The sequence below is a fragment of the Cetorhinus maximus genome, chromosome 3, assembly GCF_964194155.1.
Source record: "Cetorhinus maximus chromosome 3, sCetMax3.hap1.1, whole genome shotgun sequence".
Lineage (NCBI taxonomy): Eukaryota > Metazoa > Chordata > Chondrichthyes > Lamniformes > Cetorhinidae > Cetorhinus > Cetorhinus maximus.
Genome location: NC_135881.1, coordinates 180354646 through 180498824, shown reverse-complemented (window position 1 = coordinate 180498824; position 144179 = coordinate 180354646).

The following is a 144179-nucleotide window of genomic DNA, read 5'->3' as shown; positions in this document are numbered from 1 at the left end:
CTAGCTGCCCTTGAAAAGGTGATAGTGAGTCGCCTTCTTGAATTGCCACAGTCCATGGGATGAAGGTACTCATACATCGCTGGTGGGCAGGGTGCTCCAGCATTGTTGAAAGAATGATGATACGTTTCCAAATCACAATGGTGTGTGACTTGGAGGGGAATTTAGAGCTGCTGGTGTCCCCCTGCACCTACTAACCTTTTCCTTCAAGGTGGTAGGAGTCATAAGTTTGGGAGGTGCTGTCAAATAAACATTAGTGATTGCTGAAATGCAGCTTGAAGATGGTACACATTGCAACCACTTAGTACTAGTGGTGAAAAGAATAAATGTTGATGGACGGGGTGCTGATTAAGCACCCTGTTTTCCTGGAGGGTATCAAGCTGTTTGAGTGTTGTTGGAGTTGCATTAGTTTAGGCAGAAGGAGAGTCTCCCATCACACATGTATGTCTGGTGCTGTTCCTGGGTTGCTCTTTGACACATCTCATTAAACTCCTACACTTCTTACCACTCTTGGTGATGAACATTTAAGTTTTACCCACACACAGTTCCCTTGCTATCCTAGTACTTTCTCCAAGTGGTGTTCAACAGGAAGAAGCACTGATTCATCAGCTGAGGGAGGGCAGTATAGCAACTGCACCTGGATTGTAATGCTACCTCTGGTGGGTCTGCCCTGCCGGGGCTGCAGGACATACCCAGAGATGAAGATGGAAGAGTCTGGGACATTGGATAATAGGCCTGAACTTGTGAGCATGACTAGGTCAGGCTATTCTTCTCCCAATTTTGGCAGAAACACCCAAATCTGGTAACATCGACTGGACTTTGATGCCTTTTCCCAACAGGTCCATACTGTTCATGTTCCACATGATCTGCTCCTAGCCCTTCTCATCTAACTCTATCAGCATACCCTTCTATTCCTTTCTCCCTCATGTACTTATCCAGAATTGTTGTCGAAGAGATTGAAAGAATTTCTATCCAAGAACTTTTGGACTGGCCTTTAAATAATTCAGGGAATTTTAAAACAACTACAACTGCTCGCATTTATGAAGCACCTTTAACATAGCACAATTATATCAAGGCACTTCACAGAAGTGTTTTCAGGCAAAAATTTGAAACAGAGCCACATGAGGAAATATTAGGACAGGTGACCAAAAGCTTGGTCAAAGAGGTAGGCTTTATGCAATGGAGCAGCGAGTTGGACGGAGATGTTTAATAGGGAAATTAACAGTCGATAAGCAACACGACAAATCAGAGGCAGTGGAGGGGTTGAAAGAGGTGAAGTTGACGTAGAGCTCAGTGTCATCAGCATAGCTGCAGAAGCTGATACTATATTTTTGACTGATATCACCGAGGGCCAGCATGTAAATGAGAAATAGGAAGGGGGCCCTCCTATTATTATAGCAGATGAGATAAAGAGTGACACAGTACATTTGTACTTCTCAAGCATAAAATAATGGCTGCTTCAATCTTCGGACTACCAACTGCATCTGTGGCTTTTCGATTACCCACCTGCCAGTCACCCATTAGCATTAGAACTCCTGAGCTATAAGCCCTGCCGAGATGCATGAGATGTTCATCTGTTCTGTCCGCCTGTTCACATTAATATGATGTTAAAGATTGAAGCTATTGTTGACCCTTGTGCTCACAGTTTTATTACGGCACTTAGAACCAAAGGTTCCAAATCTTACAGCAGCTTCTGCTGCCTTGAATAAGATAACTGATAGTAACGCTAGAAAATAACGAAGCTTTTACAAGCAAAAGTAGCTCAAATAGGTTTTGCTTTTAAGTAAACAGGTCACAAAACAGTAACTCACATAAAAAATGTATGGCCTATGCTCAGTATTGCAACCAACCAGCTCTCTCTAGCTCTTTCCTTTCTACCTTGTCCTAAGTGGCTGTTTAAAGCTAAACTACTTGACAGATCTGACAAAATAGGACTGTGGAAATTCTGAATAATAAAATGCTTTCCTGACAGACAATTCTAATGTAGCTTTATTTATATGCATTTTGCTGCTTTCCTTTGTCTTCTTTAAGCCTATTTTCCCCCTTTCCCATACTTACTCATCTCCTGGAGGCACCAGCCCCAGGCTGGGTCACAGTTCCTTTCATATCCCACCCCAGCAATAATCGTTCATTGTTACAGCTAGATTTTGAGTGCTGGAATGCTATTCGACCATGAAAACATCATAGCCTAGCACATTTCTGATGTCACCCAAACCCTACAAGTACACATTTCCAACTGGAGTCCTTGGGTAGATATCAGAAGTGAGCAGGCACTCTATTTTCCCCTCTCTTATCAAGGGATGCTGAGGTCAAAGGTTAATACCCTTTGCGCATCACAAATGAGACCAATAATCTCAGCATAGGGTAGGATCGAACCAGGGACTGGTCATTGAGTTCTGGACACCGCACCTAAGGAAGCTATGTTGACCTTGGAGAGAGTGCAGCACATATTCACCAGAATGCTAAAAGGGAAACTTTCAAAACAGAGGTTGAGAGTCTTTTTTTTAGGCAAATGCCTCAGGGAAATGGAAACAAGGTAGGTGGATGGAGTTAAGATGCAGATCAGCCATGACCTAAGTGAATGGTGGAACAGGCTTAAGGGCTTAATGGCCTACTCCTGTTCCCATGACCCTAGACCCTGAGCTTGGACTGGGCTCAACGTCCTGGTGACTGTAGAAGGGCCAGTAGGAGGGCCATCAGGCCCAGAATGGTCTGGCTGCTGTTTTATTAGCAGAAGGCCCTGAAACCAATGGGCATTCCCAATACTGTGGACCAACAGCCCTGCACCACTGACTAACATCCACTTCTGCTTCAGTTTCTTACCAAGTGGCAGGCCAGCATCAGGGGGACACCAGGCCTATGCAGATGATCCAAAACCATAAAAAGAGCTCCCTTTAGCTCAGGCCAAGTAACATTTCAGGTGCACACCATTTGACTCAAAAGACTGGGTCCCACACCTCATTTATTTCAATGGAAAAGATCATGCTTCACGAATAATGTTACTTAGGTTTATTTTGTCAATTTGTTTCCAATGAGAGGCCGGATTCTCTTCAATGAGGCTGTGTAAGTGTGGTATAGCACAATTTCTATCCATTAGCTACCCTAGGGGAAATTCTGATGAAAGATCACAGCCTGAAATGTTAACTCTGTTTCTCTCTCCACAAGTGCTGCCTGACCTGCTGAGTATTTGCAGCATTTCCTGTTTTTATTTCAGATTTCCAACATCCGCAGTATTTTGCCTTTGAGTTATCCTACTGAGTTTTTCAGGGTCATCCTGATTAATTTAAATATGGCTCCCAGCACTACTACCACCTGCGAATGATGGTGGAATTTCCCGTGCCCACTGGCATCGGGCATGCATGGCCGCATGAATAGACAATATGGTGAGAAGGCCAGAAGTTGTTTCCACTATGTCATGAAACCAGTTTGCAATCATCTGCTCCACTACACCCGCTGATGGCAGGGCACGTTTACCGCCATTGGACGTCGGGAACCTCATTGTAATACATCTGTACATCATTACAAGGCCAGACCCCTGGAATCATTCCCCCACTGCCCCCCCCCGCTGGATCATGTATCCACAATCATGCCGCTGTGTTTCACAACATTATATAAAAGGCGTGCACTTGGCGGGCTGCACTTTGAGGGGAACTCGGAGGTGTGTGCACAGTAATATTGCACAGCACTTGCGAGGGTCACCTGTTCGATTTCAAGGTTGACAGTGGGGGCCAAGGGTTGCCCTGTGGTTGAAGGTAATGCACAAGCACGTGTGGGGTTGGTAGGAGGGAAGAGGCCACGCAATAGGGAAACCTTGTATAAAGTGACCATTCCTCCACAGCTGAGACAGTTCAGACACAGCCATGTTGACATGTGTGGAGTCGGGTCTCCAGCTGATCTGCCAACTCAAGCAACGCAGAGGCATGAAAGTGCCACCAAGTGCTCCAGAGCCTTCACCCCTCGGGCACTGCAAACTAACGAGCGTTTTAGTGGACTGCAGAACAGCTGGACGACTGGGCACATTGTACGATCTCCTTGCTAAAACTGGCCATGGAGCAGTCAGTAGTGGAGGCGCTCACAGCCCCTTGCAATGTCATCATCCTGGCTTGGACCAGTCCCTCCCATGGTTCACGCTAACAATGCAGCCTTGCAGTGCGGGTTAGGAGAATGTCTGTGCTTGAGCTGGGAGCACAGCATGTAATCCAATGGGCAAAGCTGCCGCCAATCGGTCAGGCGGAGTGGGGTGGAGGTGGGTGGGGTTTCAGGCAGCCATGCAGTGCACTAAGCTCTGGCAATCCAAGTGGTGCCCAGCACTCTCCGGGAAGCGTTAAGGGGCCTTCACACTTAACCAGGACAGATTCCTAGTACATCGATGCTAACCACGTGTCTCTCTCTTTCATCCTGCAGGAGGAGTACATCAGCATCATGGAGCCTGGTGATCTAGCTGAATGCCTTGTAGTGTATAGAGAGCGAAGGTGACTGAGAAGAGAGAGACAGAGGCGCCTGGCTGCACAGAGGGAGGAGCAGCACCCTCTGGAAGAAGCTGCTGGAGCTCCCGCACACGCTGCTAAAGAACCACAGCGAGCCATCGCTGGCACCTAGCTAGACCCAGGGTCTATAGACGCCACCTTTCATTCCTGCAGATGACCGACAACACGTGTTGCTGAAGACTACGCATGTTGAGAGAACTGGCCAGTCACATCTGCCAGCTGCTGTAGGATTTGGAGGGGATGTGGAGGGCATCCACTGGTGGCCGTGAAAGTGACCACAGCACTCAATTTTTACGCCAGTGGCTCCTTTCAGGGCTCCACAGGTGACCTCTGTGGGATATCACAAGCCTCCGTCCACAGATGCATCCAGCAGGTCATGGAGCCATCTTCGCGAGGGCGCGCAACTTTGTGCATTTCACCCGGAACCAGGAGAGCCAGGATGCAAGAGCGATCTCGGGTTTCCCACAGGTGCAGGGTGCCATCAACTGCACTCACGTGGCACTGAGATCTCTATCACAACAAGCGGTCAACTATGTCAACTGCAAGGGCTTCCATTCACTGAATATACAGCTGGTGTGTGACCATCACAAACATCCTGCAGGTGTGCTCACGGTTTCCAGGGAGTATCCACAACTCCTATATTCTCAGTCGGTCACAGGTTCCTGACACCATAGATCCTCACATTGCATCTATGAACGTTCGACTCCTGTCTGGCTTAGGGCAGCACACACACCCTCTGTGAGAATGCTCCTGTCATGGAGATGCAGTGGAGGCCCTATAGTCGTTAGATCCCAGGGGAATGATGACGACATGCAGTGAGGACATTCCAAAGGCCTTCATGAATGTCTGACTCCTATCTGGCTGAGGGCAGGTTGCTTGCGCTCTGTGATCAGAGTCATATCATGGAGACACAGCCATGAACCTTTCTTCCAGGGTCCACAGAGACTGCAGAGATGGCTCCTCGGGGACAAGGGCTGCCCGCAGAGGATGTGGCTGATGACACCCGTGCGGTGGCCTCAGACTGCAGCAGAGTGAAGTAACAATGAGGCTCATGTTGCAACTCGCAGCTTGGTGGAGAAAACCATTGGGATGCTGAAAATGAGGTTCCGATGCCTGGGCTGGTCTGGTGGAGCCCTGCAATACAGTCCACAGAAGGTGTCACACATCATCATCGCTTTGTTGCGCCCTTTACAACCTGACGCTACATCGGGGAGAGGACCTGGCTAAGGAGGAGATGGAGGAGCTGGAGGCCTCCTCTGTTGAGGAGGATGTCGATGGTGATGAGGGTGAGGAGATCCTCGAAGGCAATGATGACGGGGATGAGGCCCTCGCACTGGCCAGGCAAGGCAGGTACACTCAGGAGGCCCTCATAGCTGCTAGATTTGTGGAGGATGATGACAACAATCAGTGAGGAGACACCATAGATCCTCACATTGCATCTGTGAACGTTTGACTCCAATCTGGCTTATGGCAACGCACATATCTTCTGTGAGAATTCTCCTGCCATGGAGATGCAGTGGAGGCCCTAATAGTCGCTCGATTGCAGGAGGATGATGACGACATGCAGTGAGGACACTCCATAAATCTTCACATAGCCTCTGAGAATGGCTGACTCCTGTCTGGCTGAGGGCAGCTCGCTTGTGCTCTGTGATCAGGGTCAGATCATAGAGATGCAGCCATGAAACTTTAAAAACATCTGATCCTTTGTCCAACTTCAGCACTTGACCCCTTCAGGAGCGCCACTGGTCACAGATGCTGAAGAGAAGTGGGGCAGCCCCACCTCAAAAGTGCTGAGAGCACACAGAGAGAATGATGGAACTCTGTGACGCCTGCCCACTAGATTCTGGCAGCAATGACAAGCACCGTTGAGGTGCAGGCATCAGTAATGTGTCCAGGGAGTGTGAGGCTGGACCATCACTTTGGTCTGAAGGCTGCACAAAGCACAGGGAAGAGGCCCTGGTCTGAGATAACTACCTTTATCTTGTGCAGAAAGGTTTCACATCTGAGTGACATGAATATTGCTCATCTGAACAAGGAGCCACAGGCAGGGAGACATTGCTGAGAGTTTATTTACAGTAGTGAGCATTATGTGCAAGTGATTAACACCCATGTCCAGGCTGTGCAACTACATCTTTTTAATCTTCCTAACCCTGCTGCTATGTCTTGGTTCTCCCCAGGCATCCACGACGGAGGTGGAGGCAGCCTGCTGACTGCTATGCCCTGTCTGTGATGACCTTGGTGGGCGTCCTCTGGAGGTCCGCGACTTGGAGGCCCCGGCCTGCTTTTGGGGTCCTGCTGTGTGGCAGTGGCACCCTCCTCGGCCTGTGAAGCTGGAACTGCTGGGGTCACAGGAAGAGGGGATCTGGATGGGCTGGATACTCCCGGAATCACCTGGGTGGATGGCCCCGGGGTGTGCACCTGCTGATCTTCCTCCCTATGGGTGACCAAGCCCCTGGCTGACTCCTGGAGAAGGGGTAGCTGGAGTGAGGTCACGCTGCCCCGCACCCCTCTCGTGTATACGCTGTTGGCATTAGCAAAGGAGTTCAGCCCTTGCAGTAGTGCAGGAGCGATGTCCTGGACCAAGGTCTCCATGCTGGCCGCCATCATGTGTTGACCTCAGTGCATTGGCATGCCAGTGCTATAACCTCTGCCTGAAGGTCGATAGACTCCTCCATTGTGCCTTGCAATCTGAGCAGTGCAGCGGACATCCCTTCCTGATGTTCCTAAGCTTGCTTTTGCCACTCCAGTAATTGTGACATGACTGAGTCCAGAGGCTCATCATCTGACTCGGACTCAGCAAATTTCTAGCCTCCAGCAGTCCTCCAAGTGCTGGGAACCTGGGAAGTCCCTGCCTCCACCTGCTGTGGATCAGCAAGTGCGATGTGCTCACTAGATTGTGATCCCGAGGCTACTCTGAAGCTATGTCCCACCGAGGTGTGTGTTTCTGTGCTGGTGGAGGATGTGGGTGAGCACTGTGATGGGACTTCAGGGATGGTGCCTCCAGATTCCTCTTCAGATGTTTCTTCGGGGCTTGATTGGAGGCCCTGGGTCATGGACTCCGTCGGCTGTTTCCCAGATGTGCCTGCGGAAGCAAGGAGAGATAATTAGTGCATGAAACAGGACACATCACTCACAACATGGTTATCTGATGGATGTTGCACTGACGGATCCTCACTTGGTAGAGAACCACCGACCTCACCGTCAGGACAGGGCCAGTCCAAATCGCAGCCAGCCAGCTGGATATCTCTGTTTTCAAAGTCCGTGAGGACCTTCATTTCAGGTATTTCTCCACCGGTCTGTGACCTCTCCCTCTCGTTGTGTGCCAGCTTGTCCTGCATGAATAGAGATGGAGAGAGTGTAAGCAGGATGCCTGCCAGACCAGATGATAAGTATGCCTGGCATGTGTGGATGCTGAGTGATCCCATGGACTGATGAGGGTAATGAAGGTGTGTGTGAGAGAGTGAATGGGGATGTCCCTTGAACTGGCAGCGAGTGAGGGCCCTGTGGATCTGTATGGGTTTGTGAGTGTATGAGTTGAGAGTAATGAGAAGAGTGACTTACCCTGGCGGAATGGAGGAGATCATTCATCCTCTTGCGGCACTGGGTTTTGCAGGGCATTGGCACTGACCACCGCTGCTACCACCTTGCAAGGCATATTGGTGATGTTGCTGCCCATCCTGCGCCGGATCGGGGGTAAAGGACATCACAGGGCAGGCCTCCAGGTCATCCAAAAGGCATTCAAGGGACGTGTCGTTAAACCTGGGGACTGCAGTCTTTTAGCCTTTCGGGGCCATGTCTTCTGTACAGTGCAAGCACTGAGATGTATGTGCGTGGCTGTACTTTAAATATGGTGATGAAGTGGCGAGGTGATGGCATGGTGGGTGAATGAGAGCACGCCCGCCATCGAAATGGCGTGTTTCCCGGGAATGCATCGTTAATGCGGCAGGTTTGGGACAAAATGGCGTGAGAAACTGCCATTGCAACCGGCAGATAAAACATCGGTTTCCCTGCCTGCTAACACACTTAGTGCAAATCTGGGACGATTCCGTCCTTAGGCTTTTCCCTTGTGGAAGTGGGGGTGTAGTGCAGTGATTTGGGCAGGGGTGTGGATGACAGTACAGTATTCCCTCAAAACTGCACTGGAGCAAAGCCTGGAGATGGAGTTGTACAAGGTGCAAAACACTGAGGTAGCTGCCCTAGGGGGACCCAGGCTTGAGCAAATATTTTTTATACATACGATACCGAAGATGGTAGAGGGTGACGTGTTGGGCAGCAGACGCGTGGTGATTTGTCGGTGAGTGGTTCACATGCTTGGCCGCTTGCGGTTGCTGGTTCACAATTGGTGGTGATGGAGTGATGGTGAGGTGTTGGGCAGTGGTGCATGGCAATGGGGGGAGGTCACATGTTGTGGGACTGTGGATGGTGATTGGTGATGATGGGGGTCATGTGTAGAGTGCCTCGCAGGTCCTTTGTGAGGTCACACATTGGATGGGATGAGGCTCCCGGAGCCACCAAGGTTTGAGGGGAGGAAAGGCAGCTGCAGGCCGGTGAAGAGCGATGGAGGGGGTGCCAGAAGAGCAGGTAGGAATCAGACTGGGTGACACCAAATATTGCCGAGCTGCGTGAATGTGTTCCTGGTTTAACCAGTCCCAGACTAGGGTGGGCTGGAGGGGGTTTCTCTCCTGTAATGGCTCCGACCGGTGTTAAAGGTGGGATAGAATTAGTGAGACTGCCAGTACTCAGCATGTGGCTTCATAGCCCCTTTCTTTCCAGGACTAGAACACCCCCAGGTTAAACCTTCAGCATTGCATGGGCTGAGGTGCTGGTGAACCAAGGAGCCATTTCCTCCTCTTGCTGCTTCAGCTGGAGATTAAAGATCTCATGGCCCCTGTTTGAAGAACATTTCACAAGTGTAATAACCAACATTACTCTCTCCAGACGCACATCATTCCTCCCTCACATACCCTCAATAATTAAAGCGGGGGGCTGAGGGAAACAGGAGAAGCACAAGGGCCCATGATTTCTCTCCTGGGCCCTGAGGTGGAGTGTTAGCATAAATTATGTTATCAAGTCTCTGAGAGCGGAACTTGAACCCACAGCCTCCTGACTCAGAAGCAAGACTGAAACAACTGAGGCAAAGCTGACCTCGGCTGGATTTTCAATTGACTGTGAGGGCGAGTACGGGTGTGGGCACACATTGAAAGGAGCATTCTCAGATGGCATCACTGGATCCCAATGCCTCCGGAATGTGATGCGATATTCAAAGGGAGAGTGGGAGAGGGGGAGCCAGCAAACCACATTGCCTCCAAGTACCTCCAGGTTATTGAGCTCGTTTTGGAGATCATTAACGGATCTCAGAGGAGCAGTCTGAGATTTTCAACTGGGAGGCATGGGGAAAGAACAGTGTCTGGGAGAACGTCAGGGTGTCACTGTCGTGGAGTGGAGGAACCATGAGGGCTAATGGATGCACTGGTCAAGATATTTAAGAAGCTGAGAACAATGCTCAGCTTGACCAGTGGCACAGAGTCCTATCACTGGTGCTGAGAAGCTTGTTTTTGTGAACAGTGAGGGTTGGACTCTTGAGAGGGATTTGAAGCTACTGGCATGAGCTGGACATCAGGGGTGGGTGGAGGAAGCCCTGGTAAACGAACGAGCGCCAGCTGAGGAAGTTGAAGTGGAAGCAGTCTACTCTGACATTGGGCAGAGTAGAGAGGAGGAGCTTCAGGATATGCATCCTCCTGGTCAGGGGAGATGGGAGGAACACATCGAGGGGCTGCAAGCGGAAGAAAGTGCTACCTAAGACTTTGGGTGTAATCCTCACATGTCAGCCATCTGCAAATGACAGCACCAGTGCTGTAGGAGACTGCGACTGTCCAAGCAGATGGTCTCGGACATTTGTGCTCTAGTCCGAAATGACCTCAGGCCTCGCAGCCCCCATGGCAGACCCCTACCTGAAGCCATCAAGATCACTGGACTTTAATGAAACCGAGTCATTCCAGGGATCAGCTATGGTCCTGGTTGACATCTCACAGTCGGCAGTTCATCATGCTGTCAGGCAGGTCACGGATGTCCAGTTATGGAGAGCGAGAAAACATATTAATTTTGAGACACAGGCTCAGACATCTTTGTACAGGCCTGTTATGCAGTCCGTAGCAAACAGCCACAATATGAGACACACTGGCTGGCTCATACTGGAGGGTACCACCTGACCAGTTAAGGAATAGGAAGCACACAAGGAGGCCTGTCTCTCGGGCCTTACTCCAGTGCAGTTTTGAGGGAGTGCTGCACTGTCAGAGATACTGCAGCAATCATCCAGCCCCTGCCCAAAATCACTGCACCTCACCCCCACTTCCACAGGGGCAAACATTAAGACACAGGTGGTAATAGTGCTGGGGGCCAAATTTAAATTAATCAGGCTGACCCTGAAGAACTCAGTAGGGTAACTCAAAAGCAAAATACTGTGGATGTTGGAAATCTGAAATAAAAACAAAACGCTGCAAACTCTCAACCGGTCAGGCAGCACTTGTGGAGAGAGAAACAGTGTTAATGTTTCAGGTTGTGACCTTTCATCAGAATTTTCCCGAGGGTAACTAATGGATAGTAATTGTGCTGTACCACATTTGCACAGTCTCAGTGAAGGGAATGCAGGCACAGAGGGCACCGGAATTTATGGCCAGTAATAGATTCCTTTCGGTCCAGGGGGCCATCGGTTGTACCCATGTAGCCATCAAGGCACTGACAGACCAGCCAGCCAGGTCCCTGAACAGACAATGTTTCCGCTCGAGTGGCCAGCTGCCCTCTGGCCAAAAGAAGCACATCTTGCTGGCCTGCACTTTGTTCCCAGGCAGCTATCATGAGCTTCATCCTTTGAGAGTTCCAGGTCTTGCACCTCTTCAGGCCAACATTCAGAATGCATGGGTGGCTGACATTGGACAGAGTAGAGAGGAGGAACCAAATGGCCTCCTTTTTTGCTGTAATTATTCTATGGTTCTAAGGGTTATCCTCTCAGGCTCCTGGTGCCCAGCCGGTACCAGCCCTGACACAGAGAGGAGCTACAACCAAAGGCATCTACTAACACGTACCTGCATGGAAAAGACCATCGGCATCTTGAAAATGTGCTTCCGTTTCCTTAATTGGTCGGGTGTTACCCTCCAGTACGAGCCAGCCAGGGTGTCGTGTATTGTGGTCATTTGCTGTGGACTGCATAACATGCCTATACAAAGGTGTCTGGAGCTGAATGAAGAGGAGGACCTGGGAATGCTACTCTTCCTCAGGGGAGGACAGGGAGGAAGAAGAGGAGGATAAAGATGGAGCTGCAGAGGATCCCGGTGCCTAGGCATTGGAAGAGGACCAAGGCCTCGCAGCAACCAGCAGTCTGGCTTGGCCACAAAGGCCAAACTAAGTCAGCTACATTTCACTTGAGTGGCTCTGAGCTCTATGACGGATAACGCTAACCCACCTCTGAACGGAGAGAGAAACTATGCAGAAAGCACACACACATCTGAATGATCCCATTGCCACCCAAATAGATTTAAAATAAGGTCTCCACCTCCAACACAGACGATGGCATTGTAGGAAACCGAGCCACCCCGACCACCTTAACTCCGTCACCCTTTGACATCAGCAAGTCTGATCACTGACATAAGCAATAATTATTAAAGGATGAGTTCATGAGAAAACATCACCCAAGAAAGCCATATAGTGCATCTAACAATGTTGTCTTCCTATCCAGTTCTACAGTGTTCTTCACCTGTAGTTGAGATTGAGGTGGGGGCTGACTGCTCCATTGGGTGGGATTTATTCAAGTCTGCTGAAGTGAGGGGCATGGTGGCCAGGCCTGATGAATCACAGGGAAGGCCGCACATCAGTCTGCCACCGGCAGGAAAACCATCCTGATTAAGTCAGAAGTAGGAAGGGGCTGATGTGCGCAATTCGCCAACTAGCCGCGGGAAGGTAATTAAGCTCATTAATGAGGCTTTTAAAGCTATTTATAGGTTTAATGGTGGCTGCGCAACTTAATGCAATTCTCACTAATCTCCCATGCATGCTGAAACCCATCCAGTGAAAGCTGGTGGTTTTTAAGAGGCTTGGCAGAGCTGCTGGGAGTGTGGAGCTGACGTTCATTAGAGTTGCCTCCATGGCAGAGCTTGTATCCAGGCAGAAAATTGTCAGGTTGTAAAGGTCTAACCTGAGGTGTTGAGGGGAAGAGCCTCTCACAGGAAGCGGTCCTTTGAGAAGCAGAGGGCCAGGCCCTTACAGTGGCTACACTAGAGGAACAGAGGCCCACTTCTTAAAGTGACAACGTATAACCAGGTAAGCATGTCGTCAATTTGGAGGCATGTACCAATGGAAATCATTCACCCACTCATGTTGAATCCACTGGCACTTGAAGGAGTGCGCGAATAGGCTGAAGACAATGCTGCAGAGGAACCACAACAGGGCCCTCAGTAGCAGCCACAGGACGTAGCACAAGGCCAGGCAGCCAGGCAGCAGGGGTGAGGCAGCCGAAGATGTTCACTGCCCCTAGAGTCTATTGTACTAGGATAACCTACCTACTAATATCTGAGAGGCAGTGCCAGAGGACACGCCACCTCTCTTGGGAGACAGTAACAGACCAACCAGTGGCATGCATCAACACAAAGGGGTTCTAGTCATTAAACCTTCAGATAGTATGCAACCATTGAAACCAGATTCTGCATGTCCAGCCAGCAGCCATGACACCTACATCCTACAAAACTCCCAAATGCCAAACCTATTCACTCCACGGCAATAAATGAATGGACGGATCCAAGGGGACAGGGGCTACCCCCACCAGACCTGGCTCATAACGTCTGTAAGGAACCTCCCACTAATGCTGAGGATAGATACAAGGCAAGTCACAACTCCACATGGGCCATCATCGAGCAGACTATGTAGGTCTACTCAAGATGCATTTCCATTTTCATGACCGGCCAGGGGAGCTCTTCAGTATGATCCAATGAGGATGGCATACATCGTCGTGGTATGGTGTGCCCTACACATCCTGGTGATGGTGCAAAGAGGAGGACTATCTAAACCCTGAGGAGGAAGAGGCAGCACAAGCCTCATTGGACAACGAAGGTGGGAAGGAGGATATAACTCAGGAAAAAGCCAGAGCATTTCCCAGCTGCAAATGCCAGAGTGGTGGAGGTGGATGCAAGGGAGGCAAGAAAAAACCTCTTCCTCATTCGATTCCAGCGCCAGGTATGCAATGCGGTCCAGCCAGTCACAGTTCATCCTCTCTGGCCAATTGAAGTCTAATGGCATTCAGTTCCAAACCTCACATCGGTCTTCCAGGTCTGGTGAGCTGATGTTCACACTCATTAAAACTGCAACACACCTGCTGATGAGCGTTCCCACTTTTTGCCTGCCCAACATCAGTAAGCCCTCAATGACTGCAGCAAACAACACTGAAAAACAAAAGTTCAATTCAATATAGACAACAACATCATTGCCAAAAATCACAGAAACCCCAGTGCCACAGTTATGTGTTTAAGTGCCTTTTATAAAATGTGTGTGGGTTTGCGGCAAGGTGTGTCTCCAACATCTGCAGACAATTTGGAGTCAGGCTGCTGATCTCCATACTCTGTGGCCTTTAATGACAGCGGCAGGCGTCAACTGGGTGCCACAGGCCTGGAGTGCCCAGGGAAGTAGGGGGGTCCAAATCAGCGCAGGAGCCTGTTCTGTGGCTGCTGCCATTGCCATTGCCTCTGCCGCTGGAGGAGGTTGAGTCATTGGCAAAGGGTTGGGGAACCCCTGACAACCCTCGGACTGCAATGTGAGGTACCCTCGAGTTTGTCATGTTGCAAAATTTTCAGTCTATGCAGTGTGGGGTGGAACCTGCCTGCTTTCCTCGAGTGGAGGTGCACCTGGAGGGATGTCCAGAGGCACCATCCACCTCTCGCTGGTCCACTGGTGCACTGAGCTCGTGCCCTCAGCGATGGTCTGCTGATTCACACTGAGACCAGGCATCCGCTGTTCAGTCCCCTGGATCTGCCTCTCCGTGACAGTCGTCAATCTCTCCCCGGGGGAAGCAACGTACTCACCCACCTGAGACATGGCAGAGGTCATGGTCTGAATGGGCTCTTTCAATCACCCGCGCATGTCTGCTCAAAGCTTCAGGCAGCTCTGCCAGGTTCTCCCCTATCTGTCTCTGCAACTGCAGTAGCCTGATTGTGGACCTCATCAGAGGCCCTTTATCAGCCTGCGGGGGCAGCATGGGCCTGGCCTCCAACAATCAGTGGCTTGGCCTGTGACAGCCTCCGTCATCTGCATTTGCTCAACAGTGTCGGTAGACCTGGGTAATAGCTTTTAGTGTAATTTGACCATTCATAGACTATTTTCATATTATATTCACTGTAGTAAACTAACAAGTTCAAGATGCCATTTTGTACAACACTCAGCCAGAGAAGCCATTTTACACTCTGCACCTTATAATCACTTATGTGCATTAATGAAGAATTATTGCATAATTAGCAACCAGCCAGAAACAGATGATTGACCAAGTAGTGTACCTCAATTAAGTTGTAATTGAATAATTATTAATTAATCAAGTAGTTATGTTATTAAGGCTGAGTTATATTCAAAAGTCTGTAATTTAAAAGTACTATAATTTGCTGCTGTAAGATTCTGCTTTTGGATGAGCATCAAATCAGATATTATGTGCTAAGCTCAGCTCGCTCTAGCCTTGACTATCTCCGAGCTGAGACCAGACAATAGGCAATTATGCAGCCAGATGAGAAAAAGTACAACAAAAGATACATTGTTCCTTTGGTTGGACAATGCACACAGGTAGTCAAACTCCAATTAAAACAATTCAATAATAAACTTAACGAATTATAGACTTACACAGGCATGGTCTGAGATAAGGTAATGATAACTTAGGGGTTAAAATTAAGGACTCCGAGCAACATTTTTGCTATCTAGTCACCTAAAGGATGCTCCTGAGACAGAATTTGAAGCAATTACTGTCAACAAAGGAGCTTGAGGGATGTTGCAACTTCGCATCGGCCTGATCATCCGATTGAAGCTGTAAAAGTCTGTTTAGTGTTAGGTATACTTTTCAATTTAAAAAAAAAATTATTTGCTATTCGAGAGTCTGCCTTCATTGCCTTATTGTTATGTCTTGTCTGAACTAAAATGTTTTATTGGGTTATTTTGGAATAGGGTAATTAGATAATTAAGCTTGAACAATCAAGAATTGAACAATTAAGAATTAAATTAAATTAAAATACTGTACTCAATAAAAACTGACAACAGTGAGGTGCTCGCCAGAGTGTGACCCTGCAGAGCCGAATCACGAGCTTCTGCCCACTGAGATGTGTGTATCTGCACTGGGGCTTGGGGCAGGGGCAGGATGTGATGCTGTGCCCCTCTGAGACTTGAACACTTTCGTCATCAGAGGAGATGGCAGGAGCCTCGCTGGTAGCTTCCTGCAGCACATCTTTGTGCAATGTTCCTGCAAAGGAAAGATGCACAATTACGTCCTGTGATAATAAACTCTCAGCTATGGACCAGGGGTGCAGTGCTTTCCCTTTACGGTGTGAGCTCACCACAAAACACTAATGGTCCTCAGTCTCCACGCCAGGCGCTCCAATCTCCACATCCGATAATGAGTGTCCATCCTGCTCTGCAGCCAGCTCCAGGGGCTCCATCTCTGCAGGATGAGAGCATGGATATTGGGCATCCCTCCACCAGTCTTTGCCAGTCTTTGCCTGCTCCATTTGGTTCTGTGTCATTTTGTCCTGCAAGCACAAATGGACAGCAAGTTAGGCTCCAGGTGAGGCTGAGGAAATGTCCTTAATGCAGGTCTGCCCCCTGGTCTCTCTTGATAGATTTATTCTTCCTGACGCTGGGAACAACTTCTCTCCTGTCGGGTTACTGTGTCCCATAAAGCCTCAAGGGAGGCATCCGAAAATCATGGGGCCATCCCAGGGCGCCTGCCCGTGTGAGTGCTGCCCCCCTGAGCTCCCAGCTGCTCCATAGCTCAGTGAATGGCAAGTCCAGTTATGGCTGCAGTTCACCTTTTCAAAGGACTCTCCATTACTAGGTCCTGCCCCCAGGCCAGTCCCATCACTGCTGATTGGGTCCCAAACTCGCCACTGGGCCCATTAGGCCCTTTTAAAATTATATCCGCATCAGTCAGGACTCAGATATGATCTGGGTATCGGGTTCCTGGTGGAGCCATAAGGCACTTGGTGAGATCATTTGAGAACATTTGTCTGCATTTCCCACAGCTGCGCAACATTGGACACCTATTGAACTAAAACTGCATTGCAGAATTGCAAATCAAGATCAATAGCTCAAAAGCCTCAGACACATGAAGGGCTAAATTGGACAGCACCCAAAAGCAGGCAAGGGAGTGCTGGGATGTGCAATGATCCTGCGGCCATTTTTTGGAATGCAGGCAGCAGGGCATCTTGGTGCAGCCTGCTCATTTGCATGATCTTTGCATCAGCCATTTTTGACCGCACCGTTGATTGGCTGCACCAATCAGGAGAGGACCCAACTGTTGCTTGTTAGCACTAAAATCTGACCTTCACTTCTTAAAGGAGAGGTACCCTGTGGCTGCAGTAGGTGCTGGGAGCCCTTTGTGAACTGGTTCTGATTAGGGAAATTGTATAAGATTAAACAGGATTCATTGGATAAATGGCACAGAAAAGGGCCATTTGGCCCAATTAGTCCATGCCAATGTTTATGATCAACTGAAGCCTCCTCCCAACTTTCCTTCTCTAAATCTATAATCATAACCACCTATTCTCTTCTCCCTCAAAATGCTTGTCTATCTTCTCCTTAAATACAATTGTACTACTTGCTTCAACCACTCCCTGTGATAGTGAGTTCCATATTCTTACCACTCTTTAGGTAAAGAAGTTTCTTTTGAATTCCCTATTGAATTTCTTAGTAACTACCTTGGCCAGAATTTTCCCGTTGGCGATTTGGGGGTGGGGCCCGCTCACCGACATGGAAATGACACGGGATGACATTGGGGGAAACCCCCGAGGTCATCCTGGTCCATTTAAATCTTTAGGAAGGCAGGCGGACAATGAAATCAGCTGTCTGCCCACCGACCTGTCAATGGCCAATTGAGGCCATTGACAGGATAATTAAGATAATTAAAGACCTGCCCATCCAACCTTAAGGCTGGCGGGCAGGCCAGGAGCCCCAGCGGACTTCTGATAATACATGAAACCTCATCCACTGGCGGGATGAAGTTTCATGTTCGTTTTTAAAAACTTTAATAAAGTTTCTGTGCTTCTTATTAACATGTCCCATCTCGTGTGACATTGTCACATGAGGGGGACATGTTAATAATTTTTTAATTTTTCTATTTTTAAAGTTTTTTAGACTGTCAGTGATCTCCCTGAGACAGCACTTAATCTAAGGGAGCAGTGCGCGCGAAAGAGTGCACTTTGACAGTGGGGGAATCCCCCCCTCCCCGCCCCCCACACAGGAAGCGCATAGTGCTTCCTGTTGGGCAGCCCGCTGGGCGGGCCTTAATTGGCCCGCCCACTCAAAATGGTGGCGGGCCCCATTTCGGCAGCGGGGATCAGTTGCCCGCTGCCGAGCCGGTGGGGCCCACCTGCCCACCAAGGGCAAAATTCTGCCCCTTATATCAATGACCTCAAGTTATGCTCTTCCCCACAAGAGGAAACACCCTCTCAGTATCCGTTGTATTAAAACCTTCCATAATTTTAATCACCTGTATTAGGTCACCTCTCAGTCTCCTTTTTCAAGAGAAAAGAGACCCAGCCTGTCAATCCTTTAAGAGAGAGGAATGGTTGAACATGGCACCCAGGTTTTTCAACACTGCACTGGAGATCTTGGTGGAGGTGAAGAGGAGAAGTAAAATCCTGTTCCCAGAAGCCCTCCAGACACATGGTGAAAAGGCAATGAGAGCAGATAGTTGTGGTGGCGGTCAATGCCAGGAGCAAAAATCTAGCTATTCCTGAATGCATTTCCCACTCTTGGAGTTCAGCCAAACATTCATAATGAGGCCATCTGGCAACTGTATCAACAGGAGCAGGCTAAACAAATGGCCAGACATCTGTTTTGTCAGATAGCCTCATCCAAGACTGACTAATGCATTCATCTCTGTGGGGAATGCTTACACAGTTGTGAAGGGAACTGCTAGCTTTGTCTGATTGACAATTTTATGAGCTTGTACTAAGTTTATTTTCTTTTAAGTGTTTTTTTCAATGCCTTTTTTGTTTACTTGGACAATATTAAGACGTGTTAAGAGGATTCAGGGTTTTCAAGGTTTCTTCAACAGGACTTTCACTGTCTGTGTTAAATTGATAGCTTTATGCCAACCTTGTCATCTGCTTGCCTCCTTTGCCACCAAGGGCCTGCTGCAGAAGGTGCTGGCCCCGATCCCAGCTCTCACCCAACTCCTGGAGACCAGAATACTGGGTGAATGGGTTGCCTTTTAGAAGTCAGGACTGCCACATTCCTCATCGTCTTGTCTAATATGTAGTGCCAAGGGCTATCCCCTCATGATGGCAAGGTTGTGCGGCATGCAGCAGACCACCATGAATCCTGAGGCTTGCTCATCCAAGTACTGCAGGATTCCCCCAGCATGTTGCAAGCAGTGAAGTCATTGTTTCAGCATGCCAACAGTTTCTTGTGCCAGCGTGGTTCCCATTGTATTCATGCTGCACGGGTATGGGAGGATTGCGAATTAAGGGCACATCGTCAGTGGAGAGCCCTTGCCATCTATGAGTCATGCTTGGGTTTGCAGTGATGGAGAAATACAGCTGGCACAGTGTACTACAGCAGATTGAAGGAATCATGACTGGTGCCAGGATGCTGAACACGACCTGCATGATGTGCTGTCTGAGCTCACACACCAGTTAAACATCGAAGGAGTGGAATCCCTTTGGTTCTGGTACATGGTAGAGTTAACGTGCATTCCCGTAAAGTAATGTGCATGCAGTCAATGGCACTCTGCTCCATGGGAGAGCCTGCAAACCATGAAAATCCTTGTGCTTGCTCTGTCTGCGTGACTCTAGCAAGGGTGAATGAATTTAAGCTATCTCTCTTTGAATAGGAAGCCCGAGTGACACCCATGCTCTGCTCTCCACTCACCCCCCACCCCCTACCCCCCATCACCTTATTCAATAATGAAAGGCAAAATTCAAGATATTGCCAATATCTCCAGCCCAGGCTGCAAGGCACCACACTCATAAAAGTTCATAATTACAGCTATCTTCACAGCCAATTACAATGCAGGTCTTGTGCTGCTCTAAGGTTGGAGTTGAGGTGGCAGCAGTTCACATATTACAATGACCCTTAGCGAAGCACAGGCTTCTCAATCATTGATCATCACTGAGGTTCAGGTAAGAGAACTGTTACCTGCACACACTGGACAAATATGTGTGGGCCCTTCTCCCCCTCTTCCTCCTCCCTTGTCTATCTCTGCATAGCCGCTGCTCATTCTCCCAGTCATACTCTATTCCAAGGGGAAGGCCTACTGATACGCATATGCCTGGGAGCAATTGGTGTGCGCAGAAGCCTTGAAGTCAGAGAAGAGTACTTCAACACCTGCTGCACAACTCTCTGGAGACTTTCAAAACTTAAAACTGCTAAGAAAAGCATCAAAATTGCGCAGAATTGTAGTAAGAGCCTGAAGAAATCAACCAGCAACTAACCTGTAAAATTGATGATTCTTTTAAATGGTACTGGTGAGGAGGTCCTTCGTACTGCTAACCCATGTTCAGCTGTGCGAGCTTAAGAGAGGGTGTTGGCTAGAGCATGAAGCTTCAAAACTGGCATCAAATCAGCATTGCACAATGACGTGATAATCTGCCTGCTCTGCATACTTCTAGCAGATGTTAAACATGTGCACTAGCACCTTTAACCAGGTGGCATCCACCACATTTCACGTTAAAAGTGTGCCAATGCACAGTGGGTGCCATTTTGGATTATTGTAGCGCCCAAAAACGGGCAGTACCAAGCCCATGGAGCTTCCTTTAGGCTCAAACTAAAATAAATTTTCATCATTCGCCCTCCCAACGTGCCTGAATTCCGTTATGCATTCCAGTGGCTCAGAATGATGAGGACGCCAAAGATATAGAAAAATAATGCTCAGATGTTATGAGCTGAGGCTCCCTGTTGGTGAAAATCCTTTGGCTGGTTTGAAGTATCTGTTGAAAAATCAGTGCAAACATGGACACAGTGATATGGATCTAGCCAGATCCTTTGGTTCTATTCTCCTCCTGAACCACTAGTCTTAAGAGACCAGAGAAATTATTTCATGCAATCTCATATTATGGTCCGTAGTTTAAAGTGATTAACAATTTTCTGAGTTGAAGTGTTTAGATACAGTGGCTAGTACCTGAATTCATATTCATGAGCTCATGTTTTAGACAGCGATGGTGTAGAGGTCTCTTTGGTGTTTGCTTTTTTGGCTTAGAGGTCAATGTGCTTGACTCGTTTTGAATTGACTTGAATCACATTAACATAGAGCACCATTTTCCCTCAACCCTTATATCTTTAGGCAATTGATTTGCTTTTTTCATTCAAGCTTTATTCCCAAAATAACTGAAGAAGGTAAGTCCCTAGATTGTTTTTCTTTTAATCATTGCAAATTGTTCTGCCCTTACTGTAAATCCATTATTTTTTGTGGGGATTTTAATTTTACTCATTTTCATGGAAATTAAGCTAATCCATAAAAAATGAAATCCCTGTGAAAGGAGTGTAATGCATTAAAATTTTAGCATTAAGAAATAAAGTAATGCCCTGTAAACATGACAATATTTTGATCCATCAAGTTATAGTATTTCAACTACAATGTGTAGGATATTTCTTCAAATGGCTCTTAGCCCTTCATAATCAGTTAAACATATTAGGCAATTAACATTCATTGGATAATGAAAGGTATATATAGAAAGGAAAGAAAGACTTACATTTATATAGCACCTTTGTGTGCCATAAGATTCTATGGTTCAAAAACACATTTGAAGGAGTAAGCTTTAATTTTAAACTGATTTGCTCAGTGCAATTGAGTCAGACGCCCGTTTAACACCCTGGTCCTTGGAGTCAATGGAGAATAAAATTGGATGGAGGATAAAACTGACCCTGATCTTAAACCATTCACGCTGGGCAGGACAGGTTAAAGTCAGGGTGATAGGTTTTGAAGGAGGATTTTGAAGGTGGTGGGGTGGTGGGTAGGAAGACAGAAGCATTTAGGAAGAGGAGGAAGGCCGTGAAGTTGAGATTGGGGGCCAATGTGGATTTGAAGATTAGCTCAAGGTCAAACAGGGCAACAGTTGCATACTATCAAATTTGAAATGAGCAAACGGACAGGAAATGCAAGATAATCAGTACCGGATGAACAGGATGGTTTAGGTGTTATCGTGCTGATCTACAGAAAGTTATGGCACCTATGCTAAATGAGGTGGGATAGTGAGCCATCAAGTCACATGTCAGTAGCAAAGTAAAGCTGGGTGCCTTCAGCATACATATGGAACTGATCCAATGCTTATGGCTAATGTCACTACCTGTTGAGATGGAACAAGAATGGAAGCTTGGGCAGTGCTGGAGGCAGTGAATAGCTGAGTCATGTCGACAACCAGACATAGAAACATGGGGAAGGAATTAGGCCCTTAACCCAGGCGACTAATCTGCATCCTAATTCCAGCTCGCATCCTCATCCCGTCCATGGCTCCACTCACCACACAAACATTCCAGGCAGTGCCATGTGTCCTGCTCACACTCTCTCCATCTGTTTTCATGCAGGAGAAGCCAGCTCACATCAGCAGGGAGAGGTCCCAGACTGGGGTGGAGTGGCCCACATTAGGCCCCTCATTCACTTTGAGGAGTGTGCCATCGTGCTGACTGGTGAGGACATGGACCATGCCTGCGGCAATGGTGAGGTCGGCGGCGAACACCCTCATGAGAATCCTGCCCCACATCATCCCTCTCTCTACGCAAATGTGAGTGCTCTCTCTCCTGCTTTTGACTCTGCTGCCATGTGCTAATTATCTCTACTTTGGTTCACAGGGAGCTCTGCCCAGTGACCGACACCCTCAGCCAGCCAGTCCCTCAGCTCCATCCAGATCCTCACCTCCAGCCAAGAGAACTCCTGCTCCATTGAAGAGTTGGAAATAAGCAACATGGAAAACCCATCACAGTGCTTACCCACACCCTCCACCAGCGTAGAGACACACACCTCAGTGGGACCTAGATCTAGAGCAGGCTTGGGTTCACAATCTGGTGGTCACTGCACGGACATTTGTCTGCAGCAGGAGGAGACAGGTTCAGCTGAGCTCCCCGGCAATCGGAGGCCTACTGGGGAAGAGGCATCTGTGAGGTCCGAGTCAGGTGATGAGCCTCTGGATCTGACCTTGCAACTCATCCTGGAGTGTCAGCAGAAGGTGGGGGAACATCATGCAGAACTGTTGGAAGCCCTCAACAGAGTGGCTCGCAAGTTGGAGGAGTGCATCCACCTGCTCTGTGATGAAGCGGTGCCCACATGTGTACATTTGGAGGTCTCCATGGGAAGGACAGCAGACACCATGTAGACCCTGGTCCAGCAGAATGCGGAGATGTGCGCTGGCCTGCACTCCATCACAATAGCCATGAGTGACTTCCTGCAGTGGAGACATGAGAGGGAAACAAGGCACCTCAATGTCCCCCAAGGTGTCTTCCTCAAGGAGTCAGGCCGGGGCCCTTGGGCACCCAAAGGGAAAAGGAGAGGCTGCTGGACACCCCTGGGTCAACCACTCAGAAATCAGCCAGAGGCTGTCCACTCCCTCCAAGCCCCCTTTGCTTGTGACCCCTTGACCTAGTCCTCTGTCACCATCAAGGAAGCAGCTGGCCCACAGGAGGAGAACCAAAGCAAGTTGGGGCCCTCGATGCTTCGGCCCTCCAGAGGACCCACGCTGAAGGCATCAGAGGCAACAGGGCCAACCATTGCACAGGCTGTCTCCACCCCTGCTGTGGATGTCAGTACAGCAACTAAAAGTCTAAGGCATTCGAAAGTTAAGAAATTCTGATCACTGTTGTTTGCACGGGTGAACACACTTTGTCACTTCACAATCTGGAAATATATTCACTTTCACAGAATAATGTGTAATGGTATCTTTCAGCTTCATTGACAGGCTTCGCGAGTCCACCAACTACACTCCCCACATCCCCTCCCCGACTACCAATTCAGCTGCACGCAGTTGGCCCACGAGTGATTCTGGAGGGAGAAGTGTGTGTGTGGCAGGGCCTTTCAGAGCCTCGTGCAAGCACTCTCCCACACATGTGAATCCTTCCCGTGTCACACTCACCTCACTGTCCTGAGCATTTTCAATGCTGCCTGCTGGGCTTCGCTTTCAGTTGACCATCTGAGCTGACCTGCTTCTCTGCCCACCCATTGATCACACTCCCATGCAGCACCTGATCTCACCCACCAAGACTCTCGTTTCACTTTCAATTTAGCCAGCATGGGAGCGCTACAGTTTTTATTGCGCTCCCCCATCCTTTCCCCTCCCCCAGTCACCCATTTCCTTTCCCCCATCACTGTCGACCCCCCCTGGCATCACCTTCCAGCTCCCCTCCGTGACCTCCCAGCCACAACCCTTTTCTTTTGGGGATGTCCAGGTGAACGTTCACGCTCTCTTCCTTCCTGAAAATCCCACTCCCATCCACATTAACCTCCCTGATCTCTTCCTTCCCACCCACAGGGTCCGTGTCTGCCTCCACAGGCCTCTCCCTTGCATGTTCACCTGGACATCCCCCCTCCCCTTACTCTCTCCTCCACCCTTGCCTCTTCCTTCACTTCACTCCTTCCCCTCCCCACACTCCTTTCTGCCCCCGGACTCCTTCCTCCCCCTGGACTCCTTCCCCTCTCTGCACTCTGGCGGGCTGGCCTTATAATGAGGTGCAGATGTAATACAATGAGGTTTCTAACATCCGATGGTGGAAACACGGCCTGCCGTTGACGGGCAGAGTGGACGATTGCAAACTGGTTTCACAATTGATTTTTGGCTTTCTTTCCATTTTGTCCAATCACGCCACCAAACACACCCGACGCCAATGGGCATGGAAATTCCTGCACAATGTTTGTGCCTAAACATAATATGGCTGCCAACTCTGGTTGGACATATTCCTGAAGGTTTCATCACATGACCCTCTGCCCTGTCCTTCAAATAGCATACCCTAAGAAGGCATTGGCAACCATGGACTTGCCCCATGATTACGCTTGGCAAAGTACTGCCGAGGTTTGTCCTTGCCTTCTGCACTATGGCCGACCAGGAGGCAGTGGCATAGTGGTATTGTCGCTGTACTGGTAATCCAGAGAGCCAGGGTAATGCTCTGGGGACCAGCGTTTGAATCCGACCATGGCAGATGGTGAAATTTGAATTCAATTAAAAAAAAGTCTGGAATTATTAATTTTTACAACTCATAAAGGATGATTTTCTAAAAATTCCCCTTAACAATTTCAGTTATATCCAGAGGATTAACCTTTAATTCCTGGAGACCTCAGGCCAACCTTGGAAGGTTGCAACCTAAATCCTAAGTGCCCCTTCTTTAAACCCCCAGCAATGCACGGGCAATGCAAAAAAAGTGAAACTCAGTGTCACGAGTCTCTGCCCCTCTTATCCCCTTTTTTTTGTGTCTGCATTTAGCATGCCCTCAGAAACAAAACAAAGGAAATTGGTCCTGATGTTACAAGCAGTAGTATTGTAATGTTACCAAGATTCAACCAATGGAAGGCTCACTCAGACTATCTTATTGCCACATTTAATTAAACAGATTGGGAGCTTATTATTAAACCTATCTCACTTAATACTGTGGGAACTGAACACCAAATTGAAAACATGCCTAAAACAAGTGGAAAGGGGTGTCAAAAACTAAATATTTGGAATATAACAGGGCAAGTGGACGGGTAGAAAACATAATTTAGTCCCTTGAGTACGACAAGAAAGCAATAATTATCTATTAATTGCAACTTAAATGGGCTGGGCACTGCTGGCATTTTGGAAATAGCAATCCACAAGCATGTTTGACCTTTCGTTCAACTCAATTTGTTAGCAAATATAAAATGGGTAAAAAGCACAGGCTTGCTGGCATGCATTGTACACTTTGGAGAATGATGGGCACAGAAAATCCTGTGTATTTACCTTAAAAAAATTGGAAGTCTGCAGTGTTGAGAAAAATTGAATGGATCCTACACCAGCAAGAGCTACATTATTTAAGACTTGCATTAAAGTCAACTTTGTTTCAATCAGAAAGGCTTTTAAGCTCTTGAATTCTGAGCACTGAACTACATTTGCACTTTGACCTTTCTTCTGCCTGGAAAAGAAGATGACACAATAGGCTTTGATTGAGCATGTAACGCTACATATTGTTATGACAGGTATGTTAAATACTCAAGCATAGGAAGTGAAATGTTTATCTGGAAATCACTCAATATTCTGCTCCAAAGCCTAGTTTTCGTCAGCTAGAAGTTACCTGTTATACTCCTTACAACTATGTGAAAATGACATTTGAAATTGATTTTAAATTACGGCTCAAATTATTTTAAATGAATGCGGTGGCCCGTCACTAAAATATTCGTGTTTTACCAACTAAACATCTGTTTTCACAATTTTAACAAGCCAAAGATTGTCAATCATTGCTTGTCGGGTGTTTGGTACTGTGTGTAGCTCTAAGCTCGTGTCTAGCTGTTTGAAGCTCTACAAGGCAGTTTACTGATTTCTCATTACAATAAATGCTTGGCACAGTATCACTCACCTAGGCCAGGAACAGACTGCGTGCCACATTCTGGCTGCACAGCTACTGCTTTTGCTGTGTAATTTTGACAGCAGCCCATATTTAGGCTCAATTATTATCAGTTTGCATTTTCTTCATATTAACGGATCCACTGATGGATTCTCATACCTTGTAAATTATCGATGGAAGCAATTGATGGGATATGGACTTCTCTAAACAAAGTGAGCGACCATTTTCTGTGCGTGCTCCATGTAAGCTGAAAGAAGTCACGGTTGAGGTAGGCTTATTTATTGAAGGCTGTGAAGAAGAGTCATACGCACTGGAAATATTAACTCTGTTTCCCTTCCACAGATGCTGCCAGACCTGCTGAGTTTTTCCAGCACTTTCTGTTTTTATTCGAGATTTCGAGCATCCGCATTATTTTGCTTTTACTTATTGCCCACTTCTTCATCTTGCATGGTGATGAGTCATAAATAGGGTTTACCTGTAAGAGCATCTAAGCCGAAGCAGAGACAGCAAAGTTTCGAGAAAATAAGTCAGCATATTGAGGAACTCAAGCAAAGAGAAAGGAAAGAGTTTGCATTTATATAGTACCTTTCATGATCTCAGGTTGCCCCAACGTGCTTTACAAACATTGAAGCACTTTTTTGAAGCATAATCATGTTGTCATGCAGGAAACACAGCAGCCAATTTTTACATAAGCAGCAATGAGATACATGACCAATCTAGTATCACTGTGGTGGGTGCTGGTATGTCTTGAAAAGGGAGTTGCGTTCTTTTCTGCGGTAGAGATTATACTGTATAGAAGTTAAATAGCTTTACAGATAAGATATGGCCCATGTCATAAGGGTAGCAGGTGCATCACAAACACCACCACCTGCAAGTCCCCCTCCAAGCCACACACCATCCTATCTTAGAAATGTATCAACCTTTCTTCACTGTTGATGGGTCAAAGTCCTGGAAATCCATTCCTAACAACACTGTGATGTACCTATACCACACGGACTACAACAGTTCAAGAACGTGGCTCACGCCCACTATCTCAAGGACAATTAAGGGTGCCAGTGATGCAAACATTCCATAAATGAATATAAAAAAGGTTATTTCCTTTACTGGTTTTGATCACCTGAGGGGCTTGGAGAAGAATTTTCCAGAGTTTTTTTCTCTTGTTGGTCTTCAATTTCTTCACAGTTTGTTTTCCTCTCCCAATAGATTGCATGGCCGGAGGGAGTAGGAAGTGTCTAGTCATAGCGCTCCAGCCATCATGAGAGTGAGACAGCCTTAGTGGAGCAGCTGATATTTTCCTGCCTGGCATTTTTGCATGTTCATATAATTTGTTTTAGCATTGTTGACAGATAAATACAACTAATCTTTAAAATCCACCCCAACATTCAATGCGCAAAACAAACAATATGAGTTTGGACGATCGCTTCTCATTTTAAAGATGAAATTGAGTAGTTGTTTTTATTAATAAAGTTTTGGCAAATTTTCTTACATGTATGCAATGTAATGAAACCAATATGAAACATTACTTAATGCAGTTTCCTATACTAACAAATATTATTGTATAACTACATCTTATTTTGTGTATTCAGTGCTAATCCAGTCTGTGTACTTTCACCCATGATGTCAGCTTTTGCTCAATTGGTAGCATTCGCATCTCTGAGTCAGTGTTCAAGTGGCACTCCAAACACCTGAGCACAAAAGCTAGGCTGATAATCCAGCACAGTGCTGAGAGAGTGCTGTACTGTCAGAGGAGCTGGCCTTCAAATAAATCTGTAAACAAAGGCCCTGTCTTCCTCTCAGGTGGATCTTGTGACACTTTTTGAGAAAGAACAGGATATGCCTGATGTCCTGGCCAAGGTTCCTCAAACAACACCACTAAAACAGATGAGTCTGCCATATGCAACTCCAGTCCAACACCAAATTGGTTGACCCTTCACTCCCCCAGAAGTGTCCTAGCCACCCATTCAGTTGTATCAAACTGTTACCCAAGAATTGTTGTAGGATGTTGGTTACAGCTTGGTAGGTCTGAAGAAGTCTTCATAGTCATACGTAGGTTAACTGTAATTTTATTGACTCTTAGAACTGTTTGCAAATATACAGTAAAGGATACAAGCTAGGAGTTGTCTCCATGTGTGATGGTACACATGGCTCTGTCCAACACTCAACTGGCCCTGGGTGCAGGTCATGTGTACTCTCTTACATCACCATGTGGACAATACTGTACTCAGTCCCACATTAACTCCATATATGCCAGACCCTTATACTATAGAATGAAGATGAAAGTACAGAAGTCATGCAAAGGAGCTTTAGACATATAAGGTGGGATTTTCCAGCCCCACCTGCTGCCGAGATCATCCAGTCCCCCCAAAAGTCAATGGGCCTTTGGCTGGGCTGCAGCTGTTCACATCATGACGGGGCCGGAAAATCCCGGCCATAGTGCTAATCATCTGTGGAATACTGTCATCTCATTGCACAGAATAAATTCAAGTTTCACATATTGCCGTTCATGAGCCTCTAACACCACCATTTATATATCTTGGATTCTACAGAATTGTTTTCCATAAAATCCCAGACAAAGCAGTAAAATGATAATATTTTTTGGTGGCGTTTGTTTTGTCTTGTGTTTGGGGTCTGGATGGGGTTCTTTAGGGTGTGATTGTTTCCCTAAGAAATGACTTAAGACTGTAGTTTGGAAAATCATTATTAATTATTTACAGCTCAGTGTACATCTCAGTAACTCTACACGAGGTTGGACTTCTCCTTCCTTCTAAATCACTGTTACTTGGTCAGGTGACCAGAAGTCCAGAAGGACTCAGCATTGAGTTCAACAACTTCAGACCATGAACTCTGTCCTCCATTTTGAATATTTTCCCCCAAGTGCCAGTCTGTATCTTGTTCTCATGTTACTGCTTTCAGACAGCATTGACCCTTTTTTCTGCTATTAACACATTCTGCTATTCTGTTGTTAGACAGTGCTGACTTTTATTCTCCAATTAACTCCTACTCTGGACCAAAACTTTAGCCTTTAACATGATCATTACCACTCCCCTTGCCTTGTGCTCCATGAAATCTTTGTCATTTAATCTCTCCTGCCCTCCAACCTATCCCTGACCTTCCATTTTGCTCCACCTGCCCCTCCCCCTTTCTTCACCACCATAAAACCCATCACATTTCTACCTCTCTTCAGTTCTGAAGAAGAGTCATATTGGACTCAAAATGTTAACTCTGTTTTTCTCTCTCCACAAATGCTGCCAGGTCTACTGGGATTTTCCAGCATTTTCTGTTTTTTCATATCAGTAAACGCAGTGTGCGTTCCCTGTTCGGTCACATATGGGTTTGAACATAGTCACAAAAGAGAGATAGGCAGTCAGACCAAACATCCCCCTCAATTCTGCGCAGCCTGGCCAGGTCCCTCTCTACAGAACGCAAAGCTCATGTTGTGAAGCCCTGGCTTCCAAGGGAGGTTTCTGCGGTTGGTGCCGTTGAAAAATTCTGTCCACTTGGGGGTCAGCTTGGACGGGATCACTCCTTGGGCTTGAGCCTGTGGAGGTATCTAATGGAGGCAGGGAAAGTGCCTCTTTTAGCAGGTGACTTTAACCACCAGCCAAGACATTGCACCAGGACAACGCTGTGCCAGCTCCTCTAGCATCCAGTAAGTCCTTGACTTTGGTCACCTTGCTTACCAGGGCCTCATCTTCTGACAGCCACCCACAGCAACCCTGATGGAGGAGTGGATTCCTGAGCAGCTGCTCCCAGAGGATAGCCAGAGGGGAAGAACTCCAGCTGGAAGTGACCATGTCCCAGATCTCCATCAGTTCCTGGTAAACGACAGGGGGTTTGTGTAATGAGCATGATGACCCCCCAGGTTTACAAACAGGAGCAGCATGTTGTAATTCAGACTACGCAACTGACTGATGAAATATGTCATTTCGAAGGATCCTCAAAGTACAGGCATCTCTGTGGGTCTAAAGCAACCTCTTTTATACCATTCTGCAGAGGTGCTGATCTTATGGATTCACCCCCTCCTTAACAAGGAATTTAACCTCCTGCTTTGTGAATATGCTGGCTTATGGAGTCTCTCGAGAAACCATCATGGCCAACAATATACCATAAGTGTTACCCTGGATCAAGTGCTCAATTCCAAGATTTGTCGGCTGAGTAAACCCATTATTGAAAATGTGTTATGACACTAGGTTGAATGTGCTCCCAGTGGTAAGTAACATGTGAAAAAGTTAATCTTAGGTTGTCTGCCTGTTCTGGCAGTGAAGGGTTGATAACAACACTGCCTATAAGGGGCCTGACAATATATGAGGCTATCCAAAATAACTCTAGTCTGGATATTGTTTGTGAGCCAAAGGTTTGGCAGATGTTGGAAATATGAAATACTGCTGTCCTTCCCAGTTTTTAGCAGCTCTGTATAAAATATTGATCAATAGAAATGAAAGCATTTCTTTGCATTTGATAGACTGGTTCTCTAACTCTCAGATTCCCTAATTCTCAACAAGGCTTGCCAAAAAGTCTGAGGCTTTTGTGCCTCGCCTTTACTTACTCATCTTGCTGCTCCCTCAGTCGAGCAAGATTGCTTGTGATTTTCTGTCACTTTTTTGTTTCCAGACCCATGTGATTTCTGACAGCAATTCAAGCGAAATTGCACACACAGCTAAAAATAGAACCATGTCAGGCCTGCACAGTGAGGGAAGCAAGAAAGCAGGGCCAAGCAGTCACATGACAAACAGGCAAGAGGCGCTGGACATTTTGTACATGGATGGCTAAGGCAAGAAGATGAAGATTGAGAGAAAGAAATAAATAAGACCAGAAGCAAGCAGGAGTTGAAAATAAATCAGCCCTCCGCAGCAATAAAATAGATGTGAATGAATTTATTTCAGTCGTAATAGGACCTAGCCGATTATTTGTAATGAATAATTTGCTTGCTTAAATTAATAGCATGTGCTTACTGAAACTAGAATGAAATGAAAGTCACAAAGCTATGACTCAGTGGGCAGCCCTCCCAGGTCTGAATCAGAAGATTGTAGGTTTAAACCCAACTCCAGGGAGTTGAGCATATAATCTAGGCTAACATACCCTGTCTTTTGGATGAGGCATTAAATCGAGATCCTGGCTACTCATAGAAGATCCCCTATGGCATTTTAGTTTAAAAAAGAGCAGGGGAGTTCCCCCAGGTGTCCTGTCCAACATTCCTCCCTCAATCAGCAGCGCTGTAAACTCGATGATGTGGTGATTTTCTCAATGCTGTTTGTTGAACTTTGCTGTGCACTAATTGATAGCTGCATTTTCTACATTGCAATAGTGACTACACTTCAAACAGTACTTCACTAGCTGCAAAGCATTTTGAGACATTATATCATTGTGAAAGGTGTTTCTACTATCGTGTAAATTTTATGGGCGTGGAATTCAGAACCACAGCACTGCTGGAGATGGTGCTCCAGAAGCTGCAGCCCTCCGAGTGGGGAGGGTGCAGTGTCTTCACTTCACTTCCATTGTAGCCCATGCAGTGCCCCATGCTGGGAAGGGTGCTCACACGGGCATCCCTGCGAATGTCAGAAGCCTCCAAACTGATGCTGCCATGACATCAAGCAGCCCTACTAGCTGTATTGGCACTCTACTTACAAACTTGGACCATGCAGATCGACTCAATACATTCGCTTGTCACTCATCAAAGAACATTCTTTCAGCTGTATGGGGAGCCCAGCAGTAAGGTGATTTAAAGGGCGAGGCACCCAATTTGCAGGTAAGGTAATTTGGAATGATTTCTGCTACTGCAAAATCTCTGGAAATACTGTGAAGGTGTGTTTGGAGGTGCTGTGGTGATTTCCTGGATTGACAAGGAGTGTTGCTGCGTCCTCACAGGGAGGGTTAGGTGACCTGTCCACACAGAGACTGCAACAGGTATGGAGGGTGCATTTGCCTTACTGCCTCTGAGTCTGCAAAACAACGAGGAGATGGAGCAGGGACTGAGGGAAGGACAAGCTCTACACTATACCTTTTGTCAAGTTAGAATAATCCTGCACATTTCTTGACCGTGACAAGAAGCTGTCTGGTAGGCCAGTCAATGCTGACAGCATTTGGTGTGCATCCTGATCAGCATTCTCCTGTATGCCACTCCATTGAGGTCCTCTTCTGAGTCTCCTGTAATAGAACTCATCTGCGACTTCGCCCTCCAGTGAACTGGCACAGACACCATCCTTTCCCCCGACTTGCTTGTAGCCCACTCATGTGCAGTCACTCACAGCATGCAGATCCCCGCTCTATACCAGCATTTAAGGTACGTGCAATGTCAGTATCTGATTGGTTGGTGCCAGTTGTGAGATCAAGTGATGGGGCCTCTTCATTGGTGCTGTACTGCTGCTCTCCCTCTCCTCCTTCTCCTGGGTATGCGGTCAGTGGGCAGGCAGCAGTTCCTGGGTGTATGAAAGAAATAAATAAGAAAAGGGAAGGTTAATGTGAAGGAAGGGGGGTGGGGTAGAGAGCAAGATCATCACACCATCAGCAGCTTGTACATTATGTTGGGTAGTAGGTTGAGGTTGTGCTGGGAGTTGAGAAGGGGCATGAGGCAGTAACATACTGGTACCTCAATGTTCCCAGCAATGCCGGATTCCATGGGCCCTGTTGCAGCCAGCCCCAAGATGCTGAGAACCATCTCCTCTATAGGGCTCAGGAGATGATGGTGCCCTTGTCCTTAATCAGCTCTGCACTGCCTCCTTCCTTTGTGGACTACGTTATCCTGCAAGAGAGAGGGAAGATTGATTGCATTCCTTAGGCGATGTGTCTACCACAGCTGAATAGTTGGGAGTATGTGGAAGCAATGAAAGTTGGTTGTGAGGCTGGCATCATTCGAATATGTGTGCGAGTGAGGTGGAGTATCTGGATGTTAGGGTGTAAAGTTCTGAGTGCCAAGGACAGCTGATGGGTGTGTGATGGGAGTGTGTTACATTGGGCAACATGAGAGGTTGGTGGAGCAATGGTGGGTAGGAGATGTCATGTGAAGATGCATTCATTGACCTTGTCCACTGTCCATTACTGTGGCATTGTTGCCAGACCCTTGGGATCAGACTCTGCAAATTGACCTCCCTGGCCACCTACTCCCAAACCCTTCTGAGGGTGGTCCCGAAGGGCCTCCTGGCCCCTCACAGAAACTTGGCCTCTCTCCTCCTGTCCACCTCCAGCACTAAAACTTCCAGCTCCACAACTATGACCTGGAGGCTTCCCTCTGTCCTGGTGTTCCATTTTCCTCGCTCAGAGTTGCAGTAATAGAATTCAGCAGCAATCTCTTTGGTTTCAGTGCAGCTTCCCCTTAAGAGGGAAAGACTGTCCTTAAGTGGAGAAGACAGCTTGCACCAAGTGCTCTCTGCAAAGGATGTTCACCCCTTGTTGAGCGATGAGGCATTCAAAAACTTGGGCCCTGCTTGGACCAACGCTACAATCAAGAAAATGAGGGGACAACACCACATTTGCATGTTAGCTGCCTCCACCCAAATGAGTGAGGATAGGTCAAGAATCAAGAGCCATGTGCCCAAAAATTTGGTGCAGACCAATATTTAATTTTTTGAATCAGTATTTTTTATAAAAAGGCACAGATTTAGCTAGTCTTTGTGCAGTTCTAATATTTTCAGGTAAAATTATACAACTGCACTGATGAGATTGAGACAATGATATCAGTGGGTCATGTCTATGATCCTATGTGTAGGTGAGCGTGTGGGTGGTCTATCGGTGTTAGATTACTCATCACATCTGTTATTGAAGCTTAGGATCATCCATTCTCAAACAAAGACTGAGTTATTTTTTCCTTTATGCGGCATACATTAGGTAAGCAGTAGATAGATTTGACAAAAATAAACCGTGGGTACGGCCTTAGAATGCCAATGAACCTACATTTCCAATTCATCTCACTTCCCCGTTTTGGATCTTGTGTGTATTTGAGGAAACACTAAAGTAGTTACAGATTTTTTTTTAAAGATCTTTAGGTTCTCACTTTTGCCCATCCCAAGAATAAGGATGCTATTGCAAAGTCCGGAGATTTGTTTACAGTAGGCAGGAATTATGAGATGCCAACTGCTTGATCCAGTGATACAGTAGAACGCCATCAGCTCCAAGTTCCCCTCCCAATTTCACACCATCCTGACTTGGACATATATTGTCGTTCCTTCAACGTCTCTCAGTCAAAATCCTGGAACTCCCTTCCTAACAGCATGGTGGAAATACCTTCACCAAAGGGAGTACAGCGGTTCGAGTAGAAACCTACCAGCTTCTCACAGACATCCAGGGATAGGCCACGAATGACAGTGATGCCCACGTCCCAGGAGTTAACTTTAAAGAACTGAAAGAGCCAGGAAGGAGGAATATAGGATTTCATGTTGTGGGTAATATAAACTTCTCAATAATTCCAGTTGGAAATGAAGGGAAGAGAATCTTCAACTCGTGCCCGAAACCCGTGCAACATTGATGGAGCAGCTCAAGCCTAAGTCAGGAGGCCCGACTCATTTTCAGTTAGGGCCTTGTTTAGATGTCGTATTGAGCCGCAGGTGGTAAGTGGGAACATGGCTGCAGTATGCCAGCTGTGGGAGGGTGGTGGGAAATTAGTTGGCAGCCACATTAATGCAGCTGGCAGGTCAGGCCTTGGGGATGTAGGGGGCCGTTGGAGATGGTCTCTGGGACTGAGGGAGGAAGAAGATGGACCTGACAGGGTTGAGGGGAAAGTAACAGGGATTATGGATACCTACATTGAAAGAGCAAATGACAGTTCACTGTGCAAATGGGGAGTTTTGGTTTTTCAAAAGAGAACTGACTGTGTTCTCCGTTACATTTCAAGTGTGCATGACCTGAGCTTTGTTACGGGCCTGAACACTGGTAAAAATGAATAATTTACATGTTATAAACACTAATGTTGTTTCTGCAATTAAATTCATTGTGAGCAGAATCGTCCGGTCCCTTTGGCGTCGGGCGTCATGGCGGACGGAGGGGACAATATAGCAAGGAGGACAAAAATCGGCAGATTTGCCACCCACATCAGCGTGACTTCAGAACGACATGCTTCAGGTCTGCCTTTAAAAGACATGCAAATGGCAACCTGAAATTTGAGGGGAACTCGGAGGTGAGTGCACACAACCTTGCGTAGCGCTCACGAGCATCTCCCTTAGGACATCAAGGAAGAGGCACCGCGCATTCCGCGGGGGGAACAGGCAAGTGGCTTTTACCTGGTTAGATTTCAGTGTGGTGCCGGGGCAAGGGCTCCAGTGCAGGTCAGGCCAAGTGCGGGTGAGGGGCAAGGCAGCACATACAGACTGAAACAAAGATTCAAGCGCTTGCCAGGGGGATGGGGGGAGGAGGGTGGCGAGGGATGCGGCCAAACACTTTGAAAAGCTTGTCAAAAGTGAACATTCTTCCACAGCTGAGACCGTTCAGCTGCAGCTCCATTGACATGCTTGGAGTCCGGCCTCTGAAGCTTTTCTGCCCACTCAGCAAGGCAAAAGCAAGAAAGTGCCACCAAATGCTCCAGAAATTTTCACCCCTCAAGCACAGACTGAAAATTAATGTGCACTTTAGGGGGCAGCAGAACAACGGGATGACTGAGCAAGTTATAGAACCCCCTTGTGAAAGGTGGCCATGGTGCAGTCATTGGTGGAGGCGCTCACAGCCCATTGCAAGGTTTGGACCAGTATCCATTATGGTTCAAGTTAACAGTGCAGCCTTGCAGTGCAGGTTAGGAGAATGCCTGTGCTTGAGCTGAGAGAACAGCATGCAGCCCAGTGGCTGATGCCGCTAGTCAGTCAAGTGGAGTGGGGCAGAGGTGGGTGGGGTTTTGGACAGCTAATGAGTGCACTGTACACTGGCAATCTAGGTGGTGGCCAGCACTCTCCTGCATGGTGAAGGGGCATTCAAGAGTTAATCAAGAGAGGTCTTTAGAGCACATATGCTAACCCACACATCCCTCTCTTTGATTGGGCCTGGACAAGTTGGCCATTAACAGGCCCAGGCAGCGGGCAATCGAGGTGGTTGCCTGGCCTGACTGACTGCCCCCTTCTGAGTCTACTTTCATGGCCGGGTGTCCCTGGAGAGGGAGCACGCAGTATCTGTCAGCACCGGCAAGGTATTTCATGCTCAGTGGGGACTGGGGTGTTTTATCGACCTCATTAATCACATTTTGGTTTAATGTTTGTAAGTTTCCTTTAAAGTCCGTCTTTTGTTTTTGCAATTTCCCTTTAAGGGGCTGCCTTTTACTTTGTCCCTGATTTTGTTAATTTAGTTTATTTGTGTTGTAACAAGAAGAGCTATATCTTCTTAACCTTCCTATCCCTGCCGTTATGTCTTGGTGCCCCCCTGACATCCACAGCAGACATGGAGGCAGCCTGCTGACTGCTACACCCTGTCTGTGATGGCCTTGGCAGGCGTCCCCTGGAAGGCCGAGATCAGGAGCGCCCAGCCTGCTTTCGGGGTCCTTCTGTGAGCCAGCTGCACTCCATGATGGATGCCATCCTACCAGTGTTGACCTCTGTGCATTGGCATGCCAATGTTATTGCCTCAGGATGAAGGCGGATAGACTCTTCCAGCACGCCTTGCAATCTGAGGAGTGCAGCAGATATCCCTTCCTGATATTCCCAAGCTTGCCTTTGCAGCTCCAGCAATTGAGGTATGACCGAGTCCACAGGCCCCTCATCTAACCTGGGCTCAACAGTCCTCCAGCAGTCCTCTAAGCGCTGGAAACCTGGGAAGTCCCTGCCGCTGCCTGCTGTGGATAAGATAGTGTGATGTGCTCACTAGATTGTGACCCTGAGGCTACTCTAGAACTAGGTCCCATCGAAGTGTGTGTCTCTGGGCTGGTGGAGGGTGTGGGTGAGCGCTGTGACGGGTCTTCAGTTAGGGTGTCATCAGATTCTTCTTCCGAGGTGTCTTCAGGGCTTCAGTTGAGGACCTAGATTGTGGGCACTCCTCCACCAGTCTGATACTTCTCCCTTTTGTTGTGCACCAGCTTGTCTTGCATAAATACAGATGGAGAGTGTGTAAGCAGGATGCCTTCCAGGCCAGATGAGAATGATGCCTGACATGTGTGGGTGGTGAGTGGCGCCATGGATGGGCTGAGGACACAATCCACAGGGCAGATGAAGGTGTGTGTAAGTGAGTGAATGATGATGTCCGTTGAACTGACAGTGAGTGAGATCTCTGTGGATGTGTGATGGGTTTGTGAGTGTGTGAGTTGAGGGTGATGAGAAGAGTGACTTACCCTGGCAGAACGGAGGAGATCATTCATCCTCTTTCGGCACAAGGTGGCTGTCCTCTTTTGCAGGGCGTTGGCACTGACCACCGCTGCCCCCGCCTCCCATGCTGGATTTGTCACCTTGCATGCTGGTCTTCGCCCAGAGCCAGGGTAGAGGTCTTCATGCCGGGCCTCCACGGCGTCTAGTAGGTGCCCGAGGGAGGCATCACGAAATTTGGGGGCAGCATGTTTCCTCCATTTGGCAGCTACGACTTTCCAGCAGCTTTCGATCACTTAGAGAGTGCTGGTTCTGTGCAGCGAACCCTTTAAATGTGGTGCCCAAATTATTGAAGGCCTGAGGGGATGGAGGGGCAAGCAATTCAGAGGCTGCCCCACCGGCAATCCGGCATGTTTCCCATGAATGCATTCTTAACGAGGCGGGACGCACTGGGAATACAACAATACAGCGTGAAAACCCATCATTGCAGCCGGTGAGTTAAATGGCTCTTTTCACGCCCACTACAGCACTTCCTGCAAACCTGGGATGATTCCACCCCTTAATTTGATAAATAAACATCTAAGGAATTCTTATTTTACTTCCTTTAAACAAAATGTTGCCCATTTTCTCAGGTGGCCATTCTATGTCTTGAAGGAATGTCCATGTAAACTAAATAAAGTGCATTCTCTTATTCCTCTAGCTAATATTTCATTGCATTGCCTTGGAGTTCGTTTCAGATGAATTGCTGAATTTAGCTGCTATTGACAAAACATCACTATCTATAAAATATGTTATTAGAATTTAATGCATGCGAGCCAGAGGTATTTCTGTAAGTTCAGAAACATGAGAAACAGAGGGACAGTCAGAAGCATGAGGTGCATTAGTATGCTCAGTGGGAAGACACGCAGGACCTGGTATACATTTGGTCAGGTCTTGCTCAAAATATAATGGTGTGTCACCGACGCACATGAATTTTATGGTGCTGGTACAGGCGCACGGCACTCCTGTTGCGCCGTGAAATAAAGCGTGACGATGGCAGGAGGGGTCCCCGACGTCATCAGTCCGCATCGGTGAGTGTTTCGGTGAGCGGACGTGCCCGAATGTCATCAACCTGCCTAACGTCAGTTACAGGGGCGATTCAGCCAATTAAAACCGCAATGCACCGCAACGTTAAGCAGCCTGTGCATTTTCTGGTTGCTGCACAAGCTGAACAGGTAGGCAGGGAACTCACAATTAGGACTTTCTAAATCCAGGGCAGGGTGTAAGTCTGAGGACGGAGTAATGAGTGTGGAGGTAGGAGTAGACAGTTCTTGTCTAAGTCTGAGCTGTCTTGATTGCTCTGTGAACCATATTGCTCATATTTTCTGGAGGTAAGGAGGCTTCTGTCCTTAAAGAGGCATTTACAGACTGGCCATAGCGACATTAAGTCAGCACCTCAGCAAGACAATAGCTTAAAGATGGGGATTGTCATGTCAAGTGGAGGCTCTGCCTCAGATGAGAAGGAGAGAAGGGAGAGGGGGGCCAGTCGTCCAGAGACATCATCAGCCTGTCTGCCCACAACAGTAAGCAGCACACTCTGAACCGGTTGAAGACAACAAGGCTTGCAAGAGAGAAGAGGCCAGTGGATGTGCCACTGCCCTGCTGGAAGAGTGTACAGAGTTAGACCCAGTTATCTAGACAGGACCGAGATGCATTGCAGAAAAAAGATCTGCCTCTCTCCTATGTTCTTATTATTGGTTCTCTTTGCTCAGTGAATGCGGTTGCTTGCCTATCTACTGAGGGATGAGTTGGTAAACTAAACAATGCAGACGAAGAGACCGTTGTGAATTGAAACACATGCTGTTTATTCACATAACCAACAGAGCACAAACACATGCGTACTTCTCAAACCAGAACCCATTCTAAACTATTGATTAACAATGTGGCCCACGCTACACAGCAATTGGGTAATACAATCACGTGGCCAATCTGTTCACATTCTCTTAAAGGTGTTTTGCACCTCAGATTACCACATCCCTCGAAGGTACAAATTACAATCTTTACAATATATTAGTTATTTACATAAATAAACTACTTACAAATTCAGTTTCGCTGGAGGCTTCTTCAAACATGTCGACCATCGTAGTTCTACGACTTCAGATGGTTTGTCCAAGGCCTCCCTCTCAGGAGTCATCTGTCCACTAGGCTGTCCAGTAGGAATGTGTAAGTTTGTTTCTTTGACTTTCTCAGGCTCAACAGATCCTACAGGCACTTCCAAACCAAAGGGAGTTCCTTCCGCATGTGGTGTAGACTCAGACGGGAATGTTTGACATATCCTCCGTTGTAGATCTGTTTCCCTTTTCCTGAGGTGATCCACATGTCTCCTAATTATCTGACCTTCGACCGATATGTGATAGCAAAGAGGTCCTGTCACTGTGCTAACTTCACCTAATAACCATTTGGGCCCATCTCCAAAGTTATTTGCAAAAACTGTGCCCCCAGTAGTGAAGTTTCTTTCACGACTGTGGTAATCGTGTCCATTTTTCTAGGCTTCCTGACTTCTCTCTACCCTTCTCTCTAAATTCGGCCTTATGAGACTCAAACATGTCCAGAGACGTCTCTTCATCATTAACTCTGTGGGGGCAATACCGATGGTCGTGTGTGGCGTGGTCCTACAGCCGAGTAGGAAACGTGATAATCTAGTTGTAATAGTGTCACCATCCAATTTTTTCATTCCAGAATTGAAAGTCTGGACCGCCCTGTCGGCCAGCCCATTGGATGCAGGGTGGTACCGCGCGGTCTTAAAATGTGTTATGCAAATCTTTGGAATTCCCCTCTGGTGAATGCCGTTCCATTATCAGGCACTACCATTAACGATAACCTGTGTATCACAAAAATCTGATGCAATCTGTCTATGGTGGTGGCAGATGTGGGTGATTTTACTTCGTGTACATCCATCCACTTTGAGTGGGTGTCTATGATCTAGAGGAACATTGTGTTCAAAAAAGGCCCCATGTAGTCAACGTGGAGGCGGACCCATGGCCTCCCGGGCCATTCCCAGGGATGTAATGGAGCCAGAGAGGATCATTTCTGTACCAGTTGGCACTGCATGCAGCTCTTGACTAAGTTTTCAATTTCTGTGTCCATCCCGGGCCAACATAAATAGCTGCGCGCCAACATTTTCATTCTAGAGATGCCGGGGTGAGCAATTCGGTCAATCATGGCTTTCTTCCTCTCGGAGGCACAATGATCCTCGATCCTTACAGCGAGATGCCATCCTGGCAGGTGAGTTTGTATCACCTATAAAAATAGGGCTTCACTTCGTCAGACTTTGGCTCGTTAGACCATCCCTGTAAGATTTGTTCCCTTATGTGAGACAAAACTAGATCTCAGTCTGTCCACTCTCTTATTTGTTTGGCATGTACTGGTGATGAATCCGGAAAGTTCAATAACAAGATAAGTTTGTGGGGAATTGGAATGCTCACGTTGCTGTCTTTTAGCAGTAATCGACTCAGTGCGTCGGCATTTGTAATCTAGCTACCTGGCCACTGGACAGAAGTATATTCGTAAGCAGCTAGAATCAGTACCCACCTTTGGATGTGTGCAGAGGCAATTGAGGGTATTACCTTGCCTGCACCAAATAAGCCTAGTAGGGGCTTGTGGTCAGATACAATGGTGAAGTGGTGACCATGGATGTATTGGTAGAACTTCTTAATGCCGAATACAATGAGTAAGCCTTCCCTCTCGATTTGAGAGTATCTTTGCTCTGCCACGGTGAGTGTTCTTGAGACGTAACCAATGGGCCATTCGGAGCCACCTGCCATCCGGTGGGAGAGTACTGCCCCTACTCCAAAAGGGGACGTATCACAGGTCAAAATTAATTCTTTCTTGAGGTCAAAATGTACCAACAGAGCCGATGAATGCAACAACCATTGTAAAAGCTCTTGTTGTGGACCTTGCCAAAACCACCTGTGGTTTTTCTTGAGCAACCTGTATAATGGAGCCAGTACTGTTGACAAATGTGGGAGAAAATGGCCATAATAGCTAACCATTCCCAAGAAGGACTTGAGTTCTATGGTGTTTTTCGGTGCTGGCGCCTCACGAATAGCTCTCACCTTGTCTTCTACTGGATGAAGGCCCTGCAAGCCAACCCTATGGCCTAGGTAAACCACTTCTTTTGCTTGGAAGATACATTTTTCTCATTTCAAATGTACTGCTGCTTGCGAGAGACACTTTAATACCTCTTCCGGGTTAGCCAGGTGTTCTTCATCAGTTAGTCCCGTTACTGGGACATCATCGAGATAAACCACAATATGGGGCAGCCCTTGGAGTAAATTTTCCATGATCCATTGGAAAATGACACAAGCCGATGAGACTCCGAAGAGTAACCGGGTATATTGGTATAAATCTCTATGTGTGTTGATGGTCACCAAGTCCCGAGAGGCCTTTTCTAGCTCGACTTGCTGGTAAGCATGGTTCATGTCGAGCTTTGTATATGCGGCTCCCCCTGCCCGCTTGGAGTATAATTCATCAATTTTCGGTATAGGATGCCTGTCAAGTCTGGCCACTTTGGTAATGGTCAACTTGTAGTCCCTGCATATTCTGGTCAGGCTTTAGTACTGGAACTATGATTGCTGCCCATTTGGAAAATTGTACATGCTGTAAGACTCCCAACCTTCCCAGCCTGTCTAATTCGACATCAACTTTTTCTTGCAATACAAAGGGCACTGGCCTCGCCTTCATGAACCTGGGGGTTGCCTCAGGATCCACGAGGACTTTAGCTTGCAGCCCCTGAATCTTTCCAAGCTCCCCCCTAAAAATGGAGGCATATTTCTGTAATAATTCTTGCAGATCTTTCATTACCAGCTGAAAAATTTCGCTCCACTCCAACTTTATTTCCTTAAGCCAGTTCCGACCAAGTAGACTTGGACCTTCCCCTGCTATGACTATTAGGGGTAGATTACTAGACTGATTTCCATACTGTACTGGAACCTTGCATATACCTCTTTCCCGTATGTCTTCCCCAGTATATGTCTTTAATTTAGCATCTGAATTTTCCAGGTTTATTGGATGGACTCCTCCATTCAGATATTTGTACATAAGTTCCCCTATAACTGTCGTGGATGTCCCTGTATCCACCTCCTTTTGGATGGGTTTCTCAATGACTTTCACTGTCATGTAGATTGGCTCTGTTTTACCCATTTTCAAATTGTATAGTGAGTAAATATCTGACTCTGTTTCTTCTGGTTCCTCAATTATGTGAATGTCACGATTTCTACCTTATTGCTTGAAGGTTTGTCTTAATCGGCCTTTACAATGTCATGTAAGGTGTCCATTACAATGGCAGGAGAAACATTAAATTCTTTTATATTGTTGTATGTTTGCAGGCTGTCTGGTCTGATTTCTGCCATCATTATTGTAGGTTTTTTCTGTTAAACCATTGCTTTTCACTGCTCTGTTAATGATGGCTGTTTCCTGCCTTTCCGTGGGGCTCTGTGCTTTTGCGCCATTTCTAAGCGGGGCTTCCCTCCCGACATGAAAGACAGTACCATTTTGTGCTCCCTTGATTGCTCCTGAATCCCTGATTGCACTCTCCATTGCAAGTGCCAACTCCAGAGCCTTGTCGAAGTCCGAATTCGTTTCTGACAACAACCTTTTTTGAATGGCGTCTTCATTAATCCCACATATTAATCGGTCTCTTAACATGTCATTAATCAACGTCCCGAATTCTGTGCTCTGTCAATTGTTTTAAGGCTGCTACATAGCAAGTGACTGTCTCTCCAGGAGCGCGACACCTCGAATTAAGTTTAAAACTCTTTTTTGTCACCGAGGATTTTGGCTGAAAGCGGCTTTTCACAAGATTTACCAACACATCAAAGTTCTTGGAATGTGGGGCGCTGGGTGCCGTTAGACCACGAATTAGGCAGTATGTTATACTGCCACATGTCGATAAGAAGATCGCCCACCTTTTCTCCTCCCCCAATATGTTGTTGGCCAAAAAGAAGAACGCAAGTGGTTCGATGTACTGTGACTAGTCATCAGTGGTCTGACCAAACAGTTCGACACAGCCAAACTGTGGCATACTTTTGTTTTATTATTCATTCATGGGATGTGGGTGTCGCTGGCTAGGCCAGTATTTATTAATTGCCCACCCCTAACTGCCCTTGTTCAGAGGGCACTTAAGAGTCAACCACATTGCTGTGGGATTGGAGTTACATGTAGGCCAGACCAGGTAAGGACAGCAGATTTCCTTCCCTAAAGGACATTAGTGAACCAGGTGGGTTTTTAACGACAATCAGCAATGGTTTCATGGTCATCATCAGACTTTTAATTACAGATTTTTTTATTGAATTCAAATTTCACCATCTGCAGTGGTTGGATTCGAGCCCGGGTCTGAAAACTGGAGGGAGATAACTCTGAAGACTACGATGAAGGCAGTACCTACAAGCACCTGCAAAGCACGGCTGATTTGCTTCAGTTTAATTTTGGTTGCTTGCCGTGGTGTTGTTGACTGGTTGCGTTTTGCCTCGTTGCCAGTTGTTACATTCTTACTATTGGTTCGCTTTCCTCAGCGAACGTGGTTGCATACCTATCTCCTGAGGGGTGAGTGGGTAAACTAAATGATGTGGATGAAGAGACCGTTGTGAAGTGAAGCACATGCTGTTTATTCACATAAGCAACAGAGCATAAATACATGTGTGCTTCTCAAAGCAGAACCCATTCTAAACTACTGATTAACAATGTAAACCGTGCTACACAGCAATTGGGTAATACAATCCCGTGGTCAATCTGCTCACATTCTCTTAAAGGTGTATTGCAGCTCAGATTACCACACTCTCATGGGAGATAGTGACTTCCACCCTTGAAATGATTGGGCCTGAGACTGCATTCAAATGTATTCGTGGGCATCCTATGACTGTGGCACTAAAAGTGACTGGCACCCTCAATTTGTATGCTTCAGGATCCTTCCAGGGTCCTGTAGGGGATTTCTGCAGTGTGTCAATCCGCAGTACTCTTCAGGAGGGTGAATACCTTCATATCTTTCAGAACAGATGAGGATAGCCCAGGTGACCGTGCAAGAGGATTTGCAGCTATTACAGGTTTCCTAAAGATTCAGGGTGCCATTGGTTGCACCCATGTGGAGATCAAGGCACCTGCTGAAGAGCTGGGGGCCTCTGTGAATTTTAAAGGCTTCTACTTGTTCAACATCCAACTAGTGTGCGGTCATCTGCAGCAGATCCTCCAGGTTTGTGCAAGGTATCCTGGCAGTTGCCATGATTCTCCAGCACTCCCAGGTTCCAAGGCTTTTCATTCCCCCTGCATTCTTGGATGATTGGCTTGGTGGGAGATAAAGGATACCCTCTGAAAAGATGACTGATGACATCAAGAAGACATCTACGAATGCCCGCTGAAGAGGGATACAACAGAAGCCATATCTCCAGGAGGGTCATAATAGAGAGGATGATCAGCTTGCTCAAAATGAGCAGTCTGGGGGATCTCTTCAATATGCACCAGATCGCGTGTCACTCATTGTTGTGTGCTGTGCCCTGCACAATCTGGCTCTCTCCTGGGGAGATCAGATGGAGGAGGAAGACTGGGATGTACAGCCACAAACTTTTGGGGATGAATCCAACACAGACCCCAAGGAAGAACCTGCACAGCTACGTGGCCATGTTGAGGTGCCAGCAGGGCAGCAGCCTTCGGGAGCCAGGGAAAGGAAGCTCTCATTTCAAGGAGCTTCCAGGAGGCTTCCAAAGTCTGCTTTCCATATCCTTGAAAAGCTGCAGTTACACATTCACTCAGAGCTCATGAACACCTCCTGACAACCTCTTTGTCCTGCGCCGCCACAGGAAAAGAGTAATCATGCGCAATTACTTTTTTGAATTGAGTTGCAGGCCTCCTATCTTAATGGCATGCATAGCACAAGAAGGGCATGTGATATGAAGTAAGAATTTAATAAATCAGTGTGGAATAACAGTACACAACAGTACGCAGGTCACACTGCTAAAGATTTCACCCATCATTGCCCTTCTGGGTTTACAATGATTTCTTAAACCCTTTAAGCCCTGGGGCTTCCCCTGTCCCTGGCAGTTGCACTGGAGGCAGGCTGCTGACTCAGATGCCACGTTGGTCTGGATGATCTTGGCAGTCATCCTTTGGTTGCCAGAAGCTGTGAGGGCCATGACTGGCGGGAGAGTCCTGCACAATGGCAGAACATTTCTCAGTCATCATGGTATCTTCAGATGATACAGTCATTGGCAGGGGGGAAGAGAAGCTACTGTTACCATCAGGAAAGCCCTGAGAGGTGCCCCCAGATGCAGAGAGCTGCAACTCATCCACCAACATGAGGTTTGCTTGTACCTCCCTGCTCACCATAAGTGGGTGAGAAGCTAGCAGAGACACCAGGTGCTTCAACCATCTCTCACAATGACAATTCCCTGCTGAGGTCACTGCCAGTGTGTGGGCTTGCAGGTCTGAATTCAACCCCAGAAACCCTTGATTCAGCTCCTGGAGCTGCCTCTCTATGTCAGTTGTCAAACTCTCGATGGAGGATGCCGTGCGTTTAGAGCTGGGGTTACCGCAGTGCTAATGCTTCATGTGGACTCCCTATTGCACAAACCAGGACATGCAAACCTTCTGGAAACTCCAGCTGATCTTCACGGACAAGCCATTGAACGTGCAGCATTTGTCACCTGATGGATGATACCAGAGGCTTGTCATCTGCCTGGGGCTTAGTGTCTTCCTGGTCTTCAACACTCCTCCAGCTGTCAGAGTCCTGAAAAACTCTTTGGGTGGAATTTTCCCTGAATTGCACTAAGTGCGGTGGTGGGCCCAGCCGCAGGGTATGTTTTTGCAATGTATCATCCGCTTCCCGCCTCATGAATTATGCAGCCACAGGGAAGCATGCCATGTCACTGGTGGATGGCCTCTAAATCACCGGTCATGCCATTGTGTCGCCGTTTCCTCACTCCGGGTGCCATATCTAAACTGCACAAAGTAAACATGTCCCCTACAAAAAAAAGAGTGGCACTGCCAAATCTAGACCCCCCTGGTTGTCTAGAGGAATACAGGGGAAGATCAAATAGAAAAAGAAAGCGTACGATAGGCACAAAGAACTAAGCACTGCAGATACCCTAGACGAATATAGAAAGAGCAGGGATGAAGTAAAAAAGGAAATCAAAGAGAGGGCATGAAAAAAGACTAGCAAGTAAAGTTAAAGATAACCCAAAGATGTTTTACCAATACATTAATGCTAAAAGGTTAGTTAAGGAAAAAGTGGGACCTATCAGAGATGAAGATGGAAACTTGTGTGTAGATGCAGAGGCTGTGGGAAGGGTTTTGAATGAATATTATGTCTCCCTGTTTACAAAGGAAAGGGAGGATGTAGATATAGTAGTCCAGGAGGAACACTGCGAGATATTGGACGGGATAGTCATAAAGAGAGAGGAAGTACTCGAACGATTGAAATCCTTGAAACACAGTTCTCAATGCTTGCAGCCCAGGACTGCTCCAGTGAAGACATGGCCCTGAAAGCCAAGAAAAGTTCAGCGACCCGTCATTGGAAGGCCTTTTGGAGGCTGCTGTGATGTCCTCCATCCCTGCTCTGGCTGCAGGAGGTCCAGCAATTTCACCACTCCAGCTTGGGAGGCGGTGGCAGTGGTGGTCAGTGCCAACACTGCACAGAAGAGGTTGGCCATCCAGTACAAAAAGAAGATGAATGATCTCATCCATGCCGCCAGGATAAGTCAACCATCTCATCACTCTAAACTCACACATTCACAAGCCCATCACACATTCACTGGCATCTCACTCACTGCCAGCTCAAAGGACATCACCATTCACTCTCTCACGCACACCCTCACATCTCCATCTGGCCTCATCTCTTCTGGAAACTGCCTCCTCAGCCCTCACCCTCTTGAGGCCACTTATACAGATCAACATGTGCCCCCCCACCCAACCTGGGATACCCCTCTTCCCCAAGCAAGCCCTAGCCCTTCAGCCATTGAAAAGCCACCCCTGACTTACAGTGGGTCTGATAGGTAGAGACTTGCCTGTGAGTCCCTCTAAAAGCGATTTGGTGCTGCCTGCAAAGCCTGGCACTGATGGCCGCACATGCTGCCTGAAGCAAGGTAGGCAAATGAACCTTGAAGTCCCAAAGTGCAGGTTTCCAGGTGCACGTCACTTGTGTACAGTTGTGGTACACATCGGTGCGCAATCACGCTGACTAGAACTCATGATCTAGCATGGGGGATGATTCCGGCAAGCAGGGCTTATAATGAGACTCTAATGTATTGAAATTAGCTTCCAGATGTGTGGGGGCAGGAAATGCAGCCCGCCATTGATGGGTGCAGTGGACGATCACAAACTGGCTTTACGGCGACATGAAACTGCCTTTTGCGATCTCCCGATATTTTCTGCTCCCACCTGCTATGACGTTGGCCGCAAACAGCAGCAGAAAATCCTAGCTCCTGTCTCCAACAGCTGCTCAAGCGAATGTGATGTGAATTCCCCAGTTTGCGCTACCATTTGGACCAACACGCTCAACCCCACCAAGGTGCCAGTATCTGAGGTGGTGCAAGGTTCGGAGCAAGGGTGTGACGCAGCAGCGTCTGAGGGTCCCTCCTTTTCTGAGATTAATGGTGAACCTTCGGATCCTCCGCATGCTCTAGACAATGATCCATCTGATGGATGAAAACAACAACTTTATTAAAGAAGCAGAGTAAGTTGCTGCTGCTGCATTCTGCAAATGGGTATTGCACTATTCAAATACTTACTGGTGCAAGTACATAGAGGAACAGTGGACATAACCTTGCACTCCTTGCCCTGGTGCCCTCCAATTCTGAGGGTCCCACCCCAAACCATTGAAAGTATGTTCCCTTCACTCTCACCCTCCTCAGAAACCCCCGCCCCTCCTTAACCAGTAGATCTCACCCCCTGCTCACAAGCCAACTCTAAAATGTCCTCCTCCATTGGCATCAGCACAGCCAGATTCAGTACACCACCACCAGTAGGGCTGCATTTCATCGCATTGTGCTTCCACTTCTCCTGTGAAGACAACAGAAGATTCATGAGTCCCTTTTTTATGTGGCTGAGGTTTATATGCTCCCCAGACCCATTGCTGGCCCATGTGCCCAACACATTACAGGACTTCTCCTTTCTAGGAATACCCTGCCACTCTGTCTAGTCCTATATAGTCTTGTTGGGCACAAGTCCCCTTTGCATCTGGAGCTGATTGCTTACCACCTTGCAGCCCCACCAAAAGCATGCCCACACATATACTTTCATTCAACATGCAAAGGGATTTCCTTACCCACCCTTCCAGTGCGGAGAAGGTCACTCACCCTCTTCCGACGCTGCACCCAGGTCCTACGAACAAGCTCACTATCATTACCACCTCTGTCCAGGCTTTCTTGCTGACATGTGGAGGCTTCCTCTTGCCATCGCGTGGTAGCAGTATCTCCTGCCACTCACAGATTGCCTGCAGGAGGGTCCACAAGCAGTCGTCAGAGAAACGAGGGCTGCTTGGTTGCAATCATTTCCATGGTCACTTGCTTGGCTTGGTCCTCTGGACGACATGGCACAAATCCTTTGACAAGTTGGTCTTCCCTTTGATTCTGGGTAGTGAAAATTGACTGTCTCCTGCCACTGCACAAACCCCCAAATTTATTTACCACCATCTTCACAGCGTCCTTCCTGGTGTCCTTTGAAATCCCCCACCCCCTCCCCACCCACAGGTGCCTTCATGGAGGAGCCTGCCCTGTTCTCACCCCCCCCCCCCCCCCCCACAATCCCCCCACAACAGCACTGCCATCTCATCGAGCAACTTTCACTCTGGGCGGCTGTTAATTGTCCAGCCTGCACATGATTGCTGTCGACTGCCGGTGTTAAGCAGGAGGGGAGTTTATATCCACTTCCGGGCCCGCCGATCTCACCCGCACGCCCAGTGAAAAATTCAGGCCACTGTTCTTAATATGCAAATTGATCAGCAAGCTCAGGGGATTAAGAGACACGGTATGAGTTGTGAATCTTACAGAACCCCACCGTTTGCATCGCAAAAATGGCATCTCACCTTTAGCCTACCATTATTTTTAAGAATTTCCTGGACTTGCACACTCATTGCCCATTAAACTTACCAGAGAATGGTAAGTCCAGTCATTAAGAGCCTACATACCTTTTTATGCACGTGATAATGATACCAAGCAACTGTTCTGGCCCAGAAACAGAACAATTTAAACTTCAGTTGGGGAGTATCATTCTTTCAAATGGTAAATTGTTTTTAGAGATTTTTTAAAATGCCAAATTTTGTATTTTTTCCTTACTTTACCTTCCGTCTCTTGTTCTCTCTCTCTCTTAATTCAATTTTTGCTCCTCTGTCTTTATTTCTCTTTCTGCAGCTGATTTGACACTAATTCGTCCTCCTTCTCAGTCCTTGCTCTGCTTTTTGCTCAATCCTTAAATCTCATTGATCCTGCTGCTGTGGTAACCCACCACTCACCAAGGTCCCAATGCCCAGTTGCCCTCGACACACCATTATCATGTTGCACTTGCGGCAATACAACGTAAAATGTTTCTGAACTGTGTGGTGTGGAATAAGTCAAACTAAGGGGTATTGCTGCCTGATGCTCCACTCCAACCAGATCTGGCCTATTAATTAGCTTTCAGTGTTGGGGTACAATGTCAAATTCTTTGCCACAACCTCAAAATAAAAAGTCATGCTTGTCCTCTGTCGTCAAATTCCCGTTGGATAGTTGCCACTAGAATTAATATTTCCATGATTTGTTTCTACCATGGAAACGCAATGCAACCAGCCACTGCAGCTGAAAGGGCTTGGGGCAGCCTTGTGTTGTGATTCTTTTCACAAAGCAAACCACCCCAAGAGACAGACTCGGTACAAAGACAAACTTCCACAAAACTCAATTCCTGTCCTTCATGATGCTTCAAAGCAACTTTGTTGTATCAGAACAAAAAGCATCATTTGGTTCCCAATCAGGAATAGCATTTTAGACATCTGCCTATAGAATGGAATGGATGAGAACGTAACATGGGGACATCCTAGGACAATGAGGGTCAAGCTGTTCAAAAAAAGGGGATAAATCTGAAGAAAATATATTTTACCAACCTCAGGACAGCAGGTTACCTGGTGAATTGAATGGCTATTCCTCATAATTTATATGTATAAAATAATAATGTAGGATTTTCAGTGACAACAGGGATTGGAATTATTTGTCCTTGCCAAACAATTTGTCATTTCTGTTTAACTCTGTATCATGCCGTTTACACAGAATTGTATTATTTTTATGATAAGACCTTAATACCAATGAAACACAGAGATTGCAAACAAAACAATCCCAAGTGTTTAATCTGAAACATTGCTAAAAGCAATTTTGGAATTCTTCTATTCTTTCTTGCAGGTTAAACACCATTAGCTCAGGAAGTATTCTGCAGTAAGCATATCGATGATCAGCTAACATTACCTCATGTGAATCAGAAAATGAGCATCCAAGCCAAGGGAAATTATGTAATTATCCACCATTTAAGAGTATTTTGATTGATTATAAACATAACTAATGGCTTATTGCTTATTTTAAATATAGATCATAGTACTTTAGAGGGCACTTTACTAACTGTTGCTTGGAATGTCAACTGAATGAAAACATTTCTTCAGGCTGACTGATTACTTATACAGGAAGCAAAGTTGATTGATTTTACTTACAATCCAAGTTAGAACATAAGCACACAAGAAATAGGAGTGAAAGTAGGCCATTTGGCCTTTTAAGATTGTTCTGCTATTCTGCATTATGGCTGATCATCAACTTCAATTCCACCTTCCCACACAATATCTTTATCCCTTAATTCCCTTAGTATCCATTAATCTATCAACTTCTGTCTTAAATTTACTCAATGAATGAGCAAGCACAGTTCTCTGACATAATGAATTCTAAAGATTGACAGCACTTTGAGTGAAGATAATTCTCCTAATTTCAGCCCTAAATGGCGAACCCTTATTCTGAGACCCTGGCAGTATTTTACCTCAGCCAGGGAAAACATTTTCTCAGTATCTACCCTTTCAAACCCCTTAGGAATTTTATATGTTTCAATGAGACCATCTTTCATTATGGTGAACTTCAGGCAATATAGGCCTAGACTACATAACGTCTCCTCACAAGACAGTCCCCTCGCCTCAAGGAACAGTCTGCAGAATTTTTGTTGCACTGCCTATAGGGCAAGTATGTCCTTCCTTAAGTAAGGGAACTAAAACAGTACACAGTACTCCAGTGTAGCCTCACCAATGCCCTGTATAATTGTAGTAAGATTTCCTTACTCTTATGCTCTAACCTCTGTAACAAAAGCTAACATACCATTTGTTTTCCTAATTGCTTGCTATATATGCATGTTAAGTTTCTGTGATTCATGTATAAGGATACCCAGATCTCTTTGAATGTAAACATTTCCTAGCCCCTCACCATTCAAAAAATATTCTGCTTTTTAAAAAATGTTCCTACCAAAGTGGTTAACTTCACACTTCTCCACATTGTATTCCATCTGCCATGCTTTTGCCTACTCACCTAATCTGTCTAGATCCCTTTGCAGCCTCACCACTTAATTTCCCATCTAACATCTGCAAACCTGGATATGTTATATTCAGTCCCCTCATCTTAGTCATTAATATAGACTGTAAACAGCTGAGGTCCTAAATGTTGGTGAGAGGGCACCTCTATGTTAAAGTACTCTCACAGTTCCTTACCCTTCATTGCAGCAAGCTGCTCCCCTCAAGCTGGAAGGCCTCTGATTGGCCCTTCAGCTTCAAGAGCCCACCTGACACCCTTAATTGGATGGGAAACCTGTCTCCATGCACCCCAGTCAAAATCCCAAAGAGCGACTATTTAGCCCCAGGGAATGGGCTTGGGACCTGGAAACAGATTTGATTCATGTTTCCTGCCCCAAAGCAAAACTTCAGCCCAAAGTGTTTATTTAAAGTCTCTGCCATTCCCTGTTCCCCATTATAATTTCATCATTCTCTGTCTGTAATGGACATACATTTACTTTTTACTATCCTCTTCCTATTTATGTACTTATAGAAACATTTACAATCTGTTTTCATGTTTCTTTTTAGTCTGCTCTCATATTCTCTTCTCTCTTATCAATTTTTTGGTTCTCTTTTGCTGAATTCTAATATCCTCCCAATGCCCAATGCTTTTAATGACAACATCATAAGCCTCTTTCTTTGATCTAATATTATCTTTAACTTCTTTTGTTAGCCACAATTGGACCACTTTTTCTGTGGGGTTTTTATGCCTTAAAATTATGTGTATTTGTTAAAAATTATTTAAATGACAGCCATTGCTTGTCTACCATCATACCATATGTCTTTGAATGTAGTTTCTGAACCTACCTTACCCAATTCAATTCTCATACCTATGTAGCTTGCTTTGTTTAGATTCAAGAGTTTAGTTTCAAATGTAACTAATCACTTTCAAACTCAATATAAAATTATATCATACTTTGGCCATTCTTCCCTAGGGATCTTTTTGCCACAAGGCTATTAATTGATGATTTCTCATTGCACAATATTGGATCTGAAATAATCTGTTTCCTAGTTGGTTCCTGGACATACTGATCTAGAAAACTACCTTGTATACTGTTATGGACTTGATTTTCCAGACGAGTATCTCATTAGAAACATCAAACTTTATTTACTTGCTACAGTCGCAGTTACATGCTTCCGTCAAGCTCCACAACTAGAGGAAGAACTCCCACTCTAAGGTTCCCTGTACTTAGTGTCACAAAAAGTATAATAATTCTCATGTTAATGTGATTTATTGTAAAAGCGGGTTAATAGTGGGGTTTGGATAGTTTCTTTGTGTGTGTGTGTGTGGGATTTAATTGAATTGGAGACAGCTGGTTTAGAGGCTGTGATTCATCAAAAGAAGCTAGGTTTGAAATGCTAAATATGTAAACGTGGCCGAAGTCTTAGAATATAAGGTGAGAAGAATTTGTATTTTTAGATAAATCAGGGAGGTTTGAATTTCAAAGGATGCTTACACCTAGCCAAAGAAGCCAGGCCAAGCAACGTGTTTTCCCAAAGATTACTGATAATATTGGCACCATGAAAATATTCATATTATGAGAAAGGTAAAGTTCCAAAGACATATGGGAACAATGGAATTAAAAGGGAGAAACATGTATAAAGGAGATTGAGGTTATGTGTCAGGGAAGGCATGTAAGATCTGCCAGAAGTGTGATAAGCTTCCAGTGTTTGTGCATTAAGCCTGTTATCTATAGAAACTGAAGTTGGGAAAAGCCACTTTGAATTCTACTGTCCAAAGTATTGTGTTGACTTGCCTGGATCTGTTTAAAATATTTTTTTTTTACTGTTGCCTTAACAGGGGTATAACTAGAAACTAGGTTAATTAGGGGTTTTAGGAGTTATTATAATAGTAATTTGTAGACCTATGTATGTGCTTGAAATCTTTTCTTTTGTTAATAAACGTTGATTTAGTTTTTTAAAAACTCTGAAGTCTTGGTGGACTTATTACTTCTGAATTCAGGACACACACCTCAAAATAAATACAAATTGCAAAAACATTGTGATAGCGTGATTAATTCACACTGTTATGTGATACTATACAACGCAATAAGTCTTAAAGCTACAGTCACTACATTCCTTAAAGCCACAATTACTACATTCCTCACCCTTTAAATTTTTTATACAGTTTGTATTTACAAGAACACCTACCTTCATGACATTACAAATATATACATGGGTCATGGAATTATAAGTTCAGTCTCTCAGGTGGTTTCCTGACCCAGGTGGAATCGACTTTCGAATCTCTTACAGGATCCATATTATCTGGAACTGCAGCAACATCAGGTATCTCTTTAGGCACAGGCAGTTCAGTGCTATCTACAGACATCTGGTATGTATACCCTTGGTTGAACAATTTCAACAGAGACCACAGGTTCTACAATGGTTACAGGTGGAACCTTCTTCTCAAATGATCCATGTGGTTGTGGGTGATTAGCCCTCCACTACCACGTGGTACATCAAGGATCCGGTCACAGAAACTATTACACCAGGTAACCACTCGCATCTTGGAAAGTTTTACAGCTTTTCCTTTCAATGCCTCATTAGCATCATTCAGCCGATTCTTCAGTTCTTTCCTAGACAGCTAGCTTCACTGAGCTGGCACCGCCTCGGAGTTTCTCCAAACTCCTGTCTCCTGGCTGTACCCAGCTAGACATTATTCCCAGGGCTTCTTGTGAGCCTTCTCCGATTACCAGGGCTTCTCCTGAGCCCTCTTTGAGTTTCTCCTGCTGTACTTCCATTCTACTGTTTAAGACAGTATTTATTTCTTCATGTTGCTGAATGATTACACATTCCTTTTGCATTCAATATCGAAGGACAATCAACAGTTCTTTCAAGTGTTTATTTTCTGGTTGCTCTCCATCTGGGGCCTCCTGTTGCCCTTGGTGGAGTTGCCCTCTCTCTAAGGTCTCTTGTTCCTTTTGACAGAGTTGCCTTCTCTCTGGGGTCTCTTGTTGCCAATGGACCTGTATTGAGAGTTGCCCTCTCTCTGGGGTCTCTTCTAATTTTCTGTCCAATATCGGTTTTCTTGAATTTACCACTTTAAATGTATTGCCGCTTTAAGAGCTGTCACCGTTTTTTTTTACTTGGGCTGTCTCTGCAGCTGTCAGCTTTTCTGTGCTGTTTTTGAGTTTCCCGCACTTTTGTGTTTTGGCAGGCTCACCAGAAAATGTGGCTGCTTTGTTTTTAATTTTGTAAAACTTTGTTCCTGTTTGAAAAAACACCGCAGTGATTTCTTCTCCCTCTTCTGGGTGATTCCACAGGGCTTTTTTCTTTTTTTTTGTTACTAACTCTGCAGGTTCTTTTGGTTTTGGGCGTCCTGCACTTTGGGAGACCCAGCGCCTCGTGATCCGATCGGGCCGTTTCTTTTTCTTTAACTTTAAAACTGCAGCACTGCTTTCTGTTCTGATTGCCCTTTGTTTTAATGTTGGATGTGCTCCAGGAGATTTCTCAGCCATTTGGATCGAGCCCCGTTTTTTAAAAAAGACTTAGAACGACAGCATTTCTGTTTCTTCTGTTTGAACTCTGCAGCATAGCTGTTGAGTATATTTTCCTTTTCTTCTGCTTAAATAAGATACTCACAGTGGTTGGGTGAGGGACAACGATGGACCCGATTTATCCCACGTCACCAGTTTGTTATGGACTTGATTAACCAGACAGGTTTCTCATTAGAAACATTGAACTTTATTTATAGGCTGCAGCCACAGTTACATGCTTCCATCACTAGAGTAACTCCCACTCTCATGTTCCCCGCACTTAGAGATGATTCGCTCACAATGTCATGTGATATTGTACACCACAATAAGTCTTAATGCTACAATTACTACATATACGTTCCATGAGCTTGTCCTCCACACTATTACTCCAAATTTGGTTTGTGCAGTCGAGTGAACTGAACCATTGGATTTTGTCTCAATTAGAAATCAGAGGAAGTTTCTCATTGAAAGGCATACACTAATTCTCAGAAATATGTTCATGACTATGAGTATCTTCTAATTAGGCACAGAGCAAATGATCCCCAGCAGAGATAAAACTGAGCCCTTAATTACCAAACACATCCTGTTTCTTCAATCACGTCACGTTTATCTGGCTAATGAGTTGATCATCATTAGAAGAACCAGAAGAAGATTAGGAGAATTTTTTTTTAGCGCAGAGGGTTTTTTAGGACATCAGGTGCCCTACAAAAAAATGGTAGCAAAAGCCTAATCTGTAATGGGTTTTAAATAGGAAATGGGTAAATATTTGAAAAATAAGTATTTAAACAGACGGTTATGTTAAATATTTATAAGTCACTGCTTCTAGACACTGCATAGGATTTAAGAAAGACATCAAGGCATTGATGAGGGTGCACAGGAGATTTACCAGAATATCAGGAATAAGGGGCTTTAGTGATATGGAGATACTAGAGAAACTGGGATCATTCGTAGAGAAAAAAGGTTAAGGGATGATTCAATAGAGATGCTTAAAGTTATGAAGGCTTTGATAGAGTAGATAGGGCAAAACTATTTCCACTGGCAAGATGTTGGTAACCAGAGGACAGAGATTTTATATAATTGTCAAAAAAAACAGAGGTAAGTTGAGGGGAATTTGGTGGAAAGGCCTTGGTGGTCATTCATCAAATGCTCTTACCATTTCATTGGCCCCCTCAGTACATTGATTCCTCATTGCCCTCATTCTGTGTACACGTTTTCATGCCTTCCATCAAAAGTCCTCACGATTTGGTGATCAATGACCCATTGGAGTAAAAATAAATAGATGAACAGTTTTATAAAACACTATAAGAATTTTAAAGAGGCACATACATCTAATGCTTTGGCATTCAGCATAAACCTACCACTCAGTGAGACCCCAAGTGCAACTAGGTGGATCTAAGTGAACACTTTGAGAGGCACCTATGTTGTGCTTTCCCGGCACCCGCGGTTGAAGTGGAGGCAGGGGGCTGTCTTTTCTGGCCTGGTGTTTGTGGTGGCTGTGGAGGATGGCCTCTGGATGCCGAGGTTCTATAGGGCATTGTCACACACGGGGTGGGGGCACTTGCATATGTGTCTGGCAGTGGAGCACCATAAAGCAGTTGTGTCAACACAAGGGGCATCTTGTCCCCATAACCTTCAGGTAGATGCTCCTCCACCCTTTCATGCCCCACCTGCCCTTCCTTGTTTGTCTGGAGTGATTGAACACCTGGCAGTGGGTCAAGGCATCTTGGTGCCACCTTACCAACCCATCGCTCCACAGAGCTCATGGATGAGGTGATAGTTTGCAGGTTGGTGCACATTTCCTGCATCAACTTGGTGGAATGCTGCATGTGCCTCGCTATGAAAGTCAATATTCCCTTAATGGAGGAGACCATGTCATGCCAGCATGAGATAAGACAGCACTCAAAGAATGGATGGTCTCCTCGATTGTATGCACTTGGGAGTGAGTAGCCTTGGGAACACTGACAGATGTCCACACATTTACTGCTGCTGCACCAGCATCTGCAGCTTTTGGCTAAAGACTCCCAATGTTCGCTATCTGCGTGAAACAGATCATCGTTGGGCTCTTCTTCAGTCCTTCAACAGAGAGTGGTTGGAGTTGCAACTCCCACTGTTCCCTGATCATGAGTGTCTGTGCCATGGTCACTAATTCATACACCCTTTTTAACTGCATGTTAATGCCCACCAAAGTGAGAGTATCTGCGGTGATGGAGGGTGCCTTAGAATGATGTGACACTGTCTCTTCAGATGGCAGATCTTTCTCTGAAGTCTCATGTGGTCCCAGAGCCATTATCAGTCCTTCACCCACTATTGGGCCTACAAGAGATATGGGAGTGATGCTAGGGTGTTGCGCTTCCCTCCAACTCCTGCTCCTTGTCCTTGATTTAGAGCTTCCTGTGTTCTTCAGGGCCCACAGGGATGCCATAGATGCTCACATTCATCTCCACTCTCCATGGGCTTTACACCTGCCTTGCCCCAGTGGCAGGCTGCCCTGCTGCAACCCAACATGTTTCCTTTACCTCTTCAGGGACACTTCAGCTAAGAACAACACACCACCTCTAGTTCTTGTCTGCTCCCTGGCATTGTGAGTGTGCTTTTCCTATAACCACATACGTATATAGTGTCACTCATCTCTCATATACTCTTAGTGCTTCTCAGCCAGTGCCAGCTTCCATGTTCAGCATCGCACCACTGGGTCTGCTGCAGGTGACCATTCCATCCTGGCAAAGCAATCATCTCTGACTGACCATGGGACTCCTATGAGGCTACTTTGTGTCTCACTGTGGATGCTGGTTCTTGGTCATGCACAGAGCAAGAGTTTGCCACATGGGCTCACATCTCAAGGGCACCATGTATAACCATTTTTGAGATCTTTTCTTAGGATGTGAACATCAATGACAAGGTTGCCATCTTCATGGCAATAAGCCAGTCCATGTGGTGTAGGTATGTCCATAGTGATTGCTGTAGTGTTTTGATACAACTCATAGGTTTGCTAGACCACTTTCAATGGCAGTTAAGTGTCAATCTACATGGATACATGCTTACTATTATAAAGGCCACTCACCTTGCCAGGCTGTACCCGGTCACTGTAACGTTTGTGGCACTGCACCCATGTGCACCAACTAACCTGTGGCTATTGACTTCCAGCTATGCCTTCTTGGTGGCTTCCTCCTCCCAAACAATGGAAAGAGCACCTAGTTCTCTACCCTCGCCGCCTGCAGCAGCACATTCATTAAGGCAGTAATAAATGTTGGTGCTACCATTTCTCTGACTCCAACCATTCCTGCACAGCTCCATTGTTCAGCACCCCTTCCATTGCCCTCGTGTGTGCAGCCAGTTGGAAGGCCACTGAGTTCCCTTTAAATAGAACACCTGCCTTTGACCTGCTAGAACTTTCTCCAGCCCACCACCTGTTATTGGCCAACTGCCTGCACCTGCTGGCTGTTAATTGGCTGCAGAGGACAAAATCCCCAAGGGTGTCCCGCTACCCACCCATCCGGCCATGTGACCGATTTGAGAAGGCTCTGTTAAATTACATGAAAACGCAAGATGAAGCAATTGAGCTTTGCAAAGAAAAGGTAAACCTGTTGAAGGACCTTCACATGGTACAAAGGTCCCTCAGGCCAAAGTTTGTTACTCTGGAAAATTACGAAGAGAAGCAAAATGAATTTAATGTCATTCTGAAAGAATTGAATAGCCAGATGGCAGGGAAGACTCACAATGTTCAATATTCCAGGAGGAAGTCAAGAGGTACAAGAAAGAGACTGCAGAGCTGAAGAAAACAATTAGATATTTGGAAGGAAACTTGGAAAAGCATTACATTTCCAAAGATGAAGAAATTAAGGTCAAGAACCTGGCAAGAGAAAGTAGAAGTTCTCACAAAGGAGCATGAGGGGTCTCAGGAACAATTAGCAGAAGTAAAATTACGGAAGGTGAGCTTGAAAGATAGCAAAGAGGAATTAGCAAAAGGAAAACTCAGAAATGATGACCTACAAGCTAACACAAACAGCATGAAGTTGATGCTGGAACAGGAAGAGGAATTACTAATGAGTCAGGACAGTTGGTTGAATGTAGAAGGAACAACCAAAACTGATTAAATTCTTGAAGTTCAATCCAACCTGAAGAATATGAAAGATGGGATGTGCAGTATGGAAGAGAAAATCCAGACTTTGAAAGCAGATAAGGAGAATTCTAAGGATCAGACTGATGATCTAACACGTGAATTGAAAGAGTCTAAGAAGCAGTCACTGACAACAGAAAAGAACTGAATGCCCAGGTGAAACTGTTAAACGTTGTAGTAATTATGGTTTTATTTATTGTGTAATGTACCTGTAAGAATAGTACTTGTTAGGCAAGATCACATGATCTGTAGTAACCAATAGGAGAGTAGCACAGGCTATCTCAATAGTCAGTGTAGAGATGGAGTTAGAGTTTGAAAGCCCATGGGTAGTTGCTGCTGAGTACATTGTAAATAAACTTAATGTTTCCATCCAAGAAGTGGCTGCAGGTCAACTCTATTATTAATAGTACAACTTGGCCACCCTACAACAAACTGGCAACAAGGATAAATCAGATCCGGTGCTGTCCCTCACTCAGCGATTGTGAGTATGTAAGATAATTAAAAAGAAAGGAAGACATACTCAGCAGGTATGCTTACACTTTAAGTTAAAGGAAAAACGGGCCCCGACCCAAATGGCTGAGAAATCTCCCGGAGCACCCTCGACATTTAAAAAAAAATACAAAAATTGCAAGACCCCTGAGTGAGAATCCACAAAAAGGGTGAGCAAAACATTAAAAAAGGGAGAACCTGAACTTAAATTGTAAAATAGGCAGCGGCCCTGAAGACTCAGTAGGTTAGAGAAGCTGGCACACAGCTTGCAAGTTAAAAAGAAAAGGGCAGTCAGAGCAGGGAGTAGTGCTGCAGTTTTAAATCTTAAGAAAGAAAAACTCTGCAGAATCTCCCAGAAAAGGGAAAAGAAATCACTGTTGCGTTTTTTTTCGACCAGGAACAAAGTTTTACAAAGTTAAAAGAGAAGACGACCCATGGTCGCAGGGATCCTGCCGAAACTCAAAAAGCACCGGGAACACAGCACAGGAAAGTCAACAGCTGCTGGGACAGCCCGAGGTAAAAAAGAAAAACGGTGACTGCTCTTAAAGCAGCTAAACATTTAATGTGGGAAATACTAGAAAAATGGCTATGGACAGAAAATTAAAAGAGACCCCAGAGAGAGGGCAACTCTGCAGAGGGCAACAAGAGACTCCAGAGAGAGGGCAACTCTGTGGAAGGCAATAACATACCCCAGAGAGTGGGTCACTTCGCTGAAGGGAACAAGAGACCCCAGTGAGAGAGCAACTCCGCCAAGGGCAGCAGGAGACCCCAGAGGGAGGGAAACAAGAAATTAAACAGTTGAAAACACAATTGATTGTCCTTCAAAATCAAATGCAAAAGGTATGTGTCACCAATCAGCAACATGAAGAAATGAAGACTGTCTCAAACAGTAGAATGGAATCACAGCAGAAGAAATACGAAGAAGGTTCAGGAGAAGCCCTGGTAATCGGAGAGGGCTCAGGGGAAGGCCTGGTAATCGGAGAGGGCTCAGGGGAAGCCCTGGTAATCGGAGAGGGCTCAGGGGAAAGCCTGGGAGTTGTGTATAGCTGGATATAGCCAGGAGACAGGAGTTTGGATAAAATCCAAGGCAGTGCCAGCTCAGTGAAGTTAGCTGTCTAGCAAAGAGCTGAATAATCAGCTAAATGAATCCAAAGAGGCTTTGGAAACAAAAGTCATAGAATTTCCCAAGAAGCAGACGGATAGTGAAATTTTGGGGCACTCAAGACAAGTTGAGCTTGCACCTGAGAGAATTCTGGCCAAGAGTGAAGTCAAAGAGAAGGCCAAGATTAAAATTTGTGTTAGAAAGAGAAAGGCACGTAGAGAGAAGATACAGAAATACTAATAGGGCCTCCACCCGATTGAGGAGAAAGTGAGGACCATAAGAGACGCACCTGCGCCAAAGAATGCCTCAGAGCTCAAATCATTCCTAGGAATGATCAACTATTATAGGCGGTTCTTATCCAATTTGTCTACAGCGCTGGCCCCCCTGCATTCTCTATTCAAAAAGAACCAACGTTGGTTTTGGGAGGCGCCCCAGAAAGAAGCTTTCATAAAGGTGAAACAATTGTTGCACTCATCCTATCTATAAGTGCATTATGACCAGAAAAAGGAATTAGTGCTGAAATGTGATGCATCTCCCTATGGAGTGGGAGCAGTGCTCTCTCATCGGATGGATGACGGCAAGGAACAGCCAATAGGTTACGTATCAAGAACGCTCACCACAGCGGAAAAGGGACACTCGCAGATAGAAAAAGACCTGTCCATCATCTTTGGTGAAAATGAATTTCACCAGTACATACACAGCCACCATTTTACAATCATTTCAGACCACAAGCCATTGTTCAGATTGTTTAGTGAGGACAAGGCTATACCACCCATAGCCTTGGCAAGAATACAACGATGTGCTTTAATTCTGGCAACATATGAATACTCTTTTGTACATAGGCTTTGTAATCAAATCTTAAATGCCGATGCCCTTAGTGGTTTGCCTTTACAAGAAAATGATGAGCACATCACAGTTCCAGAGGGACTTGTTTTACAGTTAAATTTCTTAAATTCCTCACCGGTATGTGCTCCACAGGTCAGAGACTGGACAAGTCAGGACCCAGTCCTATCTCAAGTATGAGAACAAGTGCTTCATGGTTGGTCACAGGCGCCCATATCTGACGAAATGAAACCGTACTTCAACATGAAATAACCAACCAGGATGGCATCTTATTGTGGGGAGCATGAGTGGTAGTTCCTCCAAAGGGAAGAAAGCCACTGTTAATTGAACTACGCAGTGCACATCCAGGGATTTCCTGAATGAAGACCAAAGCACGCAGCTATCTCTAGTGGCCTGGGATGGATGCTGAAATAGAGAGTTTAGTAAAGCACTGTGTGCAATGTCAGCAACTGCAAAAGTTGCCAGTGACAGCTCCATTACACCCATGGGAGTGGCCAGGTAAACCCAGGGTGCGGTTATACATTGACTACATTGGTCCTTTCCTGGAAACAATGTTTCTGCTCATTGTTGATGCCCATTCAAAATGGTTCGATGTATATGAGGTGAAGTCACCAATGTCGGCCACTACAATTGAGAAGCTACATCAGAGTTTTTCCATTCACGGACTTCCAGAATTAGTCGTTTCCAATAATGGCATGGCATTTACGAGTGTTGAGTTTCAACGATTTATCAGCCTGAATGGTATCACTCATGTGAAAACTGCACCGTACCACCCTTCCTCAAACGGACTGGCCGAAAGGGCGGTTCAAACATTCAAGGCAGCTATAAAAAAGCTAACTGGCGGTTCCTTGGCAACCAAGCTAGCACACTTTCTTTTTCATTACAGGACTACCCCTCACACAACAACAGGTGTCACACCTGCAGTTATTGTTGAAACGCTGTCTCAGGATGAGATTGAGCTTAATAATGCCGAATTTAGAGGGCAAGGTGGAAAGGGGCCAGGGAAACCAGAAAACCAGACACAACTGACATAGTCGTGAGAGGAAATTTACCGTGGGAGAGCTGGTATTTGGGAAGGACCAAAGTGGTTACCAGGTGAAATAAGTGCGGTGACTGAACCTCTGCCTTACCACATGGAGGTGGAAGACCAGATCATCCGTAAGCATGTGGACCATTTAAGGAAGAGAGGGACAAATCACCAAGATTGGTTCCACCAGTGGTCATGACCAGGTCTGTATTTCTGGTTGAAGATACTCAACCCAGGACTGACATATCTGATGTTCCTGTAAGAGTTGAGGATACAGAGCTGCAAGTGCCCACCAAAGAACCTACCCAAGCACCTGATGTTCAGGCAACTCTGGAAAAGGAGGTTCCTGACAAATAATCTGAAGTTGTGGAGCTGCGACTTTCCACACGTACCAGGAAACCACCTGACAGACTGAACTTGTAAATTCCTTACCAAGTGTAAATATTGTGTTGTCCTGAAAAATATGTACTTGTAAATAGATGTATAGCCGAGTTAAAGGGGGAGGAATGTAGTAATTATGGTTTTATTTAGGGTGTAATGTACCTTTAAGAATAATACTTGTTAGGCAAGATCATATGATCTGTAGTAACCAATAGGAGAGTAGCACGGCTCCCTCAGCAGTCAGTGTGGAGATGGAGCTAGAGTTGAAAGCACACGTGTAGTTGTTGCTGAGTACATTGTAAATGAACTTAATGTTTCCACCCAAGAAGTGTCTGCAGACCAACTCTATCACTAATGGTACAACTCGGCCACCCTACAACGAATGTTTATAAGAGTTAAACCTGTTAAACCTGAATCAAAGACAACTGAACTTACCAGAGTAGTTGCTGAGCTGAATGAAAAGGTTCACAAGCTTGAAAAAGAATCGGAAAATAAGAGAGTAAACAAATATTTTGGTGAAATTGTGAATCAAGTGTAAATGAAGATTTCATTTTTGAAATGTGAGCTTCCAAGAAGAACAATGCAGGCTCGATGGAAAAAGAAAACCCAAGTCCGCTCTGTGAATGAATGGGTCAAACATTCCCTTTGGAAGGAATGGGATAAAGCCCACGGTATTTGATCAAAGCAGACGGGTTGTCAATAAAGAGAAACACAACTCGAAGGAGCACAAAAAGCAAATCAGGTGGAGGCACCCAACTACCAGAAATGCTGAATACTACGATTTCAGCTATGAACCAATAAGGTTTGCCCAAAGCAACCGAGACTATCACTCCTCCGAACGTGACAAGAATAAGATCTGGAAGAATCGTAGAGTCTTCAGGCCATCTGAATTTGTAAAGTCAGAGACTTGAGGCAGGAGATGGGGTGGCATAGAAGTAAAGATAGAAGTAAAGACTGTACAGTAATTATGTTTGGGCAAAGACATGGGGGAGGTGTAGTATAAGGGTGTTTTGCAGAGCAAGGTTCAATGTGACACTGGTGAAAGAGTACTGCTCATAGTGCGATGTGAAGGAACATACACGATAGTGGTCTGAGTACAGTGGTAGTCTGGAAGAAGTCAGCATGGAGACAGCGCCCGTGCAGGGCTATACCTTGGAGATGTAGAGTTATGAGTTGTTAAGAAAATCTTAGGGCAGAATCGTCCCAGATCCGCACAAGGTGCGGTAGCAGGCGGGAACAGGATGTTATACCGGCTGGTCGCAATGTTGGGTTTTCACACCATATTGTCACATTCCCGGTGCGACCCATCTCATTAATAATGCACTTCCGGGAAACACGGTGGATCGCTGGCGGGGTGGCCTCCAATTCACCCACCCCGCGGTCACCTTGGGCCTTCAGTAATCCGGGCGCCATGTTTAAAGGGCGCCCCTGCACAGAACTAGCACTCTCTGAGGAATCGGAATCTGCTGCAAAGTCTTGGCTGCCAAAGGGAGAAAACATGCCGCTCCCAAATTTAACGACACCTCCGTTGGGTACCTACTAGCCACAGTGGAGGCCTGCCATTAATTCCTCTACCCCCCTCTTTAGGTGAAGACCAGCATGCAATGTGACAAATCCAGCCTGGGAGGTAGTGGTCAGAGGACAGCCACCCAGTGCCGAAAGAGGATGAATGATCTCTTCCATTCTGCCAGGATAAGCCACTCTTCTCATCACTCTCAACTCACACACTCACAAACCCATCACGCATCCACAGGGATCACACTCACTGCCAGTGCAAGGGACAGCACCATTCACTCTCTTACACACGCCATCATCTGCCCTGCAGATTGTGTCCTCATCACATCCATGGCACCAACACATGCCAAGCATCCTTCTCATCTGGCTTGTCAGGCATCCTGCTTACACTCTCTCCATCTGTATTCATGCAGGACAAGCTGGCACACAGCAAAAGGGAGAGGTTGTAGACCGGTGGAGGAATGCCTGACATCGAGGTCCTCACAGATTTTCAAAATAGAGTCATCCAGCCGGCCAGCGACAATCTGGACTATTGTTGTGCTGACGGTGAGGTCGACAGTGCTCAACCAAGTGAGGACCCATCAGTGCAACATCCATCAGGCAACTATGCTGTGACTCAATTCCCCTGTTCCACAGTCCCCTGCCATGCACTAATTATCTCTCCTTGTTTTTGCAGGTACATCTGGGAAGCAGCTTCCGTGTCCACGAGCCAGGTCCTCAACTCAAGCCCTGAAGATACCTTGGAAGAAGAGCCTGTTGATTCGCTAATTGAAGTCCCGTCACAGCGCTCACCCACACCCTCCACCAGCGCAGAGACACACACCTCAGTGGGACTTGGTTCTAAAGTAGCCTCGGAGTCACAATCTGGTGAGCATACCACACTGTCTGATCCACAGCAGGCGGTGGCAGAGACTTCCCAGGTTTCCAGCACTTGGAAGACAGCTGGAGACTAGAAATTCATTGAGTCCGAGTCAGATGAGGAGCCTCTGGACTCGGTCATACCTCAGTTGCTGGAGCTGCAAAGGCAAGCTTGGGAACATCAGGAAGGGATGTCGGCTGTACTCCTCATATTACAAAGCATGATGGAGAAGTCCGTCCACCTTCAGTCTGAGGTGATAGCGCTGACATGCCAACAGACTGAGGTCAACACTGGTAGGATGATGGCTGCCATGGAGACCTTGATCCAGGATATTGGTCCTGCACTGCTGCATGGGCTGAACTCCATTGCTGATGCCATAGTTGGCCTCCAACAGTGTCAATACGGGGGAGCTCGATGTCACTCCAGTTTACCTTTCTCCTCAAGGAGTCAGCCAGGGGCCATTGGGCACTCATAGGGAAGTGGATCAGCAGGTGTACCCCCCGGGGCCATCCACCCAGGTGACTCTGGGGGTGTCCAGCCCATCCGAATCCCCTCTTCCTGTGACCTCAGCAGCTCCAGCTCCACAGGCCGAAGAGGGTGCCACTGCCACACAGTAGGTCCTCGAAAGCAGGCCAGGGCGTCCAGGTCTCAGCCTTCCAAAGGATGCCCACCAAGGTCATCACAGGCAGTAGCAGTCAGCAGGCTGCCTCCTGTGGATGTTCGAGGAGCACAAAGACGTAACCATAGGGTTAGGAAGGTTAAGAAGATGTAACTCTTGTAGAGTTAAAACAATTAACTAAATTAACAATAACAAGGGAGAAATCAAGCACAGCCCCTAAGTCAGGTCAGCTGTAAAATCAAGGAAAAACTTTAAAGGAAACTTACAAACATCAAACCAAGATATGATTAAAGGGGTCAACAAAACACCCCAGTCCCCGCGGTGCCCACCGGGCACGGAAGGCCTCGATGGTGCCAGCAGACACCGCGTGCTCCCTTTCCAGGGACACCCGGACACGAACGTAGCCGCGGAAGAGGGACAAACAATCGGGCGGGACCCACCCCTCGATCGCCCACTGCCTGGACCTGTTGATGGCCAACTTGGCCAGGCCCAGGAGCAGGTTCACGAGGAGGTCCTCCTCCTTCCCGACCCCCTTCCGCAAGAAGATGTAACTCTTTCGAGTTATCAACAGTCACAGATTGTAACTCTTTTGAGTACATTCACAGTTCTTGGTTTCCGGGAGTGGGACATGAACCCACAACCTTCTGATTCAAAGGTGAGGGTGCTATGAACTGAGCCACAGCTGACACCTTGCACAGCCTGGGCACGGGTGTTAATCACTTGTACTTAATGTTCACTGCTGTAAATAAACTCACAAAAATATCTCCTTGCCTATGGCTCCTTGTTATGATGAACAGGGTTCATGTCACTCAGATGTGAAACCTTGATTTTTGCACAAGATAAAGGCAGGTGTCTCAGTCCAGGGCCTCTTCCCTGTGCAGTGTGTAACCTTCAGACCAAAGTGATGGTCCGGCTTCACACCCCCTGGATACATTAGTGATGTCTGCACCTCGATGGCGCTTGTTATTGCTGCCAGAATGTCGTTTGCTCCACTAAAGTCTGGGTCGTGGCATAAGCCTAATTATACCATCGCTCTGCTGCAGTCTGAGGCTGCTGCCTGGGTGTCATCAGCCATGTCCTCACTGTGGATCTTCAGCTGCGTGCGCAGCAGGCCCTGTCACCCCTTCATCTTGAGGAAGATGTTCCTTCCTTTGCCAAGCCAGGCATCTCCGCCGTTCTCTTTTTCTTCTCCGGTCTCTGTAAGCCATGAAGCATACCATTAAATCACCAGGCTTCATGATCCTGATGTTCTCCTCCTGCAGGATCAAAGTGGGGGACATGTGGGTTTGCGTATGTGTCCTAAGAACCTCTCTTGGTTAAGCCTGAAAGCCCCTTCACCATGCAGGAAAGTGTTGGGCACCACTTGGATGGCCAGTGTGTAGTGCACTGGCTGTATTGGCTGTCCAAAACCCCATCCACCTCCACCCCACTCCACTTGACTGATTGGCGGCAGCTTCGGCCATTGGACTGCATGCTGTGCTCTCAGCTCAGGCGCAGGCATTCTCCTAACTCACACTGCAAGGCTGCACTGTTAGCTTGAACCATGGGGGAGACTGGTCCAAACCTTAATAAAGACATTGCAGGGGGCTGAGCCTCTCCATCAGTGACTGCACTATGGCCACCTTTCACAAGGAGTTTGTACAGCCTGGTCAGTCAGCCGATTGCTCTCCTGCTCCCTAAAACACACATTAATTTACAGTCTGCGCCCAAGGGGTGAAACGTTCTGGAGCATTTGGTGGCACTTTCATGCTTTTGAGTTGCTTGAGTGGGCAGAAAAGCTTCAGAGGCCCAACTCCAAGCATGTCAATGGAGCTGCTGCTGAATGGTCTCAGCTGCAGAAGAATGCTCAGTTTAGACAAGCTTCTCCAACTGTGTGGCCACTTCCCTCATGCTCCCCTACTGCCCCCCAACCCCCCTACCCCTCCCTCACCCAACCACCCTCCCGGCAGGCGCTTGCAAATTTCCTGCAGTCTGTGCTGCCTTGTTCCCCTACCCCTGGTCTGACCCACACTGGAGCCCTTGCCTCAGCACTGTACTGAAAACCAGCCGGGAATAAGTGACTTTCCTGTACCCCCTGCGAATGTGCAGTGCCTCTTCCTTGGTGTCCTACGGGCAATGCTCGCGAGTGCTTCACAAGGTCGTGTGCACTCCGCAAGGTTGTGTGCACTCCCCTCCGCGTTCCCCTCGCAGTTCAGGCACCAGGTACATGCCTTTTAAAGGCAGTCGTGAAACACACCATTCTGAAGTCACGCCGACGTGTCTGCTAAATTTGATATAGGGGGATGATTCCGGCGAGCAGGGATTATAATTAGATGCAAATGTATTAAAACGATGTTCCTGATGTGGTGCGGCGGGAAACACGGTCTGCCATTGATGGGTGGAGCGGACGATCGCAAACTGGTTTCACGACGGCGTAAAACCGATTTTTGGCTTTCTTGCCACATTGTTCCGCGTACCCCCAACACCCCCCCGCCCACCCCACCCCCATCTCTTGCCACGTTGCCCTCTGCCAATGTGGCCAGAAAATTCTGCCCTTAATGTTCAACCATACAAGCCTCTAGACCTCTCTCTGAAATACTAACCAACCCTTTCAATACCTCCAGGTGCATTAAGTCCTGGACATTGTGTTTACTCTCTCAGATACCCCCTCCCACAATATCTGAATGGGTCACTTTAGGAGAAGGTGCCCTACTGTATCGTACAGGGCAGTTCCCTGTGCCCCGACTTTCTCAATAAGCATTTCCATTGCTCCCTCATTGAATCTGGTCTTTCTGCTGTCCGCATCCTACAGCAAAATGATTGAGGAATCCTAGCCTCCTCTTGCCTGTGCAATTGCCTCCTTCAGCTATGTAACAGCTGTTTCCATTACAACCAGTGCTGATACTCTGTTGGTTGGCCTGCTGTGCAAAACTTCCATGTGTTACATTTGCAGCCAGAGAAAACAATATCATGGGTTAAACTAACAGAAGAGAATGCCCACTGAACATTTCAATTAGACCTTACCTTTAATCCCAGCACTCCAGTCATTTTGGATGCCAATCTTATTTATATTATTTATATAAAGTAACTTATCTATGCAATGTTTATAATGTCCTTTGTGATAGAAGACTGCAAACCAATTTCAAAACTCTGGAGCTGCTGATAGCTGACATTTGAGGCAAACCTTGGCAATTCATCATCAATTACCCAGGAAGACAATGCCAGCAGTTTCAGTGCATGCCATCCAGCACAAATGTGTTAGTATGATATGTTTAATACCAGCGCCTAATGCGTAGTTGAATTTAACAGAGGTCCCATTTTTAAAACAAAGCAGGAACTTGCATGCACATCACTCCTCTTGTCCCCAAAGATGCTTTACAGCTACTGAAGTACTTTTGAAATGTTAGTCACTATTATAATGTAAGCAATGTGGCAGTCAATTTGTGCACAGCAAGCTCCCAAAAAGAGCAACGTGGTAATGACTAGACTATCCGTTTGAAGCATTAGTGGATGAATAAATATTTTCTCAGTGTTTCTGACTGTTTTTAAAGTATTTTTTTTTTGAAAACAGCATCAACATGTTGGTGAGCTCTTGTCTATTTGGTAATATAACTTCCCTGAAAATTGAACTTGGTTTCACTATAGCCAGTCTCTGTAATAGTCAAGGCCATTTTGTGTTGCTAACCAGATCGATAAAATAGTACAGTTCGCCTTCTCTATGAGGCCGATTCTAAAGCTATCTGCCCAGGCAGGTAGGTTATTAAAATGCCTTTAGTTAAATAAGAACATAATAAGAGGCAGAATATAGCGCTCGTCCCGAATGAGCGTAAAATGACGCGCCGTGACATCGGGCGAGTGTCCTGACTTCATCGCACACTCGTGCAATATTTCGGTCGGTGGGCACGTGCGGGAGTCAGCAGCGCGCCCGCCAACAATTAACAGGCCTATTAAGGCCATTAAAGATCTAACTGAATGAAATTTTTCACTTCCCATCCAGGCTTATGGTTGGTGGGCAGGCAAAAAGGCCAAGCGGCCTTTGGATTCTTTGCGAAACCTCATCCACGGGTGGGATGGGGTTTCCATCAATGCTTTAAAAAAAAAATTTTAATTTTCAAACTAATTTGTAACATGTCCCTGTTCATGTGACACGAGCAGGGAGATGTTACAAATTAATTTGATCTTTTTACAGTCACATGAGAGAGCATGTTATTAACGTTTTTAAACTCTTTATTTTTCATTTTCAAAAAGCTTCATCTCCCTGAGGCAGCTCTGTGCCTCAGGGAGCTTTTACTGTGTGAGCCCAGGCGCAGGCGTGAAGTTCTGTGCTCACCCTCCTCCGCACCCCCCCCCCAACACAGGCAGCGCTGAGTGCTGAAGCGCGCGATTCACACTGGCTAGCCGTTAATTGGCCATTCAGCGTGAAATGGCGGCTGTGGCCCGACCACGGAAGGCGGTCCGATTCGCGGCCGCTTCCGCTCGCCCCCGCCGATCCTGCCCAACGACCGAAAAATCTGTCCAAGAAACAGGTGCAGGTGTAGGTCATTCGGCCCTTCGAGCATACTCCGCTATTCAATAAGATCATGGCTGTTCTGATCATGGCATCAATTCCACCTTCTTGCCTGCTCCTCATAAACCTTGAATGCCTAAAAATCTAACTCAGCCTTGATTATGTTCAATGACCCAGCCCCCACTGCTCTCTGAGGGAGAGAATTCCAAATATTAACTAACTTCTGAGAGAAGAAATTCCTCCTCACCTCTGCTTTGAAATGAGAGGCCCCTTATTTCGAGCTCTGGATTTCCCACGAGAGGAAACATTCAGCATTTTTCGCTAACCCACCCAGATCGGATCCCCTCTGCAATTTTGACCCAGGCCGGAGCAGGGGGGGAAGAGAATCAGGTGTAAAAGCAGACAAAAAAAGGTGTGTGTTTTTCTTTCATTCCTAGGGCCAGGATGAGCAGATGTGCCCTCTCCAGGCACCACAAGAAAAGCAAATGCCTCCGATGCCTCAGATCCACCTACTGCACCAGCACAGCCTGACAACCCCACCAACTCCTCCCCCCCCCCCCCGCCCCCAACCACCACTTTCACCACTAATGCAAGCCCTCCTACAGGCCGTGTGATTGTCTGCCACTTCCTGCCAATTCTGAGTGCACCGGTGGCATGTAAATGAGGCCCATGAGTTCAAATCTTGGGAGCAGCAAGTGCAATTCTAATGTACTTCAGAACTCACCCTGCCAAAACCCACTGGGGTTAAAATCACAGCCCATACTTTGGCAGAACTTAACCTGTGATTCACTATGACACCAGTTCCTCACATCCTTATGATTGAAAACTCCTTTTCTGAATAATATCTGCATTAACATCTCACATCTATGGACTTATAAGGTGCAGATAGGCTGTTAATCATGTAGGTTTAAATGTAATGGCCACAGAGGTGGCCCCATTCACCAACTGGAAATCTAGTCACAATCCTACTGCAGCCATTTCCGGTTTCCCAACTGGATCAAATCCCAATCAGGCACTTGCCTGCCTGCTGTTGGGATACCTGGGCTTTAGGAGATGAAAATCCCGCATCCAAGGTCTGCTGGTCAATCAGAATGTTGGCAGCTCTTCAGTCCCAGCAGTGCCACTGGGAGTGCAGTATGCTCAAACCAGGAGCAGTGCTGGAGGGCTGGAGAAGAGTTAAGTGGGGTGGCCTTAGCAGGATCAGGCAGGCTCTGGCAAGTGGTAGTGGGGAGGTGATGTGAACAGCGGATGTCGTGGGGAGGTTGGGGGGCTTTTAGGAAAGAGCAGCCCTTGACACCAGCAGGGTCCTCAGTGGGACACAGGGTGCCCGATCAGGATGGGCCTCATTGAGCCTACAGGCAGGCTGCCACACTATACCTGGTGGCCTGCTCTTGTGGTGTTGGCCCTCCCGCTGCTGGTAGAATACCAACGGTGGCAGGTTGAGGCCCCTGTTGTGACATAGTATGCATGCCAATGCAGACAATGACATGTATCTTTAAGAAGCTGGATAGTGATATAACTATGACATCACCATGTGTAAGGCTGGAGGATAAAAGGTACAGGCTCCATGTTAGATGTTCACTATTGCCTGTGATCTCTACTGCAGATGTTCATTACTGCCTGTGACTCTGTAGCAGTAAAACTTCATGTATATCTTATGAATCAGGCATATAGTCAAGTAATTAGCCAATGTCACTGTTAGGATCCAGGCTAGATCAAGGCCAGTGGAAAGCTGTACATAGTTGTTGCTAGTAATAAACGTCATGTAATTATGTTCAATTAGAACCCTCGTCAGTCTCAATACCTTGTTTTGCCTGGATAGCATAGAGACAGATCCCTTGAGAACTACGCCGAGACCCTCAACATATATGATGGCAGCAGACCATAAGAGACCATGGCAGTTCTTAAATGGCACATAATTGGCCACTTAAGGGTCTCAATTGGATTCTGGGTGGGAAAGCCCACCTCAACCTTCCCCCCACCATGCGACTTAATTGGGAGAGTTGGGAGCACAACAGGCTCTTCACCCTGTGCCTTCCCGCCCAATACGTGCCCCCTCATGTCACAGCCCACTCCCAGGGGCAGGGTGGTGAGGAAGGAAGGTCTCTTTCTGTCCATAGTGTCACATAATGTTAGAAATGTCATCCACAGAAACGTAGGTTATTGACCAGGATGTCTCTTCACACAATGCTCTACCACTTGTTTGCAGACCTCTTGAAAGTTGTTGCACATATGTCCTGTAGAGAGTTCGTTGGACCATTGCAAGCTCCCATTCATTCGAGACACAGATTCCTATATTATCTGCAGCAGCGGAAATATTATTCACTTTATATCAAGCAACTAGCGAGGCTTATTATTTCTGAGCAAGTGGAGAGCAGTAATCAAAGTTTTAGGGAAAAAAAACAATTTCACCAAGAATGTTAATGTGTACTTTTTTAATAATCCGTCTTCATGTTGACTCATTTGGAAAGTATGCTCATGTTCATAAAAATGTAAATGAGTTTTCTGTCAGAGAGATAGGGAATTTACTTAAATTAATTCTTCTAGTTCAATTTTTTGCTGGAAAAGTGAGCATTTAATAATCTTCGCTAGTATATAACAGGGAAACTGTTTCCTTGTGTTTTATACCATCAACAGAATAACATTCCTCTGATTCAAAGGCTGTGTATTTTGTTTCAAACTCAAACATTTGCCTCACATCTCAATAATTGCAATTCAATGTAATTGGCAGTTGTCCTCAGGCGTTAAGTTCTAGGCTATATAAAGAGATTCAGTAATTCTGAAAGAAAAAAACTTGCATTTATATAGTGCCTTTCATGACCTAAGGACATCCCAAAGCTCGGTGCGGCCAATGATGTACTTCTGAAGTGTGGTCACTATTGTAATGTTGGAAACAGGTAGTCAATTTGCACACAACAACAACTTGTATTTATAGAATTCCTTTAATGTAATGAAACATTCCAAGGTGCTTCGCAGGGAAATTGAAAGTAAAATATGATACCAAGCCATATATTGGGTGAGATGACCAAAAGCACGGTCAGAGAGGTAGGTTCTAGAGCAAGGTTCCACTGTAAGCAATGAGGTGGTGACCAGTGTTGTACTTGGATGAGGGATAAATGTTCACCAGTGCACTGGGAAGAATTCCCATGCTCTTTTTTCAAAGAGTACCTTAGGATCTTTTACATCGACCAGAGAGGCCAAACATCTCACTGTCTCACCCAAACAGTGACACCTCTGACAGTGCACATTCCCACAGCACAGCTCTGGAACTGTCAGTCTCGATTATGCCACCAAATCCACAGAAGGGGCTTAAACTTTTGACTCGAAGTGAGAGTGCCAGAACTGAGCCAAAGTGACTAAATGACAAAAAGGGTTACGATGTCAGGTAAAAGGAGATGGTAGTGGGATAAATAAAGGAACAAAAGTGCGGTTGTAAGAGGTGACAGTAGAAACATTACCAGCACCTGCTGTCAGGTAAATTAAGAATGGTGATTACTATCTAAAGTGGTCGTAACTAATGTTGATGCCGTAAGGCTGTAAAGTGTCTAATCACAAGACGAGATGCTGTTCTTCGAGCTTGGCTTGAGTTTCAGTGGAACAAATTAAGATTTTTTTCTGCAATGGGATTGTCAAATTTGACAGCTGTCAACTTGATGTGTAAGCCTAGGTTGCATAGGATAGATCTCTGCAAAGAATTTATTTACTCATGCTTTTTAGCCATGTCTTCTGTTATTATGCCCTGAATAGCCATTTTCGTTGTATGTGGAGAAATACTTCATCATTGCTTTGTGGCTCCAACTAAAACATAACTAAATATGTGAGTAAAGCAATAACAACAACTTGTATATATACAGGGCAGGATTTTGACCTTGGTGTGCGGGTGCAGTTGGCAGGCCTGGGAGTGGCCGGGAAATAGGCCGCCACCCGCGATTTCACACTGGCTGGCCAATTAACGGCCGGCCAGCGTGAAAGGCGCGCTGAAACGCTCAGCGCTGCTGGGGTGGGGGCGGGAGGAGGGCGAGCGCTGAAGTCAGCACGGATGCGGTGGAATGCGCAATGAAAGCTCCCTGAAGGAGAGAGCTGCCTCACGGAGCTGAAGAATTTGAAACCATCATATAAGGGTGTAAAAATGCAGAACAAAATGTCCACACATCAGACTCACTCAGCTATGTGTGTAGGTATTAAAAATTCTGCCCAAACACTATTTTTAAAATTAATATCAGGAACCTCATCCTGTCCTTGGGCAGTGAAAAATCCACGCTAATTGAAACTTTAATGGCCTTAATAGGCCTCTAAATTGTCAGCGGGTGTGCTGCTGACTCTCATGCGCGCCTGCCAACTGAAATATCACGCGGTGTCGTCGGGACCCTCACCTGACATCATCGCGTGCTATTTTACACCTGATCAGCTCAGGCGCACGCCCACCCGCCTGCCCACCCACCCGCGGGACATAAAATTCTGCCCATAATGTCTCTAACAAAGTAAAATATCCTAAAGAGCTGCACAGGAGAGCTAACAATCAAAATCTGACACTGAAATACATAAGGCGAAATGAGCGCTGATGACCAAAAGCTTAGTCAAAGAGGTAGGTTTAAAGGAGAAAAGACAGGTAGAAAGGCAGCGTTGTTTCGAGATGGAGTTCCAAGGCTTAAGGCCTCAGCAACTGCAGGCATGACTTGCCTATAGCAGTGCGTTTAAAATCTGGGATGCTCAAGAGGCTGAAATTAAAGGAACAGAGGTGCCTTGGAGGGCTATAGGTTTGGAAGAAATTACAGGGAAAGGAAAGGGTGGAGGGATTTGAGGACAATTTGAGAATTTTAAAATCAAGCTGTTGCTTAACTAGGATCCAAAGTGGGTTAACACGCACTGGGGTGATTGGTTTGAATTACGACTCAGGCCACCCTCAGTGCTTCCTCCAAGTGATGTTCAACATGGAGGAGCACTGGTTCATTAGCTGAGGGAGGGCGATACGAGGTAATCAGCAGGAGGTTTGCTTGCCCATGTTTGACCTGATGCCATGAGACTTTTTGGGGATCCGGAGATGGTGTTGAGGACTCCAAGGGCAACTCCCTCCCTCCCGTATACCACTGTACCGCCATCTCTGCTGGGCCTGTCCTACCGGGTGGGACCTAAAGGAAAGGTATGAAAAGGGCATTAGAGAACTCAATGGATTTTTACAACAATTGACATTGGTTTCATGGTCATCACTCGACTTCTAATTCCAGATATTTTTTATTGAATTCAAATTCCACCATCTGCTGTGGTGGGATTCAAACCCAGGTCCCCAGAGCATTACCCTGGGTCTCTGGATTACTAGTCCAGCAACAATACCACTATGCCATCACCTCCCCTTGTTCTCAGTCATGTGATGAATAGGGTAGTTTTTCCATTCTAATTCCAGCAAGCACTTCAAAGTCAGCTCTACCCTGCCACCTCTACTATCCTAATAAGAATTCCAAGTTTAGCAAAGAGTTGCATATCTGTAGTTCCTTTAACACAGTAAAACATCCCAAGGTGCTTCACAGGAACATTACCAGGCAAAAATTCACACTGAGCCACATAAGGTGAAGTTAGGACAGGTCAGGTCAATGAGGTAGGTTTTAAGGAGCATCTTAAAGGAGAACATAGAGATATAGAGGAGAAGTGGTTTAGGCAGGGAGTTCCAAAGCTTAGGGCCTGGGCATGCATGGTAACCAATATAAGGAAATCAGGGATATACAAAAGAGCAAAATTGGAAGAGTATAGAACTCTTGGACGGTTGTAGGGCTGGGGGAGGTTACAGAAATAGGATGGAGTGCATGGAAGGATTTAAACACAAAGATGAAAAGTTTAAATTTGAGGCATTGCTAGACTGGGAAACTAATGTAGGTCAGTGAGAACAAGGGTGATGGGTGATGTCAGGAAAATATACCCTTAGACTGTTACTCTGTTTACAATTTGGCTGCTTTCTCTGGTAAGAGATTCACGAAGAAGCCACTATAGAACCTGATTACAGGGGAGCAGACAGCACCCAACAGTGTGGAATTACTGTACAGTTTTGTGAGGCCTCTGAATTGGTTTCAGTACCAAACCAAAAGCCTACAAATTCGATCATGCTTGTGACTATTTTACAGGCATAAAATAGATGCTTAAGTTGGGTAACATAGCATATTGGATCGAGCTACTCCCTTGTTGTCCAGGGAGCACACTGCAAATATTGAAAAACTTCAAGATAACATTAAAGTAATGGTCTAGCACTTGCTGTCGAACCCTTTGTGAGATCAGCTCCTGACTCGTCAGGTGATAAGCCAGCTCAACAAATCATGGCATCAACAGTCAGCAAAGATCCCGCAGGAACTCTATTTAAAGACTTCATCCACTCACAAAAGTTCTCTTTAGCAGCCTTCTATCTGGTGAGGTGACAGTTTGTGCCTAAGTGGTTTGTGTTAAACATTGCCTGGTGTGGCTCAGGAGCCTCACTCTGGAATGACAGCCTCTGCCACATTTGCAACAGATGAAAGCAGTGGAGTGAGAAAATGCATGGTTCACATGGGCCTCTGTTTTCTCTGAGCCCTTTTCTTGGCCAGCTGACTTTTCTGTTTCTCCTCGCCTCTTCCAATGCCTTGCCGCTCCAGCTAGGCAGCCTCCAGGAATCATGGCCATCGGCAACTGCCTCCCAGTTACAGGTTAGTGGCTGTTTTATTCTCTGAAGCAGAGGGGTCACTCCTGAACTTTCTCCTATTTTCTCCATTCCAAAAGGGAATTCTGACTTCTGGGAACAGCTTGGGGCCGCTTTTGTCTGCTTTGGAAAGAGTTTATTACAGTTTAGATGGTCTGATAGATCTGCCTATGGGTCTGGAGGAGATGGATCAGCAAAAAAAGAGAAGAAAGGCCAGGAGTAGCTAGAAGAAGGAGGAAGAGGAGTTCCCTGCCCTTCAAGCAAGCACTTCTCATACCTCAACTTCATTGAGGTGCCTGTACTTCACTAAGGAGGCTATGGCCAAGTTGTATCACCTGCTGCAGCAACGCTGGAGCCTCAAATCAGGATATCAGTGAAATCTCTCATTTTGCTGTATCAGGGAAGTGACCTGTCTACATGCTAGAAGGAACATATACATCATATTTCCCACGGACAGGGCAAAGCAGGATACATCAGACTTCATCCACAATATACAATCTTCTCTAGGGTCCAAGTTGCATAAGACTGTGTCCACATTGCCTTGCAAATTCCCCATCACTAGCCTGACATCTTTCCCAGAAAAAAAGGGATACTCCCAAAATATGTAACCTTTCTGCAACACTCACAGTGCATCACATTAGTTTTAGCCCAGTTCTCTGGCATCAGTTATAATTCATTCGTCCTAGGCAGGCCTGTCTCCACCAGGCTGTCAGCTCACAGGATGCATGCTGACGAGTCATGGCCCATGACTCCTATAGGGAACCTCGACACAGACACAAAACTGGCATACAACAAGAGCCATCCCACTACCAGATACATCACCGGACAGAATGTTGGCATGCTCTGCACTATAACTCTGGTCATGTTTTCAGTTCTGTGGTTGCATGCTGCAATGTTACATAACTGTGCCATCCTGAGACACCAGCCCCTTTTCACTATCGAGATGATGGGAAGTGGAGAAAGACGAGGAGGAAGAAATCAGGAGCAGCACCACCAGTTTCCTTAGTTGCAGAGGTCTTAGAGAACAACCGATTCAAGAATGCTTCACCTGAACCATCTCTCTCTCACCAATACACCAACAATCCCTCCATCTTCACAACCACCATCTCATCGACTTGGTTCCGTCTATGAATCTTGCTCTTTCTTTGCTGAAATTAGTAACACCAACACCAAATCCAGAAAATAGTTTACTCCAATAACTCAATTTACATTTGCATAACAATTGACTTGTTGAATTCAGATCACCATTGTGCAACCACTTAGCATCAGTTTTCTGTACTTGCTTTCCCAATCCTTAGTCTCTAAGGTGTATCCCATGTGCTTACAGTTTGAGAAATGGAATTTGCTGAGCTTCAGTGCAGTTGTTCTTGCAAGAAAGAAGGAAGAGTGTCAGTCTTGTGGGTCGTATCAAGAATGTGCCTATTATGGAAGAATAATTCAGATTTCCGGGAAATGAGGTGTGTAGAAATGAGGATTGCAATAGTACCCAGAGTTAAAGGTGCAGGGTGCTTGAGTGACATCGCTGCAGGAATACCTCACAGCAACGTCCTAGGACCAACCACCTTCAACTGGTTCATCAATGACACTCCCTCCATCATAATTAGTCAGAAGTGGGGATGTTCACTGATGATCAGGTCAATCAGAGGCCTGTAGCTCTATTGAATGCCAGCTCCACCGGGGAGGTGCCGGCTACTGCCGATATGACAACTACCTGAGCATCGTCACTGGATCCCAGGCCAAAGGTGATTGATGGCGGGAGAGGGGTAAGGGAGTGGGAGCCAAAGGGGAGGGGTAGGGAAGTGGCAGCAAGGGAAGGGGTGTGGCTCTCAGCTGCTCCCACCCCCCAACCCCCAGCCCCCACCCACCCCCCCATCACAGCAGCCCCCCCCCGCCCCACCTCCCTCCTGATGCTAGGTTTCTTGATCAGGCACTGTATACTTTTGAACGAGGGTTCCTCACACCCCTGCCAAGAGCCTGGAAGCAACCCCACATGGATTTGCTTGTTGTTCTCCCCACAGGGTGAGCTGCCTGCCCGCCCGCTGTTGGGCTGATACCAGTGGTGGTGGGATCAGGCCCTTAAGTGGGCATTAATTGGACACTTAATTGGCCTTAATTGGCCAGTGAGTCTAACATCAGTGATAGGGAAATTATCGGAAAATATTCTGAGGGACAGGATTAGTCTCCACCTGGAGAGGCAGGGATTAATCAGGGATAGTCAGCATGGCTTTGTCAGTATGTTGCCTGGGCTGGAGCGTTTCAGCAATGATGAGAGACTGGATAGGCTCGGGTTGTTTTCCTTAGAGCAGAGAAAGCTGAGGGGGGACCTGATAGAGGTATACAAAATTATGAGGGGCATAGATAGGGTAGATACGAAGAAACTTTTCCCCTTAGCGGAGGTGTCAATAACCAAGGGGAATAGATTTAAGGTAAGGGGCAGGAGGTTTAGAGGGTTTTGAAGAAAATTTTTTCACCCAGAGGGTGGTTGGAATCTGGAACACACTGCCTGAGGGATCGTAGAGGCAGGAACCCTCACAACATTTAAGAAATATTTAGATGAGCATTTGAAACGCCATAGCATTCAGGGCTATGGGCCAACTGTTGGAAATGGGATTAGAATAGATAGGTACCTGATAGCCAGCACGAACATGATGGGCCGAAGGGCCTGTTTCTGTGCTGTTTAACTCTATGACTCTAATTGGCGGCGGAGCAAGAAGGCTCTCCATGGGCCTTCTTGCCACGTACTTAATCAGGGTGGAGCTGGGAAAGTTGTGAGGTCCCCACTCCCCATCCTCCGCCTGATTAAATGTCCCCTCCCCGCCATCAAACTCCCCACAGGGGAGGGCAAAAGATTCCGACCAATGATTCCTGTATTTAGATAAATCCTGAAAGCCAATTTTAGGAGCTGACAACTTAGTTTAACAGAATATCCAAAATGGAGGCATTCCATGTTCAAAGTGGCACCAATGAGCTTCATAATTAAAAATGACATCAAAGATTTAAAAAAATTTTTGATCTCTTGGTGTGTTGTGCACAAGGCGGTAGGTTTTGATTTTGAGCTATGGTGTTAAATGGGTGATGTTAAATTGGCCATCTGTTTATATCTATTCCAAATGAAATCAATGGAAATAAAAACTGGGACGGATGTAAAATGGACTGCTGACTCACAATCGTCAATTTTACATTATTGCACAAAGTCAAGATCTACCCAAAGGAGTCAAGGCTAAAGAGTAAACCTCAGGTGAAGTATGGTTAGATTTTGGGGAATACCCCAAAAGAGGGAGCATAGTCATAATTCAATTACTGCCTCATAGTTCTTATTTTTATATCTATTTCCATTATAAATTCATATAGCCAAATTTATAATAGAATCTGCCTATGTAAACTTGTCCAGCTGTAATTACACCCACCTGCCAGTGGAGGCACTGCAGCAGCCCCCACTGGCAAGAGAGTTAAAATACAGTGTGATAAGTTTACAAAGGCAGTTACCGTTATATAGGTAGGAATTTATAATGCGTAAAGCTGGCAAAAATACATGCAAACTTTGGATTTTAAGTTATATATAGAAGTGTGCCCTGTGTAGTATGCCACAGAACACGAAGACAATGCAATTTATTGTTAAAACCTTTAACCAGATAGAATCCAATGTGTTAAGTAAGCAGTGCCGAAACTGTGTGCTGAGGAGGATAATGGAAAAGGGAGAGCGTGACTTTTTGAAATTAATGCAGGAAAATACTGCTGAGATGTGGGAGCTGATGCTTGAATGTAAGACTGCTGCCTTAGATTTAGCCAATCCTAGGAAATTTGATGAATGACATCAAATTTTAAACTCTAACAAATTCTACTTTTAAACTCTAATATTTCAGATGAAGAGAGAGTGTAGTTTATTTGTGCAACGTGAATCATCTCAAATCGATGCTAGTAAGCCTAGGAGTGTGATCTCATGGGCATAAACGATGAAACAGTTTTCAAACCCACTGGGATACACGGGGATTTCATTTATTTTTTAAAGAATGAGACACAGTTTCTGTAGGGGAGCGTGCTACATTGATTCCACACACTGTTTGTTGACAGACTCAACCAGGGCTGTCTGATGAAGAGCTGAGTAAAGGTGAAGCACACACTATGAGAAAATCTTAGAGAGTAAGGCATCACTAACCTTCCCATTTACTGACCAATCCTCAAGGGCAAGGAAAAGGAGAAAAATATTTGTTTGAAAAGAAAGTGAGGCATTGATTTAAAAAAAAAGAATCTAATCTCATTTGAAAACAAGGCAGATCTTTTAATCAAATTCTTAAAGAGCATTGCTGTGGAGGATAGCTGTTTCAGGGGAGCACGACGTGTTTTAGGATAATGCCAGAATTCTATCCCCTTATCTGTGCTTTTTTTTTTAAGAACAAATTCAGAGAGAATGTAGGCCTAGGAATACAATTGCACCTATAAGTGAGTATGCATGCTCTCATGGGCACATTCTGTACATGCCTATTTATTTACGTAGAAGGACCTCATTGCCATGTCCCAGGCATGCACGCAGTGATAGCTGTGTTGCATACTGGCTACATGCCCATTTGGGAGAGCAGGGTATTGGATGTCTCTGATGCCTCCTATGCCACTGTGGCTGGAGACAATGAGAAAGGTTCAGAAGTATACAAAATGGCTGCAAGAAGTCCAAACAGAAAGGAAAAGAAAGATAGATTTGCATTCTATAGTGCTGTTGGTGACCCCAGGACACACTAAAATACCTTACAATGAAATACATTTGAAGTGTAGCCACTGTTTGTTTGGGATTTTGAAAATGTAATTTTACTAAGCATACTCCCTAGCTTGCCATAGTCATGTGACTCAGCCATAAGGCAAGCTGACTGTCGGCTGCCATTTCTAACTAGTTCAAAAAAGCCTCTCACAGAGAGAGAGACTGATGGAGACTGCTGTCCTTATACATGAAACATGGTGTCAGGAAGTGAAGAAAAAAAGATTTTTGAACCCTGGAAATTTGCAGAGAAGACACTGAGAATCCAAAAACACAGAAAGGTTCAAATCTGCAAAAAAACTGCTGAAAAATGGGCAACAAGTAAAATATTGGCTATAGAGAAGACAGAGCAAAGAAGAGCACACAGGAAGGTTGAAATTTGCAGAGAGCTACTAAAAATAGGACAAAGGGAAAGCAGAACTGAAGGAAAAAGACAAAGGAAACACAGGCAAAGGTTGCAAGTAAGTTACTGAGTGAGTAAAATGGCTGTAGCAAATTTTCAAATCCCATCTCGTCAAATTGAAAAGTGATGCATGGCAAAAGTGGCAGTTTTTCCACTTACAATGGCAAAACTATGAGGTTACAGCAGACTTAATTAACACCCCTGAACTGATGAGTAGCTACACTTTTAACACCGCTGGAGAAGGACTCCTACAAAATGTATACCACTCTAAATCTAACAGATGAACAAAGAAAAAAGACAACAGAGATTTTGAATGCCTTGAATGCACATCTTGAACCCCGAATGAATGTTACACATGAACATTATGTATTCAACACTAGATTTCAGAGTGAAAACAAGAGCATTGGACTGTACATGATGGCAATAACGCAATTGGCAGAATCATGTGAATTTGGGCAGTTATAATATGATCTGATTAAAGATAGATTGGTCTTAGCTGTGAAAGACCCCTCAGTGAGAGAAAGTTTCCTGAAAGATGAGAAACTGACACTAAAGAAAGTGATAAACGTGTGGCAAAATGCAGAAGTTGTGAAACGTCAGCTAGCACATATACATGGCAGAGCAGACCAGCAGATACATTATGCTGAGAGACAGTCCAGAAGCACTTGTAAACAAAGAGCAGCATGCAAATATTGTGGAAGACAGCACGTACAGGAGAAGAAGGATTATCCAGAGAGGGGAAAGCAATGTTTTAACTGCAAGGAACAGAATCATTTCTCACAAGTGCTTGACCAGAAAAAAGCAAAACAAGCCAATACAGATGGCCACTGGAGAGGTGTCAGCAGACGAATCTGATGAAGATGTATACTTGATACAACAGGTTGGTTCCGTCAAGTCCATAGGCAACAAATGGTTTGTGACTGTTAGAATGATGACCACAGAGGGAAAGTATCGAGCGAACAAGAAGTGTCAGGCAATAGTGCATCATGCAAGATAATGACCTTCACTGAACTGTGTGAAGTGTCTCGACATGATGATCTGAAAAGGAAGCCCTCGAAAGTAAGGTTGAGGTTATATGATGGCACGATACTAATACCGAGAGGACAAATTAGTCTGATTGCATTGGGCTATGGCAAGAGGGAAGATCTGGAGTTCCAGATCATAGATGATATGCAACAGCCACTCATTTCAGCTGGAGCAAGTCTAAAGCTTGGACTGTAACCCTAAACGTGCCAACAGAGATTCACAACATGTCACAGCACACTAAACCATTGACTGCCGAACAGATCCTAGAGGAGTACAAAGATGTGTTTACAGAGTTGGAATGTCTATCAGGAGTATATTATCTTGAAGTAGATGAGAGTGTAAGACACAATTCAGCATCTGCTGAGAAGAGTTCTAGCTGCCCTCAAGTCAAGCCTAAAAGACAAGATTGAAGAGCTGGAAAAGAAGGGAGTAATCAAAAAAGGTGACAACTCTTACAGACTGGATTAGCAGCATGGTAGCAGTGAAACAACCTGGAAAGCTAAGAAGAGATCTCACTACCACATGCCAACCATTGATGGAATTTTGCTGCAACTTGCCAAGGCAAAGATCTTTACTATACTAGATGCGAAGGATGGTTACTGGCAAGTGAAGCTGGATGAAAGCAACAGTTTTCTAACAACATTCTGGACATTGCTTGGGCAATACAGGTGGTTACGCGTGCTGTTTGGCATTGGCTCCAGAAGATTATCAATGCAGACAGCATGAGGTAGTCAATGGTCTTCCCGGAGTGGATGCCATAGTGGATGCTCTACTAGTCTATGGATGTGAAGACCACACAATGGAAGGAGCCATTACTGACCATGATCAGAATTTAAAATGACTGCTAGAGCGAGCTCGCCAGATGAACCTGAAGCTAAAGAAAAACAAATTGCAACCGAAGATGCCTGAAATCAAGTACATAGGTCACTTACTGACAGTAAAAGGTCTTCGCCTGGATCCTGACAGGGTGAGAGCTGTAGCAACCAACATGTGAAAGCAGTGCAATGATTTGCTGGATTTGTGAACTATTTAGCTAAATTTTTGCCTAATTTGTCAGCTGAGTGTGAACCATTACGCAAGCTCACGGCCAAGGGTGTGCTGTGGTATTGGGGAACAGAACAAGAAGCAGCTTTCACTAAAATCAAGCAACTAGTGACGACCATGCCAGTGTTGAAGTACTATGATGTGATGTCATCTTTGACCGTGCAGTGTGACGCTAGTGAGACGGGTCTGGGAGCAACTCTGATGCAGCAAGGACAACCAGTCGCATTTGTATCCAGAGCACTAACGCAAACAGAGTGATGCCAACTCAGATTGAGAAAAAGTGCCTGGCTATTGTTGTTTCCTCAAGAGCATTTTCTCAAGTAGATGCGTCGGAGAGACCAAGTAACAATGGAATCCGACCACAAGCCCCTTCACAGCATTTTTTGCAAAACGCTACTATCTGCTCCAAAGCGGTTGCAAAGAATGTTACTTCCTTCACAAAGATACCACTGGGACATGGCATTCAAGCAAGGAAAACACATGTATATTGCAAATACACTGTCGAGAGTAGCGGTCCCCCATGAAGAAAGTTGAGGAGGCTACAGCGGAATGCGACATCTTCCAGATTCAATGTGAAACAGCAGCTAGACATGATGTGGAAGCCAACAACCCAGCAGAGACTGACAGGCAAGCACCTTGCTCAAATCAAGCGAACTACCCAACACCATGCAGCTCTACAAGCGCTACAACTGATGAAGGGATGGCCTGGGAGCATCAGAGACATATGTGTGGTCACAAGAACATATTGGGCACACCGAGATGAATTGACAGCCCAAGATGGCTTCTTGTACAAGGAGATGAGAGGAGAGATGCTGAAGTGCATCCATGCAAGCCATCAAGGAATTGAATTGACTCTGAGAAAGGCAAGAGATGTGCTTTGCTGGCCAAACATGAGCATTGAAATTAAAGACCACATTGGCCAGTGTGGTGCATGTAATGAGTATCAAGCTAAACAAGCTAGAGAGCCATTGACGCATGACATCCCAGACAGACCATGGATGAAAGCAAAAAACTGCAGATGCTGGAAATAAAAAATAAAAATACCTAGAAAAACTCAGCAGGTCTGGCAGCATCTGCGGAGAGGAACACAGTTAACGTTTCGAGTCTGTATGACTCTTCAACAGAACTAAGTAAAAATAGAAAAGAGGTGAAATGTAAGCTGGTTTAAGGGAGGGTGGGACAGGTAGAGCTGGAGAGAGCTCTATCTATTGTGGTGGCTGGGGTGCCAATCAAGCGGGCTGTTTTGACCTTGATGGTGTCAAGCTTCTGGAGTGTTGTTGGAGCTGCACTGATCCAAACAAGTGGGGAGTATTCTATCACACTCCTGACTTGTCCCTTACAGATGGTGGACAGGCCTTGGGGAATCAGGAGGTGAGCTACTTGCCACAGAGTTCCTAGCCTCTGACCCGGTCTCATAGCCACAGTATTTATTTGGCTGGTTCAATTCAGTTTCTGGTCAATGGTAACCCCCAGGATATTGATAGTGGTGGATTCAGTGATGGCAATGCCATTGAATGTCAAGGGGAGATGGTTAAATTGTCTCTTGTTGGAGTGGCACTTATCAACTTAGCCACTTATCAACCTGAGCCTGAATGTTGTTCAGGTATTGTTGTATATGGGCACTGCTTCAGTGTCTGAAGAGTCGCGAATGATGCTGAACATTGTGCAATCATCAGCGAACGTCCTCACATCTAACCTAATGATGGAGGGAAGGTCACTGATGAAGCAGCTGAAGATGGTTAGGCCTAGCACGCTACCCTGAGGAACTGCTGCAGCAATATAAGCGCTGCTTGATAGCACTGTCGATGACACATTCGATCATTTTGCTGATGAGAGTAGGCAGATGCGCTGTAATAGGCTGGGCTGCATTTGTCCTGCTTTTTGTGGACAGGACATACTTGGGCAATTTTCTACATTGTTGGGTAGATGCCAGTCTTGTAGCTGTACTGGAACAGCTCGGCCAGGAGTGCAAGTCTTCAGTACTATTGCCAGGATGTTGTCAGGGCCCATAGCCTTTGCAGTATCCAGTGCCTTCAGCCATTTTTTGACACCACGTGAAAGTGAATTGCATTGGTCAAAGACTGGCATCTGTGATGCTGGTGACCTCAGGAAGAGCTTGAGGTGGACCATCCACTTAGCACTTCTAGCTGAAGATGGTTGCAGATGCTTCAGCCTTGTCTTTTGCACTAACGTGTTACACTCCACCATCCTTGAGCATGGTGATATTTGTGGAGACTTCTCTGCCTGTTAGTTTTTTTTAATTGTCCACCACTATTCACGACTGGATGTGGCAGGAGTGCTGAGCTTTATTTTGATCCGTTGGCTGTGGGATCATTTAGCTTTGGATATCATGTTAGTGAGTCTCATTTGCATTCCCTCCATGGGCTTGACATCTCTCTGGAATAGGCAGCTAAAACTGGAAAGAATATTCTAATGGCAGCTTAACCAATGATTTGTGCAACTTTAATATCACTTGTTTGCTTTTGTGCTCTACAGCTCTATTTATAAAGCTTTGGGTCCCAAATGCTTTTTAATAATTTTGTCAATATTTTCACTTTTAAGGATTTCTTTATCTCAAACCCTTTTTAAAGTTTCAGCGTTTAGTATATATTTCCTTTGCTTATTCATCATCCCAAAATGTATCACATTTCACTGCTTCACAATAAATTTTAACTGACATCCACCTGCCCGATCTCATAACTTCTGACCTCTTCACAATAAACCAAGCCCTATCCCTTGTGTCGACTGTAAATTGTGAGATTGTACTACCATATCGAAATCCTGATTATTTATCTGTTTTAAGAGCAGCGGACCCACCCAATGTGTCCGATCGAACACCAGTGTTTACACCTTTCCAATCCAAGAAACAAATAACCAGTATTCCCTGTTTTCCCTGGGCCGTTTACCAACTCTCTGTCCATGCACGTTCCTTTCAATACTGTGTGCATCAATTTTATTAACAAGCCTCCAAAATGGCACCTTATCAAAAGGCTTTTGAAAATCTATATCCACAACATCCACTGCATTTTCCTTATCAGTACACCGTAACAGCACTATTAGAATTGTCAGTGATGAATGGCCTTTCATCAATCTGTGTTGGCTGCCCTTAATTTTCCAGTGTCCTTCTCGGTAAGTGTTCATTTTGTCCCATAGTAAGTTCTCAAATAGCCGGTGCTAAGTTAACTTTATCTATTATATCCTTCTGAAAGTTTGGTGTTACATTTTCAGCCTTCCAGCCCTCTGCTAAAACTATCATAATTCAAGGATGTTTGAAAGATTATGGTCAGAGCCTCTACAATATCCTCTTTAATCTCCTTACACATTCAAGTTTTCTATGCTTCAGAAGGCCGACTTTGCCAAAATCAAAGTCAGTGGGACACAAAATGAGATTAGCAGAACTATTACCATGTTAACCTGGTTGATTGCTCCACGTTGCTGAGTGTGTTTTGCCTGCATGTTTGAGGGGGGGTGTAATATGCAATTGTGAAGAGCATTGTGAAATGTAACTGTTCATACAAATCATACAAGAATTGATGTGTGGGCTTTGATCACTATTCTGGTGCCTTGCTTATTACCACAGCAAGCAACAGGCAGTGAGGCCTTGCATTTTGTTGTCAATGGATTTTAATTTCCTTGTTGGAATTTACCAAGAATTGACCAACAAAGTTGGGGGAAGGGGGTAAATAAAAATCCTTGACACCAACTATTCATGAATATATTACAGCAAATGCATGGGTCTGGAGATCAACTAACCAGTAATAGAAAATTGGAGCTGATCTGAATAAAGTTCTATTGGGACAAATGATAGAAGACACCTTTTTTGTGCGGTTGTTGATGCTGACTGTAGCTAGTGGAGCAGTTACATTATGTTAGGACCTGCAGTGTGGTCCACTTGCAAGGTCCAGGCTGCGGTGTCTCTAAAGGATGGCTGATAAAGTATTAACAAGTAAAAACCTTCTTCCATCAACCTGTGAAATTGTAATTGGTCTCAGAGGTAACTATCAAGAAAACCTTGTAGAGACAATTTGCCGTGCTCCCTCTATAACTTGCAAGAAGGATCGATGTGCAGAACTGAAGCTCATTTGTATAGAAGAGACACATCAATTAATCCTTTTAACTCACTGTTATCATTCAAATACAATTGAATGGAAGTCAGCCTCCATTTTCCACATGTACCTTTCAAAATACAGCTTATTCTAATGCAAGTCAGAAAGCAGATTACTGTATAGAAATAAATACATTGCACACAATTGATGAAATGAGGAAGCAATTTCAGACCTGTCATCTCATTTCGAGTGCAGATAACTTTTATCAGCCACTTTGAGATTGCAGTTTATGTCATCTGTATGGTATACTTTATATCTCATATCTATGCAGAGATGACATTAGTTTCTATGTCTAAAATGTCTACTCCACACTTCAGCTTTGGTTTCCAGTTCTTCCTGCAGCTTTGTTTACTTTCCTGAGCCCACACCAGGCTTAACCAATCAAGCACAGTGAGCATCTATAGTAAACAGACAAACAAAATCAAACACAGAACAATTGAATAATACAATCTGTACACCTGAATTTAAACAAGTTCTATAAACCATTTACAAGTGTCTCATACTTTATACTTATATATTTATCACTCTAGAAGAAAAGAAATATGTCAATAAGGGTCTATGTAGTGCATTTCTCAAGCCCAGGACATTCCAAAGCACTTTGAAGTGTAAGACGGAATCTTGTTGAGGTCTCACTGCCAGCTGGAGAGCCAATGAGAGATCTATACTGCCTCTTTTCAGGAAGACCCGTCACTCCACACACCATACAGCAGTGGCAGGGCCAGCAGCAGGCTTTTCCATGGAACAAGACTGTGGGGGCTGAAGTCATGGCTTAGTGAGAGCTGCCAGCCAATCAGAGACCCTGCATTACTTACCCAGTCTGTTCAATCTATCCTGATATGAATAACCTCTCGGTTCTGATATCATCCAAGTAAATATTTTCTACTTCCTCCAGTGTCTCTGTGGGCTAGGACTTTAGGCCCTGCTGGTGCTAGGGTTGGAGGTGGGCAGCAAGGGGGAGGGAATGGCAGGAAATAAAAATAGCCCCACCTTCTGACACAATGGTTTCCTGAATCCATCCAACCCTCGGGCTATATTTACAGGGTAGAGGTGAGGCAGGGCACCCGTCCATGCTCAGTAGGTAGCTGCTGCAGCTTATTGACAGCCATTTAAGTTGGTTCCAACAACCCCCCCCACACCCCTTTTGGTTGACAGGGCCCTCAAATGTGTCCAACCTATCTCGCGCACTCCTGCCTTCACCCCTTCCCCTCCCTCCCAGAACCATGATAGGGTCCCCCTCATCCTCACTTTTCACCCCACAAGCCTCCACATTCAAAGGATCATCCCCTGCCATTCCCGTCAACTCCAACATGATGCCACCATCCAGCACATCTCCCCCCCCCCCCCACCCCCTGTCAGCATGCCATAGGGACACCCCAGTCCATTGCTCCATCACCTCCAACACCTCATTCCCTTCTCATGGCACCTTCCCATGCAATCGCATAAGGTGTAACATCTACCCTTCTACCTCCTCCACCTCACCGTCCAAGGCCCCAAACACACCTGTCAGATGAAGCAGCGATTAACTTGCACCTCTTTCAATTTAGTCTAAGGTATTCGCTGCTCACAATGTCGTCAACTCTACATTAGGGAAACCAAATGGAGACTGGGTGACCGCTTTGCGGAACACCTTTGCTCAGTCCACAAGCGTGACCCCAATCTTCCGGTCGCTTGCCATTTCAATTCACCATCTTGCTCTCGTGCCCACAATTCCCTCCTTGGCCTGTTGCAATGGTCCAGTGAAGCCCAAGACAAACTGGAGGAACAGCACCTCATCTTCTGATTAGGCACTTTACAGCCTTCTGGACTTAACATTGAGTTCAACAACTTCAGACCATGAACTCCATCCTCCATTTTGATCATTCTTTAAAAAAAAAAATCCAACCCATTCCCCCCACAGGGCCCCTTGTAACTTGTTCCAATGTTTTGCTTTCAGAGAGTGCTGACCCTTGTTTTGCTATTAACACATTCTGCTATCGAACCTTGCGCCACTATTAGCACGTTCTTTTGTCTTTAACATTGCCATTAACATTCCCTTTGTCCTGTGTCCATGACATATTTGTCAAATCTCTCCTGAGCTCCCACCTCTCCCTGACCTTCTATTTGCTCCACTGGCTCCACCCCCTCCCTTCAACAGTATAAAAACCATCAAATCTCTGCCTCTTTTCAGCTCTGAAGAAGAATCATACAGGCTCAAATTGTTAACTCTGTTTCTTTCTCCACAGATGTTACTGGATCTGCTGAGTTTTCCCAGCATTTTTGTTTTTATTTCACCCAGTATCCACCATGGGCAGACCTCATGAGCCATGCTGAGATGAAATGAAATAAATTTCTAAGTGCCCTGTTGTAGATTTTATTTTTTAAAACAAACACATTCATAAAAAGTCCATTAACTACATTTAAATTCCTCCAACTACTTAATCCCATATGAAAGCAAACATTTAATTCAAGTGCTTAATCTCTTCTAAAAAACCATTTGCATTCATAGCCCCACATCAAAGACTCAATAGCCACTTGGAGCTGTCTATCAAATTGCGAACTGACAGGCCTCCCACTGAGAGAACGAAAGGTTGTGAAATCAGTCAAGCAGCAAAAATCCCATAATTATAACCCTTAGGCTTATGTCAACAGTCAGACTGAAATAGCAGGCACTACATTTTTTAAACGCAGGTTTTTTTTAAAGGGCAGGAGATTTGAATGCATTGACAGTTCCAAAGAGTTTACCCAATTTTTACACAGATTTATGTCTAATTCTAACAACCCCAAAGGGCACCTTATCTCTCTAAAAGAGTAACTTACCTCTCCCAAAGGGTTACCTGAGCCTATCCAAAAGGGTACCCTACCTCTTCAAATAACTCTGGCAGCTTTAGACCTTTTTTTCTCAAAGGTATAAAGCCCATGAGTCATGTTTTGGGCATTAAGTTTTGCTGAAAAAGAGGTATGCCATCAAAGCTTTTCATCTTGCACTCATAAGGACAGACACAAGAGTGCCAAATTTCAAAGGGAACAGCTATTTATAAAAATATGAACATAAGAAATAAGAGTAGAAGTAGGCCATTTGGCCCTTCGAGCCTACTCCGCCATTCATTAAGATGATGGTTGATCTGGTTATGTTTCAAGTTCCATATTCCCATCGACCCTTGATAACTTCTTATTCCCTTGCCTAACAAGAATCTATTTAAGATAAAAGCAAAATACTGCAGCTGCTGGAAATCTGAAAAAAACCCAGAAAATGCTGGAAAAACTCACCAGGTCCGATAGCATCTGTGGAGAGAGAAAGCGAATAGACGTTTCGAGTCTGTATGACTCTTCTTCAGAGCTACAGAGAAGTAAAAAATGTGATGAAATTTATACTGTTTAAGGGGGGCGGAGCAGGTGAAGCTGGATAGAAGGTCAGCGATAGGTGGGGGCAAAGGAGAGATTGACAAAGATGTCATGAACAAAAGGACGAAGGGACTGTTAATGGTAGTGGTAAGGGCTTAAAAAGGTGCCGACAATGGCATTAAGGTAAGAAAGCAAAATGTGATAAAAGCAGGACAAGGGTAAGCACTCTGAAAAGAACAACATGAACAAGTAGCAGATGGCCCTTGTGGGGGTGGGCTGGGGGAGGAGGCGGTGATGGGGAAAAATGGGATTGAAAACAGGATAAAAAGGGGAGGGGTAAAAAAGGGAATAAAACAGTGAATAAATGAATGAAACTAAAAATGATTAAAAATAAAAATAAGTGGATAAAAAAAATGAATGTTGAAAAAAGGGATTTAAAAAAGGGGGTGTAGATAGAGGAGAGAGTTCATGGTCTGAAGTTGTTGAACTCAATGTTAAGTCCGGAAGGCTGTAAAGTGCCTAGTTTGAAGATGAAGTGCTGTTCCTCCAGTCTGCATTGGGCTTCACTGGAACGTTGCAACAAGCCAAGGACAGACATGTGGGCATGAGAGCAGGGTGAGGTGTTGAAATGGCAAGTGACCGGAAGGTCTGGGTCATGCTTGCGGACAGACTGAAGGTGTTCCGCAAAGCGGTCACCCAGTCTGCATTTGGTCTCTCCAATGTAGAGGAGACTGCATTGGGAGCAGCGAATGCAGTAGACTAAATTGAGGGAAGTGCAAGTGAAGCGCTACTTTATCTGAAAGGAGTGTTTGGGCCCTTGGACGGTGAGGAGGGAGGAGGTAAAGGGGCAGATGTTGCACCTTCTGCGATTGCATGGGTAGGTGCCGTGGGAAGGGGATGAGGTGTTGGGGGTGATGGAGACATGGGCCAGGGTGTCCCGGAAGGAACGGTCCCTATGGAATGCTGCTGGGGCGGGGGGTAAATGGAAGATGTGTTTGGTGGTGGCATCATGCTGGAGTTGGCAGAAATGGTGGAGGATGACCCTTTAAATGCGGAGGCTGGTGGGGTGAAAAGCAAGGAAAAGGGGGATCCTATCATGGTTCCGGGAGGGAGAGGAAGGTGTGAGGGCAGAGGCGCAGGACATGGGTCGGACACGGTTGATGGCCCTGGGATTCCTCGGTTAAGGAAGATGGAAGACGTGTCAGAAGCACCATTTTGGAAAGTAACATCATTGGAACAGATGCGATGGAGTTGAAGGAACTGAGAGAATGGGATGGAGTCCTTCCAGGAAGCAGGGTGTGAGGAGTTGTAGTCAAGGTATCTGTGGGAGTCAGGCTTGTAATGAATATTGGTGGACAGTCTATCACCAGAAATGGAGACAGAGAGGTTAAGAAAGGGGAGGAAAGCATTGAAGATGGACCATGTGAAGGTGATAGTGGGGTGGAAATTGGAAGCAAAATTGATCCATTTTTCCAGGTCCAGACAAGAGTGTAAAGCAGCACCGAAACAGTCATCGATGTACCGAAAAAGAGTTGTGGGATGGAGCCTGAGTAGGACTGGAACAAGGAATGTTCCACTTACCCCATAAAGAGACAGGCATTGCTGGGGCCCATGCGGGAACCCATAGCCACACCTTTTATTTGGAGGAAGTGAGGCAAGTTAAAGGAGAAATTATTCAGTGAGAGAACTAGTTCAGCCAGATGAAGGAGATTGGTAGTGGATGGGGATTGTTCGGGCCTCTATTCAAGGAAGAAGCGGAGAGCCCTCAGATCATCCTGGTGGGGGGTGGAGGTGCAGAGGGATTGGACATCCATGGTGAAGAGGAGATGGTTAGGGCCAGGGAATTGGAAATTGTTGATATGACATAGGGCATCAGAGGAATTGCGGATGTAAGTGGGAAGACACTGGACAAGGGGAGAGAGAATGGAGTCAAGATAGGAAGAAATGAGTTCCGTGGAGTAAGAACAGGCTGACACGATCGGTCTACTGGGACAGTATTGTTTGGGGATTTTGGGAATGAGGTAGAAGCAGGCTGTCCGTGGTTGGCAGTCTATGAGGTTGGAAGCTGTGGAGGGAAGATCTCCAGAGGAGATGAGGTCAGTGACAGTCCTGGGAACAATGGCTTGATATTTGGTGGCAGGGTCATGGTCCAGGGGGAGGTAAGAAGAAGTGTCTGAGAGTTGGCACTCAGCCTCTGCAAGGCAGAGGTCAGTACCCAAGACAACCGCAGCACCACCCTTGTTGGCAGGTTTGATAACAGATTCAAGGTTGAACCTAAGAGAGCGAAGTGCAGCAAGTTCAGAAGGAGACAGGTTAAAGTGGGTGAGGGGAGCAGAGAAATTGAGATGGCTGATGTCACGCTGACAGTTTCCAATCTATCTACCTCTAGAGGTAGAATTTATCCACCTCTGTTTTAATATTCAGTGACCCCCCACCTCCACCACCTTCTGAGGCAGAGAGTTTCCAAGTCACACAAAGTCTGAGAGAAAAAACATTCTCCTCATCTCTGTCCTATAAGGGCAACCTCTAATTTCCCTCTCATAAAAACATGCTGACTCTTCCCAATTACCTTGAACTTCTCTATGTTCCCAGCTATAACCCCTTTAATGATCAACTTCAACACCTTCCCCATGGCAGACGTCAAGCTAATTAGCCTGTAAGTTTCCTGTTTTCTGCCTCCCCCCCCCTTGAATAAAGGGGTTATATTTGCTACTTTCTAGTCTGATAGAACCTTTCTAGAATCTAGGGAATATTGTAAAATTAACACGAATGCACCTACTACCCCATTAACCACCTTTTTTTAAACCCTAGGATGAAGTCCATCGGGACCCGGAGACTTGTCAGCCTGCAGCTTCATCAGTTTGTTCAGTGCTGCTTCCCTAGTGATTGTAATTTCACCAAGTTCCTCTCTCCCCTCCATCTCCTGATTTACAGCTATTACTGGAATGTGTTTTGTATCCTCTATAGTGAAGCAGAAGTAAAATATTTGATCATTTCAACCACCATTTCCATATCATCTACTATTAAATCCTCATTCTCACTTTCTAGAGGACCAACACTTGCTTTACCTACCTTTTTCCTGTTTAAATACCTGTCAAAACTCTTGCTATCTGTTTTTACATTTCTAGCTAGCTTCCTCTCATATTCTAATTTCTTTCTCCTGAATAACCTTTTCGTCATTCTATGCTGTTCATTATATTCTGACCAATCAGCTGGCCTACCACTCATCTTTGTGCAATTATATGCTTTTTCCTTAAGTTTGATGCTTTCCCTAACTTCTTTAGTTATTGATGGATGTTGGGTCCTCCCTTCAGAACTTTTCTTTATAGTAGGAATATACTTATTCTGACTATTCTGAAATATCCCCTTAAATGTCTGCCAGTGCTTCTCTATTGTTTTATCCCCTAGCCTAATACCCCACTTCACTTCAGTGAGCTCAACTTTCATGCCCACATAATTGCCCTAATTTAAGTTTAAAATACTAGTCTTAGACCTACTCTTCTCCCTTTCAAACTGGATGTAAAATTCAATCATATTGTGGTCACTGCTGCCTAGAGGTGCCTTTACCCTGAGATCATTAATCAATCCTGTCACATTACACAATATCAAGTCTAATATAACCTGCTCTCTGGTTGGTTCCAGAACGTGCTACTCTAAGAAACTATCTCGAAAGTGTCAAGAAGATATAATAATTTTTGTAATGGTATTGGAATTCATTGTAAAGCAGAATAACTGTGTGTGGGTGTATGTGTGTCTGTGTGTGTTTGTGTGTCTGTGTATGACTTAATTGAATTAAAGGCAAGCTGGTCTGAAGGCCTTGATGCATCAGAAGATAAGCTAGGTTTGAAATGTTAAGTAGGTAAACATGGGTGAAGTTTTAGAATGAGAGGTGTAAAGGGAACGTTTGCATTTTTAAATAAACCAGACTAGCTTGAATTCAAAAGGGGGGGCTGAAACTTTTCACCTAGCCAGAAGAAGTTAAAAAAGTGTGTTTATTTTTCCCAAAGATCATTGGTAAAATTAGTGCTATGATAGATTTTTATTGTTAGAGAGGTGAAGTCCAAAGACATAGTGAAACAATGGGAATTTGCATTCAAAGGGGGCAATCTGTATACAGGAGTGAAGGTTGTGTATAAGGGAAGGAATTCTAAGATCTAACAAGTGTGAAAAGCCTCCAACCTCTAAGCCTCAAACTGTTGTCTACAAGAACTGAAGTTAAGAAAACTCACTTTGAATTCAACTGTTCAGGTTATCGTGCCACTTTGTCAGGGTCTTTTAAGATCTATGGGGAGAATTTTCCCATATCGGGCCGGCTGAGCAGGAGTGGGCGAGGACCTGACCGCCGCCCGCAATTGTGTCAGTGCCGCCATTTTATGTGGGCGGGCCAATTAAGGCCTGCCCAGCGTAATGCGTGACTCCGAAGGATAGTGGGAGTGGGCGGGCGGTGGCAGGAGTACATTGTCCGCTGGGTCCAATGGCGACCTGGTGGCCTGTTTAAATGAAGCGTTGGCAGCCTTGGCAAAGCTGCTCATCATAGCAAGTAGAAGGGCTCACCAGAGGGCTTCTGGTGAGCAGGCAAGTCTGGAGAGTAGGCCAGTGGAGCAGACCAGGCTGGAGGGTAGGCCAGTGGAGCAGGCAAGTCCGGAGGGTAGGCCAGTGGAGCAGGCCAGGCTGGAGGGTCGGCCAGTGGGGCAGTGTGCCCCTCAGTTTTCGGATGAGTGCCTAGCTGCCCTCCTGGAGGAGGTGGCAGCACAGCAGGAGGTCCTGCTTCCAAGGGACAGGAGGCGGAGGCCTCCCCACCTGACCATACATGCCTGGGGGGAGGTGGCCAAGACAGTGAACTCCCAGGATGTGTTGCAACGCACGTGGGTCCAGTGCTGCAAGAGATTCAACAACCCTCTGCGCTCGGGAAGGGTGAGTACCATGTTTGCAGAGGTCACTTAATGCAGCCATCAGCCTTTCCTCCCAAGGCCCCCTCCCCCCACCAACGCCAACAACTCTGGGTGCAGTTACAGCATTGAATCCTTTACGGCATGTGTCCCTCGCTGGGTGGGCCTGCAGATATTGCCCATGCACATTGACATTGTCTCCACTTGAACTAATCAAATGTCCTTGTTCTTCCTTTCAACATCACTGGAGCAAGGACAGGAGGAGGAGGCAGAGGGGCTACCTCTCACACCTGAGGGCCCTGAACCTTTTGACTCACCAGCGTCACACCATCTCTGCCAGGCAGGCACTAGTGCAGATATTAGCACCTCTGTGGGAATTAGGTAATGGGCCGGTGTCCCGGGGCACAGCGGTGAGGGCGCCTCACACTCGCTTGTGGTGCGGGCTGAGACAGAGAGTGCCCATGGCGCTGGCATCGGAGGACTGCTGGGGACCAGGCACAAGCTCGGTCGGTGGCTGATGATGTGCCTCTGGAGTCGTCCATGATGCAGCAAACACTGGAAGTGCAGCAGGGTATGCGGGAGGATCTGGTGGAGATACATGAGGTTATGCATGGCGTGGTGCCCATGCTGGAGGAGTCCATGCGGAGCATCACCAATGCAATGAGCCTCATGGCCGAGTGCCATGCTTCCTCCATGGAGAGAGTGGTGACTCTCGTGCAAAGGCTCCTCCAGGAGACCAATCAGGGCCTCTTGGGGATGCGCTCAGACCGGCAAGCCCTCACAGCGGCATTGACCTCAGCTGGTCAGTGCCCGTCTGGGAGATGGCCTGGGTACCAAATACCTCAGCTCGGTGCCCATCCATCTACGGTAAGCAGGGAGGTCCAAAGCGACCTCATGTCGGTGCAGCAGCTGCCTGTCATGTCTGTAGGCTCTTCTCTCAGGGTGCTCTGGATGAGGGCAGCAGCTTCTCCGCCCCTTTGCCAGTGATTGGCATCCAATGACCCGGCGGTGGCTGGGGAGGTGCCAGCTGTGGAACTGGCCACTCCCTCCCAGGCGGGGCCATCAAAGGCTCCACGGGCCAGAGGTCATTGAGGCCAACAGGACAGCAGAGTGAGCAGGCTGTCTCAGATGCCAGTGCCAGCGAGGGGGGAGCACCTAGAGGTAGCACCCGGAAACATAAACTTAAGGCACCTTAGGCACACCACGGGTTTCTCATTGGTGCTTTTATGTTGCCCTGCCATTAGTTCATGACCACTTGGTGAGATGTGCAGCACCTTTGGAATTTTTTTTTTCTGAACTTCATTTTGTTAAATCATTAAATTTTGATATGTGAGCATGGCTCAGGGTGACTCCTTTCTTCTGCAGGTGGACGGTTACCCATGATGTTATGAGTGAGTTGTGTGACATTTAGCTTTATTGACAAGGCCCTTAGTTAATGTTCCTAACCAGGCAGATTTAGCACTCAGTTAGCGAGAATGGGGCCTGCAGCCCTGGCGTGTGTTGGAGGTCCATCTGTGGTGATCGAGCTGAATGTTCATTGGATTAAAGCCTCTCAGGTGTCCCTACCTCCCTGGAGTATGCCCGGGTCAGTGTCTACCCCCTCAGTATTTCCCTGTGCATGCTCATCCTCGGACTCACTGCTGGACTCATCGTGTGCAGCCGCAGCAACTGCGTCTACATCTTCTTCCTCCACAGCGTTGCCCCTTTCCAGCGCAAGATTGTGGAGAGTGCAGCACGCAACCACTATCAGCGACACATAATCTGGGGGGTACTGGAGTGCGCCCCCTGAGCGGTCCAGGCATGGGAAGTGCATCTTGAGAAGACCGATGGTTCTCTCCATCACAGCCCCTGTAGAGGCATGGCTCCTATTGTACCGCTGCTCAGCTTCTGTTCTTGGATGGCGGAGAGGCATCATGAGCCACCTTCTAGCCCTTGTCACCCAGCAGCCATCCATCAAGCCGGGCTGGAGCACTGAAGAGCCCCGGCACCTGGGAGTGTCTGAGGATGTAGGCGTCATGGGAGCTGCCTGGGTACCCGGCACAGACTTGTAAAATCTGCATCCTGTGATCTCACACTATCTGCACGTTCATGGAGTGGAAGCACTTCCTGTTGACGAAGGCACCGGGCTCACCTGCTGGCGCCTTGATGGCCACATGTGTACAGTCTATTGCACCCTGGACGTGGGGGAAGCCAGCAATGGCTGCAAAGCCTCTGGCTCGCTGTGTCTGGCTGGCCCCGTCCCAGTGGTAGTGAATGAAAGTCAATGCACACCTGAACAGAGTGTCTGTCACTTGCTTGACACAAGTGTGAACAGCTGACTGGGAGACTCCACAAAGATCACCCACTGACCCCGGGAAAGAGCCAGAGGCATAGAAGTTGAGGGCAACCATGAACTTCAGAGCCACTGACATGGGGTGCCCACCCACACAATTGGTGCAGATCTCAGGGCTTATCATCTGACAAATGGAAGTGACTGTCCCCCCTTGAGAGACGGAGCCTCCTTCGGCACTGCACCTCAGACATAGAGGTAGCTGCTTTGCCGCATGTAAACCCTGGCAGCAGGATAGTAGTGTCCTCTGCGGCCCCTTCCACCTTGGACTTCCTGTGGGCCCTGCGCCCCTTGTGCCTGCGCCTGTCCTTCCAAAGGTGGCTTCCCTGGAGGCTGAATGTGGACTCCTGGCCTCCTCTCCCTTCTGGCCCTTTCTTCCTCCTCAGAGGAGGTGCCTCCAGTGGAGAGCACAACCCCCATTCCCATGCTAAGGGATGGCTTCCTGAAACCTGCAGGCCCCAAAAGTGATCTTTACTGTGGAGTCCTGACCTGAAGGCTGTAACTCCTGCCCAAGCAGCTGTGAAGAGTTTTGAAGTATTCCTGCTCACACAGGCAAGTATCAGTAACTTTCACAATTAAATATCTAACAGATACCACTCATGACCCCACTCACCCCTCTTTACTCGCCCGTGGATGAGGTTTATACAAATGTAGCCTACTGCCTGCCCATTGTGCCCATGCAACCTCCTGAAAATTGCACAGGCCCTGAAATATAGCAGACAATTGCTGCTTCTAGGGCCTTAACTGGGTGATTAATTAATGGCGGACGCGCATCGGGGAACACCGTGCACCCACCCGCCTAAATATTGCGATGGCACGCGGTGACGCCGGGATGCTCGCCCGACATCACCACGTGTCATTTTATACAACGGCATGCGGGGCCTGCTCCCGCATGCCAACGAGAAAATTCTGGCCTATGTGTCTTACTGTTGCCTTAACAGCGGTGTAAGGAGGAGTTAGATTAACTAGGGGAACTAGGTGTTATCATAGTAATAATTTGTAAGCCCATGTATGTGCATAAAACCATTTTTTTTATTAATAAAGAATTAATTTAGTTTTCTAAGAAATCTATAAGATGTGGTGGTCTTTTTACTACTGAATTCAAAGCCCACATCTCGAAATACATACAAATTGCAAATAGTTGTGGCAGCTGCTTCAAGTTTCCCTCTGAGATTTGAGCAGCTCAGCATTTACCATCAGCTGTGCCATAACATCCAACTCCTCCTCCAGGCAATGGCTGCCAAGCTGATTTTTCCAGTTTATATGTAGATTAACATTTCAGGAGTTTTTTTAAATAATTGTTCATGGGGTGTGGGCATCACTGGCTAGGCCAGCATTTAATGCCCTTGTTCAGAGGGCATTTAAGAATCAACCACTTTGCTGTGGGTCTGGACTCATATATGGGACAGACCAGGTCAGGGTGGCAGATTTCCTTCTCTACAGGGCATTAGTGAACCAGATGGGTTTTTACAACAATCGGCAATGGTTTCATGGTTATCATCAGACTTTTAATTCTGGGTTTTTATTGAATTCAAATTTCACTATCTGCCATTGTAGGATTTGAACCCAGGTCTCCAAAGCATTACCCTGGGTCTCTGGATTGCTAGCCTACTGATAATACTGCTATGTCATCATCTCCCCATGAATATTTAGATAAGCACTTGAAACACCATAGCGTACAGGGCTACGGGCCAAGTGCTGGAAAATGGGATTAGAATAGATGGCTGCTTGATGGCCGGCATGGACATGTTGGATGGCGCATGAACCGCCATCATATCCAGGCGCCATATTTAAAGGACATCAGCTTAGCCACCATTGAAGGAGGAGATGGCCCACCAATCACAGAGTACTCCAGCCCCCAGATTCAGTGACACAGCCTTGGAAGTCCTTCTCAACACAGTGGAGGCCAGGAGGGGCGTCCTCTACCGCGAGGATGGAAGGAGGAGCCAGAGCCGTCAGACCAACCCCGCACGGGAGGACGTCTCCAGGGTGGTCAGTGCCCAGAGGACTGCCCTGCAGTGTAGGAAACAGATGAATGACCTCACCCGCTCCGCCAGAGTGCTGAAGCCTCAACTGCTCACACTCACCTCGCGGAATGGTACATGTGCCTCAGCGGCAAGGGCTCCATCCGTGCGACCCATACATAAAGGAGCTACTCAACATTATAAGGTGATGCCTCATAGCCCCACTGCAGTCAATCTAGTCTGCACGTGGGGAAGCCACTGTGCGTCCCTGACCCTTCCACACAAGGAGCTCAGATGCTGTCTGGGGTGGGGAGAAGGGGGTGAGACATTGAGGGCACCAGCAAGCATTGCTAATAACATGCCTCTGTGAGCCTTATCCTTCTATCTGCATGGGCTCACTGCTCTGGAAGCTGCTGCCCCAGAACCCTTGTGGCAACCTGCAGTGCATCGATCAAACCAGTGGGTTATTTGTAAGACTGGAAGCATGAGAAACATGTGTGGAACCAAATTGCTCTCAACTCCATCTCTCTTTGTGCAGGAAAAGTTAAGGCGCATCAGGGGAGAGAGAGAGAAGATGGGAGGGGGCCAGCCTGACCTCAGCAACCTCACTGAGTTCATCTGGCAGGGGAGGAGGGTGACCGAGCCTGTGGAGATGGAGAGGTCGGCGAGCGGTCTCCATCCAGTAAGGATTCATGCATGTCACAAAGAAACCTGAGGGTCATGCATTCCTCCATGCAGTCACTCGCCCTCTCCTCTCTCACTTACAGGGGCCAGCAGGAAGAGGGCAAGGGAAGAGGAGGAGATCCTGTCCAGCCATTCCTCCAGCTCACAGAGGACCAAGGACATTGGGGAGGAGGAAGAAAGTGCACCTGTAGAGGCGTCACAGTAGTCACGTGCATCCTCCGCCAGCGCAGAGATACACACCTCGGTGGGTACTGGATGTAGTTCAGACACATTCTGGTGGTTACTAAATGGACATGTGTCCTTAGCAGGAGGAGGCAGGGTCAGCCAAGATCACCGGCATTCGGAGGACTGCTAGGGAAGAGGCGTCTGCGACATCCAATTTGGATGGTGAGCCTCTGGGGTGGGCCCTGCATGAGATGCAGGGGAAGCTGCGAGAGGCAGGGGAACATCAGGCAGTGGTGTAGGAGGCCCTCAACAGAGAGGCACATGAGGCGGAGGAGTCCATCTGCCCGCTCTCTGTTGAAGTGGTGTCAACATGCGCACACACTAAGGCCTCCAAGGGAAGGGTGGCATAGAGAACCTGTTCCAGCAAAATGCCCAGTTTCTGCCAGAGATGTGCGCAGACCTGCACTCCATTGCTGTAGCCATGAGTGAACTTTTGCAGTGGCTACACAAGATGGGGACAGGGCACCTTGACCCCCCTCCAGGTGCCCCTTTCCCTCGATGAGTCAGGCAGGGATGCTCAAAGGGAGGAGCAGTAGCTGTTAGACACCCCTGGGACCTCCACAGGAATATCTAAGAGTATCCAGCCCTTCAGAATCCTTCTTGCCTGTGACCCCTTTAGCCTCGTCCTCTGTGGCCACAGAGGGAGCAGATGCCCCACAGCAGGACAGCCAAAGTAAGCTGGGGCCCTCCAGGACTCGGGTCTCCAGAGGACGGCCACCAAGGTCATCCAAGACAACAGGGCAAAGTGGTCAGCAGGCTGGCTCCACCCCTGCTGTGGATGTCAGGGGATCACTTAGATGAAGTGATGGGAATGTAAGATTAAGAAATTTTGATTCCACATGTGGTTTCATGGGTGCGCTATGATTGTTACTGTTACCACACTTTTGTAATTAGACTCCACTTGCACTTTAATGATGTCAATGTGGTTTATTTGTGATTTGTAGTCCTTAATCCTGTGCAGCACCACCTCCCTCCCCACCACCTTCAGAGGGACACCCCAGCCTGGCTCTTTGTCTCCCAGAATCATGTACGTGTAGGGAGGCAAAGGTATTTCCAGGGCTCTTGGAAGCCATGTTAAGAAGTCTCCCACACATGCTGAACCTTTGCCCTTCACATGCTCATCTGCTCCAACGCCCTAGCATTGTAAGTGCTACATGCTGGGGTTCCCTTTCAGTTGTCGAGTTAGCTGACCTGCCATACTACCCAGACCCGATGACCTAACTCCCATGCGGCATCTGGAGTTCTCCACCACGAGGCATTTCATTGCTGTGAGCAGCCATGTTTGTTTGTACCTTTGGCGTTTAGTCTAATACGTTTACCTCTCCCCCTGTGACCCACACCCTGTCCCCCCCATAACCATTCTCCCCCCCTCCACCCAGGTGTAACATTTAACATTCCCATAGTTACTCTTCAGCCAACCCCCACCACCCTCCAGGTGAATACCCAAGTCCCTTGCCCTCCCAAGGAGCCCACCCCCGTGAGAATAGATCTGCACCCCTCATTCTACTGCAGCCCCCAACCCAGATTCTGCTTCTTCTGTAACCCCTCCAACAACCTTCAGTTCCCTTTCACCTGTCATTGCTGAACCCTCACATTCCCAACCTACTGGCTCCCTCTAACCCTCATCACCACTTCCTATCACCAATTACCTCAGTATGCTCCCGCAGGACTCAGCAGTTGACACCACAGAGCCCTCCCTCTGAACCCCTTTCCGCTCTTCCCCACCATGCCCGTTCACACCTACACACACCCCCATGCCCATTCACACCTGCACACCCCCATGCCCATTCACACCTGCACACCCCCATGCCCATTCACACCTGCACACCCCCCATGCCCATTCACACCTGTACACACACCCATGCCCATTCACACCTGTACACACCCCCCATGCCCATTCACACCTGTACACACACCCATGCCCATTCACACCTGCACACCCCCCATGCCCATTCACACCTGTACACACACCCATGCCCATTCACACCTGCACACCCCCCATGCCCATTCACACCTGTACACACACCCATGCCCATTCACACCTGTACACACCCCCCATGCCCATTCACACCTGTACACACACCCATGCCCATTCACACCTGTACACACACCCATGCCCATTCACACCTGCACACCCCCCATGCCCATTCACACCTGTGCACACACCCATGCCCATTCACAGCTGTACACACACCCATGCCCGTTCACACCTGCACATCCCCCATGCCCATTCACACCTGCACACCCCCCATGCCCATTCACACCTGCACACCTCCCATGCCCATTCACACCCGCACACACACCTTGCCCGTTCACACCCGCACACACACCATGCCCGTTCACACCTGCACATCCCCCATGCCCATTCACACCTGCACACCCCCCATGCCCATTCACACCTGCACACCTCCCATGCCCATTCACACCCGCACACACACCTTGCCCGTTCACACCCGCACACACACCATGCCCGTTCACACCTGCACACCCCCCCATGCCCATTCACACCTGTGCACACCCCCATGCCCGTTCACACCTGCACACCCCCCATAACCGTTCACACCCGCACACACACCATGCCCTTTCACACCGGCACACACACCATGCCCGTTCACACCTGCACACCCACCATGCCTATTCACACCTGCACACATACCATGCCCGTTCACACCCGCACACACACCATGCCCATTCACACCTGCACACCCCCCATGCCTGTTCACACCTACAGACCCCCCATGCCCATTCACACCTGCACACACCCCATGCCTATTCACACCTGCACACACACCATGCCCGTTCACACCCGCACACCCCCCATGCCCGTTCACACCCGCACACACACCATGCCCGTTCACACCCGCACACACACCATGCCCGTTCACACCCGCACACACACCATGCCCATTCACACGTGCACACCCCCCATGCCCATTCACACCCGCACACACACCATGCCCATTCACACCCGCACACACACCATGCCCGTTCACACCCGCACACACCATGCCTGTTCACACCTGTATACACACCCCATGCCCATTCACACCTGTAAACACCCCCATGCCCATTCACACCTGCACACCCCCCATGCACGTTCACACCCGCACACACACCATGCCCATTCACACCTGCACACCCCCCATGCCTGTTCACACCTGCACACCCCCCATGCCTATTCACACCTGCACACTCTGCCCCCCCACCCACACTCCACCACAGCCCTTCCCAGCACCCCACTCCATATCAGCTCACCCACTCCACAACCCCCGCAGCATCTCTCTCTTTCCCTTAACAGCTCCACACCCACCCCACCTCTTCATTCCTCTCCTCCCCGTCTAATAGCCCTCCCCACACAAACCATCGTCACCCAACAGTACCTGCTGCAGCCGTCCGCCCGCAGCTTGAAGATCCACCTCCTGGAAGCTGTTGCAGCTACAGGATCCACGTGGCTGAAGCTCCGTCCACCCACTCCTGTTCATGGTGTTCCAGGATCCATGGTCACTGGAGGCCTCCATCCTGATCTCTGCAGGCTGCCCCAGGCCTTCTTCAGGTCAGTGCCGACATGTGTACACACCACATTGGTCCAGACATGTTCTAGTCCGGCATGATCTCCTACTGGTGGCGCGGACGATTGGGTCGGGGGTGAAGGGGGCAATGTTTCCAGTCGGGCCTTCATCTGCATCCCCTTAACATGTTGCAAAATGGTTTCACGCTGGTCTCTGGCGGGAATGGCAACCTGCCGTGACAGGGGAGAGCGCACGCTACCACCGTCATTTTACACCGGCGGGAAACACATTTTTCAGCTGCTGGCACATTGTCCCAGCCCCGACCCCCCCCGCCCGCCATTAAACCCGCTGCGGGGGGAGGGGGGGTGGGAAAAGTCTGCCCATATGCGACTTCCTTGGCTCACTGAGAGAATGAGGGCTTCCAGGAGACTGAGTCACAGGGCATTGGGTTGATCTTGGAGACATTTTCTGTTTTTCAGCTTGATGATCTGACAACTTGAGGGGCAGAGTCTGAGGTAGGAAATGCCTTAGCCAAAAGTATTGGGTTTAACAATTAAAGGGCTAGCGCAAAGCTGAGGGACAAGAGGGGCCATTCATTGAAGGGAGGTCACTCCGGAAAGAGACAGGTTAGGGTACAATAGGAATCATTCACCCTGTACTTTTTCATCCTCAAGCCCTGGAGGAGAACAACACTGGACAGGAATCAGGTAGGCCATCCAGCAGCAGCATGAGAAGGAAGCACAACAACAGGAGGCCAGGCAGCGAGCTCTCACTGAACCTTGGGCGATGCAGAGGCTGGATGGTGACATCTCTGAGCACAGTCATTGATCCCACCAATTGAACTTTTACAAGGCTGGAGATTTCTTCTTACCTGGACCTATAGAAGTTTTTTGTCAAGATGTGCACAGATTTCACAATCCTGGCAAATTCACTTGCAATCCTCCCTCAGAAAGACTGCATGCAACATTGCAGCTATTACACAGGGTTTTCTGCCCTTTATATATGGCACCTTCTCCTACTTGGGGATCAGGTAGTGCAGGATTCCCAACATCAGAGAACATCGCCTCCATATGATCCGGCAGAAGCCCGCATCACCCATATTTGTGAGCCTGCTGCCAAGTTAGTATTATGGCCATTTGATCAGAGCAGAAAAGCTAGAGGGGTCTCTTCTAGAGGGCAAAGTCTGTGTCCATCTACAGCAGATGTGCAGGGATGGCACAAGATAGATGAGCGTGACATACCGTGACAGCAGATTACCTGGTAGGCGTAGCTATAAGCAACAGCAGCCGCCATATAATCGGATTCAGGCAGCCGCATTCTTTCTGCATGAGGATCCTGACTTCTTCTGGGCCTACCAGCAGACTCAACAAGGTAGGACTAAATCCGCCCTGTCAATTCTGTTTCTCTCTCTGCAGGTGTAGCCTGACCTGCTGAGTATTTCCATAATTTTCTGTTTTTATTTCAGATTTCCAGCATCCAGAGCATTTTGCTTTCCTATTAAATTAGCCTTGCTCTATTTGGCCCAACTGGGAGTAAACACAATTCTGTCAAACTGTCCAAAGTCTGCATAGGATAGTGGGTCTAATGACAATTCAAAAAGTACTAATGATTATAAATGCTGTATTCACTGACTGTGTTAGGAAGACGTTGAGGTGATTAAACTGTGCATAACAATGAAGACAGCATTGACCTTGTGGGAAGTGTGAGCAGTGTTACTTGCAGTGGCTAATTCAGACTCTACCCTGGCACTATCTCAATGTTATGATATAAAAATAAAAAATGGCTAAAACATTCAGCAGGTCTAACAACATCTATGGAGAGAGAAACAGAGTTAACGAGCAGAATTTGGGGTTTTGAATCGGGCTCTTGGCGTTCGGGTCAAATGGGGTCACAACAATGAACTGTGTGGGAAACAGTCACTCAGCAATGATTTGCCCCTAAATTGGTCCATTAGTGACCATGGGCCGGCTCACCATCCAATTACAGACAGCAGGGGGAGCCCTCGAAGCTGGAAGGACAATTAGAGGCCCACCAGCTCAGGAGGAGCAGCTACCTGCACTTCAGGTATGAAAGAGAGAGGGCACCTCAAACTTTAGGTGTGCTCTCCCCAACTTTTGTAATCTTATAAATTTAAAAATGGCCTCAGCAATCAGGCCATCATTGTGGAGGGGGGACGCCTCCACAGGGTGACCTGTGGCTGCAGGTGTGGCCAGGCAGGCAGGCAGGGAGGGCCTTAAAGGCTGTCTGGAACATTGTCCTCTTGGTCTGCTGCTGGGAGAACACCTCCAGGTTGCTAGTCTGGTCTCCAACGCTTTGAGGAGCCTGCAGGCTGAGAGGAAAATTCCAGTCAGCCTCTGTTAATTAGCCTCAAGTGACCGTTTATCTTCCTCAATTGACTAACCGCTGCTTGCAGAGGAGAAAGTTCAGCCCCAGGGCAATAATCTACCATAAAAATGCTCTCCTATCAATTACATAAACTTGTAATGTAAGATTATTAGCTGTGGCTTAGCACCTATGCATCTGAATAAGAGGGTAATGTATTGAAGCCTCACTCCTGGGCCTTGAGCACAAAATCTAGGCGAGCACTCCAGTGCAGTGCAGAGGGAATGCTACACTGTTGGAGATATCGTCTTTCGGTTGAGACGTTAAACCTGTTTGCCCTCTCAGGTGGACTAAAAGATTCCACAGAGCCTGGGAAATCTTCCAATCTCCTGGCCAATGTTTTATCTCTCAACAAACTGCAATAAAACAGATGATCTGATCTTAATCACATTGCTTTATGTGGAACCTTTCTGTGTACAACTTGGTTACCGCATTTCCTGTCTTACAACAGTAACTCTTCAAAAGTTCTGCATTGGTTCCATTTTAAACACCCTGATCTTGTGAAAGTTGCCAAACTGATTTTTACCAATACTTTGTCTAGCTAACTGTGCAAATAAATATGTAATTGTGCCAGACTTGGGATGGTGAAAAGGGCCAAGCATATGAACATGCAAGCATACAAACATATGAATTAGGAGCAGGAGTAGGCCACTCAGCCCTTCGAACCTGCGCCGCTAATCACTGAGATCATAGCTGATCTGATTGTGATCTCAACTCCACATTCCCATCTACCCCCGATAACCTTTCACCCCCTTGCATATCAAGAATCTACCTGGGTCTTCCTTAAAAATATTCAAAGACTCTGTTTCCACTGCCTTTTGAGGAAGAGTTCCAAAGACTCACAATTCACTGAGAGAAAAAAATTCTCCTTATTTCTGTCCTAAAAGGATGACCTCTTATTTTTAAACAGTGGCCCCTGGTTAAATTCTCCCACAAGAGGAAACATCCGTTCCACAACGATCCCGTCAAGACCCCTCAGGATCTTAAATGTTTCAATCAAGTTGCCTCTTACTCTTCTCAACTCCAGCAGATACAAGCCGAGCCTGTCCAACCTTTCCTCATAAGACAACCAGCCCAGTACAGGTATTATTCAGTAAACCTTCTCTGAACTGTTTCCAATGCATTTACATCCTTTCTTAACTAAGAAGAATGACACTGCACACAGTACTCCAAATGTGGTCTCAATGCCCTATGTAACTGAAGCATAATCTCCCTACTTTTGTATTATTCCCCTCTCAATAAATGATAACATTCTATTAGCTTTCCTAATTACTTGCTGTACCTGCATACTAACCTTTTGCGATCCATGCACTAGGATCCCAGTTCCCTCTGCATCTCAGAGCTCTGCAATGTCTCACCATTTAGATAATATGCTTCTTTTTTATTTTCCCTGCCAAAATGGATGATTTCACATTTTCTCACGTTATAGTCCACACACTTAACCTATCTATAACCCCTTTGTAGCCTTCTTGTGTCCTCTTCATATTTTACTATCCTATCTATCTTTGTGTCATCAGCAAATTTAGCAACCATACTTTTAGTCCCTTCACCTAAGTCATTTATATAAATTGTAAAACGTTGAGGGCCCAGCATTGATCCCTGTGGCACATCACTTGTTACATCTTACAAACTTAAAATGACCCATTTATGCCTACCCTCTGTTTCCTGTTAGCTAGCCAAACTTCTATCCATGCCAATATCTATCCCTTTTATTTTTTGCAATCATTTTTGATGTTGCACCTTATCAAATGCCTTCTGGAAATCTAAATATAGTACATCCACCAGTTCCCCTTAATCCATAGCACGTGTTACTTCTTCAAAGAATTCCAATACATTGGTTAGCTAAAACATATTCACTTTATCTCAACAGCAGTCAAGTTACACAGATGCACCAGCAGAATGCAGTCCTGCTTGTCATGTCTCATGTCTACAGTTCAACCTTATTACTGAACTTTAAACAAGACTGGTCTGTTCTCTCATTTCACTGGAGTTCCTGAGAGCGATACAGCTCGCCTGCTTCCTGTTAAACAGAGAGCATTGTGTTCTTGGCAAGGTGAAGGTTTCCATCCAACATCGCATTTTTGTGGAGGTCAGGGAGTGCACATGGTTAGTGCATGTCTGCTATATCTCTTCTGGATTCAGGAGATCTGTAAAGGAAGGAAGACTTACAATTATATTCACCTTTCATGACCTCAGGAAATATTCTGAAACCAGCCAAGAAAAGGTCATAAAAATCAACCGAGACTGAAAGTAATAATCACAGTAAAAAGCAATTTATGAAAATTATTTGGGGTGAAGTGGGGTAATTATTTTAATAGGGGCTGCAAAATAGTTCATTACATATTCATATATACATTTTTAGGGTTTAATATGCAAAATTATGTTTTATTTTAAACGTTGTTTATATCAAAGTGGAATCTTGCTGTGGTGAGTCACATTATCAACAGTTAGTGTTTGAGAGGGTTTAAGATCTTGGTGCAGCTTTTATTGATTGCTGTAATGGTTAAATGTGGCAAATGTAAAAAGCATTTTAAATTTAAAGCCATGGAAACAATTACACAATTTAAAGTAAGATTAATTCTTTATGCCACGGAAGTTGTTACAAAAATCTGGTTCACAATTCATATTTTAGAATATAACTTTTAGTTTCAGGAATATAAATTTTAGGTTGAAGGCTAAAATGTTAAATGTAAGGTACGTGGATCTTTGATTGAGAAACTGGTAATAACTCTGATGTAAATGCAATTCAAACAGTCTTGGAGTCAATTACAGTTAAAAGCTAATCTTTGTTTATCTTACAAGATCAGAGGTAGAGTGTAAAACATAAAACATGAACACACATCTCTGGGCTTGTGATTTCCAGATAAAAGGCAGATGAAAGCAGCTTTGTAAGCACAGGGCCAGGGTTTTCCCTTTGTTGGGCGGGTGGGCCCGGGAGCGGCCATGAAACAGACTGTCGCCCACCATCGTCCCCCGACTGCAAATTCACGCTGGCTGGCCAATTAACAGCCAGCCAGCGTGAAAGGTGCGTTGAAAGGCTCAGCGCTACCGGGGTGGGGGTGGGAGGAGTTCGAGCGCGGAAGTCTGTGCATGCGCAGGGGAGTGTGCTCTGACAGCTTCCTGAGGGCACAGAGCTGCCTCAGGGAACTGAAGATTTGGACAAAGGAAAATAAAGATTTAATAAATGATGTAAACATGTCCGCACATGTGGCTCAGTCACATGAAAAGGGACATGTTTAAAATGGAGTGGAAATTTTTTGTTTGCATTATTTTACTTACCATAGGAAACCTCATCTCGCTCTTGATGAGGTTTCATATAAAATGCAAAGGCCACCTGGCCTGTTCGTCCACCCGCCAACCGAACAGTTGAGCAGACAGCGGAAAATTCAACTTAATAAATACTTTAAGGGCATTAACAGGCCTCTTAATTGTCGGTGGGTGCGCTGTGGACTCTCGTACGTGCCCACCGACTGAAAGATTGCAAGAGTGCGTGATGACGTCAGGACGCTCGCTTGACGTCATCGTGCGAGATTTTATGCCCGATTAGGTCAGGTGTGTGCTCGCCCAAAGATGTAAAATCCTGCCTGGGGTTTCTTCATGGACCCAGGGGGGCCTGGAAAAAAGGTTGTAAAGCTCTATTAGTGATATTAATCATTCATACGGGTTACAAAACCAAAGATTTGAGTTGAAGGTAAAAGAATTTGTTTACATTTCTGTTTGAACCATCCCAAAGTATGCCATATTTCCATAGAGATAGTGATTCATGTTGGAGCCTTCGTTAGAAGATTTGTTTATCTGTGCATGTTTGCTGACAGAAGCAAACAATTCAATTTGGGAACAGACAAAGGCAGTTGCAACTTTGCTTTGGTGTAGACTACATCTCACTGGATTGAAGGAGCCAACAGGAGATGATAGTTAGGCCTGCACTTCAAGTAGAGAAAATACTAACTTCATCCATTCATGACATGGAATGTGAGTGGCATTTTATCCCAGTTTGGATTTCGTGAGGGATAAGCATCTGGAAGATTTGCTTTAGCTTGCAGCTCGAAGAAATCTACAGTGGTCCTCTCCGAGCCTTGTGGCAGAAAGCAGTCAGCAGAGTCAACTGGGAAAGCTGTGGAAAGGCAGCTGGGTATTTTCCAGCAACTAGAGGGCTGTGGCACACCCTTGCTTGGTCGCCAGAGAAGTTAATGCGCCTTCAGGATTGTTACAATGTATAAGGGAATTCTTGGATAAAGTAAAAAGTAAAGCTGAGCCATAGCATATATAATTATACATTATAGTGTTAAGATAATAATGCTTGCTTTGTTTAAATTTTTTTGTGTACGATAAGTTTGTTTTTGTTTAAACAATGTGTACTCTTGTGGCATACTTCTGTCAGTTGATTGTTGGGTGTTTGGATTTCTCTTTAAATGTTAATGGTCCCTAACAGGATCATAACAGAGTCCTCATTGACAATACTTGTTGTTGCCACTTGGAGTAGTTGAGGCAAATAATGGAGATGGCTTTAAGGGAAGCTAGATAATTGCATGTGGGAGAAAGGAATAAAAGGATATGTATACAGGTTAGGCAAAACAGGGTGGGACAAACCATAGTTGGAGCATAAACACAGTTACTACCCTGCTGGGCTAAAGGGCCTGTTTCAACGCTTTGAATTCTTTGTCATTCTATATAGTATGTGTCCAATGTTAATTAATCCTAATTCTATGGGCAAACTGCATTGTTCCTGTAGACGTTTTGTGATATGTTTATTAAATCATAATTCACAATGAATATACATTCCCTTAAGGAATAGAAACCCTTTAGGAAAAGTGGTCTAACCATGACTAACAAAAGCATTTAAAGATCATAGTAGATTAAACGAGGAGGCTTATAAAATTGCCAAAAAGTGTAGTAAGCCTTAGCGTTAGGAGAATTTTAAAATTCAGTACAGGATGACCATGAAAATCATACCAAAATAGAAAATAAAATATGAGAGCAGAGTAGCTAGTGGTATAAAAACAGATTGGGATAGTTTCTACAGCCATAAAAAGGAAGAGATTAGCATAATTTAATGTGGATCCCTAGAGGCAGACACAGGAGAAATTATGGGGAATAAGGAGATAGCAGACAGTAGAAGACACAAAAAAATTCTGAAAGTAATGGAGAATAAAGAGTCTAGTGAAAATGAGGAACTTAAGGGTATTAGTAATAGTTTTTAGAAAGTATTGGCTTAACGGGACTAAAAGCTGAAATATTCCTTGGACCTAATGGTCTACACACTTGGATTTCACCAAATCATTCATGTTGAGGCTAACTGTCAACTGTATCAACATAAATGAATGGCCAAACAGCTGTTTCTCCAGATTGCCGTGTTATGAATGCTTGGCTGAGCTCCAAGATTCACTAATTCATCGGCCCAGCAGGGGTCTGTTCACACAGGCTGAATTGTAATGTAATGTTAGCTTTGATGGATTGCCATCTTTATAGGGTTACAATAAGTTATTCTTTCTTTGATTTTTTTTCTATGTCTGTATGTTTATTTGGTCAAGATTAAGATGTGTAAAGTGGGGTAAATCTTCTATTATTGAAACTATGAAAGGTGTTGTTTGATTGAAACTTTTATAAGATTATAAAAGCATTAGATTCTTTTCAAAGCAGATTTCTGAATGGGTGTTTTTTTATGAGCATTTCAAGACTTGCCCATTGTTATTAAATGGCTCATTGGTTCTGTACATTGTGCATATTGGGTGAATGGGAATTGAGGGGACATGGATGCAAGGCAGGAGCATGGGGGATAAGAGGGGGCGTGTGTAAGAGCTTTTAAACTTACCTTTCAAACGGTTTCCGAATCCAGATTATGGTTCATGACTCCATTGAGAGGCTGTGAACCACGAGTCCTCAAGAAGCTGGCCGGGCTCCACAAAAATTGTGGTGGCTATGAGTTGCCTATCCCTGCAATAAAACAGGCCAGGCCAAAAGAGCAGGGTGTGGGTTTGTTACCCGCACCCTTGTCCCATGCAGGTGAAAATTGCATTTGGCAGGAATGAGAGCTGGAATCCTGAAATTAGATTTCCCTCTCCATTTTTAAAGGCCTTCAGGGAGCACTCAACTCTGCAAAATTCTGGCTCTATTTGCCAGTTAGCCAGACATCAGTAGTAGGTTAAAATGCTAGAATCTATTGCTCGGGATGTAACAAACGGGTACTTAAAAGTCATAATATGATTGGACAGTCAATATTGATTAGAAAAGAGAAATCGAATTTGACAGATCTGTTAAGTTTTTTGATGTTGTAATTAGCATAAAGGGGAACCAGTTGATGTAGTGTATTTGAATTTTCAAGAAACATTCAATAAAATGCCACAAAGAGGTCAACACACAAAACTAGGGCTTGTGGGTTTAGTGGCAATATATTAACATAGATTGAGGGTTGGTTAATAACAGCAAACAGACAGTAGAAATAAATGGGACATTTTTAAAGTGGAAAGCTGTAACTAGTGGGGTAACATAGGCATCTGTACTTGGTCATAAGCTTTTTACAATCTATATCAATGGCTTAAGTGAGGTGACCCAAGAGTAATGTATTCAAGTATGATGACAATACAAAGTTAAGTTGAAAAGTAAATTGTGAGGAGGACCGAAAGTGGCTGCAAAAGGGTACAGGCAGATTAAGTGAGTGGGCAAGAACAGGGCAGATGGAATATAATGTTGAGAAATGTTATTACCCAGTTTAGTAGGCAAAGTATAAATGCAGAATATTTTTAAATGGTGGGAGACTGGGAAATGTCGGTATTCCAAGGGCTCTAGGTGTTCTTATGCATGAGTCAATGAAAGTTAATGTGCAAGTACAGCAAGAAATTACAAACAGAAATGATAAGTTAACCTTTATTACAATGGGATTGGAATATACGAGTAAAGAAGGCTTACAGATCCTTGATCACACCAAATGTCGAGTACTGAGCACAGTTTTGGTCTCATTCCCTAACAAGAATATACTTGCCCTAGAGCGAGTGCAACAAAGGTTCACAAGATTCCTGGGATGAGGGGACTGTTCTATGAGGAGAAATTGAGTAGACTAGGCCTTTATCCCCTAGAGTTTAGAGGAATAAGAGATAACTTCCTTGAAGCACATAAAATTCATAAGCAACTTGACAGGGTAGATGCTGGAAAGATATTTCCCCTGGTTGAAGAATCTAGAATTAGAGGGGGTGGGGGTCACAGTCTCAGAATAGGATGTCAGCCATTTAGTCTGAGATGAGGAGAAAACTCTTTGCACAATGGGTTGTGGATCTTTGGCATTCTCTACCCAGAGAGCAGTGGATGATCAGCCAATGATTATATTCTAATCAGAGATGGATAGATTTTTAGATACTCATCCAATCGGGGAGTTGAGGTTAATGCAGTAGGGTGTGGCTGAGCTAGAAGGTCAGCCATAATCTTATTGAATAGCAGAGCTAGCTCGAAGGGCCAAGTGGCCTACTCCTGCTTCTATTCCTTATGTTCTTATTACATTGGAAGAAGATTGGAACACTGCTGTAAATCCTCAGGCAAATCAATGCCTAGTATTTTCCCCCAAGGGAAGTACAACAATCCATTTCATGATTTGATAAAGGAACATGGCTTGGTTGTTGACTGGAAAATAGAAAAGTCCTCTGGGCATGGATATTCCTTTTACTCTATTGTCGACAATATCTGTTGAAGAATTGATTTGATTCTGTTGTCATAAGAATTAATAGTAAGAATGATGGTGATAAGTCATTGTTCTCTGTGATTATATCTTTATATTTGTGGATTTCATTTTAAATAACAAACTTTTTAAAAAGCATGACAGGCAAGTTGAATACATTGGAGGCATTATTATTGATTGACAAGGTTCAGTCTGTTTTAAGACATTTATGATCTTTAATCATCTTCCTGGTATCTCACCATCTTTTCTGTGGATTGGATTCCCTTACACCGTCACAGGGGGGAAAGAAAATTAAAGAGCAGTCTACTTATCAACAGCAGATTGTAAACAGAGATCAGGCATTCTGCTAAGGTCACCAGTATTTGGCTAATCCTACTAGACAATCAAAAATGCACATAGAAGCATAGAAAATTTACAGCACAGGAGGAGAACATTCAGCCCATTGTGTCTCTGCCAGCCAAAAAAAGAGCTATCTAGCCTAATCCCACTTTCCAGCTCTTGGTCTTTAGCCTTGTAGATTACAGCACTTCAAGTGCATTTCCCAAGTAGTTTTTTAAATGCAATGTGGATTTCTGCTTTTACTACCCTTTCAGGCAGTGAGTTCCAGACCCCCATCACCCTCTGAGTGAAAAAGTTTCTCCTCAGTTCCCCTCTAATCCTTCTACCACTTACTTTAAATCTATACTCCATGGGCCAAGTCGTTGCTGTGAGTTTCTATGACTCTAAGATTATTGATCCTTCTGCTAAGTGATAAGGTCCTTCCTTATCTACACTAGCCTGGACCCTCCTAATTTTATACATCTCACTTAAATTCCCCCTTAGCTTCCTCTGTTCCAAAGGAAACAACCCAAATCTATCCAATCTTTCCTCATAACTAAAGTTCTCCATTCCTGGCAGCATCATTATAAATCTCTTTTGTGTCTTCTCCAGTGTGATCACATCCTTCTTGTGATGCTGTGACCAGAACTGTATGTAGTATTCTGACTGTGGCCTAACTCGTGTTTTATACAGTTTTAACATAACCTCCTTGCTATTATATTCTATCCCTTGGCTAGTAAAAGAGAGGCCCAGGTTTTTGCTATGACAGAGTGACAAAAATCCTGGAAATGGATGGAAATTCTAAGTCCCACTCCGGAACACAGCACTTCCTATTTTTGCTGGGATGGGACTGGAGTCAAGCCAGCGTTTGCACATCCTCCTTTTACAGCAGGAGCTGGCCATTTAAATCAACAGCTGCCTCCACTGAAGTGGGATTTTGGTAGGCCAGGAGTGTGAAACCTGGAGTGTGCAGATAAGATCTGGTCTGAGCTTGATGGATTCATTTGGATAACCAGGATACCCCTTTGGAGAGGTGTGGAACTCCTTTGGATATGGTTTTGGGATACCTTTGGGAGAGGTAATGCACCCTTTGGGATTGTTAAACATGACTGTGTATAAAAAGTGCACTAACTCATTGGAGCTGTTACGAAAGCTGGCAAGGAAATATCAAGCTGTCAAAGAACTGTCAGAGGATACTAGTGAGTTTGGCATGAAGGGGGTAAGGACAAATGGTGGTGGGTGTGGGGCATGAGATGGCACTAAGTTGGCATAGGGGTTATAAAGTACGATGGGGATGTGGGGGGCATGGGGGTATAAGAGGTTATGACGTTGGTTAAAGGAGAATGGGTTGGATTAGAGGGTGTGAGGTGCCATGGGGGGTTGGGTAGAGGGACATGAGTTGGCACAGGAGGCATTGAGGGGTCATGGGGTTGGCTGGGGGTCATGAGATGGCATAGGTTGGCAAGGATGAAATATGAAGAGTTTGTGGGGTGGGGGGGGTTGGGGTGAGGGTTGGTGGGCTTTTTTTGCTTCAATCTTTTTTTAAATAACATAAACAAAGTCCTGGAGTACAGGGACAGGCCTTCTGCCCAGCTCATCTTCGCAGCCGGCAGCCTCTGCACTCATTCCAGGGGTAGCAGACCTGACTTCGAATCCAGCCCAATCCCCTGGAAGAAAAACCCCAACCGTGGGCCATTTTAAAAGGCCGAGTTTACAGAGACAGAAAATACCTTAGCTCTGCACACCCAATCCGGGAGCGAAAACCTGGGCCAAAATACCCAATATGCCTTCTAAACCACGTTATCTACCTGTTCTGCTACCTTCAGGGGTCTTTGGATCTGCACTCAAGATGCTTCTGTTCTTCTACACGTCTCAGTATCCTGCTATTTATCGTGCATTCTCTTGCCTTGTTTTCCCTCCTGAAGTGGGTTACCTCCCCCTTTTCTAGATTGAATTCCATTTGCCATTTTTCTGCCCATCTAACCAGCGCATTAATGTCTTCCTGCAGTCTATGGCTTTCTTCCTCTTTATCCACCACGTGCCCAATTTTTGTATCATCTGCAAACCTTTTAATTATAGCCCATACATTTAAGTCTAAATTGATCATATGGAAAGCAAGTGTGTAGTAGGCTCTTGTGGCTCAGTAAGGAGTGCCCTACCTCTGACTCAGTAGCTCCAGGTTCAAGTCCCACTCCAGGCATTGTTGGCCATGGAAAGAGCATTTGTGATGTGGTTCAAACAGGTTGATAATCAGCCTGCTAATTTTTCCAACACTTCCCTAATATTCCCCAAAGGGAAAAGAATGTGTCTGTGAAGATACCAAGCAAACAAAGCAAGAGACTGACACTGAACCCTGAGGAATCCCTCCAGACCTCCCAGTCATAAAAACACTGAGTAGCCACTGGTCCTCTGCTTTCTGCCACAGAGATAATTTTGGATCCAACTTGCCACTTTCCCTTTGATCCATGGGTTTTATATTTCTGACCATACTGCCATGTGGGACCTTGTCAAAAATTTTGCTAAAATCCATGTGGACTATATCAAATTCACAACCCTCATTGGCCCTTCTTGTTATCTTGTCAAAAAATTCAATTAAGATAGTGAGATACAACATGCCCTTAACAAATCCATTCTGACCATCCTTGTTAACCTGTGCCTTTCTGAATGATGACCATTACTGTCCCTCAGGATTTGCCCACCACCATTGTTAACTTGACTGGCCTGTATATTCACTCTATCCCTTCCTTGCTTTTTCATCAACACTACAATGTTAAAAGTCCCTCAGTCTTCTGGCACAACACCCGTAGCCAGAAAGGGTTTTAAAACGATGGTCAGACCCTCCTCGATTCCTTCCCTTGCTTCTCTCAGCAGCCTGGCATACATTTCACCCGGGCCTGGTGACTTATCCTGACCCAAAGCAGAAAATCCTGACACAGATGTTTCATAGGTTTGATCCCCTGTCTCTACTCAATGAGCTGACATCAGCAGGGCTGCAGTGGTCATGGGACAAGTGGCATGGGCTGGGGGCAGGAAAATTAATCAGAGGTCCTAGAGGTCCTTGCTGCAAGTGTAGGAGTGTGGATGTTGACAAAGGTGAAATTAGACTTGGTTATAGCCAAGTAGTCTGTTAACACTCGCTGTCAAGGTTCACAGGTGGAGAATGGCCAGTGGAGGGTGGCCAGCACCTGTGTAACAGTACCCCAGTGAAGAGCTAACTCCTTCAGGAGAGCTGGGTGTTTCATCTTGAGTTCCACATTTATATGGGGTTTCTTTAAGTTTTGCCTGTTTACCTAAGAATGCTGCCATAAACTATTATTCATAAAAACCATTCTTGTCTATTTACAGATCTATATCAGTAACTCTACACAAGCTTGTACTTCTGTTTCCCTCCAAATCTTGGTTATTTAGTTATGTGACATTGCGTCTGTTCCGGCCAGAAGAGAGGGAGGAAAATATTTATGTATATCTACATCAACCTGGCTACTTTGTAAAAAAATTATTATTTTTATTTTTAAAATGGACAAGGCTTTACCCTGACTAGCCATGACTCATACCAGAGGAATTTCTAACCTTCAGAGAAACAGCAGAGACTTGTTATTTCTAAAAGGGCACCATTGCACTCCACCCTCTCACCGCCCCCCCCCCCCCCCCCCAACCCAACCTCTACCCCTGGAACAAAGCCTCTTTACATTTCCAAAGAAGAATTCTAGCTACCAGAGATGGTATGTCTGCAAAGGACAAAAGGGACCTTGACTCCCCTGTTAAACATCTCAAGGTTCCAGACCTGCGAAAATACATCCTTTGACCAAGACCCAGGAGGAGAAGTGGGTGGTATGTCACATGACCTCCCCCAAGCTGCTAGAACCAGTAATATTGCCGCGCAGAACTGAACCCAGGTAGTCTACCATTTTACTATCTAACAGGTAGCAGCAGAAACAGCTCTGTCCAGGTTTAAAATTGCCTGGCCCTCATCTACACTATGAACTAATGGAACATTGGAACTTCTGTATCTGTGCCCATAAGACTCATTCATCACTATGCGCCTTAGCCCCATCGTGGCAGTCCTCGCTTCTGGAAAGACAGATCACCCTGCAACAATTTCAGCCTGCTAACCTGTGAAGGAATACACCACTGGACTTTTTGATTCTTGGCTTTGGACTTGCATGAAACCATAACTCTTATTTTTATTGTGGTCTTGCCCTGTTTCCCTTTCTTTCCTTTGTCCCTCTTTTGTTGTATTAATGCAAAAAGGGGCGGATGTTATGAAAACCCCTTTCCCAGGTTTTAATGTGTGTGTAAAATAAACCAACCCTCTTATTTTGAGTTTGCTATGGTGATATTAATAGAGGATTGGATCATTCCAAACTGAAGTGTTGAGGAAAACATGCCATCACCTATAAAGGGGAAAATCAGAAATCAAAAACAGCTTTCTGATACAGACAGGTATTGAGAGGAGAAATCAGGGCTGTTTAAATTAATCCCCCCTCCAGTCCGTAACACATCACAGTTACATCAATAGTTACATCAGCATCAGTGCTCCTAGTGTTAACCCTTTGCTCTACATCTGCCCCCAAAGTCTTTATCCCAAATATATACATCCTCCTGCCTCTCCGCCCAATGTCTCGGGCTTCACAGGGTTAGTCTTTGAGGTGCCTTGACCAATCACTTGATTTGGTCCTGACTTCATTTTGAGATTAAGGAAGAAATGCACTCACTTGTTGTTCAATTGGAGTGTCTTCCACCTGGGTGGTTGTAGAGGTTCTGTTTCTGGTTGTTTCTGGTTCCTTGTCTCCATCCAAATCTGGATAATAAGTCCAAGTTTCCATTGGTTTCCTTCCTAATGATATCAAGGCTTTTCAGTTCCTTCTTATATTTCATTGATCCATTTCGATTCTATAAGATCTTGGCTGAGGAGCTCTTTCTATTACAATGCCTTCTTTCTGTTGGGTCTCGTACCCACACTCTCTCCCTGGGCTGTAGTACTGGTAATTCTTGTGTTCAGTGCTTGAGGTTGAAATTGTGAGTTTGACTGTCTCTTTGTTGCTCCTTGCGCTTCTGAGCTCTCTCAGGATCATCTGAGGTAACGTTAGGTTGTAATGTTTGTTGTAGAGCTGGAAGTTGTGTTCACGGCTGTATTCCCATTAATCACTCTGATGGTGAGAACCTTCATTTTAGCAGTGAGGTTCTGTCGTTAAAAGGGCTAAGTTAGCATCTTTGTTCTTTTTCAGTTCAAACTCCCCTTTCTGCTTCTCCATTTGACTGAGGATATCTAAGCAAACCATATTCCTGCGCGATGTTATAGAACAGCTCGTTGGCAAACTGGAACCGTTGTCTGACAGCACAATGTCCGGGATGCCATGTGTTGTGAAGATTCTTTTTCAGTGACGTAATGACTGCCTCCGCCACGATGCAGTGCAGTCTTACCACTTCAAACCATCTGGAGTAGTAATCAGTGACAATGATGAAAACTTTGCCTTTATAATGAATCCATTCCCAGGTGCTCCCATGGCCTCGAAGGAAAAGTGGATGGTGCCAGTGCTTCCCTCTGCTGTTGGCTAATCACTGCAAACGTAAGGCAATTCGAGATTAACTCTTCAGAGGAATGATTAATGCTGGGCCACCAGACTGATTGCTGGGCTCTTGCTCAGCATTTCGCTATCCCCAAGTGACCTTGATTTTCTGGAGAGTTTCCAGTCAAAGTGTTTTAGGGATAACTAGTCTGTCCTTAAAAACTAAGAAATCATCAAAGATTGTGAGATGTTTTCTCTGTTTGATGTATGGGCGAAGTACAGAACTTGAGTATTGCTGAGAAAAGAGACATGCCTAAGCTTTTCGTCTTGCACTCATCAGGACACTCGCAAGAATACCAATATAAGGGGAAGACAACAATTTATACTTTATGTGAAGAGAGTGTTGATTAGTTGGCAAGTGACATTGCCATGGAGAATGCACCACTGATGGTGACTGACAGTTAACTGCCAAGCATTGTTTGAAATTTAAACCAGGCAGCTTGACCATGATTGGTCAAGGCATTGCCTTGAGGAATGAGTCAGCAAATGGCTGTCACTTATTTTGTTTAGCTGAAACAGTTGCAATGTGTGTACATGTTCTTTCTGTCTGCAAAGAACAGGGCCCTGTGTATTAATATATGTAGCTTACAGTACATACAAATGCACCACACTGCGAGCCCGACTGACAATCTTAAATTGGTTGTCAGTGTAATTTTTAGCACACTGAGGATTATTTAGCAAATGTTGTCCAATTGTGGAATCACATCTAATGTTGGACACTGTGTTTTGAGTTTTGCAAGCACGGACTGGTTGGGTATGGTCTGTACCCCACGCATTGTGAACAGCAGCTGGGGCATGTTGTTTGATATGTTCCACCAGTCTTTGGAACGTACGGCCTACATACCGAGCATCACACTGACAGGTCATACCCAACCAGAATTCCTGGTGAAATTAGGAGATATTTAATGTTGTCAAAAGCATTTTTCTGGTCCAAGTTCCAGCACCACTGTTGACCTTGTCTAAGTTTGGTAGAAGCTTGCCTACTTGATTGACAAGCTCAAGGAACCCTTGTCATTCTGCAATGTTTTTAGGCTGCAGTAACTCTCTAATCACCTTGGCTTTCTGCAAGTCATCATTCCTGAAGCATGTAAAATGTGGCCCAAGAATTTAATCATATACTTTTCAAATTCACATTTGTCGTTTAATGGGCAGAATTGTCCCAGATTTGCACTAAGTGCGGTTTTACCCACTGGCCGCAATGGAGGGTTTTCACGCCATATCGTCCCAAACCCGCCATATTATTTATGCATTCCCAGGAAACACGCTGTTTCCATGGCAGGCTGGGTCTCCTTCACCCACCTACCATCACCTCGCTGCTTCATCACGCCTAGTGCCAAATTTAAAGTCTAGCCACATGCACATATCTCAGTGCTTCCAGGCAATGACTGCTGCAGGGAAGACATGGCCCTGAAAGGCAAAAAGACTGTAGCCCTAAGGTTCAATGACATGTCATTGCAACGTATTTTGGATGCCATAAAGTCCCGCCGGGATGTCCTCTTACCCCGCTCTGGCCGCAGGATGGGCAGCAGTGTGACCAACCAAGCTTGGGAGGCACTGGCAGTGGTGGTCAGCACCAATGCCCTTCAAAAGCGGACAGCCACCCAGTGCCGCAAAAGGATGAATGATCTCCGTTCCACTAGGGTAAGTCATTCTTCTCATTACTCTCAACTCAGACACTCACAAACCCACCACACATCCAAAGGGCGCTCCCTCACTACCAGTTCAAGAGACATCACCATTCAATCTCTCACACTCACCTTCATTGTCCTCATCCCCAACCATGGGACCACTCACCATCCACACATGCCAGGCATACTTATCACCTGGCCTGGCAGGCACCCTGCTTACACTCTCTCCATCTCTATTCATGCAGACATGTTTCACAGGCCACTGCCATGCACTAATTATCTCCCCTTGCTTCCACAGGCACATCTGGGAAACAGGCGACGGAGTCCATGACCCAGGGCCTCCAATCAAGCCTCGAAGAAACCTCTGAAGAGGAATCTGGAGGCACCATCCCTGAAGTCCCGTCACAGCACTCACCCACATCCTCCACTAACACAGAGAAACACACACCTCAGAGGGGCCTAGCTTTAGAATAGTCTCGGGATCACAATCTGGTGAGCACATCGCACTGTCTGATCCTTAACAGGTGGCGGCAGGGACTTCCCAGGTCCCCGGCAATTGGATGGCTGCTGGAGGCCTTAAATTTGCTAAATCAGATGACGAGCCTCTGGACTCAGTCGTGTCACACTTGCCCGAGCTGCAAAGGCAAGCTCGGGAACATCAGGAAGGGCTGTCTGCTGCACTCCTCAGATTGTAAGGCATGTTGGAGGAGTCTGTCTGCCTTGACTCTGAGGTGATAGGGCCAGCATGCCAATGCACCAAGGTCAACACTGGTAGGATGGCAGACCTTGGTCCAATACATTGGCCCTGCACTGCTGCATGGGCTGAACTCCATCGCTGATGCCATAGTTGGCCTCCAACAATGTTGGGGTGCTGGGCAGCTCGATCTCACTCCAGCTTCTCCTTCTCCTCAATGAGTCAACCTGAGGCCCCCAGGCAGGCAGGAGGAGGACCAGCAGGTGCACACTCTAGGGCCATCAATTGAGGTGACTCTGGGGGTGTCTGGCCCATCTGAATCCCCTCTTCCTGTGACCTCTGCAGCTCCAGCCCCACAGGCCGAGGAGTGTGCCACTGCCACACAGCAGAACCCCAAAAGCAAGCTGGGGCCCTCCAAGTCTCAGCCCTCCAGAGGAAGCCCACCAAGGTCAGCAGGCTGCCTCCACCTCTGCTGTGGATGTCCAGGGAGCACCAAGACATAGCAGCAGGTTAGGAAAGTTAAGAAGAATTAGTTGCTCAGCCTGGGCACAGGTACTAATCACTTGTACATAATGTCAACTATTGTAAATAAACTCCCAAGAACGTCTCCCTGCCTATGGCTCCTTGTTCTGTTGAGCAGTGTTCATGACACTCAGATGTGAAACCTTTCGGCACAAAATAAAGGCAGGTGTCAAAGACCAGGGCCTCTTCCCTGTGCTCTGCCTTCAGACCACAGTGATGGTCCGGCCTCACACTCCCTCGAAATGTTACTGATGCCTGCACCTCGGCAGTGCTTGTCATTGTTGCCAGAATGTTGTGGGCAGTGCCACAGAGTTCTCTCAAACTCTCTGTGTGCTCTGAGCACCTTTAAGGTGGGGCTGGCATCCGTGACCAGTGACGCTGTGCTCCTGAAGGGCTCAGGTGCTGAAGGCTGACAAAGGATCAGATGCTTCTAAAGTTTCATGGCTGCGTCTCCATGATATGACCTTGATCACAGAGTACAAGACAGGAGTCAGATATCCTCAGAGGCTATGTGAAGATCTATGGAGTGTCCTCACTGCATGTCGTCATCATCCTCCTGCAATCGAGCGACTATTAGGGCCTCTACTGTGTCTCTATGACAGGAGCATTCTCACCGAGGGTATGTGTGCTGCCATAAGTAAGAGTGCAGTCAAACATTCACAGGCGCAATATAAGTATTTTAGGGTGTCTTTTCACTGCATGCCGTCATCATCCTCCACAAATCTAGCAACTATGTGGGCCTCCCGAGCCCGCCTGCCACATCTAGCCAGTGCAAGGGCCTCATCACTGTCATCTTCATCTTCGGGGGCCTCCTCACCTTCATCCCCGTTGGCATCCTCCTCATAGGAGGAGACCTCCAGCTCTTCCATCTCCTCCTCAACCAGCTCGTCTCCCCATTGCAGCGCCAGGTTGTAAAGGGCACAGCTAACGACGATGATGTGTGACACCTTCTGCGGACCGTATTACAGGGCTCCACCTGACTGGTCCAGAAACCGGAACCTCATTTTCAGCACCCCAATGGTCTGCTCCACCAAGTTGCGACCTGCAGCATGAGCCTCATTATACCATCGCTGTGCTGTAGTCTGAGGCTGCCACACGGGTGTCATCAGCCACGGCCTCTGTGGGTAGCTTTTGTCCCTGAGAAGCCATCCCTGCAGCTTCTGTGGACCCTGGAAGATTTCAGGAATCTGTGACTGACTGAGGATGCAGGAGTCGTGCACATTCCCTGGAAATCGTGCACAGACCTGCAGGATGCGTTTCTGGTGGTCGCACACCAGCTGCACATTCAGCGAGTGGATCCCCTTGTGGTTGATGTAGTTCACGGCTTGTTGCAATGGAGGTCTGAGCGCCACATGAATACAGTTAATCGCACCCTGCACTTGTAAGAAACCCGAGCCATGGGCAAATCCAATCACTCTTGCATCCTGGCTGTCCTGGTCCCGGGTGAAATGCAGAAAGTTGTGTGCCCTCGCAAAGATGGCATCCATGACCACATGGATGCATTTGTGTGTGGAGGCTTGTGAGATCCCACAGAGGTCACCTGTGGAGCCCTGAAAGGAGCCACTGATGTAGAAACTGAGCGTCGCAGTCACTTTCACAGCCACTGGCCATGTACACCCTCCATGTGCCTGTGGCGTCAAATTCTGCAGTAGCTGGCCGATGTGACCAATCAGTTCCCTAGATATGTGCAGTCTTTGGTGACACTGCTTCTCGGTCATATGCAGGAATGAAAGGCAGCATCTATAGACCCTGCGTGTCGCTAGGTGCCATCCAGCGATGGGTCACTGTGACTCATCAGCAACATGTGTGGGTGTCCCAGCCGCCCCTTCTTACTGTGGGTGCTGCTGCAGCCTCTGCACAGCCAGGAGCCTCAGTTGCTCTCTCCTCCATCGTCTTTGCTCTCTATACGCCACGAGACATCCAACTAGTTCACCAGGCTCCATGATGCTGATATACTCCTCCTGCAGGATGAAAGCGAGAGACACGTGGTTAGCATGAATGTACTAAGACCTGTCCTGGTTAAGTCTGAAGGCCCCTTAACGCTTCCCGGAGAGTGCTGGCCACCACTTGGATAGCCAGAGATTAGTGGGCTGCATAGCTGTCCGAAACCCCACCCACCTCTGCCCCACTCCACCTGCCCAATTGACGGCAGCTTTGCCCATTGGACTGCATGCTGTACTCTCAGCTCAGGCGCAGACATTCTCCGAACCCACACTGCAAGGCTGCACTGTTAGCTTGAACCATGGGGGAGACTGGTCCAAATCAGGATGCTGACATTGTAAGAGGCTGTGAGCACCTCCACCAGTGACTGCTCCAGGGCCAGCTTTAGCAACGACATTGTACAACTTGTGCAGGCATCCGACTGTTCTGCAATCCACTAAAATCCTCATAACTTTTCCGCCTGTGCTGGAGGAGGGGTGAAAATCTTTGGAGCATTTGGTGGCACTTTGATACCTCTGCATTGCTTGAATGGGCAGATGAGCTAGAAGACCGACTCCAATCATATCAATGTGGCTGCGCCTGAACTGTCTCAGTTGCAGAGGAATGGTCACTTTATACAGTTCTCCCGAATGCGTGGCCACTTCCCTCGCCCTGAATGCTTGTGCACTATACTCAATGGCAGGGCTTAAACTCCCACTCACAAGTCACCACAACTGCTGGGCTGCCCTTAATCCCACCCACCCCCCCACCCCACAACACCCCTCAAGCTTGAAGTCCAACAGGTGACCCTGGTGAGTCCTGCACAATGTTACTGTGCACTCACCTCCAAGTTCCCCTCAAAGTGAGCCCAAAAAATGCATGCCTTTTATAGGCTGTTGTGAAACACGTCGGCGTGCTTTCCCATCGATGTGGATGGACGATTCCAGTGGGCTAGCCTAATAATGATATGCAGATGTATTACAATGAGGTTCCCAACATCCGATGGCAGGAAACTCGGCCTGCCATCAGTGAGCTGAGCAAACTGGTTTCATGCCATCGTGAAACCAATCATGCCATATTGCCCGCTCACACCACCGAACACACCCAATGCCGGTGGGCACTGAAATTACCAGCCAATGTCAAGCCTGCTTCTTGTAGAACCTTGAGGGCTGCTCTCACTTGACAGTCATGTTCTTCCCTTGATAAACCGTGCATATGAATGTCATCCATATGGCATATTACATCTACCATGCCTTAAAGGGTCTGAGACATAATTCTTTGGAATATCTCAGGTGCAGAAGCAATTCTGAATGGTAACCTGTTAAAACAATAATGATCAAATGGGGAGATAAAAGTAGTTAACAACCTGATTCCTTGTCTAGAGGCAACTGCCAAAAGCCACTGTTAGCATCTAATTTTGTGAAGAGGGTGCATTTTGCTAATTTATCGAGACTGTCATCCACTGTTGCCATCGGGTGGATCTCGCGCTCTACTGACTTGTTTAATTGAGTCAAGTCCACACAGGTTCTAATCGAACCATTAGACTTTGGTACTGTAACCATTCTAGAATACCACTTTCTTGCTGTGGTTACTGGAGAGATGACCCTTGGTTGTAACATGTGTTCAATCTCACTGTTGACTTAGTCCAAGATTGGGTGAGGGACCTTCTTCGCTGTGAGCAGACATATAGGCTTAGCATCTGTCTTTAGGGTTACATGATATTCTGTCTTCAGCTTTCCTATGCCTGAAAATTGGGATGGAAATTTCTTTCTGAATACGTTGCTTGACTGCCCATCAGCAATTTCATCAACATTGTAAATCAGCCTCAACTGCAAGCATGCTTTTCTGCTCAATAATGATGACCCCTGGTTCTGCATAACATAGAGGGGTGCAATAATTTCTTTATCCTCGCATCTTAATCTTGCGCAGTGTTGGCCTATTACTTTCGGTGTAGTCCCTCGTGGGCCTTGCAATTGGATGAAGGATGGTGGTAACATGATATTTTTAAGCCACTTTGCTTCACCAGATAATACTGAAACACCTGCACCAGAGTCTAGCTTGAATTCTATGGGGTGACCGCCAACTTCTAATTTAACGCTCCAGTAATTATTTTCTCTTCCGTTAACTTCTCCTAACAAGGTTACTCGTTTCTTTCTGTGGCTCTTCCACTTCTTGAATTTGATTTGGCCTTGTTATTATCTTTTTCTTCCTGTGAGCTACTTGTATTTTAAATAGGCATTTTTAAAGTATCATAACTTTCCCATTGTGGCACTCTGTTCCCCCTGCTGGGCATTCTCCCCATTTATGCAGGGCTGCCCTGCCACACCAAGGGCATCTTAGGATGATGGTTGGTGCGCTTTTTCCTGACTTCATAGACTTTTGCTTCATTGCATTTTCTCTTTTTTGTTTGATAAATTGAATGGCATCACTCATTTTTTTCCAAAGGACATAACTTTCTCCATGAATAATAGCTCTGTTTAGCTTCCTAAGCTTGGTATGTTGCGCTATTTGTACTGCCTTTGTGAGAGTTAAATCTCTTGTTTGTAAGAGATCTGATAGGGTTTCATCTAAGACCCCAACTACTATACAATTGTATATGAATTCATCTCTGAGGATCCCATAGTCGCAATTGTCCATGAGCCAGTACAGGTTATTTAAGAATAAATCCATGCATTCACCCAGTTTTTGTTTCCTCTTAAATTTTGCTCACTCAATGACCAAGTTTTTTCAAACACTGAAGTGCATATCGAATTCCTAGGGGACTTCCTCATATGAGCTTGAAGCCCTATCAACTCTTTGTCTCACTATTACATTGTCTGCAATAAACCCTACTGCATAGAGTAAAGCACTGACCTGATCCTTTTGTTCTTTGTTATGCAAACCTGAAGCTGCTCTGTATCTGGAGATTCTCTTCCTTCAATTGTTGAGACTATTGTGAGCCTTCAGCACTTTGGAAAGGTTCTGGGTGTGGCAATGTCGACTCCATGCATGTCCTAAGCTCTGGGTCTCTTGCTGCATCAGTAGATTGCCTTGTAGATAGTGACCTGTACTCACTGCTATCTTGATTCCATGTCTGTGTGTCAGCTTGAATCTGCTACATGCGCAATGCTCCGTTCTCAGGTGAGTCTTTAATCTTTTCTCTTCTTGTCCCTTTTCCAAGGATTTGCAGGTCTTTCGGGCCTGCAGTCTTCACTTGGAGTTTTTCTGGGTTTTTTATGCTCTGTCCGCTGCCGCTGTGTTTCGTCTTGAGCTCGAGGTCTATATGGGGATTTTTTAGGGTTTGCCTGTTTCCCTCAGAATGCTACCATATTATTCGTAAGCAGAAAAGCTATTCTTGTTTATTTACAACTCTTTACACATCTCAGGACTCTACACAAGGTTGTACATCTGCTTCCCTCCAGATCTAAGTTACTTAAACATGTAACATTGCATCATAGTTACATCAGTGTCAGGTGCAAAACAAAAACAGAATTACCTGGAAAAACTCAGCAGGTCTGGCAGCATCGGCGGAGAAGAAAAGAGTTGACGTTTCGAGTCCTCAAGACCCTGTTGAGTTTTTCCAAGTAATTCTGTTTTTGTTTTGTTTTGGATTTCCAGCATCCGCAGTAGTTTTTTGTTTTTATATCGGTGTCAGGTGCTCCTGTTAACTCTTTATTCTACAATGGGGAGAAAATTGGCAAAGAAAACCAACCAGGGACAGTTTTATGTGAAAGTGGTTAAGTAAGTTAAAGTGTGTTGTAGTAATGGGATAATTGCCAGGGTGGAACACATAGAGGAAGCCAGATTGTGGGGGGGGGGAAGTGGGGGAGGACTGCATGAGTATAAAGGAGCCTGCTTAATTTTCAATTCATTGATTGAAATGACTGCGCTACTACCATTTGATTTTCATCTCTTGGTTTTCACCCACATTTTCCGCTCTGGGGACCATTGAAACACTAAGCACAAATGAGGAAACGTTCTGCTTCTGTGACCAAGCAGACTGAAATGTAATGGAATCAGGCTAGACAATAGTTTCTTTCCTAACCACTGTGTTTCAAAGTACTACTGCCATCGCATATTTGGAATAACATACCCCATTTCATTTTCTGGGGGCCATAACCAAATTAAAGCCAATAGACAAGCAGCGAGGAGCCAAAATTCTCCAAACCATGGGGATAGAAAATATAATATTATAAAATCTCACACAGTTCAGAACATTGGACGAAAGATTCTGTTCGCAAACGTGCTATTTGAAAATAATTTTTGCTTAGGATTAGGTTCAAGTACCAAGAATCACATGTTAAGTATTAGTAATTTAGGGAAATGAATAAGAAGGGAAATTAGGCAGAACTATTTTCCCCTGCAAAGGGCATTAGACTACTGAGGTAAATAGGATCAATAGGTTAAACAAGCAATTAGATAATGCCACGAAGATGTGCTATATGGAATCAATTTGATATCTCATCGGCTGGCTTCACATATTAAACTTTTTAAAAAGGGACATTTCACTTGAGCACAAAGACATTGACTTAAAATGGCTTCTAATTTGCATCTGTGCAGCCACATTCCATTTCATGGTGATGTAGGGTCTGTGGAGGTCCCAGCAGACAATGAGCTCCCTGGAGGTGTGAAAAACTTCCTTCCTCTCATCCAAATGGAAGAATGAGTCATTCAGGAACTAATTGCAGGAACATTAAAATTTGATCGCCTCAGCTATTACAGTGGCTAAGAGGAGCTGTGTGCCAGACATGAGCTGATCAACTTCCTTTTAGAATATACAAGCAACATGGTATAAAGTGACATGGGACAGGAAAGATAAAAGTGGCATGCAGACTTACGTGTGGATTTTTGAATGAGATTTTAGCAGAGATTTTCTGGCTGCTGGAGAGAGCGGCTGTCTCTTGCCCTTTCTGTCCCTCTACAACATTCCATCTCAGTTCTGAACCCTGTTTCGCTGCATTGTAAGTATGTCTCCATTCCTACAGCAGACAGAGACTCTACTGAAAGCCTTGGATTTCTACAACAGTGTTTCCAGGTGAAAAGGGATATGCCAGCCACAGCATCAGCTGAAGAACCAACGCCCCTGGATACAATCAGTGAATCTTTATTGACTTCCCTTTTTTTAAATAAAAACAGAAATGCTGGAAAAACTCAGCAGGTCTGGCAGCATCTACGGACAGAGAAGCTGAGTTCATTTTTCAAGTCCATATGATTTCTTCAGAGTCTCCTTTTTTTAAAGATCTGCACTTTAACTTGGCCAAGTTTAACATCTGATACTCTGTGAAATTGTATTTATTTTCTGTATGCGTGGGCTTTGAGTGTGCGTCTGCACATGTTAGTAAGACATGGGATGTACTTGTACATTTTTAACATTTTTAATCTTTTTACCTGGGCGTGTTTTAGCTCAATAAAACTAACACCTTGTGTGTTTAACTCAAGAACACCTGTCTGGCTTAATTCTTACAAACTGCAAACGGTCAAGTACATACTGAATTGGCAATACAGCATCCTTTAAAACATCAAAACCTCCGCGAAAACCAAATGGGCAGTGGTCAGGCCAATAAGCTTGTGGAAACAGAAGGCATGTGTTGAGAAGACTGGTAAGTGTGACTGACATTCGCCCAGAAAGAATGGGCTTATTTGGCCTAATTACCTGTTTCTGCTCCTCTTCGGCCATGTTCCAATTCACCTTTAAAAAGCCGAGTGCTGAATAACATTGTCGGCTTGCAAACTTGTCAAGGCAATCTATTAATGGTTATACCCTGAGTGAAATCATGGCCGAGAAACTCGGTTGTGTTGCGGCACTTTCAGGTGTAAGAAGGGCACCCAAGGATCCAACATCATGCTCAGGAACACTCATTTATTTGGTGCCAAAAGTGAGCTGCCGCCATATTGGTCAAAGCAGAAAAAGAGCATTGAGGCCCCATGCCTGACAGGAGCCAATTTCAAGGCCCAAATCCCTTAATTCATACCATTCCCTGAATAACATGAGGTGAGGGGGCGCAGGGAAAAGAAAAATAAGAATAAAGGCCTCTGATTAATGGTGATGCAAGAAATTCTGTTTTCAGGGAATTAACTCACTTGCTGCAAAAAGCTTCCTTTGTCATGTGCTTTCATTATTGGAAATATGTGAAATACTCAGCAGGTCACCTATGGAGAGAGGAGCTGGTGGAACTTAATGCTTGCTGCAGTGGGCCCATCCACTGGCCGGAGAGCCAATGCCAACATCAGCTGGTCGGAGTCAGAGTCCTCATCACCCTCAGGAGGAATTTCTTGCCTCTGAGAGCTGCCGGCCAATCAGAGGCCAGCAGCTGTCCAGCAGTAGCATCACCAGGAGCAATGGCCACTGCTCATTCTGCAGTAGGTACAGGATGAAGATTGTTGCTGGAGCCTGGAGTGAAAGTAAGCGAGGCGGGCTTTCTGGGGCCAGTTGGGGATGCCCTGGTGTGAGCGTGAGGGGAGTTAGTGGTTAGCAAGGCAGGGGCCTTCACCCGTGAGCAGCCCATGCCTCCTGCAGTTACCTTTGTTGGGAAAAACAAGTCAATGATAAGGGTGAGAGCATGAGTGATTAAATGACAAATAGGGGTGATAGTACAAGGCTAAAGCTCGGTGGTTGTAGGGTGAATACAGAATCAAAAGGCGGATCTAGAGGAGGTATAACTGGTTATAGCAGATCAACAATCATTATTGGGCTGCTGGTGTTGTTGGGAGTTGCAGCAAGCAGTTCCTCTACAAATAAATGAGTACTGATTGAGTTTATACACTTGCATGAAGAGGGCAGATTTAGATGAGTTCTGCAGTCAGATTACTATAAGCTCCTGTCCTCTACTTAACAATGGTATTGACCCGGGAGTAGACTAGAGAAGATTTATGAATATCACACACCTTCAATTAAAGACTGAAACAGAAACAGTGCCAAAGCTAAAAAAAAAATTGACATAGGAAATAGAGAACTACATTGAAAAGACAAGACACGCATTCATCATCTTGACATTTCTATTAACTGGGTGCCTGTGACCCTTCCACCAGGTGCCATTCACAGCTCTGCCAGTGACAACCTATCCTACAGCTCTTCAGTCACTCCAGCAGGATTCTCATTGACAATTGTGAAAGGTAGGGTCTCCGGAGAAGCATTATGTAATTAGAAATCGAAGAAGAGTCACCAAACTGAAAGACCTTATATATACTTCTTTAAAGTCAAGGTGTTTTGAAAAGAGATCTAAATGATCTTAATACAGTACGCAATTGCTGTACATTTTAATGCCTCATCTTATCATATTTTGTATCCCTCACAGAATCTGTAAGTTGCTCAGACTGTCCATGCCCCTTTGCCTTTTCAATCAATGCTGGCACCTGGTCAGAAGAGACTGGAAAGCACTTAGTGTGCTGTAAGTTACACTCATGCACTTAAAGATGTCACTGCGATTGACATCAAGTCTGTGTTTACAAACAGATTCTATCACAGTAATGCATCATACACAAATTCAGTCATGTGTAACATGCTTGCCAGGTTTAAGCTGCTTCAATTTGAGTGATGAATGATTTATTTTAGAATGAATATATTATCTAGCACTCTTGCCTCTGAGTCGGAAATGTGGGTTCAAGTCCCATTGCAGGTCCTTGAGCCCACAGTCAAGGCCGACAGTTATGTACTGAGGAAGTGCTGCATTGTCAGAGGTGTTGGGTGGGATTTACCCCCTCATTGCACTAAGCGCAGGAGCGGGCATGAAAAACGATGTTCTACCCACCAGCCACAATAGCAGGTTTTTGCGAAGTATCGTCCGCTGCCCACTGCACTATTTATTCATGCACAGGAAACACACCGGATTGCTGGCGGGTGGCCTTTGATTCACCCGCCCAGCCGTCAGCACACCGCTTCCTCACTCTGGGCACCATATTTAAAGTGCAGGTGCACACAGCCTTCTCAATGTCAGCAGCCCAGGGCTACACCACTGAAGACATAGCCCTGAAACCCAAGAAAACGGCAGCCCCCAATTCAGTGATGCCTCACTGGAGCACCTGCTGGACTGCAGTCGAGGTCCACCACCATGTCCTCTACCCCTGCAGGAGGTGCAGCAAGCTCACCAATCCAGCTTGGGAGGCAGCAGCAGTCATGGTCGGTGTCAATGATTTTCTGAAGAGGTCAGCCACCCAGTGCAGGAAAAGAACGAATGGTCTCATCTGTGCCGCCAGGGGAAGTCAACCATCTCATCGCTCTCAACTCTCACACTCCCGCCGTGCTTTTGGTGTGTGTCCATTTGTTAACTCCTGAACATTTTGTAGTGGATGTGTCTATGGCCTGTGTGCCTGTGTGAACCTCACCCATCCCCAGCTTGAGGCCAGTTACACTGTTCATCATATATCCGCACCCTCCCCCTCTTCACCCTCCCCGCCCCAGTCATGTGTGAATACAGCCTTCTCCATTTGTAACCCCCAGTGCAGGGCCTAGCCCTAGAGCCTCTTATGCTGCCTGAGGCCACTTTACCCCCTTCCCCAGTACAGCCCTAGTGCTGCAGCCCATGAAAAGCCACCCCTGCCTTCCCTTTGGTCTGGTAGGTAGAAAGTTGCCTGTGACAGCTCCCTGAAAGCGATGTGGCGCTGCCTGGGAAGCCTGGCGCTGATTCCTGCGAGTGCTGTGCAATGCAAGGTAGGTGAACTAATCTTGGAGGGACGAGCAAAGTGCAGGTCGCATACTGTTGGGAAACACGTTGTTTTAATTGCACATCGATGTGCCTGGATGATCCAGCATGGGGAGGGTGATTCCAGTGAGGAGATCTTAGAATGACATGCAAAAATATTGAAATGATGCTCCCAACATGCCTTGGTGGGAAACACAGTCCGTCATTGATGGCTGGAGCGCACAATTACGACCTGGTTTTACAATGCCGTAAAACCGATTTTTAGCTTTCTCACGATATTTTCCACTCCCGCCCGCCATGACCCTTGGGGCGAACAGGAGTGAAAAATCCTAGCCATTGTCTTTGAGATGAGATGCTAAGCTAATTCCCCACCTGCCCTCTGAGGTGGATGTAAAAGATCCCATGGCAATATCATGAAGAAGAGCAGGAGGGTTCTCTCTGGCTTTCTGGCCAATCCCTCAGCCAACATTAATAAAACAGATTACGTGGTCACTATCAGATTGCTGTTTGTCTGATCTTGCTGTGGTCAAATTGGCTGCCATGTTTTTGACAATTCTAACAGTGGCCACAACTCGGGAAATACTTCCCTGCATATAAATTGCTTTTTGACATCCCGGGAACATTAAAGGCACTGATTAAGTTCAAGTCTTTCTTTCTTTTTACATTTGCATACAAACGATCAGTGTATCACTGCACAGAGTGGTAGGAAGTTGTCTGGTGTGGAGGCATCATTCACTTGTTGAGCTCCTAAACTCAGGTCTGGCTGTTGTTTAGTGATGCTGAGCAGCAGCCCCTTTACTCACCTCTAAGGAATGTATAAGGGTCTTAATTTCTTCTCAAACATCTTGTGTGAGTTACAGAACACACATAAAGAAGTCTGGGAGGAGATGACTTGCCTGTTGATTCATGATCCCTAGCTGGAGAGCGAGGCATCAATAAATCCAGAAAATGAAAACAAAGAAAATATTTTACCGAAAAAAAAGTATTTTCTAAAAAGAGATTCAAATCATATTATAAAACTGAGGGAGCTCTCTACAGCTCTAAAGACCAAATCAGGCTAAGGCTGTCTTGGAGCAGAGTTACTTTGGGCATCCAGGATTTTATGTTTCACGCCTTTAAAAGAAATGGAACTATGTTAAAATATAGGATACTGCGTTACTGCCCAAAATGCCAACTTACCAGTCTGACATCATGTATGCTGCCATCCACAAGCTATTTACTGGAGTAGGTGTAATGGTGAGAAAAAAATTATTAATATAGAAGAGTAAAGAGCTCTGAGTTTTGAAGGTAATATTGTTGGCAGCCAAGGAAAGTGAGTTCATAACGCCGTTAAACGGATTAAGTATCAACTTGTAAATCCTTCCAATGAAAAGAAAATTGGAGTCTCCACTTTCACCATCAATACGTCCAGGCTACAACATGCAAGTAGAAGTGTATGTTGCCACAGCAACTCAGACTCCGTTGGAGGGTGGGGTGGTGGGGGGAGCGTGGCATGGTTGGCTCAGTTGGCCGGATGGCTGGTGTGGATCAGATTGATGCCAACAGCACGGAGTTTGATCCCTGTTCCGGCTGGGGTGGTTTCGGGACCTGCCTCTTTGCCCTACCCAGTGGAGGTCGTGGAGCTATGCGTCGGACCTGCCTTCGGGCAGAGAACTGCAGAAAAAGGAGATATTGTTGACGCTCTCAATAAATTTTAGTGACAAGTTGAATTAGGCATAGTGTATGGTGCAGCATTCACTTAAGGGCTGAATATTTTTAGTGTATGTTGTGCTTCAGGAAATACTCCTGACTGGTATTCTTTCTTATCAATCATGTCAAATGCACTGTAAAAAAATAAAGCAACTGAATTCTTGCACAGCATCCAGTACACTGCAAGCCCATTGGACAGAGCAAAGACAGCAGTAAACCATTCCATGCCGTGCCACACCATTCTAGCACTTGTCAAATTATTGTAGGACAGGAGAAAATAGATTGAACAGAATGTTTAATTACGTTGCTTAGGTAAGCTCGGTATAAATCTCCATTCAATGTAATATCAAGCTGTCTCCAGTCAAAGTAATGTCCTGTGACTTCAATCTTGCAGCCTCTATCTAAAATAATATCAGACATGCCTCCATCCACAGTGATATACTGCAAACAGCACCCCTTTAGGAAGCAGTTTGCTATGAGAGAAATTTATTCACCGGGAGAAATGAAAATCTCTCAATTTGGAAAGGGATATTGTTGACACTCCCAACAGATTTCAATACCCAGTTGAATTACAGTATCAGAACTAATTAATTATGTGCAGGGTAGAATCCTTCAGAATTTGAAGATAAGCTAGCTATTCAAGTTTTAACTGTTTGGAATTAGTTTTCAATTCTAGTTTATTGCTTGTTAAGGCTGTACAATTATTTTCATGCTCAAGGAAACGGGATGGCTCACTAATCAGGTTGAGATGGGCCAATCCTTCAATATTTTGAGGCAACAGCTGTTTACACCTATTTACTGGAGTGTGGTGGAATACTCTCCACTTGCCTCGATGAGTCCAGCTCCATCAATACTCAAGAAGCTCAACATCACCCAAAACAAAGCAGCCTGCTTAATTGGCATCGCATCCAACACTTCCAACATTCACTCTCCCCACCGCCGACACACAGTGACAACAGTGTGTACCATTTACAAGATGCGTTGCAGCAATTCACCAAGGCTCCTTAGATAGCACCTTCCAAACCTGTGACCTCTACCACCTAGAAGGACAAGGGCAGCAGATGCATGGGAACACCACCAGTTGCAAGTTCCCCTCCAAGCCATGCACCATCCTGACTTGGAACTATATCGCCGTTCCTTCACTGTCGCTGGATCAAAATCCTGGTACTCCCTCCAAACTAGCACTGTGGGTGCACCTATACCGCATGGACTGCAATGGCTCAAGTATGCGGCTCACCACCACCTTCTCAAGGGCAATTAGGGATGGGCAATAAAAATGCTGGCCTAGCTAGCAATGCCCCTGTCCCACGAAAGAATTTTTTAAAAAAAAGCTGTACCAATTGCACAGTCATAACAGTGGGGAAAAAAAATCTGGCATTCCAGTTCTAGAGGCTGAGCAGAATTTCAGGAGTGAAACCTATTGATCCTCAGTCAAAGTGGGATTCAAACTTGTGTCCCAATTTGAAAAGGCAGTAAGCTGAACAACTGTACCGTTCCAACTCCCATTTTAAAATTCCTTGTTCAGGCAGCAATAATAATAATAACTGCAGTGTTTGAAGACTTTAGTGCGGTGGATGGATTGTCTTATGTGCTTTACTTTGGGAGGAGTGGCGAACGGGTATGTATGAGAAGCCAAAGAAAATGATATATTTTCTTGTTACTTACCTTGGCAATGAACCAAAATAAAATAGATGCTTTGGCATCAGGAAGTGCCAGAAGCAATATTCTCACCCAATTTGCATGCAGAGCAGCATCTGACAAATAGGTTAACAAATGCTCATAGTACAAGATTAATAATGATCAACTGTGTTTTGCTGGTGTCTCATAATAATGAATTTGCAAACTATGGATAATTTTCTCACTATAAAAATAATTGTAAGAAGCAAAATTACATTAGACTAGCAACCTTTTTAATGCAAATGTTGTTTATTGCCATATTCTGTTCTGTATGCAGCATAATGCATGAATCTAGCTCAGTGAAATATGAAGAGCAAAGAAAATATTGATAGGGACGTAAGGCTTTATGCTGTATATCATAGCATAAACTAGGAATAAATGTACTCCAAAATCTGCTCGTGTTAAATCAATAGATTTCACTCCTGAAATTCTGCTCAGCCTCTGGAACTGGAATGCCAGATTTTTTTCCCAACTGTTATGACCATGTCATTGGTACAGCTGAGTTATTTAAAAAAAAACTCAGGGGAAAACTTTAAACAATGGTCATAACCAGTAATTTTAAGTTACGTTTTAAGTTAAGATGCAACTCTAAATTCAGGAATCATACCACCAGTTCCCAAGAGGTTTTATATTAAGCTCAATGAAACATTTTATTAGTTTACACAAGTTAAATATATGCACATGGTTACAAATTACTCCTAACATAACTTTTAACAAATTCCCAAACTAATCTCCATTAAGGCAACAGCAACCCATAGACTTAACCAGACACCGGGCAAAGCATTTTCACCTTACAAATTCAAAATGAGATTCTTTTCACTTTGGTCCCTGTGAAGACAGTTGGAGGCTTAGAGCTGCTTTTGATCCCACATTGCCTCTGCTCTACACAAAACAGTTGTCTTGTTATACATAGCACAGCACATTGAGTGTAAATTCTCATTGTATCACCAGCCTCTTCTAACAATAAAACCCCTTTCATAGTACCAATTTTATTAGTAATATAAACATATTGCTTGGTATCTGCTAGCTAGGCGGTAGTTTTCATCCCACTTCATGAATGCTCTATTCAAAAAATGCAAATGCACTCCACCTCTCTGTTTACATCTCAAAACTAGTACACATCAGCACTCAGACTAACTGGCTTTAATCCAATTAAGACATACCCACAGACTAACCCTCTATTTTAAAAGAAAAATATTTTCCAATAATATTACATACATTAATATGACACCCACAGTAATTGAAATAATATGTATGGCTTGCGCGACGTGCATTCCAGCATGTGGAGCTTGTGGAGCTCTGGGGCAACCTACAGCAAACATCAGATGCAAGCTACCTGTATGCAACCATGAACATCATTTAAATTGCCATTCCTTATTTTTCCCATTTGTCCACTGTACATTCATACTTTAAACTTGTTGCATGATCCCATGGAGAAAAGCCCTTTGATTTAAGATGAGCAGATTTTGAAATACATTTATTTCTGGATTATGGTATGAGATACAGCATAGGGCATTATGTCCTTATCAATATTGTCTTCACATTTCACACTGCACTGAGCTGAGCTGGTGGTAACTTCTATGATTAGTATGGATTTTCTGCCTGACATTGCCATTGGATCTTTTGTCCCATCCTCGCTCTGTTAACTCTTCCAGCCTTGCTGAACTGTGCAGGTCTGGCAGCATCTGTGGAGATAGAAACAGAATTAACGTTTTGAGTCCAATATGACTCCTATTCCAAAGTAGAGTCATATTGAACCTGAAACGTTAACTCTGGGCAGAGTTTTATTTTCCCCCGCCAGTGAGTTTGTAGGGGAGGGTGGGGTGGTGGCCATAAAGATTTTTCGGATGGCTTTCCTGCCCACCCCAACCTCTCTTAAATTTTACACTGAGACAGGCATTGCCTAGGCTGGCCCACCCACCCTTTCTCCAATTAAGCCCCTTAGTGGCCAATTATTGACCACTTAAGGGTCGCTTCCTGCCCAGCCTCCATTTCAGGCCAGCGAGAGGAGTTCAGGGGTGGGGCAGAAGCCTGAAAAGTAACGCTGTGCAGGCCAGGGTGGGAGTTGGGGGAGGTGGGGGTGTGGAAACGCCATCATCAGGAGTGTCCTTTTAACATCAGGTGTCTCCCACAAAAGGACTGGCCCCTGCAGATCTTCCTTTCCCTCCGACCTCTCTACCAACACCCCTGCCCCTTTCTGCCCACCCCCCAGGCCTCACCTCCCCACCCCGCCCACAGACTCCTAAAACTAACCTGTCTTGGACTCCTGGGATTGAGGCTTTGAGAGAGGCTTTCAGTCCCAGTCTTGTCCACTGCAGTTTTGGGTGCTGCAGGGACTAGAGAGCTGCTGGCCAATCAGATTGGCTGGCAGCTCTCTGAGTCAGGACTTCTTCCCAAGTGAGGGGTAGAGTCCCTTCTCCAGCCAATTAATGCTTGCTAGAGTGTTAAATGGCTGTGGGGGTGGACAGTATCAGCAGAGATGCGTCGTCCACTGACTCCTTGGAAGTTGGGAAGGCAAACCTCGTCTTCCTAAAAATCCTGCCTTCTGTTTTTCTCTCTCCACAGATGCTGCAAACCTTCTGAACTTTTTCAGCACTTACTGTTTTTATATCTGATCGCCAGCATCCACAGTATTGTGCTATTATATTATTGAACTCTGCATCGCTCCAAATCTGACCGCTTATGTATCCCCAATTTTCATAGTGTTATCAAGCTGCACTTTACAAGACAGTAAAGTTTTAGAATGTCCCCTTTAGCTTAGGGTAAAATTAAGAATTCTGGAAGCACTCCAGCTCGGAGACATGCTTATGTGATCAGGTTGCTATGGGGAAAAACTCAAACAGAAACCAATGAAATCAATTGTCAGTTTCCGCACCTTGACACAGTAACCCACAGAAAAAGGAAAGCTACTTTTTGAGAGACAAGGCAGACACTGTTATCACAGAATCACAGTGCAGAAGAGGCCCTTTGGCCCATCGAGTCTGCACCGACACGTGAGAAACACCTGACCTACCTACCTAATCCCATTTACCAGCACTTGGCCCATATCCTTGAATGTTATGACATGCCAAGTGCTCATCCAGGTACTTTTTAAAGGATGTGAGGCAACCCGCCTCCACCACCCTCCCAGGCAGCGCATTCCAGACCGTCACCACCCTCTGGGTAAAAAAGCTTTTCCTCACATCCCCCCTAAACCTCCTGCCCCTCACCTTGGACTTATGCCCCTATGTGGCTGACCCTGTAACTAGGGGGAACAGCTGCTCCCTATCCACCCTGTTCATGCCCCCCATAATCTTGTACACCTCGATCAGGTCGCCCCTCAGTCTGCTCTGCTCCAACGAAAACAACCCAAGTCTATCCAACCTCTCTTCATAACTTAAATGCTTCATCCCAGGCAACATCCTGGTGAATCTCCTCTGCACCCCCTCCAGTGCAATCACATCCTCCCTATAATGTGGCGACCAGAACTGCACACAGTACTCCAGCTGTGGCCTCACCAAGGTTCTATACAACTCCAACATGACCTCCCTACTTTTGTAATCTATGCCTCGATTGATAAAGGCAAGTGTCCCGTATGCCTTTCTCATCACCCCACTAACATGCCCCTCCGCCTTCAGAGATCTATGGACACACATGCCAAGGTCCCTTTGTTCCTCAGAACTTCCTAGTGCCATGCCGTTCATTGAATACGTCCTTGTCAAATTACTCCTTCCAAAGTGTATCATCTCACACTTTTCAGAGTTAAATTCCATCTGCCACTTGTCTGCCTATTTGACCATCCCGTCTATATCTTCCTGTAGCCCAAGACACTCAGCCTCATTGTTAACCGCCCGGCCAATCTCTGTGTCATCCGCAAACTTACTAATCCTACCCCCCACATAGTCATCTATGTCATTTATATAAATAACAAATAATATGGGACCGAGCACAGATCCCTGTGGTACGCCACTGGACACTGGCTTCCAGTCACTAAAGCATCCTTCTGTCATCACCCTCTGCCTCTTACAACTAAGCCAATTTTGAATCCACCTTATAAAATTACCCTGTATCCCATGTGCATTTGCCTTCTTTATAAGTCTCCCATGTGGGACCTTGTCAAAGGCTTTGCTGAAATCCATATAAACTACATCAACTGCACTTCCCTCATCTACACATCTGGTCACCTCCTCAAAAAATTCAATCAAATTTGTTAGGCATGACCTCCCTCTGGCAAAGCCATGCTGACTATCCCTGATCAAACCTTGCCTCTCCAAATGGAGATAGATACTTTCCTTCAGAACTTTCTCCAATAGTTTCCCGGCCGCTGACGTGAGACTCACTGGCCTGTTGTTCCCTGGCTTATCTCTACAACTCTTCTTGAATAGCAGAACCAAATTAGCTGTTCTCCAGTCCTCTGGCACCTCCCCCGTGGCCAGAGAGGGATTAAAAATTTGGGTCAGAGCCCCTGCGATCTCCTCCCTTGCCTCCCCCAGCAGTCTGGGACACAAATCATCTGGACCTGGACATTTGTCCACTTTTAAGCCTGCCAACACCTCCAATACCTTGTCACTCCCTATATCAATTTGCTTAAGAACCTTGCAGTCTCTCTCCCCGAGTTCGATACCTTCATCCTCATTCTCTTGGGTGAAGACGGACATGATGTATTGATTCAACACTCTAGCAATGTCCTCTGGCTCCACCCATAGATTGCCCCCTTGGTCCCTTATAGGCCATACTCTTTCCCTGGTTATCCTCTTCCCATTGATATACTTATAGAATATCTTGGGATTTTCCCTACTTTTACCAGCCAGAGCTTTCTCATATCCCCTTTTTGCTCTCCTAATTGCTTTCTTAAGCTCCACCCTGCACTGTTATGTGAAAGAAAAAAGCAGCTATTGCTGTGGAGTAGCAGAAGGGCTATTTTGTATTGACAAATAAGCAGGATGCTTGCGAGAGTCTGTTTTCTATTCGGCTTTTGGAGATTTAAGAAACAAGGAATCACCGAGCTGACCCTTGCTGATGAAAGTCAGATCTCCAAGGCTCAGGCTGAGTGAAATGATTTTTGAAGGACAATGGAAGTTTCAGCCCAGCACAACAGGGAGAAGTGAGCCTGCTGGAGAGCTGGGAATCATGGAGGGATGTTTCCTGTAAAGCGATGTATCTGTCAGAAGTGTGGAGCACAGCGAAAGGGGTTGTGAGATGCATCTTGCTTGCATTAGTTAGTTAATGCAAAAGTACCTTTCCTTTAGTTTGGTGCATTATTTGCCTGTTAAGTAATTTGACCTATGTTGATTTTAGTTTGCCTGTTACAGAAAAAGTCTTGCAATGTGTATCTTGTCCTTCAGTTACTTCCATCGATAGCTGGGAAATTCATTTATTTTTAAAAGTTACCAGTCTGTATGGGGATTGAAACAAAAGCCCCACCTTTGGTGGCTGTGCATCAAGGTGCCTAGCAGTGGTGCAGTGGGAAATTGATTGAATGGCGAATAGGCTCGAAGGGCCGAATGGCCTACTCCTGCTCCAAGTCTGTATATTCGTAAATTTTGAGGTGCAGGAGCTCTATGAAAATGTGTTGGCCATATCATTTCTAAATCTACCATTACATTGTTTTCCTTTGTATTAATCATTTGAGTCTCCAAATGTCAGTACAACTATGCTTTTTAAGTGAAAAATATTAGTGCCAGTAGGCATTTCATTTCAAACTATGTGGT